Genomic DNA, 144,179 nt, shown 5'->3' with positions numbered 1-144,179 from the left:
AGCCATAGGCTGGCAACTTTTACAGGAGTATGTCATGGGAGATGGTGTCAAAGGCTTTGCTGAAGTCCAGGTAGACACATCCACAGCCTTCCCCTCATCCACTAGGTGGGTTACCTAGTCATAAAAGGAGATCAGGTTGGTCAGGCAGGACCTGCCCCTCCTAAATCCATGCTGGATGGGTCTGATCCCCCATCTGTCCTATAGGTGCCGTGTGATTGCACTCCATAACCTTGCCGGGCACTGAGGTCAGACCGACAGGCCTGTAATTTCACGGATACTCCTTCAGGCCCTTCTTATGGGTGGGTGTTATGTTGGCCAACTTCCAGTCATCTGGGACCTCCCTAGTTAGCCAGGACTGTTGATTAATGATGGAGAGCGGCTTAGCCAGCTCTTCTGCCAGCTCCCTCATCACCCTAGGATGAATCCCATCTGGTCCCATAGATTTGTGAGCATCTAAGTGGCTCAGCATGTCACTAACTACTTCGTCCTGGATTTCAGGGGGTCAGAATGGCTCCCTGTATCTGTCTACCAGCTCAGGAAGCCAGTTGTCCTGAGGACAACCTATCTTATTGTTGAAAACTGAGGCAAAGAAGGTGTTAAGTACCTCAGCCTTTTCCTCATCTTTGGGAAGCATATTCCCCCCCCCCCTCCGCCGTGTTCAATAAAGAATGGAAGTTTTCCTTTCCATTTTCCAAAGGTGATAAGCCCTCTTTTTTCCCCTGAGTTCCTGCAAAAGCTCCCGGCCCATCCCGGCCAGTTGTCTTCCCTGCTGGTTCATCTTTCGGCACATAGGGACAACCTTCTCCTGCACCTTCAAGATTTCTTTCTTTGAAGTATGTCCACCCTGTCACAGGAGAGTGGAAGGCTTAGACAAAGTTATTAAAAAGCCTTGCTGGTGAGTCATGAGGTGCAGAAAGGACTCCCTTGCTTTCTAAACTCCTTCTCAGGGAAGGGCTTAGGTGCAACTGAATCCTATCTTAGCCTCGAACTGTGTTAATGGTTTAAATTTAAAGGAATTATAGAGGTGTGATTAAACCACTTTGTCCTGCAGGTTTTAATGATGGCAAAACAGGTATATTTATATAAAGATATATTTATATGAATGAATTATTTATTATGACAAATTAACAAACTGGTGAACAGACGAAAGATCTTAATCATAATTATTTACTACACAGTTGGTGGCGGTAGATGACCCATGATTCGGAACCATACAAGAGCGTAGACAACACTATGGCTCTGTAAACACTGATCTTGGTACTTTTCTTCAAGTGTTTATTACGCCATACACTTGTGGAGTTTTCCAAAAGCACTGTATGCCTTTGCTAACCTATTGTCTATCTCTCCGTCAATCTTACCATCCGAGGAGATGAGGCTGCCTAGGTAATTAAACTGCTGGACTGATTTGAGCTCTGATTGGCCAATGGTGATGTGGGGATGATGGGGGACTTCCTGAGGCGCAGGTTGATGGAGAACCTCTGTCTTCTTTAAGCTGACTTCCAGCCCAAAGAGCTCAGCAGCATCTGCAAAGCAGGATGTTAAATGCTGCAGAGCTGCTTCTGTGTGGGCGACAAGGGCGGCGTCATCAGCATAAAGGAGCTCCCGGACAAGATGGTTTAAGATCTTAGTGTGGGCCTTCAGACGTCTTAGATTGAATAGGCTTCCATCAGTACGATATCGAATGTAGATACCATCCTGATCATCGAGGTCTGCCGTGGCCTTTTGGAGCATCATGCTAAAAAAGACTGTGAAAAGGGTAGGAGCGAGAACGCAGCCTTGTTTCACACCATTCTTAATTAAAAAGGGCTCAGAAAGTGTGTTACCAGAAAGTGTGTTCCGAATCATGGGTCATCTACGGCCACCACCTGCATCTCCTAGAGCGCTTCCATCAACGCTGCCTCCGTACAATCTTAAAAATCCACTGGTCAGATTTTGTGACCAATACATCTGTTCTTGAGCAAGCAGCAGTCACAAGTATAGAGGCCATGCTGATGAGAACACAGCTGCGATGGGCAGGGCACGTCTCCAGGACCACTGCCTCCCTAAGATCTTGCTTTATGGTGAACTTGCCACCGGCTGCCGCATGAAAGGAGCCCCGAAGAAAAGATACAAGGACTCCCTGAAACAACATCTCAACCTTGGCCATATTGATCACCATAACTGGTCCACTCTGGCCTCAAATCGGGAGGCCTGGAGACACACCATCTATAACGCAGCTGTCTCCTTTGAGAACACACGCAGGATCACTCTCGAGGAGAAAAGGCAACGCAGAAAGAACCGTGTTTTGCAGAATATACCATCCAAAGAGTCTTTCTGCTGTGCCTTTTGCAATCGAATATGTCTGTCTCGTATTGGCCTCATAAGTCACCAACGTGCCTGTAACAAATGTGGATAGAGCCTTCCCAAATCTTCGTTCGCGAAGCCCAGCCATGAAACTACACAGTGTAAAAGATAAAAAATCTACTAGTAGGGTATTATATAATGTTATGAGAAATAAATAACCTGGTTTTATTATAAGCAAATGAACTTAGTAGGAAGATGGAAGGGCTTGTGTTTTTTTTTTTTTTTTTACCCAAGAGGTTTCTTTTTTAGGCGTACTGCAGAAGGTGTAAGGTGGATGGTTCTGTCTGGACCTGATGCCAGGGAACCTTTAGCGGCCGGGAATAGGGAAAAATACAAAAATAAAGATGTATCCTCTCTGCCATGCGACAGCCTATTGTGTACAGGGGGACTCCCCTGTACAGGTCCGGGGGGGATATGTCACAATCAATCAAGAGAAAGGGTAACACCCCCTCCTGGGTCAGAGATATTACCTTTTAAGGTAAAAACCAGCAGTCAATGAATATGTAACAGCTTATGTAACCTAAACGGATATGTCTATCTCGTATTGGCCTCATTAGCCACCAGCGTGCTTGCAACAAATGTGGATAGAGCCTTCCTAAATCTTCATTCGCAAAGCCTAGCCATGATGATGATGTAACCTAAAGGATACAAAAGGTGCGGTTTTAAAATGGTTGGTGTGCTTCCAGACTCACGTGATCTTGGAACACCCAGCTTGCTGCAATAAAAAACTTCTCGCTACGCTCTCCTTGTCCTACAGGTATTTTTGCTGTCTTTTAAATCTAAAGGAGGAATTTTTCTGACAATGTCATAGGTTTACTTGTTTCAAAGAAAAAAACCCGGGTAGGATTTTTTTCCCTGTCCTGCTTTGAAAGAAAGGTGTTGAACGAAGGAGGGGGAGAGGTGGCTAGAGTGATTCACACACACATTCCAAGCTAATTGGCTCAGAAGACCTGGGGATGGGGGGGGGAGGTGAGTTTTGCTCCTGGGCAAAGTGCTTTTCTTCTTACTTTTGTCTGGGACTTAGGCCCCAGCTGGCCTCCATTTCCCTCACTCCCTGCCCTGCCCTGCCCACTGCCTGGTCTGCCTCGGATTTCATTGGAGAAGCCAGTGCCATCTGCGGAGAAACTTTTGAGGGAAGAGGCCGCCCCTCCCCTCCTCCGTTCCCATGTTGCCAGCAGCTTGTACCCATCGACGAAGGGGGGGATCCCAGCCAGAACCAGCCGTTGACAGTGTAAGTCCATAGGAAGAACTACCTTTCTACTTCCTCTTTCGGTGTGGGGGGGAAACCCATTTGGCTTCTCCCGCGCCGGAGCGCTACGTGGCAGCCGCCAGAGTACAACAGCACCCCCTGCCAACCACCACAGAGCAACTGCAGCCCTGCTCCTCCAGAGACCCAACAGCTCCCCCTGGTGGTCGTGGTTAGAATTGTGCCAAAAGGCAAAAAGAACTGGTTTTGGGTGGGAATTTGGGTGCAGGATTGTGTGTTTGTTTTTGTTCTTTTGGTGTGCTACCTATACACATATATCCTTTAATAAAGGGCTGGGTTTTTTTCCCCGTTTCCTCGACTGGAGCCTCTTAATTTCGGATTTAGAATTGCTTAGAGGGGGAAGCTTGGTCTTCCTCATAACTTGCCCTCCTTAGCAAACACTTCTGTCTCAACTGAGACAGCAATTATATTAAAGCAATTGTATTGGAGCTATCAAAAGAAATAATTATTAAGTAGAGATTGATGAAACTCACCATACGAAATAGCAGACAGATCTCTCTCTTTCTCTTAACCCCTGGGGAGTAACCATGAAGAGGCGTCCCTGCTTCACGGGAGAAGTTCCACACTTCAGGGAAGTATGTGGAAGAATCTGCCACATGGAAGTTGGACTGGGCTTTTATAGTTATGAAGTGATGGACTGGTAGTCACAGATTTACAAGACGGCAGGCTAGCTTCTCTGTCAAGTTCTGCTTCAAAAGCAGGGTGTACATTCAAAGTTTGGTGGAACAGGATGGTTTTAATCATAATTTAACACCAAGACAACACCCTGGCACTAGCAATTGATAGCTTGCATAGTATGCATTCTCTGATTGAATTTTAGATCTTATCAGGATGGCCCTATCCTGCCACACATCCTTCCTGGGTGCCTTTGTTTTAAAGGGCTGTTTCCCAAGGTACTCTCCCAATCAGCAGCCTTAATAGGCTGAAGTCTGCCCTCCAGAAGTCCAGAGTAGAGGTTTTGTTGATACCCCTCCTTGTTTCACCAAGTATTGAAAACTCCATCATTTCATGGTCACTGTACCCCAGACGGCCTCCAACCACATCTCCCACCAGCCCTTCTATGTTTGTAACCAGCAGGTGTAGTGGGGCCCCACCCCAGTAGGTTTGCTCACCTGCTGTGACAAGAAGCTATCCTCCATACACTCCAAGAACCTCCTAGACTGCCTCTTCTCTGCTGTGTTGAGTTCCCAGCAGACATCTGGCAGGTTAAAGTCTCCCATAAGAACAAGGGCTGAAACATCTGCCAGCTACTTATAGAATAATTCATCCACCTCTTCATCTTGGTTGGGTGGTCTATAACAGACTCCCACCAGGATGTCAGCACTCAACCTTATTGTCACTAACCTCAAGTTCTACAGAGTGAAAAGACTCCCTAATATACAGAGCCACCCCTCCACCTCTCCTACCTCGCCTGTCTCTTCTAAAGAGCATGTAGCCATCCATTGCAGCACTCCAGTCATGTGAGTCATCCCACCATGTTTCCGTGATGGCGACTACATCATAGCTTTCCTGCTGCACCATCGTTTCCAGCTCCTCTTGTTTGTTACCCATATTGCGTGCATTAGTGTACATGCACTTCAGCTGGGCTGCTGATTTCACCCCTAACTCTGGCTTACCACCCTTAAGCTCATCTCTGGAGAGCCTGGTTTCATCCCCTTCTCCCTTCAAACCTAGTTTAAAGCCCTCTTAATCAGCCCTGCCAACTCATAGGCTAGAGTTCTTTTGCCCTCACTAGATAGATGAGGCCCATCTATCTCTAGCATGCCTGGTGCCATAAAAATTGCCCCAAATTTCCACTGATGGCACCAGTCCTGAAGCCAATTATTGACATCATGGGTTTTCCTGTTCCTTTCCTCATTCATCCCCGCTACTGTAGGAACTGAGCAGAACACCACCTGTGCTCCCGTCCCATCAACCAATCAACCCAGAGCCTTGAAGTCCTTTTTAATTACCCTGGTACCCCTCTTATCAACCTCATCACTACCAACCTGGACAACCAACAGTGGGTCCCAAGTTTTACAAATAACAAAAGTGCACTACGGATTGCTGAACCAACTTTTCAAAACTCATACAGCAAATCTATGCAGAACTCAGTGCTAAAGTTTGGATCTACAAAATAGCCAAGACAGTTAATCTGGAAAGCCAGGGAATATAAGGGTAATGAAACTTCTACCACCATTAGATATACAAACTGCTGTTAATCTGAGATTAACAAAACACTTCTTACTGCATGCCTAGTAGATCCTACAGTGAGCTCAGATTTTTCCAGCAAGCCAGCCTTAGCCAAGTGATAGGCTAGACTCACTCCAATGCAACCACCTCCAATGTTCACTGCCTGATCTATCTTTCCCCAAGGAAGGAGATGGGGTTTCTTTTCTGTGGAAAAAAAAAATTACAGACAGTTACAAAAAGACAGTTGCACTTTTGCTTACAGCTCTACTCATAATATAACTTGGTCCCTGTTTGGGAGTCTTAATTTAAATACTTGACTGTGGTGGTGGGAAAAGTTTTTCCCCCTGCAGTTATAAAATGGTAAAGCCCCAGGGGGTGGTGACCCTGGAAGTTTTGAAGTTTTGTCCAATGGGCGCTTCTGCGAAATGTAAACATACCACAAGCAAACGGAAGAGAAGCTTAGTTGTAGTTTGGTGGTAGGAGAACCAGCCATGTTGTAGGAACCATGAGGAGAGACAGCAGCAGCCCCACTGGGGGCTGGGCCCCCCCAACCCCTAGTGGGGAGCTGCGGAGACTTGGAACAGTGTAATGCTGGGCTAGGTACCTGTGACTCAAAGCTAAAAAAGTCTTCTCCACTGTGAGTGAGCAGAACCGGAGCAGCGGCAGAAGCAGCGTCCAGAAATGGTGGCAGGGAGCCAGAAAAGATAAGACCAAGCAGCAACAACGGCATGCAGCACCGCAGAGAGAACTCCTGGAAGGAGAGAAAGGACGAGAACAAGAGCCAGGAGCAGACGGAGCAGAGTTGAGCTCTACACAGAGTTTTGGGGGTAAGAACTGAACCAGACTCCCCAAAACTCCTTTGAGACCCCTCTTAAGTTGGGGTGGTGGACTCCTACTGGATGGAAGTCCTAAAATGCAACATGCAGCATTGGAGAGAGAGGAGCTGAGAAGCTCAAAGGCATCCTGAAGCTGGACCAGGATGGAGAAGGAATGCAGGAGGGTTGACCTTCGCCCCCCTCACTGCTGCTGACAAGCCTAGCAGCCTGAGACAGAGAACAGGAGCTCTGGTAGAACTCTTGAGGCAAAGGCTTTCAATTGAATGCTGCCCAAGATGTTCTGACTCAGGGGTGAAACCCCCTGAGGAAGGGACTTTCACCAAGATGCCCCTGCATTTCGTGATATGCCTGTGGTGAAGCGAGTTTTGTCCCTGCTGGCAGTCCACAGGTGAGACCTTCGCTTGGAGTCGAAGGAGAGCCAAGAGGGGTGAAAGGAGACCCCCTTGTGTCTTGAAGACCCTCGTTTGGAGATGACGGGCCAAGGGGCTTGGAGACCCCCTTGTGTGTATTGAGAAGAGATCCAGCTACAACAATCCAGTTACGGCTGCTGCATAGAGACAGAGAGACCTGCTGCCTTAGAGATATTGCTGCTCTGAAGAAGGGACCTTTCCTTCTTCCCTCCTGGACTTTTATTTGGAGGGGAGAAGAGATCTGATCCATTGTAAATACTTATATCATGGTAGAGATAGTTGTGATCGTGTGTATAATGTATTGTAATATTTATTTGTACAGTCATTGTAATATATTCCCTTTCCCCACTTTAAGTCTCATGTGGTTGTCTGGAAAAAACACATCTTATACTAGGTTGAGATGTGGGAAGGGGCTTTGACTAGAGAATTAGATTTTTGAAGCTCTCAAACCATGACATTGACTTAAAACTTAACCTGGTCACTCTTATCTTCTTTTAAAGTAAATGTTGTTTAAAGGTTCATATACATAAACAGTAGTAATACAAAAAGCAAACCAAGTTTGCTTTCACTCAAAATTTTAAATCTTTGTTATTTGTCCAATATACCCTTAAATGTAGAACCTATTTCTCAATGAAAAACTGCACCCCTCAAATGACAGTGACATTTTAAAAATGCTATAGTATACATGTAAAGTAAGATATGCAGGTATCCCCAGGAATGCCAAGGCAGTAGAAAGAATTCAAAAGAAAGCCAGAAAAAAGAACTTACAAACACCTCACAGTGCTTTTTGAAGCACCGGGCCCAGGGAGAAAAGGTAAACCTCCTGTCCTGTTCGCTCAACAGCCCTGTAGCATTTCTGTCAGATCAGGAAATTTATTCAAATTTTAAAAAGCCACATTTCTGAATGTAAGACAAAGTAGGACCTCTTAGTACAGCAGCAATACAAACTACTGTGAAACCACAGTATCTCTCCCTTTGGGACCATTAATCAATATTCAGTTTTATCTCCCCCTCCTTGTACGTTTGCTTTTTCAACGTCTCTGGCAAAAAGCTAACTAGTCTTCCACTCAGAAATCAAAGCTATTAGTTGTATATATTATGAACTAAGATCTTATAAAATAATATTACATTTTAAGCATAAATTCAGGAGGAATATGCAGCATGCTTATTCACCATGTGATAAAGAATGAAAAAGAGCACTGGACACTGCAGTTTTTCTGTATTTGACCCATATACACTTGTATGTGTTCTTTTTTGAGATTACATATTAATTTTTTCAGGCTAACAATAACCTGTTTACTACTCAGATGTGAGACACTTTCACCAGCTTCTCTATTGAATTTTATGAGGCACATGTTAATCAAGGTCAACCCTGGAGGGTTTTCTTATGCTTCTTTTATGCTTTGAATTTGAGACTTCATCACCTGACTTTCAGCTCTTTTCAAACTTTTCCTTCCAAACCCCAGAGCCTGGTAAGAATCCAGGGAGTATGTTTCCTGTGAACTACATGGTTCATCTAGATGTTTGCTGGTGCCGGTTTAAAAAAGGTCACTTTGTGCCCATTGATATGGCCCAGAAAACAACAGGTGGGATCTCTCTATACCAGGCCAGCTCCTCATCCCAGGCTCAGTCTAGTCTTTGAAGGGGAAATGCGAGGCACGGGGGAAGGATGCATCTCCTGGTCACTGGAAGAGACTTCTTGTCCCAGTGACCCTGACCAGCACTTAGTGGAGTACTGCAGGTCGGCAGAAGGAGCTTCATTCCCCTTACTACCTTCCCCGCATGCCCCTCGCCAGGTAGCTTTACATTTCTGGGGCCACGTCCTGGGGCAGCGCCCACGTGGAAGGCCACTGTCTGAGAGTTGTGACAGTTAACGGTTCCTCTGCCAGTGCCTTCTCAAAGCATCCTGCCAGGAGCTCCTCGTCGCCCCCGCCCAGCCCAGCCCAGCCTAGCCCAGAGGGCAGTCACGTCGGGGGATGGGTCGGGCCGGTCGCCGAGGTAGGAAGGCCTCAGCTGTCTCAGCACCGCGCACAGCCCGCCCGCAATAGGGGTGGAGAGTGCTGGCTCTGCGCTTCTCCCAGCAGCGATGAGATGCTGTCCACGCCACCCAGACCGGCCCTGCCCCCGCTGAGTCAAGCCCTCATGGAGGAGAGTGCCGGGTCGCCCTTTGGCTGAGGGGACATCCGGGGGGAGCTACCGGGAGACTCCCGATCCCCACCCCCAGCGCTCGTCCTGGAGCCAGGTGGGGACGGGGCGGCGAGAGGGTGCTGGGCAGAGCATGCCAGAGCGCCCTGCGGGGGTCAAGGGTCGGGCCTGCCAGAGGTGTAGCCAGCAGAGCTGTCCACCGTGGCCTGGCTCTTCCCCGGGTTATAAAAGTGCAGGCTGAGTGCTCAGGTTATCTTCTGCTTCGTGCTGAGTCATCTGGGTAGTCTCGGGCAGCCAGCGTCTCTTGGCGAGGAAAATGCTGATGATCGGGAAGACCACGAAACAGGGCAAAAGGGTGATTCCCTTGCCTCTCTCCCTTGCTTATTCCCCATCCCTTGGTCCCGGCGGGCCGATTCTGCTGTCCAGCGTGGAGTAGTGGTAGGAATGGGAGGGGTGCCCCCGCAACGGTGCAGGAGCTGCCCCAGAGGGACCACGTGGTATCACAGAATCATAGAATATGCTGAGTTAGAAGGGACCCACAAGGATCATCGAGTCCAACTCTTAGCCCCCCAAGTCACACCATGTGCCTGAGAGTATTGTCCAAACACTTCTTGAACTCTGGCAGGCTTGGTGCTGTGACTACTTCTCGGGGGAGCCCAAGGGGAGAGGAAGCCCCTAGTTTCTCTTACAGGCAATGGACAGAGGGGTTTTTGAGGGTTCACTTACAATCTGAATAGTTATTTTAAGATGCTTTTTTCTCTTCACCAATTGAAAGATAGGATATAGGTAGACCAAGCAGTCTTTTCACTTATATTGTTCAGTGACATTGAAGGAATATCTTCATACTGTCATTTGCACTCCTTCCATGGATAGATGTATGGATTGGGGTGCAACTTTGTTCATGATTGCAAAAGTGAAGTGGTGAAAAGATGGCGCAAAAAAAGCCTTGGTTAGCTTTTTGCAGATAGTATTTCTTGTTATTTAATACCAGATCACCTGACAGTACAATTTTTATATGGATTGGGCATGAGCACAAGTAGTAGTTCTCTGAGGTGGAACAAAACAATGTTGATACTGAACTTATGCTAGCTATATGCTGGTTGAACCAATGGTATTTTATCCAGTATGGATAAAGTAAAAATAGTGTGAAGAGATGATATCAGACCTATAATAAAGTCTGCAAAACCAGTTATTTCCATTTTGAGCCAATCTGAACTGACAAAGTAAGTTCAAGTACTTTGTGCTTTATAGTTATGTCACCTGCTATTAGATGCCCTGATGTTTAATATATCACAATATTTTATATACTAAGATGCCACAATCTATTCAATCATGACTCATGTTGCTTCTGTGTGTCAAAAGTGAGGATTATTTTAAAGTGCGGTTTAAAAAAGCTAGAACTGTGAAGGAAAACTGCTGTTAAATCCTAGAAGTTACTTTAAAAAGAAAAAAAATCTCTTACTTGTAGTACATTTAAATATATCTATATATTATGTCAACATGTATCTATTGTAATGTAATCAACAGTTAAAAAGCAGCAACTGGAGTTGCTTGTACATTCAAGATTGTTTTTTCCCTCTGCACTCCTGTTCTCTGCATATTAAACTTCTGAAGCAGTCTCTGTCTGTAAAAGATTCCTTGGCAAGCAGAGGAAGCAGGGACTCATCCAGTGATTCCTTGGGTGCTTTTCTCTTGCCTCATTTGAGGCATTCTGTTACAATTGCAAATTAGTTAATTGCAAGCACAATCTTTACAAAGCCTGATGACATTTACACTTAAAACAGAATTGCCCTAATAGAGAGGCATGACTTGTAGACTCATTGAAAATTACTGAGTTTTGGAGGTTGAGTATTGTAGATTGAGTTTTGCCCTGGTTCTGCTGAAATAAAGATAAAAGCTTATGCTCTTTCATAAAATTGTAAAGTTAATCAGGTCAATATTTTGGCAAGTCCACAGTGTGCGGACATCTGCAAGCCAACACTTGGCCAGGCTCTTATATCTGCACAGCAGCACTATGCAAAGAAGTCCCATCACCTTGCTGCCAAAGATGCCGACCCTCTCATTGAGGCTTTGTAGCCTCCTAGTAGCCTTACACTGCTATGCTTAGTACTGGAACTGGCATAGTTGGCTGTGCTGGTTTAAAAGTTAACCAGCAGGGGAAATGAACTCAACTCAAAAGAGAGATTATGAGTCAGAATAACAATTTAATAAAATAATACAATAAGTACAATTATACAGACAAACAATTGGTTTTAACCCACAAAACCCAAATGTATAACCCAGCACCCTGGGGCATGAACAAAATGGTGTTCCTTGCCCCCCCCCCCCCCCCCCGAGTCCAAAGTAAAGGGAGAGGGGAAAAACCTGCTGGTGGGAGAGCTGTTGCAGTCTGGTCAATAGTGGTGATTGCAGTACAGTTGAGGGTGGTGGTCTCAGTCTGGTTGAGAGCAGTGAGCTGCAGTCTTCCTCTGGATCCCACGAGTGGTAAAAAGGTTCCGAAACTCCAGGTTTATATATTCTCCAGTTCAGGCAGGAATGCTCAGTCCTCCCCTCAGAGCAGGGAATTCCATAAAAGGATGCTTAGTCCTTCCCTCAGAGCAGGGAATTCCATAAAAGGGTATGAGGATGCTCAGTCCATAAAAGGGTATGAGGGTGCTCAGGAACATCCCCCCCACCTTGCAGGCCTCTACTGACAACAGTTTCTGGGAAAATGGCATGGAAGGCTATAGAATACACAGTTTTGGGCTACACCCATCCAGTGATGAATCGGTCCCAGCTGTTCTAACTAGGACATTGGCACAGTCCTCTTTGTTGGAAAGGCATACTCTCATCCTGCTTAAAGGGTAGTGCTGAAATGTCATAAGTGTTTGTCTTTCCTGGAGTGAATTAATTAGGAGAAATTATGAAGAAAGATAATCCACTAAAGGTTGGAGGCTAATTTTTAAAAAAACCCTTCCTCTCAACACAAAAATTACTCTAAATTCTATGTCAATAAGGGGTTTTTTCCCTACTGTCTTAAATTTCATCTACTGAAACACTAGTATGCCATCAGGAAAAGAAAACTATGTACAACCATTTCAGTCTTACCTTTGATTTTTTTAATCTTTTTTTTCTGTACCCACTACCTTTGTTAACGTAATGGGTCAGCATTTATTCACTTTTTAAAGTCAAATAGAATTATGGTTGCAATCTACTGGCAGAATTTAGTGCTATTTAGTATATTAGCAAGATACTTTAAAAAAATTTGAACAATCTTATGAGGTAATGAAAGTAATAAAAATATATATTAGGTGCAATCAATATATTTTGTACTCATGTTTTTCATTTTACAAAAAAAATAATTATCACTTTCCTTGTGTTATCATGGAGTTCAAGGCAGAAGCAAGGTTAATCACAGGGTGCTGTAAGGTTTGTAATTTGGCATCTTACAACATTTCTGGGCTGTGCAAAACAAGTAGGATTTTCTTTAATTTTGTAAATCTAGGTAAGGAAACCCAGGTCAGTGAAAAGTCTGTCAGAAAATGGAGCCCACAAAACTGAAGAACTGTAAATATTAACCTTTCTTCCTGCTTTCTTCAGGGTATTCTAGAGTGCTTAGATGTTGAAGAAATTGTGGTTGGAGATGGAGGATTTGTCTTTGCTCTTGAAAAGAGGGGATATGTAAAATCTGGGCCTGAAGCAACAGTAGAACACCCAAAAGCAGGTCAGTTTTACCAGGAAATGGTAATTCTGTAGTGAAGGTAAACATGGTTGGATAAATAATAAATATATAGGAACTTCTAGTGCATTGCTCAATGATGTCAAATTGCACACTTAATAACCTAAGAATCCACAGACCAAATGCTTATCTTACCCCTTATTCTTGCTCTAACACTAGTCAAAAGCAGTTGGCTGGGGAAGAAAATGAGTAGCACAAACATAGTGATACGTCTCCCGAATGCTCTTCCAGTCTTTGATAATTTGTAAAACAGGGACTTTTTGACCCAGATATGGTATCTTTGTATTTAATAACATTCAGAGATTTCTCTCTCATGGACTTATCCAGTCTGTCCTTGAATTGATATAAAGTTTATCATTCACAACAACTTGTGAAATAGAATTCTGCAATGAACTATCTGTTTTGTTGTGTTCTGACCATTATAAATGAATATAGTTTGTTTATTAATTCTTTCAGGGCAACAGCAGGTTTTCATAAACAATGGAAGAGGGATATTTAATGTATCTGGCTCCACTGTGAAATGTGGAATGATAAACTCCATAAAAACCTAAGAATTGCAATAAAACTGCATCAGTTGCAGAACCAAGGGTATTACCTCAGCTTCTGCCTATCACATTTAATGGAGTGACTCTCTACAGCAGTGGGACAAAATGAGGATTCATTCTATGCCTTACAGCATAAAGATTATAGTGTTTAGCATAAATAGTGCAAAAGCAGGTTGTTATAGGTTATAATCTGAGAGAAGAATTTTGTCTTTCCCTGCTTCCCTGTAAGAAAAACTGAGTGAGTGGGGGGAAGGGAGGTCATTAGCTTTACAAAGGATGTAGCTCGCTAGCCTGCATTCCTCGCTAATGGGACATTCAGAGAAGCTGAGGGGAGCTGGCCATGCAGACGGAGGAGGGGGAGACCGCAGGGTTTTCTCTTTGGAGGACGGAGACCGGGTCTGTGTTCGGGGCATTTTGGAGAGAGGACCTGGAAGCCTGTTTGTCTGGTTTTCCCATCCTGGGCAGCCCTGACTGCTGACTTCAACTGGCCTGGGAGTTCTTTGTCTCCAGCCCGGACCTGCTGTGTTTTTCATCGGAGAGTCTCTGTGCTTGCTAGAAGAAGAGAGGAGAGTTTTTGGAACACCGTCATCTGAGAACAGCGGTGAGTCCCGTGGGAGTGGACTGCCTTCCTTCCCTTTCTCCCCCACTGAGGGAAGGATCCCCCATTTCCTTCTCAGCTTCTCCCGGGGGTCGGGACCACTCCCTCCGGACCCCCTCTTCCCGCGAGGTGACCGCCAGAGCCCAACAGCGCCCCCTGCTGACCACAACAGGGTACTGCAGGCCCTACACCTTCAGCGATCCCACAGCGCCCCCTGCAGGCAACGATTAGGACTGCGTTAAAGGACAGAGAAGTATTCCTTCAGACTACTGTCTAGTTTTTTTTGTGTTCTGTTACTGTTTTTGCCAACATACATATATCCTTTAATAAAGGGTTGTTATTTCTTCTGGTTTTTCCACACTTCCTCGATTAAGGCCCCTTAATTTTGAATTTACAATTGCTGAGAGAGAGGAGTTTGGTCTATCTCATAACTCATCCTCTTTAGCAAACATTCCAGTCTCATCAGACTGAGACACAGGTGCTATTATCTGTTTATATATGCTTTATTACAATAAAAAAAAAAAGCGTGAGTTGAAGGCTATTATCTCTGTTACAAGAGAGAAGTTTTGCCAGACCGATAAGTTTAGAAATGAGGTCTAAATATTTTATCTGAGCCAGATCAGGTGTCTGAACTACTGCTCTGTACTGAGCAATATGATTATGCACGTACTGCTCCCATCTCCTGTTAGCTTAAGTCTGTGTCTTTTTTGAAATGTCCATCTCATGGTGGATTGAAATGAAAACTAAGTTTTCTATATCTGACTCCTAAAATGCATCAAATTGTTAATAATCGTTTAGCCTCATATGTGGCCATTATTCTCATTTCTCAAATAGTGGAGGAAAACAGAGCTTCAGTAATATGCTAGATGTCACACAAGATGTGTGTGACATCCTTATGGGGGACTTCAACTTGCCAGATGTTAACTGACAATGCCACACAGCTGGTACAAACAGGTTCAGAAGATTCCTAAAACACCTGGATGACAACTTCATGGTACAGGTATGAAGAAAGCCGACTTAGGAAAGATGCCCTCCTTGATTTGTTGCTTGTTGTATGAGTCGACACAGGCAGGCAGCCAGAACAACCACAAGACCACGGATGAAATGCAAAGAGTAAATTTAGTTCATTACCTTGCTAACCACAAGATCCCAAAGCAACACCCAGGCGGAGACACACAAGTGGGAACACAGGCATCGTTAGGCTCAGGCCATGCTAGTGGGCGGCGGGCCTGCTGTTTGCACCAATTTATCAAGGGCCTGCACACGTGTAGTTTGCCACCATGCTGTGATCTCCCCTGTGTTTTTTATGATCTCTGAGCTTTGATCTTGTCTCTCCCAAAACAGGGAGCTCAAGCATGTCTGTGAGAATGCCTCCAAGTCTCTCCAAACACCTACGTTATCTCTACAAAGAAATTCTACTTCTCAAAACAGACAGAAGATAAACAGCAATAGGCATAATATATGGGGTTTCCCACACTGTTATTCTCCAGGCCTTGGCATTCCCAGCTGCAAGGTCACCTGAGCAAATCTACCATCCTCCTTGCTATTCTTCTGCTTTCAACCCTTTCCTCCCAACATTCCACCCCCTCGCTCAAGAGACCACTGCCACTGGGGTCAGAAGTGTAGGACAGGGTAATTTGCAGAGGCACTTAATGGAGCATATAGGAAAAAAGGAATAAACATATAATGCTCTAAGGTAAATGTCCCAGTCCTCCTGTCAGGGAATTAAACCACTCAGGTAGTAAGGCATCACTGATAGGTTGCCTTAGTTGATGTATGAAGTCCTGTTGATGTCAAATGTTCTTCTCAATGCAGTTAATTCAGCAGTCATGTTGAAACAGCAGCACATGCGGTCAAACTCTGAAAAGCCAATGTGGTGTTGAGACAGGAGGTAGCTCATCAGCAACCAATCTGGTAAGGTTCCCAGGTGTAGTGCAGTTACTTCCACATTCAAGGCAATGATTTCCTTTGATGCCAAATTTAAACCTTAGGTGAAGTCATACCCCAGGTGCTCTATATCTATGTGGAAAAGAAAAAAGAAAAAAGTTACCACATGCAAGTATTTACATAGCAATCCTGCAGTTGCCCCTATACAGAAGAAAAAATCCAAGACCAAATCAGTTTGCATAGTGAGGGATGAAGAGGAAGCAGGGCCCTCAGAACAGGAGGAAGAGGCAGGGCCAGAGATAATCACCCAATCCCTATCTGCGGGTGAGCTGCAAGATATGCAAAAAGATTTCAGCTGCCAGTTGGGTGAGCCCCTGGTGACCTGGCTGCTCCGATGCTGGGATATCGTGGCCCACGATATAAAACTAGATGGTAGTGAAGCCAAGCAACTGGGATCCCTGTCCTGGGATGTGGGCATTGCCAAGGGGATTGGGAAGAGGACAGAAACTCTCAGCCTCTGGAGGCGACTCCTGTCCAGTGTGAGGGAAAGGTATTCTCTCATGGATGATCTAATAGTGCTCCCAAGCAGGTGGAACACCATGGAGAAAGGTATACAGTACCTGAGAGAATTAGCTGTGTTCAAATAATTAGGGGTTCAAATAATGAGCAATCCCTTGCAGATCCAGATGAGGTCCAGTGTACACAATCCACGTGGCAGAAGTTTGTACAGAGCGCGTCATCGTCATATGCCAACTCATTGGCATTGGTGTCAATGAAAGAAGGAGAACAGTGCTGTGGAAAGACTGTCTAAGAAAGCAGACAGACTCAAAAGATTCAAGCAAGTTAGAGAGGAAATGTCCCATGCCCCGCCAGTATGGACCAGAGTCACTGCTATTAGGAGCAAGTGCCCCCCTGCTTGAGAAAGAGGGTACACACCACAAGGTAACCTGTGGTTTTACCTGCATGACCTTGGAAAAGACATGAGGAAGTGGAATGGAAAACCCATCTCTGCCCTAGCAGCGTCGGTACGCGAGTTGAAAAGAACAACCATTGCAGGAAATTCTTCAAGGATAAATGACGCTAAAGTTTCCAGTGCACAAGTCCTCAGAGAGAATGGAAGATGTTACTTCTGATCTTCTTGAAGGGACCTCCAGTTCGTATTTACAAGAAGTGAGCAACGAGTACAATGACCAGGACTAAAGGGGCCCTGCCTCCAGCCAGGTGGAGGAAAGGGACAATCATATCTATTGGACTGTGTGGATCCAATGGCCTGGCACATCAGACCCACAAGAGGTTTTAGCTGACACCGGCACACAACATACCCTGATGCCATCAAAAATATGTAGGGGCAGAATCCATCTCTATTTCCGGAGTGACAGGGGGATCCCAACAGCTGACTGTACTGGAAGCTGAAGTGGGCCTGTCCAGGAATGAATGGCAAAAACACCCCATTGTGACTGACCCAGAGGCCCTGTGCATCCTTGGCATAAATTACCTCAGGAGAGGGTATTTCAAGGACCCAAAAGGGCATCACTGGGCTTTTGGAATAGCTGCTGTGGAGACAGAGGAAATTAGACAGCTGAATACCCTGCTGTGGGACTCCTGAGGGTTGAAGAACAACAGGTACTGATTGCTACCACAACACTGCACTGTTGATGATACTGCACCAACCAGGACTCCAAGATTCCCATCCATGAGATGATTCGTGAACTGGAGAGCCAGGGAGTGGTCAACAAGGCTCGTTCACCCTTTAATAGTCCTATATGGCCAGTGCGTAAGTCCAACAGAGAGTGGAAACAGAGAGAGTCCCCCATCATCCCCACATCACCATTGGCCAATCAGAACTCAAACCAGTCCAGCAGTTTAATTACCTAGGCAGCCTCATCTCCTCGGATGGTAAGATTGACGGGGAGATAGACAACAGGTTGGCAAAGGCATACAGTGCTTTTGGAAAACTCCACAAAAGAGTATGGCATAATAAACACTTGAAGAAAAGCACCAAGATCAGTGTTTACAGAACCATAGTGCTGTCTACTCTCTTGTATGGTTCCGAATCATGGGTCATCTACCACCACCACCTGCATCTCCTAGAACGCTTCCATCAACGCTGCCTCCGTACAATCTTAAAAATCCACTGGTCAGATTTTGTGACCAATACATCTGTTCTTGAGCAAGCAGCAGTCACAAGTATAGAGGCCATGCTGATGAGAACACAGCTGCGATGGGCAGGGCACGTCTCCAGGACCACTGCCTCCCTAAGATCTTGCTTTATGGTGAACTTGCCACTGGCTGCCGCATGAGAGGAGCCCCGAAGAAAAGATACAAGGACTCCCTGAAACAACATCTCAGCCTTGGCCATATTGATCACCATAACTGGTCTACTCTGGCCTCAAATCGGGAGGCCTGGAGACACACCATCTATAACTCAGCTGTCTCCTTTGAGAACACACGCAGGATCACTCTCGAGGAGAAAAGGCAACGCAGAAAGAACTGTGTCTTGCAGAATACACCACCTAAGGAGTCTTTCTGCTGTGCCTTTTGCAATCGGATATGTCTGTCACGTATTGGCCTCATAAGTCACCAACATGCCTGTAACAAATGTGGATAAAGCCTTCCCAAATCTTCGTTTGCGAAGCCCAGCCATGACATGACATGGCCAGTGCGTAAGTCCAACAGAGAGTGGAGACTGGCAGTAGACTATTGTAGCCTGAATCAAGTCATACCACCTGAATCAAGTACCTGAATCAAGTGCTGATGTGCCGGACATGCTGGAACTTCAGTACGAACTGGAGTCCAAGTCAGCAAAGTGGTGCCACCATCGACACTACTAATGCTTTTTTCTCCATTTCTTTAGCATCAGAGTGCAGGCCACAGTTTGCTTTCACCTGGAGGGGTGTGCAGTAGACCTGGAACTGACTGCCCCAGGGCTGGAAACACAACCCCACTATTTGCCATGGACTTATCCAGACTGCACTGGAAAAGGGTAAAGCTCACAAACACTTGCAATACACTGATGACGTCATCGTGTGGGACAACACAGCAGAGGAAGTTTTTGAGAAATGGGAGAAGATAATCCAAATCCTCCTGAAGGCTGGTTTTGCCATAAAACACAGTAAGGTCAAGGGACCTGCCCAGGAAATTCAGGTTTTAGGAGTAAATTGGCAAGATGGATGTCATCAGGTTCCAATGGATGTGGTCAACAAAATAGCAGCTATGTCCCCACCGACCAGCATGAAGGAAATACAGGCCTTCCTAGGCACTGTGGGTTTTTTTGGAGGATGCATATTTCAGATTACAGTCATATTGTAAACTCTCTCTATCATGTGTAAGGGTAAACATCCTTTTTGCGGAAAGAATTCACTTCAAGGAGACAGGTGTTACTTAGGAAGCCTTCCATGCCTGGAAAGTGCCTTTCTCAAAGGAGTTAGATGATTATTTTCCTTTCCCTTCTGCATTCCAGAGAAAGTTGAAAAGCTCTCTTTCTCTGGTATGCAGAGAGATAAGCAGATGCCTCAGGCCTCTGAAGCCAGTGGGGAGAGCTGGGGGGGGCAGCGATAATAAAGCCCTAAGAGGGAACAGGAGGCGTGTCTTTCTCAGGCCCAGCGCTGCTTTGCAGCCTGGTGTGGTTTTTCCTTTGTAAGTTTTTAGCATTATTGTCTTCAGAATAAACCTTTCTGGATTCTTTCCACTACCTTGGCATTTTGGGGGGTTACCTGTGTGGATCTTACTTCACATTCTGGCGTAGCTTGGCAGTCCCCCAGAATAACTATGCAGTGGTTGAGGAGTAGATCAAGGACTGCGGAGGCTGTGTCGGTGACTCCCCATGTCGTCACATAGCCTGACGATGATTGTTGGGCCCCCGTGGCTGCCTTTTTCTCGACAATGACTCCTCTGGAAGCCTGGCTCAAAGTGAGGTCTGTGACAGAAGCTGGCCCGCAAACTATCAAAGCAGTTCTGCATACACTGCCATAGGGCTCAGCGTGTAACTCTGCTCACATGCTGGCAGGCAGGGTGGGCTGGTTTCTGTTGACTGGACTTAGAGTTCTTGACCAGAAGATTGTGGCTTTGCGGGGCCAACTGGCCGCCCTGGAAGAGCAGATTGGTGATCTGAAATGTGCACGAAGCTTAGAGCAGGCTGTGTTGGTTGCTCACAAACAGCATGGCCACGAGCTGCAATGAGTCATGGAGTGCTTGGTGTCCTGCCTCTCTGGAACAGGGTGCAGGTACTCTTTCCACTTCTTCAATTTTTATCCCTGTCCCAGATTTCTTCAGAAGTCCTGGGAAGTGTGATGGATATTGTTTGACAAAGTCTTTGGTCTCCAAAGTCGAATGTGAGCCCAGGCCAGCTGGCCTGGTGCGGGCCCTGCATGCAGTGTGTTTTGCCTGGCGGGGAGGTTTAGTTTGCTGGGTCGTATTCCCCAGGGACATTGAAAGAGTTCTTAGACGCTTGTTGGTGGGGGCCTGGGGACTGCATGCTGGCTGGGTTTTGGCGAGCAAGTCATGGAGCTGCTGCGTTAAAGAAGTTTTGCTGCTTGCAGCGGCCTGCGGGAGAGGCATAGCCCCCCCTTGCCTCTCCCCCCTCCTTCCCCCGCAGCTGCTTGGAGCTGCATCTCCTGGCAGAGGCCGGAGGCCTGGGCCGGCTCCACGCTGCGGCTGAGGCCCCATGCCACAGGGGGAGGGGGGGTGGCCCTGCGGTTTTGTCTGTATTCATGGTCTGTATCACCCCCCTTGAAGGTTTATGATATCAGAAGTGTTTACCCCACCGAGAGACAGGAAGGGGATATTTGATTCAGGGAGGATGCAGGGCCCTACTAAATTGTACATCTTTCTGGGGTACTGGTGAACCTTTGTTCCACCCCTGGCAGCCTTACTGAGTTACCTGCAAGAATCGACCAGGACGAGAACTGTTTGGCTGTGGACCGAACAGCAACAAAAAGCCTTGAGCACATGTAAGAAGGCCTTAATTAAGTATGCCCGATTGTACTTAATTGTATTTGAAGAGATTACATAAACCTTGGAGGATGTTAAAAGGGGGTCAGTAGGTTTGCTGCCTGGCAGGTACCTGCATTGACCCCTCTGCCCCTGTCAAGAGGGTGACGACACATGTTCATGAGCCATGGGTACTTGTGCTGCATTCTCTGCTAATGTCAGCTTCTTGTTACAACCCCCAAGGCCTTCTCCTAAAGGGAAAGAACTGAACCAGTGTTTTTGAATTTTGGGCTCGCACTTCGATTGACATCCTACTTGGCTAGTCATTTGTGCCTCATTGGTCTGGGTGGGCAGTTACCCCATCCTGAGCTATCAGATTTGGATGTATCCTTGTACGATTACCGTGTGTATACTTGAGTGTAATATTTCCTCTAGGTTATTTCTGCTTTCCACATAGTAGATACAGAGCACCTGTGATGCGTTTGCAGGTGAGAACTTTCCCAGTCCAGTTGCTGCTATGCTGCCTTATGTCTCAATGCTGCACATGCTGTTTGAGCCTGATGGCCTGTGCTGCTTATACATAACTGCTGACCCAGATGCATTGAGAGAGGCCTTGACAACAGCAAGGCTCCAAAGTGACGACTGTGGCACCTTGTTGGTGATGCCTGGCTGGCTGCATGGTTTAATCTCACAACAGAAGGATTGGGACATTTACCTCATAGCGTTACATGTTTATCCCTTTCATGTATGCTGTGCCATGTGCCTTTGCACACTGTCACGTCCTGTATTTCTGTTCATGAGCGAGGGGGGTGGATCAAGTCAGGTTGCAGAGCTGAAAGCCTTCCAGCTGGCTTTAGATATCACTGAACAAGAGAAATGGCCAGTGCTCTACCTCTACGCTGACTCATGGATGGTAGCAAATGCTCTGTGGGGGTGGCTGGATCGATGGAAAAAGACCAATTGGCAGCGCAGAGGGAAACCCCATCTGGGCTGCTGAATTGTGGCAAGACATCGTTGTCTGGGTAGAGAAGTTGGCTGTAAAAGTATGTCATAGATGCACATGTACCCAAGAGTCAGGCTACGGAAGACAACTGGAACAGTGGACAGGTGGATAAAGCTGCCAAGATTCAAGTGTCTCAGGTGGATCTGGACTGGCAACATAAGGGTGAATTATTTCTGGCACAGTTGGGCCCATGATGCCTCAGGTCATCAGCGAAGAGATGCAACATACAGATGGGCTCATGATCAAGGGGTGGACTTAACAATGGACACTATCTCCCAGGTTATCCAGAACTGTGAAACATGCACTGCTATCAAGCAGGCCAAGCAAGTAAAGCCTCTGTGGTATGGGGGGCAATGGTCAAAATATAAATATGGGGAGGCCTGGCAGATCGATTACATCACACTGCCACAGTCCTGCCAACGGAAGCACTATGTGCTTACAATGGAGGAAACAACCACTGGATGGCTGGAGACATACCCTGTGCCTCACACCACTGCCCGGAACACCATCTTGGGCCTTGAAAAGCAAGTCCTGTGGTGACATGCCACCCCAGAAAGAATTGAGTCGAACAATGGGACTCATTTCAAAAATAGCCTGATAAACACCTGGGCCAGAGAGCACAGTATTGAGTGGGTATATCATATTCCCTATCATGCACCAGCCTCTGGGGAAGTTGAATGGTAAAATGGACTGTTAAAAACCATGTTGAAAGCAATGAGTGGTGGGACCTTCAAATATTGGAAGCAACATTTAGCGAAGGCCACCTGGTTAGTTAACACTAGGAGCTCTACCAATCAAGCTGGCCCTGCCCAATCAAAACCTCCATGTACTGTAGAAGGTGATAAAGTCCCCGTGGTGAATATGAGGAATATGTTAGGGAAGACAGTTTGGATTAGTCCTGCCTCAAGCAAAGGCAAACCCATCTGTTTTTGCTCAAGGACCTGGATGCACTTGGTGGGTAATGCAGAGGAACAGGGAAACACGATGTGTACCTCAAGGGGATTTGATTTTTGGGTGAGAACAGTCTGTAATGTTGAATTGTATAATACTGGTTGCTGAATGACACTGCCACTATATGTCATAACTACCATGGTCAATGAGGATGGACTGCTCCAGATACACCAGTTGTGAGCTCTTGATGCAGCTTGCAACCAGTCGACAGCACACCAGCCCTCCTGCCCTGGAAGACATCTGGGATGGATAGAACCCACAGTCATGGACTAAATGAACTCAACAGACATCTTGGACAGATGGCCATTGACTATGGGAATGATACCTCTGTGTGTGTGTATATATATATATATACGTATAAAGTTGGAAGGTGTAGGATCTGGGCTTGAACCCCCTCAGAAGTTGTTGGGACAGAAGCATGTCTCCTCTTGGCATTGCGATTGCCCATGCTACATTGGATGTTCATAGGAAACATCCCCATAACATATCATGCAACCAGTGCTACATGAAGTAAGTGGGTAGCATTAACTACACAATGAGCCCAAATGGGAAAACCCAGTTTCCCAGGAATCCTGGAAGAGATTATGGACCAGACAGAAGGCAGAGATTTTGGAGCATTGCCTGAGGTGACTCATGCCCAAGAAGCACGACCATGTAACAAATTACCAGAAAATGAAAGAGAATGCTCTGTTTACTGATGGATCTTGCCATGTGGTAGGAAACCATCTGAGGTGGAAAGCTGCTGTGTGGAGTCCCACATGACAAGTCGTTGAGGCTGCTGAAGGGGAAGGCGAGTCAAGCCAGTTTACCGAAGTGAAAGCCATCCAACTAGCCCTAAAGATTGCCGAACGAGAAAAGTGGCCTGTGCTATATCTCTATACTGACTCCTGGATGGTGGCTAATGCCCTGTAGGGGTGGCTACAGCAATGGAAGAAGTCCAATTGGCAGTGGTAAACCCATCTGGGCTGCTGCACTGTGCCAGGACATCGCTGCACAGGTAGAAAACATGACTCTGAAGGTGTGTCATGTAGATGCTCACATGCCCAAAAGTCACGCCACTGAAGAACATCAGAGCAATGAACAGGTACATAAGGCTGCCAAAATTGAAATAGCTCAGGTAGAGTTAGACTGGGAGCAAAAGGGTGAGCTATTTATAGCCTGATGGGCCCATGAAACATCAGGGCATCTAGGGAGAGATGCAACACGCAGATGGGCTCGTGATCGAGAGGTGGACCTGACCATGGAGGCCATCACATCACTCATGAATGTGAAATGTGTGCTGCAATCAAGCAAGCCACATGAGTAAAGTCTCCCTGGAATAGAGGGCGGTGGATGGATTTCCAATATGGTGAGGCCTGGCAAATTGACTACATTGGACCACTGCCATGAACATGCCAGGGCAAGAGCTACATACTTATTATGGTGGAGGCAACAACTAGCTGGCTAGAAACATACCCCGTAAATCAGGCCACTGCCAGAAACACCATCTTAGGCCTTGAGAGGCACATTCTGTGGTGACATGGGACCCCAGAGATAATTGAATCGGACAATGGGACTCATTTTCAAAATAACCTTATAAACTCTTGGCCAAAGAAACATGGCATTGAGTGGATATATCACCCACAAGCCTCTGGAAAGATTGAGAGGTATAATGAACTGCTAAAGACTATGTTAAGAACGTTATGTAATGGGACATGGAAGCACTGGGATGCAAATTTAACATAAGCCACATGGCTGGTTAACACCAGAGGATCTGCTAACCACCATGGTCCTGCCCAAACAAAACCCCTACATACTGTGGGAGGAGATAAGGTCCCCATACTACACATGGGAAAGTGGCTGGGGAAGGCAGTGTGGATTTCTCCTCCCATGGGAAAAGGCAAACCCATTCTTGGGATTGTCTTTGCTCAAGGACCAGGGTGCATTTGGTGGGTAATGAGGGAAGATGGGGAGACCCGGTGTGTGCCTCAAGGAGATTTAACCTTGGGGAAAGATAATCTGTGTTCTAAGTTGTATATTGCAGGAAGTAAAGTAGACCAATGAAGAACAAATTTTGCGAGGAACAAGGCGAGTGTGACGATGACCTGAGCCAGACTGGTGTCGATGTCCAACAATCGACTGTGTTGCTTCTCCTGCCCTGAGTACCCATCCCAATGGAATGGAGCCCAGGATCTGGGGAGGTGGTGGAAGAAGGCCATAAAATGGGATCTGTGAAAGCATGGGAGATAGTCAGATATGGGATCTGAGTATGACGCAAATGGTATGGAACAAGGGGTGGAGATTGTATTGGGTCTGGCTGAGAGGGAGTTCATTTCCCCATAGCAGCTCTCACAGTGATGTGCTTTGCATTGGTAGCTAGAAAGGTGTGATAACACACCAGTGTTTTGGCTACTGCTGAGCACAGCATCAGCACTGTAACATTCCTCCCCCAATCGAGGGCAAGATCCTGGGAGGGAACACAAGTAGACCAGCTGACCCAAACTACCAGAGGGATATTTCATACCATGTGACATCAGTTCAGATAATAAAGCTAAGAAAAGGAGGAGGAAGAGGGAGTATTCCTTATTTTCAATGGCTGCCTGCTGAGAAACCACTATGCATGATGAAGCCCTGCTTCCCGGAATGTGGCTGGACATTGCTCGCTAATGGGAAGTAGAGAATAAACCTTGTTATTTTCTGCTTTGCTTGTGCGTGCGCAAGCTTCCCCTTTTGCTTTAGTAAACTGCCTTATCTCAATCTACGAGTCATTTTCCATCGTATTCTCTGTCCCCTGTCGGGCAGGGAAGGGGAGTGATAGAATGACTTGGTGGGCAGCTGGTATCCAGCCAGGGTCAACCCACTGCAGTTGCATACAAAACTGAATCTACTGATGAGCTAAATAGAAATCCTCAGTCAGCATAGAATAACTAAGGAGAAAATTTTCTACCTAATGTTCTATGAGTGGGAAGAAAGGAATTCTACATAGACTGGGGTACTGCTTCAACTCTTTCATAATCACTCTTTTAGTAAACACAGTATCACTTCTTTTACAGTAACATTAATTCAATAAACATTTAGTTTTGGGATAACAGTAGTAATAATTGTACCAAACATCTCTTCATCTCTTTTAATTCTTTGCAGTTTGCCAGCTTCACTGGGAATTCCTCAGAGCTGGATACAGTGTTCTGCAGACATTCATCTTTTATGCCAGTGAGGACAAACTAGAGAACAGGGACAATTATGTAGCTGAGAAAATAAGTGTGAGTAAAATACTGTTTTGATGGAGATCTGAACTAGACATTTCAAAATGTCTAGTAGAAAGAATTATTTAGCATTTTCAAAGTTTGTCATAACAGTTTTGGTTATACTTGAGGACCAAAGAATGAGATGATGCAATTTCAGAATTTGGAATAGTAGGAAAGGCAAGGTTAAAGGAGAAAAAATACCATAATGGGACAAGAATGAAGAGAGGAAAAAGGATCTTATTTTTCCTACCAGAGAAGATCATTTACTGGAGCTTTGATACAATTTATAGGGAGGACTAAATGCACAGAGAGCAAAATCAATTGAAAAAAAAGAAATGCTTTAACATCCAGAGAAACAAATCAACTGCAAAAATACCAAAGAACCCTAGAGAATAATGACTGTCTAATAAGAACTCAGTGGTTTTTAGAACCATGTCTTCAATAAAGTAACAACTAAAAAATCCAAGTTATACACTGTGGACAGTATTTTCCTTCTCATGTGTAAAGATAATCTGGTACAGTAACAGAAGTACCATGTTGGTGTTTTTTTATACCCTACACAGAGGAGCTGAAGAATGTTGGGTGCCTTCATTAGATGCAGGCCCCATCTCTACTGGGACTTCTGGCACAAACATTTCTAGATAGTTCCTTTGAGACTAGAAGGCAAGTACAAAGGCAAGCGTTAGATTCTGCACCTGAAACAGGGGAATCCTGGATACATGTATAGACTAGGGAACAAGACCCTGGAGAGCTGCCCCGTGGAAAGGGATCTGGGCGTTCTGATTGATGGCAAGTTGAATATGAGTCAACAGTGTGCCCTGGCAGCCAAAAGGGCCAACCATGCCCTGGGGTGCATCAGGCACAGCATTGCCAGCTGGTCAAGGGAGGTGATTGTCCTGCTCTACTCTGCACTGGGGCAGCCCCACTTCAAGTACTGTGTGCAGTTTTGGGCACCACAATATAAGAAAGATATTAAGCTATTAGAGAGCGTCCAAAGGAGGGCAATGAAGATGGTGAAGGGCCTAGAGGGGAAGCCTTATGAGGAGCGGTTGAGGTCACTTGTTCTGTTCAGCCTAGAGGAGACCGAGGGGAGACCTTGTAGTGGTCTACATTTTCCTCATGAGAGGAAGCCAAGGGGCAGATACCAATCTCTGCTCTCTGGTGACCAGTGACAGGACCCAAGGGAACAGCGTGAAGCTGTGTCAGGCAAGATTTGGGTTGGATATTAGGAAAAGGTTCTTTACCCAGAGGGTGGTTGGGCACTGAAACAGGCTCCCCAGGGAAGTGGTCACAGTACCAAGGTTGTCAGAGTTTAAAAAGTGTTTGGACAACAGTCTCAGGCACATATCCAACTCAGGATAATCTCTGATTCTATGAATTATAAGAACCAAGTGAGACATAAAATCATAGAATATGCTGAATTGGAAGGGACCCATCAGGATCATCGAGTCCAACTCCTGGCCCCATGCAGGATTCCCCAAGAATCACACCATGTGCCTGAGAGTACTTGTACATAGATCAGCCACCCTGCATGTTATCCTGACCTTTAAAAGAAAAATCCCTATATTGTTCAAAACTATACAGAGCAAATATCCAGAAAAAGGAAATCTTTTTTTATTCTATGACACTGTGTTAATACAATAAATAGACAAATCTTCTGAACTACTCAAACATGCAACAGAGGAACAGAAGTGCATTTGTAGAGAACTATGACATTCACCAGGATGGCAGAGCATTGTTAGTAATTTACAAAATATACAAACATCCCCGAGATAAATAAAACCAACTCCTAAATTGCAGATCAATGACTACAGACATTCCAGTGTTTAAACTTTGTACTCAGTTTTCCACAATATTACAAAATGACAACTTGAGTGGGCACCATATTCTGATTAATTAATAAGAGGATGTAAAATCTAGTTTTGTTAGGTACAAAATATTCCAATAAATATCAGCCTTCTGTTGTCAAAGCTAAACTCTAACTTCTCCCTCACTTTTGGGCTGCAAAGCATCAGAGATTTCTGGTTTAAATAATTCATGTGTAACTGAACCTTGAATTTCACTTAGGAGGTTAAAATCTGTACATTCAACCCATGACATTACAAATCAACAATCTCTATATATAGAACATTAAATATGTTTTCCCAAAGAGCAGTTAAACATTTGTGTGTGGGGGGGGAATCTACCTGTCAAATTCAGGTTTTATTCCTAATGTTTCTTCCATAATATATTCTGGTAACGTATGTTATTATGCAATCTTTAAATTGCAAGGATGATGTCCCTAGGATTCATAGCCAAGAGATATCCAAAAGAATTGCTTAAATTTAAAAGTAATCCATAGTAGAGTTCCTAGATACAACCTTCAAGTTAATTTAAAAAGATTATGAAAAGAACAATTTTGATATACAGCTGTTAGAGGTGTGATGCCTGATCTTGAGAAAATTGTGGCTTCTGTCTGGAAAGTATTTAATAACATTCCACACAAATTTAAGTTCAATGATAGCATGTCCACTAGCATAGAATTTTAGAGCCCCTATTACATAGAATATTTAAATTACTTTTAACTTCATGATGAAGAGAATATTTAGAAGCAAGTATATTCATTAATATGAACTTCAGCATAGGTGAAACTAATACATTTATCCAAATTCAAGATGGATTTAAAGAAACTGGTAAAAGAAAGGATACTAATAGGGACTTCATGGTAACAGTACAGTCCTGACTGGGGGATTAAGCTAAAGGTTTTCTTTTTTGTTATACTCTTATGCTATTATAAATATACTGCAGTGGAAAAGAATTTATCTATGAAAGTCTGTTTAGATTCAGAACATGAATTTTATGCTCAGTCTTACTAAAGGTAACTCACCCTAAGAGCTGAATTCCTTCCAGCTACAGTGTGTACTTATACAGGTTGTGGGATGTGGTCCCTTCCTGTTTTAATTTCCTAAAACAGAGTTAAAAAAAAAAGCCCAACTATTGTGCATAAGACTCATGAGGCAATCCAAGAATATCAAATAGCCTTCAAAGGAGAGAAATGTTGCTTTATAGTAAGACATGATTCAATTCTAGAATATTTTGATAGTATGCACCATTATGGACTGTTCAGTTCCACAGCACCAATTTAACCTCTTAGGACTCCAGTTCAACGAGCTAAAATTAACTTTGTGGAAGATGAAGATTTCTCACTTTTCAAACTCAAAATAGTTTAAAAGCTTTTCCCCCCCAACTTAAATCAATTCACAGAAATGGCTATGTTAAAATGAATGCATGTATCTGTTAAATGCCATTGCTTAAAAAGCTTTATTTTAGAAAATTAAATACTGTATATTTAGATTTTTGGACAAACAGTAAACATTGTGACTGATAAGGCTAGAGATTTAGTACCACTGTTAAACACAAATCTACTCATCCCAAACACAACAAAAATACCACTGCTTGTAAGAGGGAAGGGTGGCACAAAACTAGGGTTCTAAAGGTCAATATTTTTTTCTTTTCCAACAAAATGACTACCCCAAGACATGAATACTGAAATTAAAACTAGTAAATATATAATCATTTAGCTCTGTGATTGAAACCATCAGTTAACTTCCTTAAACTATAGACTGCAGTACACATTCTATTAAAGACAACATTTCTGCACCATAGTAATTTCTCACAGATAGAGAATACTCCATGAAAATAGATACAAACACTATAATGCAGCACAGGCAAATTTTGGACCAAAACACTATTTAAACAAGATCCGATAACAGTATTCATGCAAACTTACATGTTTATATCAAAAGACTTATCCTAAAAATAAAACCAACATAATTTATATCTATTGTATTTGTATTTGTCCTCCAGCAGCTGCTGAAATTGCAAAAGCAGTAGCCAAACCTAAACTTCTACATCTCTCAGTCTCCCCCACTTATAGCAGAAATAGGGAAAACAGTTCTTACAAAGAAAAAAAAAATGGATCCAAAGTCCTTTCCTGAAGTTAAAAAGAAATACCAGAGTGAACCACTAAAAACCCCTCCAAATTCTTAATATATTTATTTGATCATTATATACCACAATTCATTCTCAGGCCAATTGTTGAAATTATTTATCTTCCCTAAATAAGGAAAGCTTTATAATCCAAAATGCAACATTTTAAATAAGCACAGAGAATGGTTATCTTTTTAAAAGAAATAAATTTATTATAAAATAAACCAAATATTTCCCATTTTACCTATGCACTGCTGCAGAAGAAACAAACATGCTGTGTGCATTTTGATATATGTTTTTAGAGAATATAATAAGTGACTGGAAAATAAAGTACAATGGAAGAGAACCGTCATGACTTTTTATATTTCTCTACATTCAGTTACCCTTGAACACATTCTGAGCTCCACTGGTTGTTGCTGTGGCGTTGGCTGCAGCAGTTTGTACAGTTTTGTTGGACATCACTCCTGTTGCAAACTCCTGCTGCGCTTTCTCAAAACTAGCACCAGTTGTGCGGTAGAGACCATGCACCTAGGGAGGCGGAAAAGCAGTGAAAAAAGTGTACTGAGCCTTCCATTTCTTGGTAGAGTAATACCAAAGTCTCAAACACGAAGTAGAGCTGTGTGGTGGAAAAATTTGATTTGCTCATATGTTTGGAAGGATCCGAAAATGAGCAAACAGATTTTTTTCCCCCCACAAACTCTACAACTTCCGACTGCCCTGCTGTCCATGCAGTTTGACTGTAGGGATGCCTGTAACTTTTTGCAAGTTTATGTGTGTGCTATCTACTATCTGAAACAACACATTTAAATACACAAATAGGCTGCATCCTTAGCATAAGGCGTGCTAAGTGTGCATGTTTAAAGCAACAGCAGGAAATAAAAAAAAAAAAGTATTTTTGAATTTACAGTGAAACATTCTGTTGAACTTTTTTGTACATTAAATTTTTAGAAACATCTTAATTGCACTGATTGACATAGTTGCAAGAACCTATTAAGCTAAGCTATGACTGAACATTTGTCCTGGTTTCAGCTGGGATAGAGTTAGTTTTCTGCTCAGTAGCTGGTACAGTGCTGTGTTTTAGATTTAGTAAAAAATAATGTTGAGAACACACTGATGGTTGTTGATGAGCAGTGCTTACCCTGAGTCAAGGACTTTTCAGTTTCCCATGCTCAGCAAGTGAGGAGGTGCACAAAAAGCTGTGAGAGCATAGCCAGGACAGCTGACTCAAACTGGCCAAAGGAATCTTGCATACCATGGAACATCATTCCAAATATATAAACTGAGGGAGTTGGCCAGGAGGGGATGATTGCTGCTCAGAGACAGGCTGGACATTGATCAGAGTGGTGAGCAATTGTATTGTGCATGACTTATTTCTCTTGAGTTTTATTCCTCACCTCCTTTTCATTACAGTTATTATTATCATTATTATTGTATTTTATTTTGTTTCAATTATTAAACTGTTCTGATTCTCCTTCCCACAGAGGGTATGGGGAGAAGTGAGTGAGCAACTGCATGGTACTCAGTTGCTGGCTGGGGTTAAACCAGGACAACATTAAAAAGTATAAAATATCCCAATAACACAGATAAATATCCACTATACTAATGTGATGAGCAATTGTTCTGTATAACAAACAAAAGTATTAAACAATATGTCTTATAATCTCTAGTACAAAAAACCCCCAACCAAATCCTGAGTAACTTCCAAGTATCAAAATTCAAATACTATTTCTGATTCATATTTAATCAGACTGCAGGGAGTGCCAGAGCCTGGCACTGGTATTAGATGGCAGTAGAGACAACAGCTCTCTGAGGTGCAACGAGGTGGATGATCTGCTCAGCCTGGTAGCAGAGGTGAGAGCAGAAGTAGAAAGGCTAAGAAGTATTAGGGACTCTGAGGAGGAGACTGACTGGTGGAGCTGTACTCTATATCATCCCTTAGACAAATGCACATGCTGTGCACATCACAAGAAGCAATGGATCCCCTGCAGGGAGGACCTTAGGGATGGAGGGTAATAGAAACAGGTTTCTGCTTGAAGCAGCAGGCGAATCCCCTCCTGACCTACCTCATCTTCCCAGGTGCCCTTATACAATAGGTATGAGACTCTGGAACTTGAGGGCGAGGGAAATGAGAATGTGGATGAAGGTCCATCCAGGCTGGAGGGGTAGTCTAAGGCAGGGCAGCCTACCCCTGCATGGCAATCACTTCAGTTAAGAAAAAAAGAAGAGTAGTTGTCATTGGTGACTCCCTTATGAGAGGAACAGAGGGCCCGATATGCTAACTGGACCCAACCCATAGGGGCCCAAGTAAGGGACATAACCAAGAAATTTCCCAGCCTGGTACGGCCCACTACTGGTTTTCCAGGTAGGCAGCAACGAAGTCCCAACAAGAAGTCTGCGGACAATCAAGAGGGACCTCAGGGTCTTGGGATGATTGGTTGAGGGATCTGAAACACAAGTAGTGTTCTCTTCTGTCCTGTCAGTTGCAAGGAAGGATGGGGAAAGAAACAGGAAGATCGTACAGATGAATACCTGGCTTTGAGACTGGTGTTACCAGCAGAATTTTGGGGGTTTTAATTATGGGTTGGTTTACATGACACAGAGCCTGCTGGCAACACATGGGGTCTCAAAGGGGAAAAAGGATCTTGTCTCAGGAGTTAGCAGGGCTCCTAGACAGCTTTAAACTAGATTGGAAAGGGGACAGGGATAAAGCCAGGCTTCACAGAGATGAGCCTGAGGGTGGCACACCACTGCTTGAAGGATGGTGTGCTAGCAAGGTCCTTCGGTCTGCCATATCAGTGGAGGTAGGGGATGAAGATCCATACAGCAGCAAGGATGCAGGGGTTATTGATATTAGAAATCCCATAAGTACCTGAGAATGGTCACACAGGAATTAGGCCTTTTCCCTGCAAAAAGGCAGCAGGGTCATTAGCCCAGCTGAAGTCCATCTACACCAATGCACACAGCATGGGCAACAAACAGGAGGAAATGGAAGTCATTGTGCAGATGGAAAACTATGACATTGTTGCTATCATGGAAACATGGTGGGATGACTTGCACAACTGAAATGCTGCAATGAGTGGCTAAAAACTCTCAAGAAGGGATATGCAAGGAAGGAGGGACAGTGGGGTAGCCCTGTATGTTAGGGAGTGTTTTGACTGTCTAGAGCTTAATGACAGAGATGAAAGGATTGAAAGTTTATGGGTAAGAATCAGGGAGAAGGCCAACAAGGCAGATCTGATGGGAGTTTGTTATAGATGACCCAACCAGGATGAAGAGGCAGACTGAATATACTATAAACAGCTGGGAGAAGTCTCACCATCCTTAGCCTTTGTTCTCATGAGGGACCTCAACTTACCAGATGTCTGATGGAAATACAGCACAGCAGAGAGAAAACAGTCCAGGAGGTTCCTGGAGTGGGTGGAAGAGACCTTCCTGACACAGCTGGTGAGCAAGCCAACCAGGGGAGGTGCCCAGCTGGACCTGCTGTTTGTGAACAGAGAAGGACTGGTGGGTGATGTGATGGTGGAGTCCATCTTGGGCACAGAGATCACAAAATGACAGTTTTTGATTCTCAGAGAAGTAAGGAGGGGGGTCAGCAAAACTGCCACCTTGGACTTCAGAAGGCAGACTTTGGCCTGTTTAGGAAACTGGTTGAGAGAGACCCTTGGAATTCAGTCCTGAAAGGCAAAGGAGTCCAGGAAGGCTGGGACATGCTTTAAGAAGGAAATGTTAAAGTTACAGGAACAGGCCACTCCCGTGTGCCAAAAGACGAGCCAGCAGGGAAGAAGACCAGTCTGGCTGAACAGACAGCTTTGACTGGAAATCAGGAAAAAAGAGAGTTTACCACCTCTGGATAAAGGGGCAGGCAACTCAGGAGGACTATAAGGATGTCATGAGGTCATGCAGGGAGAAAATTAGAAGGGCCAAAGCCCAGCTAGAACTTAACATGGCCACTGATGTAAAAGACAACAAAAAGTGTTTCTACAAATACATCAGTAACAAAAGGAGGGCCAAGGAGAATCTCCATCCTTTATTGGATGCGGGGGGAAACAGTGACAAAGGATGAGGAAAAGGCTGAGGTACTTAATGTCTTCTTTGCCTCAGTCTTCAATAACAAGACCAGTAGTTCTCAGGGTACTCTAGCCCTCTTAGCTGGAAGACAGAGACAGGGAGCAGAATGAAGCCTCCATAATTCAGGAGGGAATGGTCAGCAACCTCCTATGCCACTTAGACCTGCACAAGCCCATGGGGTCTGATGGGATTCACCCAAGAGTACTGAGGGAGCTGGCAGAAAAACTCACCAAGTCCCTTTCGATCACTTTCCAGCAGTCCTGGGTTACTGGGGAGGTCCCAGTTGACTGGAGGTTAGAAAATGTGATGCCCATCTACAAGAAAGGTTGGAAGGAGGATCCAAGGAACTACAGGCCTGTCAGCCTGACCTCAGTGCCAGGGAAGGTCATGAACAGATCATTTTGAGTGCCATCAGGCAGCACATATCAGGTCCAGTCAGCATGGGTTTATGAAAGGCAGGTCCTGCTTGACCAACTTGATCTCCTTCTATGACAAAGTGACCTGCTTAGTGGATGAGGGAAAGGCTGTGGATGTTGTCTACTGATGCCTTAAGCCCCTAATGGTTTTTTATTTTTCTAATATTTGTAAGTGTTTACAAAGCCATAGTGTTGTCTACTCTCTTATATGGCTCCGAATCATGGGTCATCTACCGCCACCACCTGCGTCTCTTAGAACGCTTCCATCAACGCTGTCTCCGCACAATCCTAAACATCCACTGGTCAGACTATGTGACCAACACATCTGTTCTAGAGCAAGCAGCTATCACAAGTATTGAGGTCATGTTGATGAGAACACAGCTGCGATGGGCAGGGCACGTCTCCAGGATGAAGGACCACCGCCTCCCGAAGATCTTGCTTTACGGTGAACTTGCCACTGGCTGCCGCATGAGAGGAGCCCCAAAGAAAAGATACAAGGACTCCCTGAAACAACATCTCAGCCTTGGTCATATTGATCACCATAACTGGTCCACCCTGGCCTCAAATCGGGAGGCCTGGAGACACACCATCTACAATGCAGCTGTCTCCTTTGAGAACACACGCAGGATCACCCTCGAGGAAAAAAGGCAACGCAGAAAGAACCGTGTATTGCAGAATACACCATCTAAGGAATCTTTCTGCTGTGCCTTTTGCAATCGGATATGTCTGTCACGTATTGGCCTCATAAGCCACCAGCGTGCCTGTATCAAATGTGGATAGAGCCTTCCCAAATCTTCGTTCGCGAAGCCTAGCCATGATGAATATTTGTAAGACTTGTAAGTTTTATAAGTAGGTTTTAAAAGCAGAAACCCCTCCCTTCTTTGTCCCTTGTCCCTTTCCCTTTCTCCAGTACCCTTGTTTACACATTCCTTAACCCTCTTACCCCATTCTATGCTCCCTATATCACTCATAGCCCCAATTTCAATAGAAATGTTTAGTCTCTTGTCAAGGCAAGGCCTAGATTGTTGGCAGAACAGCATATCAGGGCCTAAACCACAGAATACGGTCAAGAATTAGGTAACTATGTACCCTTTGTGCTCTGATGAAGACAAAGATGGGATGAATAAGGGGTCCCGAAATACACCCCGGACCCATTTTAAGGGGGTGGACCCAGGGCGCACCAGAGTAAAGGCCACAGGGTGGACACATCTGAGATTGGATGGATGGTATTATAAAATGTAACCTCTCAGGCACAGCGGGCGCGTCTTGTAACATCTTAGCCTTGGCAAAATAAACCCTTTCTTATCTCACCCCTAATTAACTGCTCTGGAGATTTTTTTTCAGCATCAAAATTCCACGGCAACACTACCTAGACTTTAATAAAGCCTTTAACATCGTTTCCCACAGCATTCTCCTGGAGAAACTGATTTTCCATGGTGTGGATGGGTATACTTTTCACTGAGTAAAAAACTGGCTGGATGGCTGGGCCCAGAGAGTGGTAGTGAAGGGAGTTACATCCAGCTGGTGGCCGGTCATGAGTGGTGTTCCCCAGGGCTCAGTATTGGGGCCAGACCTGTTTAATTTCTTTATCAGTGATCTGGAAAAGTAGATCGAGTTCACCCTAGGCAAGTTTACAGAATCACAGAATATGCTGAGTTGGAAGGGACCCACAAGGATCATCGAGTCCAACTCCTAGCCCTGCACAGGAACATCCCCAAGAGTCACACCATACACCAGAGTATTGTCCAAATGCTTCTTGAACTCTGTCAGGCTTGGTGCTGTGACCACTTCCCTGGGGACCCTGTTCAGTCAGTGCCCATCCACCCTCTGGGTGAAGAACCTCTTTCTAATATACAACCTCAGATCCTGTCACTGGTCACCACAGAGAAGAGATCAGTGCCTATCCCTCCTCTTCCCCTCACGAGGAAGTTGTAGACTGCAATGAGGTCTCCCTTCAGTCTCCTCTTCTCCAGGCTGAATAGACCAAGTGACCTCAGCCACTCCTCATACAGTTTCCCCTCAAGGCCCTTCACCTTGATGGGTCTTGGTCAATTGTATGAGATTCAATAAGGCAAAGTGTCAGATCCTGCACTTGGGTCACAATAACACCATGCAATGCTACAGACTTGGAGAAGAGTAGCTGGAAAGCTGCTCAGTGGAAAAGGGTGCTGGTTGAAAGCTGGCTGAACATGAGCCAGCAGTGTGCCCAGGTGACCAAGAAAGCCAGTGGCATTCTGGCTTTTATCAGAAATAGTGTGACCAGCAGGACTAGGGAAGTGATCATTCCCCTGTGCTCAGCACTGGTGAGGCCACATGATAAAAGCTTGTGTTTAGGTTCTGGACCCCTCACTACAAGAAAGACATTGAAGTGCTGGAGTGAGTCCAGAGAAGGGCAACAAAGCTGGAAGGGGCTGGAGCATAAGTCTTATGAGGAGCAGCTGAAGGAACTGGGGTTGTTTAGCCTGGAGAAAAAGAAGCTCAAGGGGGTCCTTATCTCTCTCTACAACTACCTGAAAGGAGGTCGTAGTGAGATGGGTGTCAGTCTCTTCTCCCAGGTAACAAGTGACAAGATGAGAAGAAATGGCCTCAAGTTGCACCAGAGGAGGTTTTGATTAGATATTTGGAAAAATTTCTTCACAGAAAGGGTTGTAAAGCATTGAAGCCGACTGCCCAGGGAAGTGGTAGAGTCACCATCCCTGAAAGTGTTCAGAAAACGTGGATATGGCACTTGAGGACATGGTTTATTGATGAACATGGTGGTGGTGCTGGGTTGACGGTTGGACTTGATCTTAAAGGTCTTTTCCAACCTTAATGATTCTATGATTCTATAAATGTAGCAGGAAAATTCATGTTGTTATAAATGTCACCAGATCATATCTGAGTATACATGTTTTTTGAAAAGAATCCAGATGCATGTCTGGAGTGTAAAAAATGCTCACCATACATATTTCTCATTTCTTTTGATGCCTTTGGATTTTTAGGATTTTTAGCTTTTTGTAGATTTTAAAGTAGTTGTGTAGTAAATGTAGATTTTTAGTATAATTATGTAGTCTGTCACACTTTAGAATTGTAGTTTACACTTTCCCAACCCTATTATTCTATTTCATATCAAATTTTCTAAATTCTTTAAGTTTGTTTAGACTCCTTTCAAGGCAGGCCTTCATTCTGTTTAAGAACATACACACCCCAGGCCTGAACAACAAGATACCATCATAGTCAAAGCAACCTTTGATCCCGGAACCTTGGAGAAGCTCCAAAAGACAGTAGGTGCCATGAAGAAGAGGAAAATGAGGAAGGACAGGGGTCTTAGGACCTCCATCTCAATTTCTGGGGAGGCGCGCCAGGGGAGCAGATCTGGGGATGGGTGGTTCTTGGATCGGACCATAAATTGTGGAACCCCTGGACACGGATGGTGCACGCGCCATGTATACTCCTTGCATGAGAAGGCCTTCAGTAAAGGACTGCTCCTTATCTCTATACTAAATTTGCCTGGAGTCTTTTTTGGTTCTCGATCTTAAGGCAACAGTTTCTTTCTCTTATACCTGAGTATTTATGCAAAAATCAAACAAGGAGAAGGGAAGTTTCTACCTTACTGTAAATAGGCCAGTAGAGTTTGGGTACATGAAAACCTTCAAGTGTAACTGTAACTGAGGTTGAATTATTAGAATTACCAGCACATCATCAGCAGAATTCTCAGTTACATTTAATCAAAACAACATAAAATACTTACTAGAATATTATTATCTAAACTGAGGCCTTCTGGATGGAAATTCACAAAAAGAAACCAAGGGAGAAAAGCATCTTTGAGTTTTTATGCTATGCAATCATTAATTGACAGCAAAATGTTAAAAAATAATACAAGCAGAGAAATAAAAATCCTTTTCCGAGGTGCCAGGCATCTCACTCTTCTATTGATTTTAATGGGAATGATTTTTATATGAGCTGAAACTTAGCAATCATTTGAATCATGTTTCACTCAGCCTGATGAATAACCACAGATTTGAAAATTGCAATCTTGCATCTACAGGTCCCTATCTTAGTATCCAGTGCATTCACCTACCCTTTCATTGGGGGCTCACCTCCCAACTTCTCTTATTCAAAGCTATCCTTCCCCATTTTAGTTTGCAGAAATAAGTGCACTGTTAAAACAGCATTTCATAATTCCATGACAGTATAAGCAAAAAAGTACTACTTAAGCACAGTTGTTAAAAGGTAAGGTACAGGCACATGCCCAAGAATATAATTTAATCCCCATTACTTTCTGAGCGAGTACCTCTCAAGCAGGAAAGTAAATTCCAGAACACAGAAAACAGAAGAGGGGAATAATAAGTAACTTACCTTTTTAAACATAACTAATGAAATAACAGCAGATGCTGTGAAAAGTGAAGCTATGATTATCATCATAATGCCAACAGGGATACTCTTATTAAGACCAGTAAGAGATGAAATCCACCCACTGAAGAAAAAAGAAAAGACAAACTTGACTAGCACAGCACATGAACCATTCAACCACAGGTATCCACATCAAGGGAAGCTTTACAATATCCTGGTTCTGATCAACTGAATATTTTTGAAGAAAAACTAATGAAAATTATACATGAGCATATTTCTGTTCTATAATAAGCTTTTATAGCTTAGCTGCAATTTTCCCAACACATGCAATGAAACTATAAGGAAAATTTTAGCAAAGATGATTATTCTTGAGGAGAGCTGTGAAGAAATTAAGAAAGACATTAGAGAGTTGCTCATCAACTTCTTGGGTTTTTTTGTCATACTGTCATTTCAGAATAATTTAAGGCTACATAACTTTGTGGAAGAGAAAATTTTCCTGAAAAGATAGCATCTAACTTCTTCAAAAAGAAAAGAAAAAATATGGCACACACACAGAGCTTCTGTGGGAAAATTAATTTCATTGTATCCACACAGTGATGCTTTCTCAGTTGGGGTTAATATATTTTTTTTAAGTAGATAGTGTCAGATTAAGAGAACAGATTGCTATATCAGTATCTACTTCAAATATTTCCCCAGTCTTCAAATTTGAAACATCAACATAAACTTGAATTCACAAAAATCAGGTTGCCTTAGGAAAAATAACACATTAAGACAGAAAAGATTCTTTCACCAAAAAGAGCAAAAAATTTCTGTAAACCCAAACAACCATAAAATTTTCTTCTACTTGTTTCAAATTGCTTTGATATCCCCTATGTTCAACTGGACTCTACCACAGAACTCCAAAATCAAAACTGCAATTAGCATCTGATGATGATCTGCTACTTTTCATACCCCTTACCCAAGTATCCTTAAAAGCACACACCCCATACTTGGAGAGTTGATCCTCTAAAATCACTTTTTTACTTTGTTCATGTCAATTGAGGTATCTATGAAAAAGCAAAATAATGGCTTTGAGAGCAAAAAATAATAAAGCAGGATTTTTTCTTACACTCCAGTTCTAAAGTAATGATGTTTTTTCTGCCTTATGTACATTTGGAGGTCAGCAGAAAACCACTGATACACAGAAATGTCATTACCCAGGTACATTATTGCCAGTCATAGCTCTCCATGCTATCAGCTGACTACTACAACCATGCTTTTTGTTAATTCAAGTTTGTTGTTTTGTTTTTCTTCCAAGAAGGGTGAGCGATTCCCAATAGCTTTTCCTTGTAAAATCTTAATATTAGACCTTGAAGCTTCAAATAAAGCTATACCTATATAAAAGCTTCAAGTAAAAGTTTAAATATTTATAACCATCAAAATGAAAAATCAACTATTACAGTATAAGAAGCTGACTCAGACAAATGAGCTTTTCAAATAATATCAAAGATATAACAATATATTCACTCAAATACATTATTGCTTCATTCTTCAAATTTTAGCAATAAATTTCATCAGTATATTAATATAATTAGAAATAACAAGCGATACAAAATAATATTCAAAGAGTAAAATATTACAGCCTAAATTATTCTCATTTTCTCCAAGTTTTGCTTATTTATTTATCCTAAATATAGAGCAAATTACTTCTCCATACACCACTAAAAGAGGAGGGGTAATATATAAAAGAATAGTTCAAAGTGGCTGTGCTCGTTTTGGCTGGGGTAGAGTTAGCTTTCATCACAGTGGCTGGTATGGGGCTGTGTTTTGGATTTGTGCTGAACACAGAGTTGATAATACAGAGCTGTTTTTGCTATTGCTGAGCAGGGCTTACACACAGCCAAGGTCTTGTCTGCTTCTCATAACTGCCATGCTGGCAAGGAAGCTGGGGGTGTGTGGGAGGTTGGAAGGAGACATAGCCAGGACAGGTGATCCCAACTGACCAAAGGGATATTCCAGACCATGTGACATCATGCTCAGTATATAAAGTGGGGGGAAGAAGGAGGAAAGGAGGAATGTTTGGAGTGATGGCATTTGTCTTCCCAAGTAACTGTCACACGTGATGGGGTCCTACTCTCCTGGAGATGGTTGAACACCTGCCTGCCCATGGGAAGCAATGAATACATTCCTTGTTTTGCTTTGCTTGTGTGTGTGGCTTTTGCTTTCCCTATTAAACTGTCTTTATCTCAACCCATGAATTTTACAGTTTTTACCCTTCCGATTCTCTCTCCCATCCCCCTGGTGGGGGAGTGAGCAAGTGGCTGTGTGGAGCTTGGTGGTGGCTGGCTGGGGTGAAACCACGACAGTGGCTTACACTGAAAGAAAATTTTGACCAGCCTAATAACAGAAGTATCTCACACTCTTGGGATATGTTTCACATACTTTTTCTTGTTAAGAGCACTCCAAAAATGCTTTTTGGAGTGCTAAATGTAAGAATTCCAGTGAACACAAGATTGTTTTTTCTTTTAAAAACACAGACTGGTTTGTAGTTTCTATATCAAATATGAGCGTTTGTCTTACAGACAGTACAATACTACAGAAAGCAGAATACTCACCAGTTTCCCCATCTTTGAAATCCTGCAGCTTGAAGTATATGTACAGCAAACTGACAGATATATACAAAGAAGAACACAAAGAACCTGAATGAACTGTCACTCCTGAAAGAGGGGGGGGAAATTAATGCAGCCAGGAAATTTATTACTTTTTACATATATTGTAGTACCAACCTAAATTTTTTTTCTGCATTAACTAGAGGAAAAGTGCTTTTATATTTTATTGATGGTGACTTGAAATATCAGTAATTCTGTGGGTTTGTAGAGTGTTTATTTATAAGAACTGCTGCTACTTCTTTAGTACTTTTGCCACTTGCACCTCTAACAGAGGCAAGACTAACAAACAGCCAGATACTATTTCTTAGTGTTCCGTTCAGCACACAGCAGGGCCTCTTAGACTAAACATACAACTTTTGCTACAATGCATTAAGAACAAAAATCCGGTCCACTTTCAGACTGAAGTTCACAGTGCTGGCATGATGAGAAGAAAATATTTTACTTGTAAGAGACAATAAAATCTAATATGGAATTACTGAAACACAATGCAGATCAGAATACTGAAGCAGCTGTTGTTTTAAAATAAAATATACAAAATGTTTGCTGTTTAAATTACTAAAATGCTACCCTGACAAAGATGGAAAGCATTAGAAGCCTGTGAAAAAAACCCCAAATATAAACATACAGGCAGAATCTCAAAGACCTCAATGTATTACTATGAAAATTAATGACTGCATGATATGCTTTCTATCAAATTTCTAAAGGAATTAAAAATCACTTAAGTCAGTGAACCAGAATTTGCAAGTAATAGCTCTTTCTGCAGAAGGGAATTTGTTAATTTCTATTTATTCAACAAATTCAGTTCAATGACTATTTCAGTTGAAAAAATGATTGAAAGTTGAATATGCAAGTAGTAGTTTTCCTTTTCCAAACAATAAATATTCACTAAGAAATGCAAAGGAAATCTAAAACCCTGAAAGATAACATGACACTGAACTCCACCAAATCAGGAATAATTATTTCATATAAAAGAACACTACTAAGAGATAATATGTAGGATTTATGATGAAAATGAAATGCTATCAATTAAAAATACTGGTGACTCTCTGCTAAATACAGCAGGATAATCACCTCTCTTGACTGGCTGGTTCTATTGTGTTTGATGCACCCCAGAATGCAGTTTGCCTTCTTGGCTGCAAGGGCCCACTGTTGACTCCTATTGAGCCTGGTGCCGACCAGCATCCCCACATCCCTTTCTGCAGGGCTGCTCTCCAGCCACTCCTCCCACAATTTATACTTGTGCGCAGCATTACTCTGTCCCAGGTGCAGGATCTGGCAATTGGACTTGTTAAATTTTATGCCACTGATGCCTTAAGCCCCTAATGGTTTTTTATTTTTCTAATATTTGTAAGACTTGTAAGTTTTATAAGTAAGTTTTAAAAGCAGCAACCTTCCCCCCCCTGTCCCTTGTTCCTTTCCCTCTCTCTAGCACCCTTGTTTATACATTCCTTAATCCTCTTACCCCATTCTATCCTCCCTATATCACTCATAGCCCCAAATCTAATAGAAAATGTTTAGTCTTTTGTCAAGGCAAGGCCTAGACAGTTGACAGAACAGCATATCTGGGCCTAAACCACAGAATAGGTCAGGAATTAGGTAACTATGTACCCTTTGTGCTCTGATGATGATGAAGATGATGAAGGGGGGGTCCCAAAATACACCCCAGACTCATTTCAAAGAGGTGGACCCAGGGCGGACCAAAGGAAAGGCCACAGGGTGGGCACAGCTGGGATTGGATGGATGGTATTATAAAATGTAACCTCTCAGGCACGGCCTGAGCGCGTCGTGTAACATCTTAGCCTTGACAAATAAACCCTTTCTTATCTCACCCCTAATTAACTGCTCCTGGAGATTTTTTTCAGCACCAAAATACACCGGCAACACCACGAATGGTTGCCCGGTGCTCCAACCTATCTAGATCCCTCTGCAAGGTCTATTGTCCCTTGAGAGAGTCAACAGCACATCCCAGTTTAGTATCATCAGCAAACTTGCTAATGGTGCATTCAACTCCTGCATCCAGATCATTGATAAAAATATTGAACAGGACTGGCCCTAGAATTGAACCCTGAGGAATACCGCTAGTGAATAGTCACCTGCCAGATGCAGCCCCATTCACTACAACCCTTTAAGCTCTGCCCTTCAGTCAGCTCTTCACCCAGTACACCATGAACTTGCTCATCTTGCAGTTGGACAACTTGTCCAGAAGGATGCTGTTTGGGACAGTATCAAAAGTCTCACTAAAATCCAGAAAAACTACACCCACCGCCTTCACTTCATCCACTAGGTGGTTGACTTTATCGCAGAAAGATATCAAATTAGTTAAACAGGACTTTCCCTTTGTGAACCCATCTTGACTGTGCCTGATGATTGCATTATTCTTTAAATGTCTTTCAATAGTACACAGTATGACCTCGTCCATAATTTTTCCAGGAACTGAGATTAAACTAACAGGTCTGTAGTTCCCTGGGTCTTCCCTCATGCCCTTTTGTAGATTGGAATAACACTGGCTAGCTTCCAGTCAGCAGGGACCTCCCCATACTGCCAAGATCTTTGGTAGATGATCGAGAGGGGTCCTGCCATAAGATGCGGTAGGTCCTTCAGAACTCTGGGACAAATCTTGTCAGGTCCCACGGACTGATGAACATTCAGCTGATACAGCTGGTCCCTTACAATTTCAGCGTCTACAAATGGAAAGTCACTGTTCCCACACTCATGGTCCTCTGACTCAGTATTTTTAAAGACTGAGACAATAAAAGCATTTTATGCCTGTTTTTTCTTTATCCCTGTTATTCAAATGACCATCAAGTATTGGTCCAATGTTTTCTTTAGCCCTCCTCTTGCTATTGACATACTTAAAGCCCTTCTTGTCTGACAAAACACTGGCCAGTTTGAATTCTAGTTCAGCTTTGGCATTTCATGTCTTCTCCCTGCATATGTGAACCATGGTTCTGTAATCTTCCTGCTAAGCCTGACCTTTCTTCCAGAGATCATACAATTTCTTTTTCCTCTTGAGTTCCACAAGGAGCTCCCTGTTCAGCCAAGCTGGTCTTCTGCCCCACTTGCTTGGCTTTTGACACACTGGAATTGCCTGCTCCTGCACTTTTAAAATGGGGTTCTTAAAAACTGACCAGCACTTGTGAACTCCTAAGCCCTCAAAATCAGGGTACTCTGCTAGGTAGCTCCCTGAATAGCTTAGAACTCTGCTGACCTTTTTTCTCATTACACTGAAAATTTTAAATTCAACCATGGTCACTGTGGCCAAGACAGCCACCTACCATCACATCTCCCATGAATCCTTCTCTATTCACAAACGAGTCTAGGAGGGCATCTTTCCTAGTGGGCTCCCTGAGTCCTTGTGTTAAAAAGTAAGCTTTCACAAACTTCAGGAATTTCCCACACTTGTCTGTCACAGCAATATGGTATTCTCAGTTGATGCCTGGGAAGTTGAAATCTCCCATGAGGACAAGGGCCACTGATCCAGAGATTTCTATTGCCTATAGAATAACTCATCAGTGCTATCATCCTGTCTGGGCAATTGGTAGTAGACACCCACTAAGACATTTCCTTTATTTTGTATCCCTCTAATCCTCACCCACATCATCACTAACTGTAAGGGCTGTAAAATCAAACCTCTCCCTTACATACAGTGCAACTCCTCCTCTGCCTCGCCTGCCCTGCCTATCCCTCCTGAACAGCCTGTAGCCCTCCATCCCAGCACTCCAGTCGTGGGACTCATTCCACTAAGTCCCACTAATACCAATGATATCACAGCTCTGGGAACTGATGCTTCCAGTTAATCTTGCTTGTTTCTCATACTGCATGCATTGGTATACAAACATTTCAGATGCACTCCTGGACCTTCAGTGCTCTCAGGAGTAAATAGTTTTAAAATATTTTAAAGGATATTCCATGATAATCCTAACCACTGCCATCGACATTTCAGATGCAGTAATCAAATTAATGGCAAATGTTCTATTTGTTTCTAATGAAATTATATTGAAGGATTATCTTAATGATAAACAAGCAAATTCTGGAATGTTCATGCATTTCAGTAAAGTGAAGTATTTTTAAAAAATATTTTAAGTCAAGCTGAAGTTCTTACCTGAAAGCTCCATAAAGTGGTCTGTACCAGCAGACAAAAGAACAAGGGGTAAAAAGCAAGAACCAGAGGATACTCAATCCAAAATCAACCCCTCGTGTAGCATCAATGTAAAACCAGGCCAAACATCCAAAGATATTAAGAAACAGTGTCACTGTATGGACTGCAGAAGCATAAGCAAAAGAAAGTCTTAATTATGTTCATATAATAAATTATTACAATTGTTAAGGTAATACGCAAAACGTGCATTTTTAAACAAAACATAAGCATGCTGACAATAAATCAACATCCTCTCTCAGCAATACGCTTGTTTTTATAGTTTTCTAAGTTTCAGGTTAAAGCAAACGTTTGCAACTGAAAGTAGTGAACATGAAAATTCAAGTAATATCAGGTGTATAGCAAGGAAAAAAAATCTGTCATAAAATATTTTCAAACCTAAAATGAAAAAGAGGCTTCTACAGCTGCAATAACTGATACTTATTCTACAGTAATTACTGGATAGATATTTGTACTTTTTTGAACATGCTAGTTAATTATTTTTTCTTACAATCAGGCAAGTAAATTAGTGCAGGACTGTCAGCCTTAATATTACGATACAAAAGGAAAATTAAAAAAAACCCCACCCTTTTAATGAAAGGTCTTTGTCTTACATGTAACAGAGCAAAAAAAATCAGCTAAGTAAAAATGCTTCTCAGTAAAACAAGATCTGCAAGAAGCTGTTCTAGAACCTTTAATACATATTGAATACTCAAATATTTCTTATAATATTGGTCTTAAAAGTCTGCTTTTTTGGTGCTCAGCTTAGCTCAATACTGACATTTTCTCATTGGCAGACCTTGTTAATGGTTAACTACTGAATTTCTACTAAAGAAAATGCATTGGCATTACAACTTCGCAGTTTACTTGAAATATATTTACCTCTTGGAACAAAAAAAGATACAACAGTAGTAAGAAACATTACAACTACTATTTTCATGCTATCTGGCACAAAAGCTAGTTCTGCCAGACTTAAAATATTAACATGAATTTCTGTCTTTGTTCAGTAACAACCAGGGATTCAGAAGTGATTTCATTATATCAGAGGACAGTTTCTATCCTTGTGGACCAGGACAAAATAGAGTATTTATGAATAAGAGTGCATAAGCAGCTCCTTACAGGAATGATTTATTATTTAACTCCACATAAACACTCTAGTTATTCTACTGGAAGTTAACAGAAGAATCATAGAATGATTTGGGTTGGAATGGACCTTTAAAGGTCATCTAGTCCAACCCCCCTGCAATGAGCAGGTGTTCCATCCCTCTGATCATTTTCATGGCCCTTCTCTGGACCTGCTCCAACAGGTCCATGTCTTTCCTGAACTGAGGACTCCAGAGTTGGATGCAGTACTCCAGGTGAGAAGAGAGAATAGAAGAGCAGAATCACCTCCCTTGACCAGTTGGCCATGTTTCCTTTGATGCAGCCCAGGATAGGTTTGGCTTTCTGGGCTGCGAGCACATGTTGCTGGCTCATGTCCAGCTTTTCATCCGCCAATACCCCCAAGTCCTTCTCTGCAGGGCTGCTCTCAATCCCTTTATCCCCCAGTCTGTACTGATATCTGAGATTGCACCAACCCAGGTGCAGGACCTCGCACTTATGTTGTGGTTTAATGCCAGCTGGCAACCAAGCCCCACACAACCGCTCGCTCACTCCTCCACAGTGGGATGGGGAAGAGAATTGGAAGGGTAAAAGCTAGAAAACTCATGGGTTGAGATAAATGCAGTTTAATAGGGAAAGCAAAAGCCATGTGCACAAGCAAAGTAAAACATGGAATTCATTCACCACTTCCCATCGGCAGGCAAGTGTTTCTCATCTCCAGGAAAGCAGGGCTCCATCATGCATAATGTTTACTTGGGAAGACAAATGCCATAATTCTGAACATTCCCCCTTCCTCCGTCTTCCCCCAGCTTTATATGCCAAGCATGGTGCCATACGATATGGAATATCCCTTTGGTCAGTTAGGATCAGCTGTCCCAGTTGTGTCTCCTCCCAACTTCTTGTGCATCTCCACTCTACTGGTGGGGCTGTACAAGGAATAGAAAAGGCCTTGACACCGTGTGAGCACTGCACAGCAGTAACAGAAACATCTCTATATAATCAACCCTGTTTTCAGTGCAAATCTAAAACATAGCCTCATACCAGCCACTGTGAAGAAAATTACCTCAGCCAAAACCAGCACAACTTTGCCTTGCTGAATGTTGAGGAATACATCTAGCGCAGGCAGTTCCATGTGCAAGCTGTAGTGCAAGCTGCAAATTGCATGCTAGGTGGGGGGAAATGGCTGGAGTCCCAGGCAACAAGCCATGGACTAGTACTGACCCTTTGCAAGCAGGGAAAACAGACCTACTATGACCAACCAGGTGGCTGGTCACCCAGAGACTCTGCAGGAGCCAATGAACAATGAGAAGACCCCAGCCTACATATCACCATTGGATTGGGTGCACAGACTGTAAGACTATAAAAGCCCAGGGATTCCTCCCTGGAGGTACTAGTTCAAGCTGTTATATTGAGGCAGCACAATTAAAACACTTAAAGGAATCAGATGTCTGAGACTGCTACGGGAAATCTAGGGTCAAGCTAGTAAGGGAAACGTGTCTGTGTGAGTGTGATGTGTGTAGGGAGTCAAGCAGGGCATGCGTTGGCTCACTGGAACCACCCGCTGTGAAGGGGCTTCAGTCCTAGTAGTTACAAGTCTGAGGTGGTGCAAGTGTAACTCCCGGAGTGGCTCCTGAATGGTCAGATGGGAAAGTTGCCTTAACATTGAACCTCATGAGGTTCCCATTGGCCCACTTCTTGAGCTTGTCCAGGTCCCTTTGCAACATCCTGTCCCCAAGGCATGTCAACCACACCACTCAGCTTGATGTCATCTACAAATGTGCTGAAGGTGCACTTGATTCCACTATGTCATTGATGAAGACATTAAACAGGACTGGTCCCCATACAGACCCCTGAGGGACACCACTGGTCACTGATGTCCATCAGGACTCTGAGCCGTTGACCCCTACTCTCTGGATGCAACCATCCAATCAGCTCCTTATCCACTAAATAGTCTACCCTTGAAATCCATCTCTGTCCAATTTAGAGAGAAGGATGTTGTGGGGAACTGTGTCAAAGGCTTTACAGAAGTCCACATAAATAACATCTGTAGCCCTTCCCTTGTCCACTCATGCAGTCACTCCATCATAGAAGGCCACTACGTTTGTCAGGCAGGACTTGCCCTTGGGGAAGCCATCCTGGCTGTCTCGGATCACCTCCCTATCCTCCATGTGCCTTAGCATAGCTACTAGGAGGATCTGTTCCATGATCTTCCCAGGCACAGAGGTGAGGCTGACAGGTTGGTAGTTCCCAGGGTCCTCCTTTCAACCCTTTTAAAATATGGGTACAATGTTTCCCTTTTTCCAGTTGCCGGGGACCTCACCTGACTGCCGTGACTTTTCAAATATCACGGATTGGCTTGGCAACTACATCAGCCCATTCCCTCAGGACTCTGGAATGCATCTCATTGGGTTCCATAGACTTATGTACGTTCAGGTTCTTCAGGTGGTCATGAACCTGATCTTTACTTACAGTGGGAGGGACTTTGCTCCCCCAGTCCCCATCCTGGTGTCCACTCATTCGAGAGGTGTAGGAAAAGAGGTTGCCATTGAAGACTGGGTCAAAAGAGTTGTTCAGTAGCTCAGCCTTCTCCTTGTCCATTGTTACCAGTTCGCCAGCCTTGTTCATTGCGTTGTACACTTTCTTTGACCTTCCTTTTCTGGCTGACATAGCTGTAGAAGCCCTTCTCATTATTCTTTGCATCCCTTGCTAAGATCAGCTCCAGCTGTGCCTTTGCCTTCCTGACCCCATTCTTACACAACCAGACTGTGTCCCTATACTCTTCACAGGATACCTGTCCTTGCTTTCACTGTCTGTGCATTTCCTTCCCATCCTTTAGTTTGATCAGTAGATCTTGACTCACCCTTGCCAGTCTCTTGCCTTCCTTGTCCGATTTCTTACACTTGGAGATTGAGAGATCTTTTGCTTTACTGAAAGAATGCCTTAAGATCTGCCAGCTCTGTTCTGCTCCCTTGTCCCTGAGGGTAGTTTCCTAGGGGATTCTATTGACTAACTCCTTGAAGAGCTGGAAGTTTGCTTTCCTGAAATTATGGGTCCTGACTTTACTCTTTGTGAGACCCATATCCCTCATGACTGCGAACTCCACCAGTGCATGCATGATCACTGCAGCCCAGGCTGCCTTCCAGCTTGACGTCCCTGATTAGCTCACTTGTGTTGGTGACCAACAGGTCCAGTAACGCATCCCCTCTGCTAGGGCTGTCTATTACCTGGCTCAAGAAGTTATCCTCCATGCATTCCAGGAGTCTCCTGTATTACCTACAGCTTGCCATGCTACTTTGCTAGCAAATGTCAGGGTAGTTGATGTCCCCCAGCAGGACGAGAGCCTGTGAGTGCAATGCCTCCTGTAGCTAGAGCAAGAAGGCTTCATCAATAGGCTCCCTTTGATCGGACAACCTGTAGTAGACACCAATCACAAGGTTCCCTTTGTTGCCTCGGTCTCTGATTCTTACCCATAAGCTTTTGACCTGCTTGTGGCTATTCTTCAGAGACAGCTCTTCATGATCTATGAATTTCTTGACAAAGAGGGCAACCCCTCCACCCCTCCTTCCCCTTCTGAACAGACTGCAGCCATCAGTAGCTGCACTCCAGTCATGGGATTTGTCCCACCAAGTTTCAGCAATGACAACTAGGTTGTAGCTTTCTAGCAGCACAGTGCCTTCCAACTCCTCCTGTTTGTTGCCCATGCTGCATGCATTGGTGTAGAGGCACTTCAGCTGGGCTGTCAGCCATGTCACCTTCCTTGAGAAACACCCCTTAATTCCTTTGAGATATTTCATGGGTGTTTCCCTGTTGGTTCTTATTACCTAAGGAGCCCCTGGCTCATCTCCATAATGCTTCAAGTGTGCTCCAGTGTACCCAGTACATCTTAGAGCAACAGGCTGAGGTTCCTTGCTAGCACCCCATCCCTCAAACCTTGGTGCATTGTCCATGGCTTGCCATGGGCAAGCCTGATATTATCCCCCTCCCCTTTCATGTCTAGTTTAAAGCTCTGTCAATGAACCCCACTAGCTTGTCAGCAAAGACCCTCTTCCCTATTTGAGAAAGGTGAATGACATTTGACACCAGCAGGCCTGGTGCCATGTAGGCCATCCCATTATCAAAAAACCCAAAATTCTGGTGTTGACACCAGCCACGAAGCCATATATCAATAGCCTGGGCCCATGTTTCTTCCAGTATTGCTGCCTGCAACTGGAAGGATAGAGGAAAAAATAACCTGTGCCCCAGATTTCCTTACCAACCGTCCCAAGGCCCTGAAGTCTCTTGATTGTCCTTGAGCTATGTGTTGCAGATTCATCAGCACCCACGTGGAAGAGAAATAATTGTTAATAGTCTGAGGACCATACCAGGCTAGGAAGTTTCCTAATGATGTCTTTAACCCAAGCTCCAGGGAGGCAGCAGGCCTCCCTAAAAGGAGGGTCTGTCCAGCATATTGGACCCTCTGTTCCCCTCAGAAGGGAGTCACCTACAACTATAACCTGTCTTTTCTCCCTCACAGAGGTGGTTGTGATACGGGGGTATGCATTTCTGACCTTGGTGTAGATGGACCATCATTCACATCAACTGACTAACCTTCTCCAGATCCAGAGCCTCATCATACCTGTTATATAGAGGCACTTGGGAAGGCAAGGCAGGCAGTTCGCCTGCCACCCCAAGTGTAGACTTGCCTTTAAATTACTGCCTTCAGCCTGGTGGGGGGAGGATATAGGATCCCCCAGTCTTGTGTTTTTTCAGGTGAATGTTCCTGTTTCTGTCTCAGGGAGGGCAGAGCACGGTTCTAACAGTCTATCTCTTTCTCACACTCCCTGATGCTCCTTAACTTTTCTACTTCCTCTCATAGCTCTGCCACCAGGCTGAGCAGATCATCTATTTGGTCACACCTCACACAGGTGTTCTCACTACTGTCATCAGGTACTAGTGAAAGTCTCTGGCATGTCCTCCAGCCTGAGATGTGGGTGGCTATGTGTTTTTGTGGGAGCTGTCTAGACTGCCACATCAGTTCTGGTGAGTGCAGAGGACATAGCTTTCTGCTGTGTGGATACCACAGATAAGTTCCTTCTGGGAGGGTGACGACCACCAAGTGAATGGGCTTTTTGAGCTCTTCCTGTGCACCCTTCCACGCAAACTGTTGCACAAATTGCTGTGCCACACCCTGGTCACTAGCACTCCTTAGGCTGTTTTTTATAGGTGTGGGGGTGGCTGCAGTTGCTTTGGCAATGCCCAGGCCTCACAAGAGCTCTAGGCTCCTGGTGGGTCTCTGCTGTCCTGGCATTTCCCTGCCTCAGGAAACCCCCCTGTACACCAAGATCTGCCTTGGCTCCAGAGCAGCTCACCTCAGCTTTGACTGTAAAGAACTGGCAAGATAATAAATATTCTGAAAAATACTCTTTAAAGATGTTTGCTTCCCCCTTATTTAGTACTTAAATAAGCCCTAAATCAACTTAGTGGAAAAAAAGCAAAATGCCCACATCAATGCATAAAGGGCTAAAGGAACTCAAAATACATTTCCCTCAGACAAACCATATTTTCCTTCAACAGTTGCCAGAAATAGAAAGCTTCATACTTTTAAACAAAGAGCATTTAATGTATCTACATCAACTAATTTTAGAATTTGTATGTGTACGCCTCATAAAGCACAGTAAAGGATATAAATCCAAATTCCTACCTTCTTTTGATGAATATGAAAAAGCTTAATAAGGGGCAGTCTTACTTTTTCTAGGCAATACCGGAAAACAGGGAGACCCTCTAGATTACTAGAAAAGTCCACATTCCGAAGGAGTTTGAACTTTCCAAAATTATTACTTTTTTTTGTAATTGCAGTTACAATAACAGGACAAGTTTTAAAAGAATACCATCACTGCAGAAGAGGGTTGAAGCAATGTCTCACCCACTACTGATACTTACTAGCACAATAAAACTGGCAACACGGGTCTACTTCACTACTGTCACAGAGAATCCCAGTCATAAAAGCTGAGTATTAACAAGCTAGAGATGAAGACAGGAATTCACTGACAATTCTTCCCTCACTCTACTCACCCTTCTCTCTGCCTGCTGCAAGCCAAGCCTTTGCTAAGTGACGTAATAAGCTTTACTGTTGTATGAATACACGTGTTTTCATGTTCAGGGTAATGGTTTAAATACCTTCCACCTGGACAAACTCAAGAAGGGGGTCCATGGGACTCTCATGAGGTTCAACAAGGTCAAGTGCAAGGTGCTGCACCTGGCTGAGAGCAATTCCCGTTTATCAACACAGGCTGGGGGATGAAGGGACTGAGAGCAGCCCTGTGGAGAAGGACCGGGGGATGCTGGTGGATGAGAGACTGGACATGAGCTGGCAATGTGTGTTTGCAACCCAGAAAGCCAACCGTATCCTGGACTGCATCAAAAGCAGTGTGGCCAGCAGGTTGAGGGAGGTGATTCTACCCCTCTGCTCTGTTCTGGTGAGACCCCACCTGGAGTGCACAAGTTGCACTGATGCTATTAGGCATCTACATTATCAAGATTATTATTTTTCAGTCCCATTTGGGACCATACGAAAATGGATTTTTGTAATAAGTTTCATTTCAGTAATGTTTTATTGATGGTATTCTTGGGAAACCAAAGTCCTCACTAGGATATGTGACAAAAGAATGTGCTTCTTTCAGGAACCAGCTGGGCTGTCACCCTGTAACAGAGTGCCTCAAGGGAAATGGGATACCTGCAAAATGGAGGGCTTTGAAGACACATGGCAACTGGCAAATGAGGACAAGGCTGGTGAAATTTGATCGTACACAACCTTGGAGCACATCAGAGTGGTTTCAAATGTAGTTTAGCCTTTTATTCCTTGTCTGCTATGCCCTTTGTGGAGAGGGCAAGACATTTGCGAACACACCTTACAAGTGACACAAGTATTTTTCATTGGAAAAAATATATTCTGAAACAAGCTTAGATCAGCACAGAACACAAGCACATACTACCAAAAACGTGAAAGTATTTTTTTTAACTCTACACAGTACATTAGGACTTGATCTAAAATACTGGACGCAGTCCACACCGTCCAATTCTCGATGCTACACATTAAAAATCCCATAATAATATGGAGTAGACCAAGTGGCAAATCTGTAAGAGACCAACAAAAAATTAGATGTCTAGAAAACATGATGTACAAAGAAAGGCTGAGGGGACTATTCTAATTTAGCCAAAAGATGATGGCTAATGGGCATAAATGTATCTCCATAAAAACGGTGGACAGAACAGGGGAGATCAATCATAGGAAGGGAAAATTAAATTACATAATGTAAACACTTACTAGGGATAAAGATGACAACACACTAGAACAGGCTTGGGGGAATTTATGAAGTGTCCATCCTTTTGGAGGTTCTTAGGAACAGGCAAAACAAACATCAACACAGACTGTTATATGTACTATTGATTGTATCCTCAGATAGAAGAAAGGATGGATGAGACAAAACGCTCCTAAATGGAAAAAAACCGATGGAAGTTGTCACCTCAGGGTATATTCCCACCAGAATTTATAGTTTGTTTGTCTTTGGAAAACCTTTAAAAGTCTTGTTCATAGAAAAAAGAAACATTCACAGCCTATATAAAGTAACAAACACAAATGCTACAAAAGCTTTCTATGAGATTCAGCAGCTCTTCAGTTTGCAACTTCAAGTAAGAAATATTCTTTGAAAATCACTATTCTTCATTTTACACATGATATCAGCCTGTGGGAAAAATGGCTGGAAAACAGGCTTTTTGACAAAAAAATATTTGGTGTCAGATAACAGTCAAGAGACATGGGACATTTCCCTAGTAACAGCATACAAAGATCTAAAAAGTAGTGCCTGATGCTACAGAGCCAGGATAACTGCCAATCTATCTGCAAGCAACTAGAACAGCAATGGTTGCAAAAACAAGATAGTATAGAAAAGTTCCACTGGCAGCTGACAGAAGCCATTGCTAATTGATTGCTGCAGTTCACAAAAACATGGGAGCAGTCAGTCAGTCAAAAAAAGAAAAGCTCTCCCCAGGGAAAAAAAAAAAAACAAAAAAATTTGTGCAAAGAGAAAACCACATCAAGGAATCTGAAAACTCCAACTTGAGATAAAAATAGAGAAAGGATAAATTCACAGAATAGGGATACAAGCAGAGATAAAGAGCATTTAGATCTGAAGCAGGTAAAAGTTTCCTCAGATACATAAAAACCATGAATAAAGATATAAAAATTGCTACCAACCAAAGCAAAAACCAGAAAAATGAAATAGAAAGGTGTGTTCTTAGGGCTGCTAAAAAGGAAGAGGGAAACTAACCTACTTTACGAAGTGCTGAGCAAGCAGTACTAGATTTATCCAAACATGATCATGTTCACAGACCCCTAGACCTTACAAGGTCTAGGAAGTTCTGGAAGAGGAAATAAAATGTAGCGTAGACTAACAAGGAGAAACAGGTTGGTTTGCTATAGTAATGAGTGCCTCCACTGAGGAAGCAAAGCCAAACCCCATAGAAAGAAGAACAAGGATTGATTCAACAGCCAACCCTAAGGCACGAAGTTCTATACTCAATCTTTTTTTTTTTTAGCCTGAAATAGATTTTGTCTTTCTTTTCCTTTATTATGCCCTTTTCCTTCTTTCCTTCCTGAGTAATCCCTAAGTCAGAGAGCACAAGAGCTAGAGAAGGAAAAGAACAAGAGGACAGTTAAAAATCTGTCTACCTAGAAGATAATCTGTCATGTTAGTTAGTATAAGAGCATACCTTGTAAACATTTTGAAATACTATAATGTCATTGCTTCCTTTATTTATTGCCATAAGAAGGAAAAAGAAAACCAGTATTAATATTCCAATTCTCACTGCCCAACTTCACCTTGTGTTTGAAACATACAGCACTTTTAGAACTCAATCCTGCAAATGGCCAGAATTAGTAACTATCCTAGAATTTTGGAGTACTTGATCTTAGATTTCATATAAAACTTAAATATCTGCCAGATTTATAAGAGTGACTAGTCCCACCTTCTACAGTGGATCTAGTTGCTTAAACATTAATAACCCAACAATGGATATGAAAAGCTGTGGATTACGATGACATGGAATTTATTTGATTCAGTGCTGACTGCTCATTTTATGTTTTTCAATGACATGGTTCAATCACAGTAATAAGATTACCAGATTAACAGGCAAAATTATGCAGATTTGAAAAATAAATACAGAAGAGTTCTGAAATTCACATCCCCTTAAGTGTGCTAAAAATATATTAATGGCATCAAAGCACCTAAATCTTTGGAATTTCATCAGTCTCAGAGTATTTATTAGGCTCTCATCACACTGGACAAGGCAGAAAAAACAAATGTCATGGCATTTGTACATTTGGTTCATTCAGCATTTTTCCAGCCAAAACATGGCACCTGAATGAAAGCAAAATTAACCCCACAAAGACTGTGTAGAGCATTCTTGGTGTACAAAGGACAGTTGTAACATGGACTGATTCTTCAGCTGACTTAATTTACAATATTTTTTAAAATAGACTAAAATTATATTGTCTCCACTATAGACTGAAACTACGTTAAACTATATAAAACTATGTTATTATAAAGCAAATGGATATTACACTTCTTAAACTCAAAAGTCTATTAACACTGATGGTGAATTATTTTTTTTAATATGTAAGCTGATTTTAAAAATAGTAAAATTATTTCTAAAGTAATAAAAGTTCAAAGCTCATTTTACAATATGGATATTTAAAACAGAAAACTGCAATATACTATAACCAAATTGCCTTAGGGTAATTCTCCTTTTTCATGGAAATTTTTATTAAATAATCCAATACCTTTAAAACTGAAGCTAACAAAAAGATTTCAACATTTGACCTCTGAATTTAAAAAAATTTCTCATTACAGATATTGCAAAAGCCAAAGTAGCAGGTATGTATCATCAAGTTCAAATAGGCACTTGGTTTTTTCTTTAAAAAAAATACTTACACATCCACAAATAGTACATAATCTTTACTGTCTTCTGAAATTCTACAGGAATGTCTACAGAAAAGTCCTGGTAGAAACATGGACCCACTGGAAAATTCTGAGGAAGAGGTGGCCAGTTATTTTTTCTACCTGCAAATCAGAAAGAAAAAAAAAGGAAAAAAGGTGCTCTATCAGACAGTTTTAATCTCTGTATACTAGAGAGATGCATTTGGAGTTGTTCAAATTGTTTTATGCATGTTTCACAAGTGTATAGATAATTTGGGCTACCAAAACCCCAAGGTTTTATTAGCAATCTCACGCAACACTAAAAATAAACTTCAGAAATAAAATACAATGAAGTGCAGACAGATCAAGGAAAGTACAATATTTTATCTATGTAAAAGACTAAGCAGGCATCTGACATTTCCTATAAAGTAATGAGAAAAGAGAATTCTTCACAAAACAATTTCACAGAGTTACTTGACTTTGAAATACACATTTCCCTAAGTCCCACCATACTCTCATACTTTGTAGAACACAAAGACTGGGAACTGAAAAACATTCTTCATTCTCAGAATCCTGATATTTGTAATACCTGGATATCTCTAACACTTGGAACCAGTTCCTAATTCAGTTTATAGTCAAAACTTTACCTAAAAGCTCATAAGCCTGAAGAAAGGCAGCTATTTAAATGTTGTAAACTACTTTTTTGTTACAGAAGATGTCCTACAGCATCATTAATAGCACAACTACAATAATTACCAAAATCAGCAATCCTGTTTTTATGATGGATAACAGCCAACGAGACAAACCCCATTTACCAAACAACTTATTTAACCAATCCCATCCATCATCAATTTGTAATTTGCGGACACCTTCTTTCAAAAGCTGAATGCTTCTGTGTATGGATTCACTATGGTCCGACAAATTCATGCAACACATTCCTTCAAAATCTTGACACTCCTGTAAAGTATTTTTAAGTCTACACACATATATATCTACACAGTTTCTCTCTCTCACACCATCTCTCTTCAGTCATTCATTGGTGGCCACCTCAGTCACACTTCACTCACGCATAGCTGGAATTTCTATTATACTTTTACATTTTAATTACACACTTTACATTTTAAGTAGTTATTGGCTGTGTACTTCTCAGTGTGTCATCTTTGGCAGTCACGTCCAACAACTGTACCTGGCTTGAAAAGGAGTACATACAAGGAATATAAGGCCTAACAAATTTAAATGAGATCTAGTCCAATTTAGCATCTGTTTATGCACCTGCATGGTCTCTTTCCCCCCCTTTTTGTATTTTAAAATGTTCATTTGATGTGTAAAATGTTTTCTTGACAACAATTTGTCCTATAAGTGAGTTAGGAATCTCTGCATAATTTTCTTAGCTCTGGAAAACCAGCAAATTACATCACTTGTCCTTACAGTTTTTTAAAACTTCCTAAATTGTGGAGAATTAAACCAATGTCTGAGTTACATGAGTAATGTGTGATTGGCAGCAACACATGATTTCTGGCTATAGTCGGTACCTAGAAAAATGAATAAATAAATCACTATTACAGTCTGCTAATACAGCTTGAAATTCAGGGTCTTCTGTGAGAAGTCAGTCCAAGTCGTCTCTGATGTCTGGGACGTAATTGACTCTCAGCTCTTGTTCATCTGCTTCTTTTAGTTGTTCTTCACCTTTAATAAAAAACTCACAAATTTGTTATTAATAGTTCAGTCGGTTTTAAGTGGGTATCATGGGTAATTTTGCAGTTTTTCTTTGAAGCTGAAGGCCTAGTGATGATTCTTTGCAGTATAATTCTCTCTGTAGGAGATAGGTTATATGGCTTGGTTTTATGAATTTTTTCCTGGAGCATTCTTCAATCCTGCTTCTCAAAGAACATTGGTTAGAACAATCACATGTAGTTTTTGCTCATCTTTTTAGGTCTCTAACTTCTGTATTTACTTTTATTTTGCTTTTATCATTTTGAGCAGCATTTTATCATGTTGTACTGCAGAAAATTTCTCTCCTATTGTAAAGGAAAACACTGAATTTCAGGAAGGTCACTGTAACTTCAATAAAAGCAAATAGCAGCTTTCATTATGAAGAAACAATTGGCTGTTCAAAATCCCAGCATATGGAAATCTTTCAGAGGATGGGATTACTGATTTTTATAAGGTCTTAGTTGCATAATTGGATTAAATGTAGTTTTGTATCTCTTACTTTTCCTTTATTAAGCCACGCATGGCTTGGGATTGGAACAGGATTCACAAATTCATAGGGCAGATTCCTGCCTCTCTGAATGTAAAAAATGAAACTGGAGAACAGTCATGTCCTTTTTAAAACTTAAGTAGTCTCACCCAGCCTCTGAAACGATATGATCAGCTAGGATTTATAAGCAGTCAATTCTGAATTTTTGCTGATATTTATATATTTTTCTGGGATATGCGTGAAAACTTTAAACATCTTATTTAAACAAAATAGGTGTAACAGTTTAACTTACATCGATGTATTTAAGAAGTTAACACTCTTAAAGTAGCTCTCAACTTTAGCAATTTACATAAAGCCACAGTAAAACTCACTCAGGCTGCTTTAAACTAAGGTTTTGCTCATAAGAGTATACCAGGGGATCCAGAATGCACACCTTGCAAAGCAGCAAAAGTTCTGGTTTAAGCTTGTCACCTGATAACAGGGACACACCTCTGCTGCTTAGCACAAGAGACTAGGACAGATGCAGTTTAAACTTGAAACACTGTCTGTTGTTAGGCAGTTTCCTGTATTATATCTTTAGAATTTATCTCTCCTTCCACAAAGGTGGAAACTTCCAGCTAGAAACAGTTTACTTATTTTTCCCTTTTTGCTCTGGCAAAAACTGCCCCTGTCAAATAAGATATTTTGACCTAGGTATTCCACCAAATAAGTCTACCTTAAAGCTTCTTCAACAATCTCAAAAAACCTATCTGTAAAATACAGAAGCAACAAAAGAATGCTTACAGAGCTGTTAGAGCGGGGGGAGGAGAGGGAAGGTAGCGCCGCTCCCCCCACATGCATTGGAATTTTCTTATCACAGACAGTTGTCAGCAGTTACTTTAAAAACTCTATTTCTCCCTTACATTTATGTATGCATTCTAAAACAATTTTGGTTATTTTAATGAACAACTTCAGAAAACAGTTAGTGAGACTATGTTATGAAATTGTAAGACAATTTCTTTCTCCAATCAGAAGGTTACAAAGTTGCAATTTTTACAAACCAGGATATTTTCATCCTCCTCCCAGCTCTGAGTGAGTGAATAAAGTTTTTGCTTAGTTACCAAGCAACAGACCATCTCTATCATGTGAAATACACTCTGTTTCTCTCCCTGGCAAGGCTGAATCTTTTCAAGGGAAGGCTTTTTACTTTTCTTTTTTCCTTTTTCTCCGGGCAAAGAACTTTGTTTCTTCACATACACACACACAGTAACAATAATATTGTGAGCTCACAAAAACACATTCAACAAACACTACAGTTAACACGAGAATTAACAGAAATATCAGAAGGCAGTTTTTTGCCCCCCCTTTTCTTTCCAACCCCCAGTAGGGATCATCGTCTTCAGGCTTCCATGACACCAAACTTGATTTGTTGCATATTTTTCTGTGTTTTATCTTACACACATTGTGAGACTGAAACAGCCAATTAGTACATGAACAAAAAATAAGTAACTCAGGCTGCGAAGAAGCAAGAAAAGGAGGTAGATGCTGACTCTTAAGTTCAAAGGCTTATACAGGGATGGGCTTTGCTGTCTTGTTTTCTGCCCAGCCCCCATTATTCTAATTTATCTCTGTCCCTCTCCATTCGCTTATATATCTTGATTTGGATTTCTTTTCTTAGTTGTTTTCTCAGTGGAGTTATCTGGTGGAAAAACTGCTTTTTCTGCAGCAGTGGCAATGGAGAGGGGGGGTCCTTACTTCTTTTCTGTCTCCGGGAGTGAATTATTAAATTTCTCTGCATTTTTTTGCTTGGAGGTGTAGTTCAAGGACAATTTGTTACATCGGCAACCTGCTTATCTTTCTGGGCAACTGTGTTTCAGAGTTTTAGTTCTTATATGAATTATTGCATAGATCATTGCCTCCCATACTCTTCTAAATCTTTCAAAGTCTCACGGAGCAAGTGTTAGGCAAACACATGAAATGCAACTTAACGTAGTAGCTTCAAAGCCTTATTTTCAGTACTATAACAGCACACGTCGTAAATTAAATTCAGCAACCTTGACATTCTTTCGGTTAAGGAGGGATTTCCACGTAGATAGAACTATGCTTTCCTCCTTCATTATGTGCTGTCCCATTGTTAAAATATAGTCCCCGGTGGCACCCCTGTTAGCTTACCTAATGAGGGTCAAAAAGTTCAGGTCCAGACCATTTCGCGGGAACCAGCCCCGCTCTCAAGCTTCACTGGGCTCCGTTCCCCCTGTGCCTCGCCCCACAGGTCCAATCTCTCTCTAGGAGAGAAAATCCTCTGCTCTTTCCCCCTCTAGGAGGGAAGTCACGGCAGCTCCGCAATTGGAGATAAATCCGTCTTCAACGTTGCAATCACGTCGGCGTCGCCAGATGTCGCTGATAATGTCGGAACGGCCAAAGCGACACGAAAAAAGGTTCCAGCAAAGTTTATTCCAAGAAAAAAGCAGGGACTGCCAGGGCTGCTGGGCAGCCCCTTAAGTACAGTTTTTGAACACATGTAATGCACACGGATAGGACAGTTCAAACTTTCACACCAGAATTCTTACAGCTAATAGGTGCATTTTCTAAACTCTACTTTCTCACAACAACTTTGCTCTTTCTCAAAACAGCCCAGTTCTTTCCCACAACAGTCCCGAGCACCTGCTCTTATTTTTCTCTCATGTTGATGTTCTTCCCAACTACTCTCATTCAAAACAGGTCCTTGTTCTCATGAGACAGTGCTCCTGTTCTCATGAGACAGTATTCTCTGTTCCCACAGGACAGCTTCTTCAGGATGCATCAGTATGTTGTCAGGATCAGGGCCTCCATTTTCAGTCCTCTCTTTCAGTCCATCTCAGGGGTATACTTTGATCTGGTCAACATCTATTGCTTCGTCAGTATGTGCCAAGGTGCTGACAGACCCACTGTCACCCGTGACAACCCACCACATAAGAACAGAAAACTTGCAAAGATTACACACTTGCATTATTTATTTCTTTTGCCATTCAGACAAGATGAAGCTGACAGTTCTGTCCGAAAAGTTCCAAGGCACTAATTATCTGTTAAATTTTCTGCCTCTTCCACTGAACATTTTTTATCAAGTCTTTTAGAACAGGGGATTTACAGAGGGAGCATACAGAAGGCAACCAAGCAATATTCCCATCCATATTAAAAACTTCTTTGGTATTTCTTATATGAAACATCTGATAAGGCAGATCTCCATTCTGCAGTATATGGTTACTTCTTTCAGGACCGATAGTTTCAAGACAGTCACAGAAAAAATAAGATATAATAGTTCAAGTTCTTAGTTAAGAACATTATCTGATGTGTTTTCCCACCCCTGTGGCATAAGTTTCAAAATTTTCAACTAAGACTGAAAGACAGATTGATGAGTTGGTCTAAGATCAAAAACCAAGTGGCATTTTTCTAAATACACTTTGGATATTCATATTCCAAGACTGTATCTTGATAAGCAAAAATCTACCTCAGAGTTATTTCATTCCACACAAGTTACCATCTCAAGGCCAATTAACATAACTTCAATGGCATACCTACACTATGAATGCAGTTACCCCCAAACTAGCTTCATGCAAGCCCAGAAAGGGATTTTCAGGCATGCCCAAATGAGCTTGCTGAAATAGGAAGCAGCACACATTAATAAGGTTAAGTGTAATACTGCACAGAACCTGAAAAGAGAAGAGTGAAGACATCATAGAATGGTTTGGGTTGGAAGGGACCTTAAGTGTCATCTAGTTCCAACGCCCCTGCCATGGGTAGGGACACCTTCCACTAGACCAGGTTGGTCAAAGCCCCTTCCAACCTGACCTTGAATGTTTCCAGGGATGGGGCATCTACAACTTCTCTGGGCAACCTGTTCCAGTGCCTCACCACCCTTATAGTAAAGAACTCCAATCTAAACCTACTCTGCTTCAGTTTAAAACCATTCCCCCTCGTCCTATCACTAAATGCCCTTGTAAAAAGTCCCTCTCCAGTTTTCTTGTAGTTCCCCCTTTAGGTACTGGAAGGCTGCTATAAGATCTCCATGGACCTTTCTCTTCCCCAGATTGAACAACCCCAGCTCTCTCAGCCTGTCTTCATAGGAGAGGTGCTCCAGCCCTCTGAGCATTTTGGTGGCCCTCCTCTGGAGTTGCTCCAAGAGGCCCCTTTCCTTCTTATGTTTGAGGGCCCCAAAGCAGGATGCAGTACTCCAGGTGGGGTCTCACAAGAGTGGAGTAGAGGGGAAGAATAATCTCCCTTGACTTGCTGCTGAGCAGACATACCAGCTTGAAAATCTTTGCATTTTAGTCAATTGCATATGACAACAGTGTCCTAAATGTGCAGCCAGCATCTTCAATTGAATGCAAATAGCTAAAGTACTGTTGCAAAAGACATTGTCCTCCAATCAAAACATCTCTAAAAGGTTTCCAAAGGAGTTCAAACGAGTGTGCCAAAGAAAAAAAATCAGAAGGAAAGGAATATTGTGCTCCTCATTCATAACATACAATTTCTGAAGTGCAGCATCTTTTATGCAGTCATTTGGCTCAATATCCTCTTTCAAGCTTTAAGAGCTCTCACTTCTCTATTCAGTCTACCCAAAGAATCCTTTAGATTCTTCATGGACTCTTCAAACACTTGGATGTGAACAACTTGCCATGGATTAGGAATGGTATTCCCCAATTTAGTGCTCCCTCCAAAACCACACTGGCATGCACTTCCCCTCCCCCTCCAGTTGGGAGCACAAAAGGCAAAGATAACAGGTTGAGATAAGAACAATTTACTGGAAACAGAAATGAGATAAGAAAATGAACAATAACAACAATATTAATAACAAAAGGTATAAGACAAAGAAACTATTTACATGGAAAGTCCGCAACAATACCAACCGTTTCATCCGCCATGCTTTCTCCCCCCAGAAGGAACACCCTTCTTCTCGGAAGCAAGAGAGAGACCCTTTCCCCCACCCCTGGCAAATGATGTAAGGTGGTATCGAATAACCTCCTAGACATGCCCACAGCCACGCCACCTCAGCTACTACAAAAAAAAATTAGCTCTCTCCTGGCCGAAACTAGGACACAACTGCAAATTAATAACACAGTAAATACCCATTTTTTAAATATCCTGAAACATGCATGCAGTATCAGAGTTATGTTCCGTATGATATAGATGAACAAAACTGTACCTGAAGCCTGAAAGAGACAAGTAATCAATCCAAACTATCAATATAAGTTAGTAAAATTAGATGAGGAGCAATATATAGAGAAGAAAATTAAAAAGAAATCCAAAACCACAAAAAATAATTATCTAGGAGAAGAGGTACAGAGATTAAATAAAGACATTGAAAAGAATAAATACTGAGAAAATAAAAATGTTTTAATGTAGGGACACTATCATCATGATTCTTTTCCTTAGAAGAATTCCTTATTCCCAGATCCTAGCATATGACTGGCATAAAGTTCCTAAGAATTTGAATTACTAAGTGATCATGCAATCTGGAATTGTACTGCTGTACATTCTAATAACCACAGGAGCAAAAAAATCCCAGCACATGTGGAAATACAACAGTCAGAAAAGATCACACAAAGTCAACGTTGCATAGTGTTTTGTTTTGTTGGGGTTTTTTAACTTCAGTCTAAAGTTTTTCCCATAGATCTACTTCTAGCAAAGTATCTTCAGTTAAGAGGATGTAAATCTCATATGTGAAATTGCAGTATGAAAATTGATGGTTACTTACAGTTTGTGGCAAAATGAGATACAGATCTTGACTATGGGTTCCAAAGCAACATATTAATAATTAATAAAATATTATTAATAAAGTAAATATTTCTGATATTTGCATAGAATATTGTGTCTGTAACATAGCAAAAAGATCAGAATATGTTTCAAAATGGTAAAGTTCTCCTACAGCTATAAATACTGACAGAAGAGAAATCAAAGGTGTTACTTATGAAGTTACTTCTCAAACTGCTCCATTTCTATTCAATATTATTACTTGGATATTAACCTAGAATAAAAATAGCTTATAGCAGACAGTAACCTGTAACATAGGCCTCATTTAAAATTTCTGCTGTGAAAATCTGGGCAGGCCAGTTTTTATTCACTGTATGCATTTCTCCAAAGGAGATAAATTTTCTTTTCCTGAAGAGGTTATAAAAAGTCTTTTGATCTGTTTCACAGTAACACTGTAAAACGAAAACAGTTTCTAAGAAAAAAGTGAAATTTCTGTAATTTAATAAAGCATTTTTTATGCATACCCCCCTGCTGATTGACACTCTGCATTTCCCTTTCTTTGCGATCTAGTTCAGCTGCTTTTCTTTCCAGTTCTTCTTGACGCTTTAGCAGTTCTGCCTGGGCCAAGGCACGCTCCTGAATAAAATAAGCATCATTAGATATTGATTAAAAAATACAAACAAAAAATAAATATTCCAAGTCTATTTTCCAAAATTAAGCATCTCCAGTTATGAAGACTGAGCTAATATTACACAAATTCATGCAGTAACTGATTACTTAAAGGCAGTATTCATTTTCATAAATCATCAGGAAAACAAAGTTTATTTATGAAATACACTACTCCAGAAGTGTATTTATTATAGTTGAAAGGCACCTAGTGCCTGAAAGTTATAGACAAACCTTTGAAATTTGTGTGTAAGTAGGTGGTTCTTCTGTTGGTTTCATTATTGCTGGCTGGGTACTGGGTACATTAGGCATTTTCACATTTCCTAAGGGAGGCTAAGAAAACAAGAGACATTTATGGGGAAACAATCTCCTAATAAACATCTTTTCATTAACTCTATAAGAACTAATCCAGTTGTTTTAAAGGAATTATTAATGATAAACTGAACATCTGATATTTATAACTTTTAGGTTATAATATATATTCTGTGGTGCAGCATTCCACTTTTTTGTTTTTACTGTGCACTATTTGCCATAAACACACATGGGATTTTATGGATCAATAAAAAGTAAAAAGAATTTTAATTTTTTTCAGACATGAATATGAATAAGGACAGTTATTTAAGACAATGGCAGGATTTAACAGAGATCTGTTCCTATTCTCAATCATGATGTCATTTATTAGTAATGTCTTCCAGAGCTTTCTACTTAACAAAGGGCAAGAAGGAGGACCCAGATGTAACACTCTGGCCCTGGAGCCGCAAGCTCAAGGGCTTGGCCAGGAGCTTTACTTTAAAATATATATATAAGGTTCTTTAATACCTTGAGATAGCGTCGTGGTGGACTGAAATGTTGGTAATGTCTTAAACATTGTCAAAATCATAGAAAGACTTTTTGTCAAACTACACGGAAGCAACTGCCTGTCTGCAACCACTGAAGCCTGACTAGAATTCGGACTTCGAAGGGGGACTTGAGATAAGACTATTGCCTAATCATCTCAAGTCTGAGGAGAAGTAAACAAGGCTCAGGAAAGAAGAATGTATCTGTGTTAAGAATCCGCCCTAGCTGAGCTCAGTGGGTGGTGGAAGAGAAGGGTTTTGAGTGTATGATGGTGAAATCTCCTCACACCAAACCAAAGGAGTAACTCTTCCCCCTCCCCCGGTGTATTGGGTCTGGCTGAGTTGGAGTTCATTTTCCCACAGTAGCCCTCACAGTGCTGTGCTTTGCATTGGCAGCTAGAAGGGTGTTGATAACACACTGGTGTTTTGGCCACTGTGGAGCACAGCATCAGCACTGTAACATTCCTTCCTCAGTTGAGGGCCAGATCCTGGGAGGGGACCCAAATAGGCCAGCTGACCCAAACTGACCAAAGGGATCTTCCATACCATATGACATCAGCTCAGACATAAAAGCTAAGGCAAGGAGCAGGGGGGCGGGCATTCATTGTCTCCAATGGCTGCCTGCTGAGAAACCATCATGCATACGGAAGCCCTGCTTCTTGGAAGTGGCCGATCATCGCTGCTCATGGGAAGTAGAGAATAAATCGTGTTATCATCAAAGACCCCCAAAGCGCCCCCACCCCCCCATTCCTGAGGCCACCTACCACCAGAGGACTGCACGTGATCCAAGTGAGGCAACAAATCCAGAGCCTGTCACAAGAGACTGCAAAGCTTCCCCCCCACCCGCAGGGGAGGTGCCTGGCATCTCCTGAATGTATATTAATGCATTGGACTCTAAGTTTTGCAGGACCCTTACCACCAAGAAGACCAGAAGAACTGGACAGATGAGATGCCACCAGGTTGCACGGAGTGGTGATAGATTTCCTATTTTAATCTCTGTCACTTTCTTTCCCCCCCCTCCTTTTCCTATTTCTTTCTCTCTCTGCCTCACATTTACCATTAAATCAAACCCATGCTATTGACTTTGGCATCTGGTCTTGTTTGCACCTTAATTCGGGCAGAGGTATTTCTAATAATTTTAATGACCAGATCATAACAAGCGTCAGGAGAGTAAGCCACAGAATTGTTCCCAAGAGGTACTTTTATTGATAATTTAGGGGAGAAAATAGAGGAACTTAGCAAAAGTTCAAAAGGGCACCACACAAGCTAGACAAACCATTCCACCACAGTATTGACCCAGCACATACTAATCCACAACACTTAAGTCAAAATCCAATCCCTCCAGCTTTAAGCTACCGAAAGCATCAAGAAAGGAGCAAAGAAAGAGAAGAAGAGGGAGCAAGAAGAGAGAAGAAGGAGAAAGAGGGAGAGACAGATTATATAGATACCATTGAAACCTTGTGGAAGATCAGCTCTCATACATCCAGATGGCAGGGCTGTGACCATGTGGTGAGCATATGGCTTTGGTTTTATCTGCTCTGGTCCTTGTGGCCACCCTCCCGCAGGCAGGGTGGCCACACTGGCCAGGACCCACTGGCCGCTCGGGGGCCCCAGGCCAGGGTGAGGGGCAGCATTCTCACTGTCCCTGCCAATCTGAGGCTGGTTTAGGGGCTCCAGGAGGTGTGGTGTGTTGAAGTTTTCCCAGGCTGCTTTTGACTGACTGCTGCTCTGGGGCTTCCCCGTGTGGGCTCCGGGGCCTGCCATGAGGGATATGACACCACCTCACCTCCATGAGGTTCGACCTATCCCCTTCCCCTCCACACACACACATACACACACCCTTACCCCCTCCCAGGTGATTCTGACCCAATAATTACTGATCTGGTGTCTAACACCAGGGAACTACCATCCACCCAGACTCATCTCAATCCCTGGAAAGGTGATGGAGTGCCTTATCCTGGAGGCCATCTCTACCCCCATGGATGACAAGAAGGTGATCAGGAGTAGTCAGCAGGCATTCACTAAAGGGAAATCATGCTTGACCAACCTGATTGCCTTCTACAACGAGACAACTACCTGGATGGATAATGGGAGAGCAGTGGACATTGTCTACCTCGACATCAGCAAGGCTTTTGACACTCTCTCACAACATCCTCTTAGGCAAACTCAGGAAGCGTGGACTGGATGAGTGGATGGTGAGGTAGATTGAGAACTGGCTGAAAGGCAGATCCCAGAAGGTTGTGATCAGTGGCACAGGGTCTAGTTGGAGGCCTGTAACTAGCAGGGTCCCCCAAGGTTCAATACTGTGTCCAGTATTATTTAACTTGTTCATCAATTACTTGGACAGAGGGAGAAAGTGCCTCCTCAGCAAGTTCGCTGGCAATGCAAAGCTGAGAGGAGTGGCCAATATCCCAGAGTGCTGTGCAGCCCTTCAAAAGGATCTTGGCAGGTTGGAGAGATGGGCAGAGAGGAACCTTCTGAAATTCAATAAAGACAAGTGCAGGGTCCTGCACCTGGGGAAGAACAACTCCATGCACCAGTACAGGCTGGGGGCTGACCTGCTGGAAAACAGCCCTGTGGAGAACCTGGGGGTCCTGGTGGACAAGAAGTTGTCCATGAGTCAGAAATGTGCCCTTGTGGCCAAGAAGGTCAACAGAATCCTGGGATGCATTAGGAAGAGCATTGCCAGCAGGTTGAGGGAGGTTATCCTGCCCCTCTATACTCAGCCCTGGTAAGGTCACATGTGTAAGTACTGTGTCCAGTTCTGGGCTCTGCAGTATGAGACAGACATGGAGCTCCTGAAACAAGTACAGTGGAGGGCTACTAAGATGATTAAGGGACTGGAGCACGACTCTTAAGAGGATGGATAGGCTGAGGGAGCTGGGCCTGATTAGCCTCAAGAAGAGAAGACTGAGAGGGGATCTTATAAAACTTAATTTTCTTTTATGACAAGATAACCCACCTAATTGACAAAGGGAAGCCAGTTGGTGCAATATTTTTGGATTTCAGTAAAGCTTTCGATACTGTCTCTCGTACTACAAATGGACAAAATGTCCAGCACACAGCTGGATAAACACATCATGCGATGGGTGAGCAACTGGCTGATGGGTTGGGCACAAAGAGTTATAGTAAATGTGGTTACATCAGGCTGGCGATCTGTCACTAGTGGGATACTGCAGGGCTCCATCTTAGGGCCAGTTCTCTTCAACATCTTCATAAACAACTTGGATGCAGGACTCAAAGGTATACTAAGTAAATTTGTCAATGATACTAAATTGGGAGGAGCTGTTGACTCCCTTGAAGGCAGAGAGGCCCTGCAGAGGGACCTGGACAAATTAGAGGACTGGGAATCACCAACCACATGAAGTTCAACAAAGCCAAGTGCTAGATTCTGCACCTGGGATGGGGCAACCCTGGATGTTACAGGACATACTGGGGAATGAAGTGCTGGAGAGCAGTGCCATGGAAAGGGACCTGGGGGTTCTGGTCGACATCAAGTTGAATATGAATCAGCAGTGTGCCCTGGCAGCCAGGAGGGCTAATCGTGTCCTGGAGTGCATCAGGCACAGTATCGTCAGCCGGTCGAGGGAGGTGATTATCCGGTTCTACTCCACGCTGATGAGGCCTCACCTCAAGTACTGCATGCAGTTTTGGGTGCCACAATATAAGAAAGATATATAGCTATTAGAAAATGTCCAAAGGAGGGCAACGAAGATGGTGAAGGGCCTAGAGGGGAAGCCGTATGAGGAGTGACTGAGGTCACTTGGTTGGTTCAGCCCAGAGGAGACTGAGGGGAGACCTCATAGCAGTCTACAGCTTCCTCATGAGGGGAAGCAGAGGGGCAGGCACTGATCTCTTTTCTCTGGTGACCAGTAATAGGACTCAAGGGAAAGGCACGAAGCTGTGTCAGGGGAGGTTTGGGTTGAATATTAGGAAAAGGTTTTGCACCCAGAAGATAGTCAGACACTGGAACAGGCTCCCCAGGGAAGTGGTCACAGCACCAAGCCTGCCACAGTTCAAGAGGCACTTGGACAATGCTCTCAGGTACATGGTGTGATTCTTGGGGTGGTCCTGTGGAGGGCCAGGAGTTGGACTTCAATGATCCTTGTGAGTCCCTTCAAACCCAGGATATTCTATGATTCTATGATAATGTATATAAGTATATGAAGGGTGGGTGCCAAGAGGATGGAGCCAGGCTTTTCTCGTTGGTGCCAAACAATAGGACAAGAGGCAACAGGCAAAATCTGATGCACACGAAGTTCCACTTGAACACGAGAAAGAACTTCTTTACTGTGCAGGTGACCATGCACTGGAAAAGATTACCTAGAGAGGTTGTGGAGTCTTCCTCATTGGAGATATTTGAGAACTGTCTGGACACAATCGATGCAATGTGCTCTAGGAAGACCCTGCTTGAGCAGGGAGGTTGGACCAGATGACCCCACCAGTCGTCCCTTCCAACCTTAACCAGTCTGTGGTCCTGTATTAAATTTTCCAGTTGAGGATCCACAATATATTGCTTAACTATTCCACTAGTATGTCCCGTAGTATTGTTGGGAGGAAAGGGTTAAAAGCGGAAGATTTGGTAAGGAGGCAGTAGATTTCACTCAAGAGACTTTTGCAGCTGGGAATGCTAGACCTGGAAAAGATCAGTGTGGGAAAATCCCATTTATTACACCTACTGATGTTTGTCCTCTGCCTGGTTTGAGAAGTGGGGTTCCTGTGTAGAGATAACACTTTCTCACAGCCTCTGCTGGGAGAGAGACCATAAAAGCACAGGGGAGAACGAAGCCTTGAAGTAATGTGCACGTGCCAGGCCTGTTGTTATGTAGAGGCCCCCAGGGGCATTTTTCTGCCTGCTGCTACCTAGCAGTGTAATGTCCTTGTCTGCCAGCAAATGGAACGAATCTTTTCTTCACACTGTAGCTGTGGTTCATGGCCATCTTGGTTAACCTGCATCAATTCTTATAAGTATCTAGTTCCAAGTACCATTAGCAATTTGGTCACTTGATCATTACCTATAAGAACCCATCTTAGAAGCAGCTTTTAGTAGCTTGGTGGTTTTCAATTTTGAATTTTTATTTTTGAGGCTTTGTTGGTTTTTTTAAATCCTCTCCTGCATATTCCTGTTTGTCATCTCTGACTTTCTACACATCTCTCTATCATACGCAGTGTTAAGCAGTACTTATCAAACCAAGGAAATTACTAATGCCTACGTTAAAGTTATTGACTGAACTTTATTAAAGTAGACCAATATAGCCCTACTGTATTTGCTTGAGAGAAAACTACAATTCATGTATTTCTTTGTGCTTACAAAAAAAAAGACCTTCCCATTTTGTGTTCTTTTAAGACAGAAAACCACTTTTTCCTAATCAAGAACAAAAATATGGTGAGAAATGTGATGTTTTAAATACAAAAGCACCTTAAAACAAAGCAGGAATCAACTGAATACCACTAATTTGGCAAATTATGACTTGGTCCACCTTATATGTATCTTTTACTGCTGTGGTGGGTTGACCCTGGCTAAATGCCAGGTGCCTGCCAAGTCACTCTATTACTTCTACTTCTCAACTGGACAGGGGAGAGAAAAACATAATGAAAATCTTGTGGGTTGAGATAAGGACAGGGAGAAATCACTCACCAATTACAGTCACAGTAAAAACAGACTCGACTCATGGATATTAATTGAATTTATTACCAATCGAACCAAAGTAGGATGGTGTCTCAGTTTAACGAGATAGAAAACTTTGCTAAGGAAGGCGAGATAGGAGAAAAACCCAACTCCTCCCTCTGAATAATTATAACTTTGAAATTAAGAGGCTTCAGTTGAAAAAGGTTTGGAAAAGAAAATAACAACTCTTTACTAAAAATATATATATATATATATATATGTAACACAACAGAACAAGCTACAGTTCTGTAACCAAACTTCCACCGAAAACAATTAAGTCCTTTTTGCCTTTTGGCACAGTTATAACCACAACCAGCAGGGGCACTAGCGTGCCTTGGGAGGCAGGGGCTGCAGTGCCTCACTCATGGTCACCAGGGGGTGCTGTTGGGCCTCCAGAGGAGCAAAGGCTGCAGTTAGTCCCTGATGGTCGGCAGGTGGTGCTGTTGGGCCTTTGGGAGGTACAAGGTGAGGGGGGCAAGGGAGCAGTGCCGACCTCTAGACAAACCCCATGTGGCAAATGGCGGATGGATCTCAGCCACAGCAGCTGGTCTAAGACCCCAAGGTGGGCCCCCACCCCTCAGCTATGGAGGTGGTGGCTGGCAAGGGACAGAGATGCTGGTCTGTAAAGCAAAGCTCAGGGAGACCCAAGAAGAAACCCACGAGGCACTGGCAGCCTCTGTGACAACAGAGGTGGTGCGTGACCCCCTACCGCAAGCACCGCAGGGACGAACAGGAGCTCCTTTGGTCCTTGACAGCTCCAAAGGGCACCCAGGCAGTGGGCAGAGCAGGATGTGAGGAATCAGAGGCGAACCAGGACCTCCCTCGGGGCTCGAAGAAGCCAGTGACCTGGCCAAAAAATGAACCCGGAGACCTGCCTCTCCACCTCACTCCCTGAGTCAGGGCAAAAGGTGAAGTCCTGCCCCCAGAGGAAAAACAAACTTACCTCCCCCTACAGTCTCCCGAAGTCATTAGTTTGGAATGTGAACTGTCGGGGTTGACAGAGAACCTGTCAGCAGCCTGGCAATTAGTGACGAGGAATGTAAACAACTTTTAGGAAATATTTACTGTAATGCCGACGGAACAAATGTAATGCAGCCCAGACCAAAGGTCACCAATCAAAATGTGTATAGTGTCACCAATAGCATGTCACAGCATGGACAGTGTCTTCAGTGTCACCAATAAGAGTGTGTGCAGAGTCTACAGTTTTTTATGCTTGAGACTTCTGACCAATTGTGTTGTGGCACGATAGTGTACAAAGAGTATAAAAGAAACACTTGAGAGCAATAAACAGCTTCCTGTTCACCTTACACCTGGACTACATCTGATATCTGTGTCGCTTTGGCCATTCCGACATTATCAGCGACATGGAACTATCAGCTAATCCTTCTGTGTGTGGCTCCTCGTTGGCCATCCCTTCAGGTCAGGGGGGATCCAGTCAGCTAGTTCCCTTCTCCCTTCCATTGCTCAACACCTTTCTTTCACAGTGGTAAAGGGAAAAAATTCAAAGCGGGATTTTTTTTCTTTAAAAAAGAAAAACTTATGACAGATGGTAATGAGAAATAAAATCAAATCTTAAAACAACTTTCCCCCACTCCTCCCCTATTCCCAGGATTAACTTCACTCACAAGTTTATCTACCTCAAGGACACAGAAGGACAGGGAATGGAGGTTGCAGTCACATGTTGTCTCTGCTGCTCCTTCCTCCTCAGGGGGAGCACTTCTCACTCTTCCCCTGCTTCAACATGGGGTCCTTCCCATGGGAGACAGTTCTCCACAAACTGCTCCAACGTGAATCCTTCCCACAGGCTGCAGTTCTTCACTAAGTGCTCCAGCATAGGTGCCCTATGGGGTCACAGGTCCTGCTAGGAGCCTGCTCCAGCATGGTCTTCCCACAGGGTCATAAGCTCCTTCAGGCACATCCACCTGCTCCGGTATGTGGTCTTCCACAGGCTGCAGGTGGATATCTGCTCCACCATTAATCTCCATGGGCTGCAGGGGGACAACCTGTCCCACCATGGTCTTCTCCGCAGGCTGCAGGGGAATGTCTGCTCTGGCACCTGGAGCACCTCCCCCTCCTCTGGCACCTGGAGCACCTCCCCCTCCTCCTTCACTGACCTTGGTGCCTGCAGAGTTGTTTCTCTCACATATTCTCACTCCTCTCCTGGCAGTTTCTCCCCCCACCCTTCCTCTTCTTAAATATGTTATCCCAGAGGCACTACCACCTGTAGAAGCCTGGAAGATAAGGGGGCTAATGTGCATGCCTCAAATATCAATAACCAGTAGCTGTGAAGCCAACCAAGGATTGTTGTGGCTGGAGAAGGGGCCATATGGAGGTAGGGCAGCACTTTTCTGGGACAAACGTCCTTGTTCTGGTTCCTGGAGATAAGCACAACACAGTACAGTGCAAGTGCAGGAATGAGGTCAAGAAGCAGGTATGGACTGTAGGGGGGGATCAAGACCACCAAAAACCCCTGAAGCCCTCCGACCCATTTCCAGAAAGGTCTAGAAGAACAGACTGTGCATGATAACTAATTTTCATAGAAATCAAGAAACTTATCTCCAGGGCAGGGGAAACTTATCTATAAAAAGGTACCCCCAAATGAAGCCCATGCACGCATGTTCCCCCAGGACCCTGGACATCTCATCAGTTGGATTGATGCTGGAGCCAGGACTGGTGATCTCTCTCCTTTTCTTTCTCTCTCTCTTCCTCTTTAATTTATCTCTCTCTTTCTCCCTTCCCCACCCCTTCATCCAAAACCCACTGCTGTGGGCTTAATTTCTTTTCTCCCTTCACCCTACCCCTTTATCCAAAGCCCACTGCTGTGTCCTTATATAGTAGGTCAGGGACTAACATACCAATTTCTATGCCAAGTGTGAAATTTACTAATAAAACTTTGTGAGTTTCTGCAGACCCTCTGGCTTTTGTCATTCCTTTCAACCACGAGCATCTATGAATCTTTGATGCTCCCTTCCCCTTAAGGGTGGGATGCCATGCCACCATTGCTGATTGACCTGGCTTTGGCCTGTGATGGGTCTGTCTTAGAGACAGCTGACATTGGCTCTATTGGACATAGGGGAAGCTTCTAGCAGCCTCTCACAGAAACCACTCCTGTACCCCCCTGCTACCAAAACCTTGTCATGGAAAGCCAATACACCAACCATCTTTTGAAATGCACAAAGACAATACACTGAGGAGAAAACATCATGCCTGAGTAAACTCCACCTCTGTGTATAATATTGCAGCATTTCAAAATCATTTTTCCACCTTATATATCAACTCCTAACAGAATACTGAAATATCAGAGAAGACGCGTTCCTCAGAAATACTTAGTGATTTAAGCTTTTCATCATAAGAAAAGATTACTCAGTGTTCTAGGATGAAGACAAAGTTGGTTAAAGACAGTATTCTTTATGTTGGAGTTTTCTGTGATAAGGGTAAAGGTCTCTTGTATGACAACTCCTACAAAAACTAGACAACCATCAAGAGTCTTATCATCTGCTTCAAACATAAAATACAAACCCTGGACCTAAGTAATAACTACTGAACAAAAATGTGTTATGCATTGAAGGCCAGAGCAATGCTACAAAAGCCCCCAAAAGTCTGATTATTGTAGCTCCATGGCTAAAGTAGCAGTAGTTTTGAAAGCATAATTGCTAAACACCTTGCTAGACTAACGAGCAAGACTGTCCACAGTCTCCAGTAAGGACTCCAGTAGCCCTTCACAGACACCTGTAATAGTGTTTAAAGGCGGATTGGCAGACTAGAAAATAGTTGAACAATGTATTCAAAGATACTTATCCTTGAAAGACACTTTGTCCAAACAGCCTGCAGTGCTGCTAAAGACTGGAACATGCATATATGCTTATGAATAAAGGAACCAATCAGAAATCTCATTAGAGATACATAATGAAAGATGCTAGCCAACAGCATATATGATAGATGACATTAATATAAGGAATTAATTACGTACAAAATTCTTTGGATTCACATTTCTGCTTAAGTTCTACTATATGCTAGCTGGCAACCTATACAATGAGCCCTTGACCACAACTCTTTGCATGCAGCCATCCAGCCATCCAGCCAATTCTTTATCCACCAAGTGGTCCATCCATCAAATCCATGCCTCTCCAATTGAGAGACAAGAATGTCATGTGGGACAGTGTTGAATGCTTTGCACAAGTCCAAGAAGACGATGACAGTTGCTCTGCCCCTATCCATCAATGCTGTAGCCCCGTCACAGAAAGCCACCAAATTTGTCAGGCATGATTTGCCTTTAGTGAAGCCATGTTGGTTGTCACCAATCACCTTTTTGTTTTCTATGTGCCTTAGCATAGTCTCCAGGAGAATGTGCTCCATGATCTTGTCTGGCACAGAGGTGAGACTGACGGGTCTGTAGTTCCCCAGGTCTTTTGCTTTTCCCTTTTTAAAAATGGGGGTTATAGTTCCCTTTTTCCAGTCATTGGGAACTTCACCTAACAGCCGTGACTTCTCAAATATGATGGATAGTGGCTTAGCAACTTCATCTGCCAGTTCCCTCAGGACCCGTGACCAAAATCAATCATCTCGTGACCCTGTAAACAGCAGTCCTAAGTGAGGCCCTTTGAATTCTCCTGGACTGCAGCAGGCTGCAACCAGCAACCTCTCTTTGAGTGGGACACCTCTCAGAGCTTGCAAACCCTCAAGCTTGTGAAACTCAAAGAATCATCACTGATTATGAGGCCTAGGCTCATACCCACACACACCTCCACACTCCTAGAGGCACAACCCTTGCCTGTTGGGAAACACATAGGGATTTAATGTATTTCACTGAACTTGAGGGTGAAATGAGAGGGTCTCCTTTCTAAATGACTTAGGAAATCAGAAGTTTTAGCTTAGATAAAAATTATAACCTAATCAACTAAGGGATTTGCTTTCTTGGCATAGTAGTCGTCTTTTGTTTTTGTCATGGGTTGACCCTGACCAGATTCTAGGCACCCATGAAAATCGCTAAGAGCTGGGAGAGGTCACACAGGCAAGACAGACTCAACATGGGGATAATACTAAAATTTATTACTAACAAGATAAGAGCTAAAGAGTAAGAAATAAAACAGTCTTAAACACACTTTCCAACCACCCCTCCTTCCTTCCATGGGCTGCAGGAGGACAACCTGCTCCACCATGGTCTTCACCATGGGCTACAGGGGGGCTATAGCTCTGAGTCCTTCCCCTGTTCCATGAGGTCCCTCCCACAGGAAACAGTCCTTGATGGACCTCTCCAACATGGGTCCACACCCCCCCCGGGCTGCAGGTCTTCCATATCTGCCGTCCCAAAGGTCATTACTCCATGGGGTGCAGGGGGGGCCTATACCCCGATGGTTTTTCATAGGATGCAGTCCTTGACAGATGAGTTGCACCGATGTGGGTCCCCCACAGGGCCATTAGTCGAGTCCTATCCAGGAATAACCTGCTCTGCCGTGGGCTCCTCTCTCCTGGGCCGCAGATCTCCTGCGGGACTCTGTTCCATCCTGGGCCTCCCATGGGTAGCAGCCTTCATGCATCCACTCACTCCAGCATGGGCACGGCTGCACTGCAGCACGGCCGCCCTGGCCCGTCTTGGCTCAATCGGGATGGGAGGGGTGGAAACGCCCGCCAGTGGGGTCGCTCTGCTGCCTTGGCCTAGTCCGTGGCTCTCTGTGCTGCCGCACGCCCTGGCCCCAGCCCCGGCCACCCCTTTGCAGGGGTTGCCACTGCTCCGGGCTAGGTGCTGATAGGCCCGGGATGGCCTGCTGCCGCTCCCCCACCATGGTGGGGGGAGGCAGTGGGGCCACCCAGGAGCTTTGGTCAGCTCTTCCCTGGCTGGAATTTCTTCTTCGCAACAAGTTCTTTCTTAAATATGTTATCACAGAGACATTACTAAAACTTCTAATTGGCTTTCCTCCTGGTCAGCACCAGGAAGTCTGCCCTGGAGCCAACCATCTTTGGCTCCATGGGGGGAAACTTTTAGCAGCTTCTACAGAAGCTATCTCTGTACCAAAAAAACCCCAATCACATCAACCCACAACACTTATAGGACTACAGTAAGTTTCAGGATGTAGAATGCAGATGAAACATGGGAACTAATAGAGAGCGTACCATATGCCCACCTGCAAGAAATTAGCTTACATGCCTCAGAAAACTTGATCAATAAGAGATCGTTCTGTTAAGAAGTAAATTCAGTTGAAGATTGTTTAAGCTAATGGGAAATTCTAGTTATCTTTAACCAATGATGAATATATGTGTCTTAGTTGGTCCTAGAACAATTAGTTTAGGGATTAGAGGTCAACTGGATCAATCATAGATGCTAGGAGACCTGCCAAGCAAGAAGACTACTCTGCAAAAACAACTGTCCTAGTTAGAACATCTGGGACCAGTTCATCATTGTATGGGTGTAACCCAAAACTGTGTATTCTATAGCCTTCCATGCCATTTCCCAGAAACTGTTATCAATGAACCATTTACACCATCTGCCCATAGACCCTGACTCCTCAGGCTATAAAATAGGTGTTAAGAGGCCTGTGAGATAGGAGGATGCTCTTGTCCTCACACCCTTTGTGGAGCTCCCCGCCCTGAGGGAAGTGATGGGCATTCCTGCCTGAACTGGAGAATATATAATCTTGGAGTCTTGGGACTTTTTTAACCACTCGTGGGATCCAGAGGAAGACTTCAGATCACCGCTCTCAACCAAACTGTGGACCACCACTCTCAACCAGACTGAGACCACCACTCTCAACCAGACTGAGACCACCACTCTCGACTGGACTGCAACCACCACTTTTCAACCAGACTGCAACCATCACTCTCGACCGGACTGCAATCACCACCCTTGACCAGACTGCAACAGCACTCTCACCAACAGGTTTTCCCCTCTCCTTTTACTTTGGACTCAGGGGGCCCAAAGAACACCACTCTGTTCATGCCCCAGGGTGCTGGGTTATACATTTGGGTTTTGTGGGTTAAAACCAATTGTTTGTATAATCGTACTTATTGTATTATTTTATTAAATTGTTATTCTGATTTATAATCTCTCTTTTGAGTTGAGTTCATTTCCCCTGCTGGTTTACCTTTAAACCAGCACAACAACTGCCCTCCCCCCAGAAGAAAAGGATGCTAGATGGCAATCTTGCTCCACGAATGAACTCCAAGATGATATTTGACCCCAAAATCATGACATAATCAGGGATTGGGTGTGAAGGGGGGGGTCTTTCAAGTATCACTGTATTTATATTCAGAAATCTGTGCTGATTCTTTGGGTCATGTATGGCAAATCAATTCCCCATGAACACCCAGATGGCATATTAAAGAGATGTCCGATCCAATGTATTTATATTCAGAAATCTGTGCTGATTCTTTGGGTCATGTATGGCAAATCAATTCCCCATGAACACCCAGATGGCAAATTAAAGAGATGTCCGATCCAATGATTTATGGTTGTTGGGTTTAGTTCTTTTGTTTCAAGGGGAACTTTTGATAGGTACCTTTACACATATAGAAACAGGTGTACACATTGTTTTACCTGTGTGCATGTGAATTGATTACAGTATGAATGCTACTATCTCAAATTTATAGTCAAGTCATTGTTATAATTGTAGTGAACCCTATCAAATCACTTTGTAAATGTTAAAGTACTCAATAATTAAGTGCAGCTAAAACCCTTTGCACCCTTATCTATGCATCCACATCCTTTGCACCCTTACCCCCTTTTGCATTCCCAGATTTCATGTAAATAATTCCAAATTGCTTCTAATTTGATCTTCCTTTGTATGCTTTAATCTGTGTACTAAGTAATAGAGTGAACCTTGCCATCAAACTCAGTATAATTGCACTTTCACAAATTCATATTAAACCTTGCTTTTGCCAATACTTTTGACGGTGTTTCTTTAAGCGGCCAAACCACTCATTCATGATAATTTGGTGGAGTTGGCAGGATGGCAAGTGATATCACTGATTACTTACAAAAGCATGGAATAAGTCCAGTTCCTAGATTCCCAGAAGAATGGGTCCATGATAATTGGCATGACTGGAAAGCCATAGAGGATCAGTTAAAGGTGGCCAGAGTCCGTGTAAAAGATGGAAAGGACAAAGGAACTATTTTTAAAATATTAGGTGCCTGCTTAGAAGCTGCCTGTCAGTTTAAGAAGTATAATGATAAAAGGGAACAGGACCTAAAGGAAGAAATAGAATGCAGGAAAGCAGTTATTACTGTCTTTGAAAACTGAGCAGCTGCAGAAACAGTTACAGGAAGAAAAGGAGAAAAAACAAAAATTGGAAGAAAAGGTAGAGATGATGCTTATGCGGGCTCCCAATCCCCCTGACATTGTACAGATTAGAAAACTAATTGTGTTCCCAGATGAATGGGATGGAAATATTTAGGGCGACCTCTGTGATAAAGCACTGGGAAAATAATTCTTTATTTCTTCCAAATCCCCCTGATTATGAAGCCAGACCCATTATAAAAACAGAAGCAGCAACTGGACCATGAGGTGGAATGGGAAATCATACCTGTAAAATGATCCTATTCAACCCTATTTGGATGGTTAATTTGCAAGTATGCTATGGCCATAAACCAGGCAAGACTGGAACTGAATTTTTATGGCAAGTGTGTTTAACCAGAGGAGATAGAATTTTACTAAATGGTGATGAAGCCAATAGATTTTGGGGTCCTTGTGTCTTTATAAATTCTGGACCTGAAATCCTAGATGGTCCCCACTTGATAACACGTGGCATACTAGACTGGAGGAGTGGATGTGTTGGAGAGAGGAGAGCCTCTGTTAATACTCTAGATCCTTGAATGAGCTATTTATTACATAGTTATTACAAACGCTGCCTATATCCAGGCCATGCACAAGAGTAACCCTATTCAATGTTCCTATTTCAGCTACTGTGAATTATGACATGTTAAAACTATTAAGGGAGCCCTTGCCATCCTCAAACCTTATTACAAAACAAGATGAAATTGAGAGGCAGACTTCAATGCCCTATTGGTTGTAACAGAGATTGTTAGAGATCAAGAAGAAGCCCTGCTTCGCAGAGATATCCCTACCTGGGCAACATTAATGTATGATATCATAAATCTTGGGTGGAAGATGGAATAATACATCTAGCAAAGCCAAAAATACAGGTCACAAGGTCAGACAAATTAATTCCCTGGAACCAGAACCCCCTGATCATCCACCCAAGACTCAGAGATGGAGACCTATACAATTAAGCATTAGCATTAGGCATTCCAAGAGCTGCAATTCAGAGACAGCCTGGCAGCATTACCTAGGGTCTAATTCATGCAGTTCAGAGGACCCTCAGTTCAGAGAAATGATGGCAGCAATTGGAGAGAAAATACTCCAAACACTCAGACACCAGTGCAAACTCCAAGAGGAAGTATTAACCCTTCTTCTCTCCAAAATCTGGTATCAAGAAATAAATAGTTCCTGGACAGCAATTGGACCTGCCAGTCCAGTGAGTAGCACCCTATCAATAGATAGATAATAATGGCCCATACATTCTAAGTCCAGTTGGTCCTCATCAACAATTACTGAAATTTCTAATAAATACAGGAGTACAACATTCAATAATAACACAACAGGATGCTGACAAGCTGGGTATACGACCCTGACAGCAAAGAGTTAAAATCACTGGAGTGAATGGAGCAAGTGTTATGTGCCAAACTGAAAAAATTAATTTATGGCTCTTGGGCAAGAAGTGCATGACATGTACTTGCTTTGCAATTAAAGATCAATTAGAGTTACAAACTGGGGAGGAAACTTTAGCAATGAATATTCATACCATTACATCAACTGCAGGAGGGGGCTGTGCCACCCCCCCCCCACCTCAGACAGTGCAGGTAAACAGGAGAGGAAAAAAAAAACGTGCGCCAGAAACTGGAAGTGGGGGGACTCTGGTTTTCCTTCCTCTGTTTGCTGAGGTCCCCAGTTGTTGCCACGTCACCCCATGCTGCCACCGTCACCGCACCAGCCACATGGGAAAACGCAACTGCAAGAGCCACACCATGCAGCAGGAATTGCTGCTGCACCAGCCACACAGGGTAACCACTGCTGCCAGAGCTGCACTGGCCACACAGGAATCGCTGCTCGCCACCACTGGACGGCTGCACCCCCGCCACTTTGCTAGTCCCTTGAAATCGCTGCCTGTGCCAGAACGCCCACCAGCACGGGACCACCAAAATCGGAGATAGCGAAAGTGAAACAAAATCACTACCATCCGCAGTCCAACCAAGCCAAACGTGACAACACATGGCAGAGAACAAAGAGACTGTGAATTGGTATCACCACTGCAGTTAAGACCTGAATCTAACTGGGAGGTGTGGAATGGTCAGTTTCTTAGTGTGGCTCCCTTGTGAGCAGTGCAGTTTTCCTGGGTTTTTACTTTTGCCCCTGTTCTCCCATTACTTTCTTTTGTTTGGTTGGGTGGACAGGGGGTGGTTTGGCAGGAAAGACCCTCCAACATCTTTGTTTTCTCCTTTTAGTTCCCGGGGGGTGGGGGTGCAACTTGTTTTTGGTTGATCTTTGCTTTTGTGGTGTGAAGTAAGATAACATGCAGGTATCCCCAAAATCCCAGGCAGTGGAAGGATTGTAGGAAAATGTATTTCCAAAGTCGAGAACACTAGACTTAAAAGAACATTAATCCTAATGGCACCTCAAACACTGGGTCTGAGAAATACAGGCCCCTGCTCTTCTCAGGGCTTTTATCATCACTGGGCCCCCCACCGCAGAGGCCCTCGAACATATCTGTGAGTACTTATCTCTTCTTCATACCAGAGAGAGTTTCTCTGGAATGAAGGAGGAGAAAACATCTAAAACTGTCTTTGGGAAAGATGCTTCTTCTAGGCAGGAAAGCTTTCTTAAGCGAAATACTCTGATCTCCTTGCCATAAATCTTCCGGAAGGGTATTCTATCCTTACATGTAGGTAAATCATTTTCCCCCTGTATTTCCTTTTTTTTGTAGTTATTGCTATTTTCTTTTAGTAAATAGTTATTTTATCACTTACACCTCCTCACATTTTTGTCTCTTCTATATTAGAAGGAGGAAAATAAAAGGGGAGAGGTTTCATCTCATTGGAGTTCCTGCCTCCCAAATAGATATTGTCTTTAAACCAAGACAAGATCACAATGAAAACTTTTTCGGTTTCGACGTTCTAAGTGGTTGAACATGGCATTTACCAGACGGCAGTGTGTGGTCCTTCGGTTCAAACATCAACCCCAAACCTAAAAGAAATTGGTAGACTACAGTGCTTTTACTGTGTAAAACACCTCCACTTCCTGATTCAAAAGTTATTAATATACCTCAATACCCAATTCCTTCTGAAATTATAGCTGATTTGGCAAGGTGACAAATCATCTCCAGGAGCCACTCCCCATGTAACTCACCAGTTTGGCCAGTTCAAAAACTGGACAGGAGATGGTGATGAACAGTTGATTACCAGTGCTTAAATGTCAACACAGTCCAACTAACAGCTGCAGTACCCAATACTGCAGACCTAACAGCCACAATACAAGCAGTCACATTCATGGATGGCAGCACCAGACAGAAAAGATATGTTCTTTATGATTCCCTTACAGGAAAAGGATAAAAAGAAATTTGCTTTTACTTGAGAAGGTATACAATATACCTTTAACAGACTCCCTCAGGGGTATAAACATTCACCCATGATTGCACATGCTGCACTTGCTGAACTTGTACAGGCAGTCTCACTCCTGCCAAATGTAAAATTATATCAATATATACATTCTAATTAGAGGACACTCCCCTGAAAATGTAGGGGAAGTGGCAACAGCAGTACAGCAAGCACTTCAGGAAATAAGAGTTGAGATTCCACCTAAGAAATATCAAGGACAAAGTAAAGTAGTATAAAGTTTTTGGGTACTTGGTAGATAGAAGGCACTTACAAAAACTAGAACAGCTGCAGATGTCCTAATCTAGGAAAGAATTACAACAGTTAATGGGAACATTAGGATATTGGAGAAAGCATGTACCTGGATTTTCTATCATTGCTTGCCCCCTGTATTCACTTTTACGAAAGGGAAAACCATGGACATGGAATCCAGAACATAAGGAGGCAGTAAAAATCCTAATACAGGAATTAAGAACATATCAATCACTGGGACCAGTACATCCGTGTAAGAACGGAATGAAGATTACGGACTCCTGACTTGACGGACAGAAATAAGTTTATTCTCTCATGACTTTTACAGCATTCACTTTTAGCAGGGAGTGGTTAAGCAAATTAAGACAGAACACAGCTGCAAGTCACACATCCATCACTCACTCAGGTCGGCCTATTCACACAGACACCACACACACAAGCCCTGGCATTTCAAGTTACCCATCATACACCCCCACGTAGCAAAAATGCAAACAGAGTAGCTGAGCTCGTTTCTGGGCAGTAAATCACAGCCTAGAGAAAACAACACAAGGTCATCTTAGACATTCCTCAGGCCTTTCTCTTCTTGTTCTCAGGCTGACTGCTACATCTCCCCCCTTTCTGTATTTAGCACGATGGAGGAAGACAGCTATCACTCCGTGCTCGATGATTCTGCTCAATCGGAAATTTGATGTAGTCACTGCAAAATTTAACAAAGATTACTATAGTTCACATCACAACTTACTTCTAGTTTGCAAGGCATGTCGTCTATCATCTAACCACATGATAGCAGATTCCAAGGCATCTAAACAAACCATAAGGGCTTAATTAACTTGCTTAAATTCATAGCTCTTGCAAGATGTTATCAGTCAGTGTAATCTACACAGATTTCCGTTAATAAGGTGACTGTGACAGAGGCAGTAACTAAAATGACTACTGCTAATACAATACAGAATAACTAAGCAATACAGACCTTAGATGCAGAAAAGATTAAGGCCAAATAAGCTAAATGGAAGTTGCCAGGGGTTTACACTGCATCCACTGTTGTCATGATACATTATATTTGCTCATCTAGAAATCTGAGTTGACTCCAGATAATGCTGGTGTCACTGGTCATCTGTTCTCTCTTCCTGGCTCTGTTGTTCCAAGGTATCACCTGCAGGCCCTGGATTTCTGGGAGTGGATTCTGCAGTTCGTCGTTCCAGCTCGTGATAAGGCTGTATATATTTAGCTGGCAACCACCTAGGTTCTGCAGTAAGAAGGACACACGTGTACTCTCTTCCCCAAGTAATTAGCTCAACAGGTCCTTCCCACTGATGTGCCTCAGGATCTTTATACCAGACCTTTGGTTTAGATGCTGAAAAGGGTTTTACTGAAAAATGTCATTGTACTGCAGTAGTTGGAGAGATATTGTCCTGCATATTCAAAAAATTTAAAACATACAGGGCTTTTTGTACCCAATCATGCATTCAGGTTAAGGTATTCCCCCTTTTTTGTTTTTCCAGTATCTCTTTTAGAGTGTGATGAGCACGTTCCACAATAGCTTGGCCTGTGGGACCATGAGGGATACCAGTAATATGCGTAACTCCCCAGTCCTGCAAGAAATGCAGTGTTGAAGCAGCAGTGTAGGCAGAGTCATTGTCTGTTTTGATAGATTTTGACACACCCATGATTGCAAAAGCAGCAAGCCAGTGGCTTCGAGCGTCTTCAGCTTTTTCACCTGTTCTAGCAGATGCATAAATGTAACCAGAAAAAGTGTCAACCATAACATGTAAGTATTTAAGGGTCCCAAAAGAGGGCATGTGTAACATCAGTTTGCCACAGTTCGTTGCTTGAAAGGCCTCGGGGATTGACTCCTCCTGCCGTGGGTAATGAGGCAAATATCTGATGATCAGGACACGCACAAATGATGTCCCGTGCCTGTGTTCTTGTTAAACGAAAAAATTTCTGTAAGGACAAGGCATTTTGATGATAAAAGGAATGAGACAGACACGCCTGTTCAAAAAAATTCAGTAACATGGTTAACTTATCTGCCACTGAATTACCTTCTACGATCGGTCCTGGCAAGCTGGTATGAGGCATTTTGATGATAAAAGGAATGAGACAGACACGCCTGTTCAAAAAAATTCAGTAACATGGTTAACTTATCTGCCACTGAATTACCTTCTACGATTGGTCCTGGCAAGCTGGTATGAGAACGAATATGACAAACAAAATAAGCATGGTGACGAGAATGTACCAAGTGAGACAGATGCATAAAGCATTCAAACAGCAGCTCGTAGAGGATTCTTTGATGAAAGAGTCTCCAATCCGAGCTATGATACCTATGACATATTGAGAGTCACAAACAATATTTAAAGCTTGGTCACTGAATAACTCAAATGCTTTTATAGCTGCAGAAAGCTCGACAATCTGTGTCGATGCAGAAACCACAATTACTGCTGACTGCCAGGGAGAGTGATTATCAGGCTTCCATACAACAGTACCCTTTCCCGTCTTACCCGAACCGTCAATAAAAGCAGTGATGGCATTAGCTATGGGGGTCCTGGAACAGAGATCTTGTGGGTGAATGGGTAATTTGGATAATGACTGTAGAAACCTGTGTCTCGGCAGTTGAAAGACGATTTCTCCTAAAAAGTCAGCAAAGGCAGTCTGCAAAGATAAAGATTGCAAAAGTAAACCATGACAAACATCTTTCTTGAAAGGCAAATAAATTACAGCTGGGTCCAAGCCAACCAGAACCTGGCATCACTGATGTGCTTTGTGTACCAGAGAAGTTAGCATATCCACATTTGTAGTTAATGTTTTAGGAAACACGTGGGACAGAAAAACGCACTCTAAAATTATGACTTGTTGTTCCTCTGTAACCCATTGTCCTATTAGAGCATAAGGTTGAAAAGAACTATAAATTACAAATAAAGCATTCAGACATCGACAGACTGCAAAAGCTATGTGAATTTTTTGAATGATCAGTTGCAGAGCTTGCTGACTTGTTTCAGTGAATTGATGTGGAGATGATAAATCAGGGTCACCCTTCAGCAGATCAAAAAGAGGGGATAATTCTTCTGTAGTAATACCGAGCATTGGCCAAATCCAGTTAATGGTCCCTAGCAATTTCTGTGAATCACTGAGTGTTTTGACATTAGTGTGCAATTATATAGAAGAGGGAAATACTGTAGTTTCAAAAACTTTCCAGTCTAAATACTTCCATGGAGCTTCTCTTTGTACCTTTTCCGGCGCTATCTGTAAGCCATAAATTCGCAGGGATTGTTGTACCACCATGAAAATTTGCTCGACCGTCACTGAATTAGCTGCTGCTATTAAGATATCAACCATATAGTGATATATGTGGGTTTTCGGGAACTGCTGTCTCGCTGGCTGTAACGCAGAATCAACGACTAACTGGCAGATCGTAGGGTTGCCCCTGAGGCAATACAACCCATTGGTATCGTCGCATAGGAGCACTGTAATTAATACTGGGAACAGAAAAAGCAAATCTTTCACTATCTTTCTCATGTAACAGAATGGTAAAAAAAACAATCATTCAAATTCAGAACAACCATGTCCCAAAAGTCAGGGATAAATGTTGGATTAGGAAATCCAGGCTGCAACACTCCCATAGGCTGAAGGACAGCATTCACTGCTCTTAAATCTTGCAATAATCTCCATTTTCCTGACTTTTTTGGGATTACAAATATGGGTGTGTTCCAGGGACTGGTAGATGGAACAATATGCCCTGCTTCTAATTGCTCTTCTACTAATTTCTGTGCCCATTCTAGCCGCTTTGATTTCAAAGGCCACTGGTCCACCCAAAACAGAGTGTCTGTTTTCCAGGTTAACTTGAGCTGCGGATGTTGCACAGTGGCCTCTTAGAAAAATCCTGCTTTGAATCCACTTGCGTGATTAGTTGTAAATTCCACTGTTTGAGTATGTCTCTCCCCCACAGAGTACAAGGAAGAGACAGAACATAGGGGCAGAGAGTTCCCCGTTGCCCGTCTGGCCCTATAACAGGTAACAATGCCTTGCTCTGCTGCAGAACCTGCATGCCGCCGACTCTAATCAGGAGGCCAATCTTTAGCATTAATGATGGAAACATCTGCCCCAGTGTCGACTAAACCAGTAAAGTTCCTGTCCTCTATTTGCAATTTTAACAACGGCTGGCTGTCTGAGATTAAAGTCGACCAATAGATCTGTGTATTAGTACTTCCAAAACCTCCCATTCTCTCTCTGATGATCTTTGTGCTGCTTCACATAAGGGAATAGCAATAGCTGTGCTATTTTTTCCCCTTGTGGTATGTAACACGGGGAACATGGAGTCCACAGCATTATTTTAATTTCACCTTTGTAGTCAGAATCAGTGAGTCCAGGAATAACAAAAAGACCACTTTTGCTGGTAGATGAGCAACCTAAAATAAGGCCGCACGTACGGTCGGGCAACAAGCCATAAACACCCATGCCTGCTACAACAACAGCATCATCCGGTATGTTTATTCCTGTGGAGAGGGCCAAATCCAGTCCAGCGTTTCCTGAGGTGGCAGGTTGGAGGCTGCATATGCCCTGTTTGTCTGAGGGCTGTGAAATGTAAAGTTCCGTGCTCTGTTGTGATTCTCGACAGGTGGGACCTTGTTTTGCTTCCGGGCACCAGGCCACGCGTCCCCTTTGGAGTTTCCCGAAAGGGGTTTGCCGTCATTAGTAAATTTGGATTGGCACTGATTTGCCCAATGAAATCCTTTGCCACATTTCAGACACAGGCGGGGGGGGGAATATTGCCCTTTTTATTCCCCAAGGGGCAGTCTCTTTTAATATGTCCTTGATTACACTGATAACAGCAAATAGCAGCGCAGGTTACAACCATCTGTTCAGCTAATGCAGTTGCTAGTAAGGAAGCTTTGAAGGATTCCGTGCCGATATGCTGACAAACTGTAATAAGTTCAGCAACCAACTTAGTCTGATTTCTTAAAGGCACCAGAATTCTTTGACAGTCTGTATTTGCATTGTCAATTCCTAACTGAAAAAGCAAAACCTCTGCTGCTGCGTCATTATCTATCCGCCATGAAATTAAAGTTTGCAATCGATTGACAAATGACACGTAAGGTTCCTGTGGGCCCTGTTTAACAGCTGTGAAAGATGGCTCTCTGTTTTTGGCGTCTGGAAATTTTCTAAGGGCTTTCATGACCAGATCAGTAGCTTGAGTAAAAACAAGCCGTGGCAATGTGACCTGTGTCATTGAGGTAAGATATTGCCCCTCGCCCATTAGCTCATCACAGTCGATAGCTATCCCACTTGCTACATTGCCCCTAACTAGAGCATTGACCAGTTCACGATATTCAGTGACCCACACAGTAAACTGCACGGCGGACAAGATTAAATGTAAAAAGCCTTTCCAGTCAGACAGGGTCCTAATGTAAGAATCTCTGATAGCTGCAACCAATCCTAGTGTATACGATGACTGCAATCCATACTCTTTGATGGATTTACGTACCTCTTTTACAACTTCATAAGGGAGACGCTCAAACTGAGGAGGACGGTGTGGCCTATAAAGTACTGGCATAGCATTTAAGAGTTCAACATCCCCACATTTTAAAGCAGCCAATTTACAGTCCTCCAAAATAAAGGAATCCACATTAGTCTCCGGGCGATGCGTGTAGCGGAGCAGATAACAGAGGTTCAGGTTGATTATACTGCTCCTGTAAAATTTCCTCTGCTGTCGGAGCAGAAGCCAATAACAGTTTTGCCTGTTCTAGGGGATATAGAGCTGTCTCTTTTTCAAGGGTTGCAGGATCCAGATCAAAGGGCTCATTAAGCTCATCAGTCACTGTCAACTGGTTGTTAAGTATTTTATTGCCCTCGGAGGATTCGTCCACATATGGCGGGGGACCAGTGGCCTCTGAAATGGTGTCTGTTTGTTCCACAGTTCTTAAAGTTGTATACACAGCTTTCCAAGCAACTACAACTTCGGTCGGGATATTTGAAGCTAAGTCAGTCTTTGTTCGAAGCTCCTCACTGACCCTAGCCCATAACGCAGTCTCATAAGAACCATGTTTAGGAAACCAGGGACAAGAATCTCTAACCCATACAAGCAACTTGACCATGTCAGCCATTTTAACAGCAGACCCCTGCTCTTTTAAAATGCAATGCAAAATTTCTGCATATAACTTATGTTCCTTTGACGCTGATTGACCCATAGTTCTGCAGCCGCTCACGTCTGTCATGACGATGGGTGATGATCCCAAAACAGGACTGATCCTGACACAGGATGATGCACGCAAAATGACCAACCCCGTTCGGCTGCAGCTTCCATCACAGAGCACTCTCGTGCAATGATTCAGCCTCGTTCAGGCGCCATTTGAGAACGGAATGAAGATTACGGACTCCTGACTTGACGGACAGAAATAAGTTTATTCTCTCATGACTTTTATAGCATTCACTTTTAGCAGGGAGTGGTTAAGCAAATTAAGACAGAACACAGCTGCAAGTCACACATCCATCACTCACTCAGGCCGGCCTATTCACACAGACACCACACACGCAAGCCCTGGCGTTTCAAGTTACCCATCATACACTCCCACGTAGTAAAAATGCAAACAGAGTAGCTGAGCTCATTTCTGGGCAGTAAATCACAGCCTAGAGAAAACAACACAAGGTCATCTTAGACATTCTGTTCTCACTCAGGCCTTTCTCTTCTTGTTCTCACGCTGGCTGCTACATCCTCACGACCCTATTAGTGCAGAATGAGGTTTTACTGAGCATGGTACTTACTGTAACCTATTCCAAACTGGCCCGGATGGACCAAAGATACCTTTAATATTCAGCTTGACTGCTTTTAAAGAGACAGAACAGAGAAATTCCGAGTGGGAAAAGGGGCTTTTATCTTTAGTCTGAGCAGTAAAAAAAGCTGAAAAACTACATCAGGATCAGCCTGTGCAAACCAGAGGACCCTTTAACTTGCTGGAAGCAATACTAAAGGGGACTGCTCCCCCAGAAGAAGTTGTGGAGTTGCACAAAAATCTACAGTCAGGAAATGGTATGCCTACTTGACAGGGATTGCAGAAGGAATGGAATTAACTGAAGGACATACTAAAATATCCCAATTTCAAATGCCTATAAATGCAGACCCATTAGCATTACACCAACTTTTTAAACCCTCACCAATTTTAAATGCACCTCCCTTTACCGAAGAAACACCGGCAGAAGATATCTGTTTCACCGATGCCTCAGCGAGGAGGATAAATGGTAAATGGCAATACAAGGCTGTTGCATTAAACATTAACATGGGCAAACAAGTAATAGAAGGTGAAGGTAGTGTACAAGTAGGAGAAATAAGAGCAGTTGTTCTAGCAGCTCAGAATGGAGCAAAAGTGATGTATGTAGACTCCTATGCTGTTTGGGCTGGCACCACACAGTGACTGTCAATGGGAATGGCTGAACTGGGAAGTAAACAGCTCTCCATTTGGAGAAGTCAAGATTGGCAATTATTGCTATATATAGCCAGAAAAACACCATTTAAGATGGGATGGGTGAAAGCTCATGCCAAGGATGATAAACCAGCCACATACTGGAATCAAAAGATAGATAAACTAACTAAAATCAGGGAAATAAAAACAGAGGATCCCTTAAATTTTGAGTGGTATTGATTGGGAGAATGGCTGAATCAGAAATTAGGTCACACTGGTAGAGAAGCCCTTTGTTGCACAGAGAAAAGGGTGGCCCCTTAACAGGAAAACTTGTAAAACTATTCTTACAGAATGCCCTCAATACAGATGAAAATTACAATCAGATCACCCTGATAAAGCACCACCTCTACACATTAATTAAGGAAAAACTTTGTGGTCTACCTGGCAAATTGATTGGGCCATTCAAACCATCTGCAGGATATTGACATATTCTCACAGCAGTGGAAGTGGTCTCTGGCCTACTTATGCCAACTAAGTGCCATAAGGCTGATAAAAAGGCACTTGGGTAAAATACAGTGTGGAGGCTGCTATCTTGGTTCTCAAGCTTGCCTACCCTGGATACCATCCAAAATGATAACAGCTTGCATTTCTCATGTAAAGGAGGTACAAGAATGGGCTAAAAAGGAAGAAATTCAATGGGTATTCCACACTTCATATTAGCCTCAATCAAATGGAATGGCAGAAAGGGCTAATGCCTTATTGAAAGGAAGCCTTAAAACACGAGGCCCAGTGGGATGCTCAACTTTCCAAAGTACTTCATCAATTAAATAATAGATATGGGTCCACCAGGAGTCTTGTGAGCCAAGCATTCTTTGCAAAAGGACTTCATGTTCCACCAGCCAATGAGATAAAACCTCCAACACCACTACAACTAGGACAATCTGTTATGGTGAGTTTACCACAGATTGGAACTGTGACCATGACTGAGTAAACCCTGTGGACCACTTGTTTGGGAAGCTACTGACAGCAGTGGTACAACACACACAATTAGTACATGGTGGATTTTTCCTTCTCTTTAATGGGGTAATCTGTCTGGGCAAACCCCAACAAGACTTGTATTGTTTTACCTTTCAGGAACAATACCAGGAATTATGTCAGCATGCATCCACTAAACCATTGAAGGACTGCTTATCCTTCTTGTAGGAATAATCAGCACCAGCATGAACCGAATTTGGCATATACATCAACAAGCTCAACCCACCAGATGGAGACTCTCAATTCTTTTATCTGTAATGGTCAGTATGGCAACAGTTGTAACTGCATTTAAGTCCAAATGCATTTCAGTGACAATTGCTAATAAAACAAGTTATAATTGTACAAATTTAGAAGCTCCACCTAATAACATGAATTTGGCAGAGGGAAATACAACCAAAATATGTGAAACACAACCTCCAACCAACAAAGGGGAAATTTACTTACTCAGTTTTCAGTATATCTCCTTCAAAAAAACAGAATAGGTGTTACAAGGCCAGTAGCTGTTTAATGAGCATTACATTGAAAGAAAATATGTAAAGGGAAGTAGTATGCATGTGGAGGTATAATGTATGCATAACTGTTACTGGGTTTATGTATATTGGCACAACAAAAACTTATTTAAACCCCACAATGCATTCCACTACCTCCAAGGCTCCCAATAACTGTTAAAACCTTGTCTCCACAGATTTCTAAAATTGCACCCTATGCCATCAAATATACAGGTCAGCAACAAGTGCTATTTAATCCTTCATGGTCCCTCAAATGAGTGGAATTATCAATGCAGATTAATATCTCTGCAATTAAACCTGCCTTCTCACCATTCCTGTCTACATCCTATGCAGGGTGGTTAGCACAGATGAATGGATGGACCCTCATCTCTCCGAAATGATCAAGGAGAGATGGGACTGGTATCCTGGGGACTGGATTAGGAGTATTAAATAGCACAGATGCTGAAGTCCTAGCAAACAAATTCAGTAACAAGTGATTTATACTGATTGGAACATCCATTATGATCTTCCTTATCGGTATTAGGAACTAACCAATGGTTCTTATCAGATATACTACCTCAATGGAGAGAACTGATGCACTCTATGGTACTGTTGCCGTGGAGTGTTTGATTTTTAATTTTCATAGGCTTTAGAAGTAGTTATGTAGTAAATGTAGACTTTAAAGTAGCTATATTATCCCTCACCCTTTAGCACAGTAGTTTATACATTTTTGCAACACTGTTCCCCTTCCCATATCAAAATTCCGTTAATTCCGTTAGCTTGTTTAGACTTCCCTCAAGGTAGGCCTTCATCCTGTTTAAGAACATCTGCACCCTGGCCTGGACAACAAGATACTACACAGGCACAGCGACCTTCAAACCCAGAACTTTGGAGGAGCTCCAAGGACTGGACGTGCTGTGACGAGGAGGAGGATGAGGAAGAGGGGGTCCCAAACTCCCCCAGACTCAATTCCCGAAGGGGTGTGCCGGAGGGCGGAACGGGGCAGAACCGGGGGGCAGATAGACCTGGGATTGGATGGGTTAACACCTTAAATTGTGGAACCCCCTGGACACGAGGGGCACACAACGGTTGTATTCCCCGGAGCCTGGTGGCTCATTAAAGCTTTCTGCTTTCTTATCTTATACCCTAATTTGGCTAGGAGTCTCTTTTTCAGTGGTCTCTTAAGGCAACAGTACCAACAATTATAAGAAAAGGTAAAGAGGGCACTTTTCCCCTGAAATTTGAAAGGTATTCTGGGATAATGCAGCTAAATTTGAAAGGGAATTCCAATTCTGGTAGTATTTAGTCAATTTCACTTATGATCCCATCAACAATAAAGCCACAGCTTTTGTCTTAACCATACACAATGTTTTAGTATATACCATATACCTAATCATTGCACTAGTATTAAATCACCATGGAGCTATTTTAACGATTAAAACATAGAGCTTGGGCCCAACAAAACAGAAACAAATGGCAAACTATTGATGTTAGCACATGCATTGTACAAGGACAACAAGGATTTATTTGTGAGAGCAACACCAAAGCCCAAGACATTTGTCTTGACACTGAACAAAATGTTTGTCATTTTGAAACCCCTGAAACTGTACTTGTAGATGTTGGAAAAGGATGTGTTTGTCTGAGAACCCTTTGTGATTTCATATTTGTACATTCTACATTACTGTAGATGCAAGCAATCACTCAAATACTTGTGTTTGTAACTTTACTGAAGTTGTGGAATGTCACTTAAATTAGTCAGCTCCTGTTAAGTTTTATCAATTGTTACAATCTAATTATACATTGAGTGAAGATTTATTGCCTACTCCCATTGGAATGAATCTTACATTGGTGAAGAAACTACTACAACACAGTGACTCATGTCAACTGCTAGAATGTGTCTGAAACAATGGACACAAAACTCTAATCATAGTTCATCATGATACTGAAGGGATACACCATGTTTTGGAAAGAGTGAAGGATGAAAAACACCATTGTTGGGAAACTCTTCTTGGATGGTCACCAACAGCAACAGGAGTATGTAATCTTATGCTTCACCCAGTTGTGATTTTGCTGATTCTAACTTCGATATGTATATTGCTTATAATTATGTTGTATATAAAGGTTTGGTACATGATAAAACAAATAACAACTTCAACCACCCAAAACACACAAATTAATGAATAACAAATAGCAGGGCTTCACCATCTACTTACCATGGATCTATCAGCACACAAACCATCAATATATTATTTATGGCACAGAGGCAAGAGGTGACCATACCACCACTCTGTGAAGGCAAGATGAATCAACTATAGTCATGGGGTAGAGCATGATTGTTGGGAGGAAAGGGTTACTATTTGTACACAGCTGCATTTAAGGCCCTGGGGGAAAAAAAATTGGGGTCAGTGGGCTTTGACTACCTGGCAGGCCCCTTGCCCCCATCAAAGGAAGTGGCGATATGTATTCTCTGCTGTGGATACAGTGTCAGGATTGCTCTTTGCTAAACCAGCATGATTGAAGCATTAGAACTCCTTTATCAATACGGACCTCCTCATCAAATAAAGTGACCAAGGAACACACTTTAGTGAATGCAATATTCAAGACTGGGCTCAAAGCCTGGGAATAGATTGGCTATTCCACATTGCCCACCATTCCCAAGCTAATGGACTGATTGAAAGAATGAATGGGATGTTGAAGGAACAACTGAAAAAGTTGACAAGCACTAAAACTTTACAACAGTGGAGTTCACACCTTACTAGAGCAGGTTTTTTTGTTAAACAACCGGAATATTCATAATCAAACACTTTATGATCGTATCATGTCACCTCCAGTACAAAACATGGTGAGGATTGAGATTCTTCCAGATGGGGTCTCTCACAAAATATTAACTACAGGAGAAATGGAATTGTTTGCGCCAATGGATTGTGTGGTGGGACCACAGCCTGTTAGTCTAAATATGAAAATTCATAACCCCTGAAAATGCAGTATAGTTCCATACTCCAACTTCTCCCCTTATGCTACATTCTCTGTTAATATCAGATTCTTGAGTTCTTGTATTTCAGGTGTCTTCAACAAATACCTGGGCCTTATCTAGGGGGGAACAGGATTGGAATTCTGTTATTGGTGCCACGAACCCACCATCAAATTGAAGTTCAGTCTGAAAAAGCACAAACCATTCCTCTTTAATCTGTGTGGGCAATCACCCCATCTCAAGATACCAAGCCTGGAGTAATTTCAGTTGAAGGAGCTGGGGCAACGGCATATGTATTACTGGAAGGAGATGACACTCCTATTTTCCTTCCTTATCACAGGTTGGCTCGTCATGCTTTGTAGACTTGTACTACATGCACATACTCTGGATAGATTTCTGCAGGATTACTATGTAAATACTTGCGTGTAGTAACTTTTTTTCTTTTTCTTCTCCACATAGCAGATATAGAGCACCTCGGGTATGCCTCCACCTAAGGTTTAAATTGGACATCAAAGGAAATTGCTGCCCTGAATGTGGAAGTAACTGCACTACACCTGGGAACCTTACCAGATCCGTTGCTGACAAGATACCTCCTGTCTCAACACTACATTCACTGTTCGGAATTTGACCGCATGTGCTCCTTCAACATGACTGCTGAATCAGCTGCATTGAGAAGAACATTTGACATCGACAGGACTTCATACATCAACTAAGGCAATGTATTCATGCTTAATTTGTGCAGGGTGCGCTGCTGTTTGGTTTTTTTGCTAGTTGTGTTGTCTGTCCATTGTGTCATTGTGAGCTCGAGGTGTTGTTAATAATACTGTAATATCTTATCTGTTAAATGGGGTTTTTCTTGGACCCTACAGTGCTGGTGTGTGCAGTGTCGGCTGGTTGCCGTCCGACGAGACTCTTTCTGAGTCAAGTGCTATTGCATGTGAGCGTGTTGGGGGCTGTGGGTTGAGGAATGAGCATGAGTTTGTTAGCAAAAGTTTTGAAACCCCAGAATGGGGGCCCGGGAGGTGCTCCTCTCGTTGAGCATCCTGGGCGGACGCAAGAGCCTTGGAATATGCTCTGGGATCGTTTGGAGACCTGTACCGGGTTCGGTCTTGAACTGTGGAATACTGATAGTCCCACAGAATTATTGACGTATTGGGGACAGTTCGTGGAAACACCACAAACTAAGAAGGCACAATGGTTAAATCATATTGGTCGTATGGCAGGAGCACTTATTTTTGCTTATAAAGTAGCTATGGGTCATGTAGGAGATTTAGAGAAGCAGATAGAGCAGTTGAAAACAGAACTACAAGAGACAAGAGCTACATCTATAGTGCAACAGCAGGCTCTACTGGCCGCAACTACTCAGTGCAGTGTCATGGAACAAAAATGTGCTATGGTAGCAGAAAAATTTGCAGTGCGTGCCGCAAGATGGAGAAGGGGAAAGACATGGAAAGGGAAGGACATGGGGCCCCGGGTAAGGGCTATCATAACAGATCCAGGATGGGATCCAGAAAAATGGGATGGCAACATGTGGAGCACCAGTGAATCTGATAGTGAACCAGAGGACATAGGGAGAGAGAGGGAGGAAACATCCCTGGGACCTGTAAAGGCAGCCCCTGTGGTTAAACGAAAGGGAGCTTTAGACCCTGCCACTGGGCATTGGGCATAAGTTGATACGTTAGAGGATTTTACACCAGAGGATATTAAAAACCTTATCAGCCATTATGGCCAATGCCCAGGGGAGAAACCCCAACAATGGTTAGTGTGGTTGATGGAAGAGGGAACCGATAGTGTTTTAGTTGATGGGGAAGTATCCTTGGAAAGATATAGATCGTACCCTCGCCCAGTTCCACCCCAAAGCAGAATAGGGAAGTGGCCAAGTCCCAGGTCCAGATATCCATGTAACCCAGTATGACCGCACCCCTTTGTCACTTGTATCATTTGGTGGGGTCCCACCAATTGACAACGGGTGCAGGCTTTAGTGGACACTGGGGCAGAGGTCACAATTTTACATGGAAATTCTACAAAGCATAAAGGGGAGTCATCATTGGTATAGGGACTTGGAGAACATCCAGTCCAAAGCACTCAGACAAAAATAAAATTACAAGTAGGTGATTGGCAGCCACGGGTATATCAGGTCATGATAGCTGCTATAGGAGAATACATAATTGGCATAGACATATTAAAGGGCAACACTCTGACTTTAGATCAGCACTTATGGGCATTTGGTACCACACGGTGGTTAAATGTCTGGGCAGTACAAGTTGGACGGGTGCAAGAAGTTGCACAAATACCCGTTGCCACACAAATAGTAAACATTAAACAATACCACATACCTGGTGGGGATTAAGCCATCCAAAAAACGATCAATGACCTTTTAGAGGTTCAGGTTTTGCGTTATGCACATTCCCCATTCAGTAGTCCAATTTGGTCAGTAAAGAAACCAGATGGTAGCTGGCGGATGACCGTGGACTACAGGGGAGTGAATCGAGTTACTCCACCGATACCTGCAGCCATCCCTGAGGTTGCTACCCTTGTGCAGCGTATACAGCAACATCCAGAATGGTATGCTGTAATAGATGTAGCTAATGCTTTCTTTACCATCCCCATCCCTAGTGAAGTGCAGGACCAATTCACTTTTACCAGTACACTTTCACCCATCTGCCTCAAGGTTATAAACATAGCCTGACCTTTTGTCACCAGGCTATCCATAGAACCTTGAAAAAGGTTATAGTACCAGAAGAGGCACAGGTTACTCAGTATGTGGATGATATACTGGTGCATGGACAAACTTTTGAGCAGATGGAAAAGTTTGGATGCTGTTCTAAACATCTTGACTCAGGATGGATGGGAAGTCAATCCAAAGAAGGAACAGGGACCTGCCCAAAGAGTGAAATATTTAGGTATCCTATGGGACAAAGGGAAACAGCAAATACCGGACAAGGTAAGGGAGACTATAGCGAACTGGCCTAGACAAGAGACAAAGAGACAGGTCCAACAATTTGTCGGAGCTGTGGGGTTTTGGTGAGCCTATTTACCAGGATTGGCAGTACTGCTCAAGCCTCTGCACAAAGTAGCACGGAAAAAGAGTCAGTGGGAATGGGGTCCAGAACAAGAGCAAGTGTTTCAGACAACTAAATCAGCAGTGCAAGAGTATATGGAGTTACACCCCTTGGAGGACAGACCCGTTGAATTACAAGTAACAATAGAGGCAGATGTAGCCCTGTGGAGTCTCTGGCAGTTACAGGATGGATGGCGCCGGCTGCTTGGGTTTTGGTCTCGTTGGCTGACTGGAGCTGAAGTGCGATATACAGCATTTGAGAAACCACTGTTAGCTGCATATTGGGCGTTGTTGGATACAGAGGGCAGAACCATGGGACATGAGGTCACCCTGCGTTCAGACGTGCCCATTGTAACATGGGCACTGGGGTCCACAGCAACTCACAAGATAGGGCATGCTCAGGAAGCTACCATTGTGAAAATGAAATGGTACCTGCAGGAGAGAGTCAAACCAGGACCAAAGGGAGTCCTGCACTTACATGTGGAAAATAGGAATGAAGAATGTGTGGGGTAAAGAGTTTTGGGAATGAATCTGGAATGCTCTGCAAGATCGTGATGTTCGTGTCTTCCATGTAGATGCACACAGAAAACAGGAAACCGAGATGGCAAAGTGGAATGCTCATGTTGACCACCTAACCAGAGTACAGAAAGTTGCCGTGGCCAGTCCTGAGGATCACGCTTTAGCTCTGTGGGCACATGATAAGTCGGGGCATGCAGGATGGGACGCAACACTTGCTTGGGCAGGAGCTCGGGGGGTTCTCCTACCCTAAGCAGTAATTCAGCAAGTTCTCAGTGAGCATACAGTGTGTCAACTCTTAAGGGAGTGCAAAGTGCTCTCGCAGCCTGTAGGGCATTTTAAACGAGGGTCGCGCGGTGGGGAAATATGGCAAATTGATTTCATTGGTCCTTTACCTGAACATCGCAGACAACACTATATTTGCGTGCCTGCAGATACCTATTCCAGTCTAGTGGTAGCCACACCCAGTTGGTACGCTAACAGTCACACCACCATAAGGTGCTTGAGTACAATTGAACTCTACTTACGGAACACCCCTGGAAGTGCAATCAGATAATGGGACGCATTTTAAAAACCAAGCCGTTGCAAAATGGGCCGAGGATCGTGGAATCACGTGGACATGGCACCTGCCATATCATCCACAAGGGGTGAGGCTAGTGGAATGCATGAATGGGCTTCTGAAGCTGCAACTCTGTAGACTGGGGATGGTTCATATAAAAAATGGGTGGACAATCTTGATGAAGCTGTTCGGGTACTAAACAACCGTATGATGTCACCAACCCTAATCCCGTTAGTTTTAATGAAAGGAACTCAGGTAAATTTGGCATGGGTAGCACGGGATTCTATTTCAGCAACCAGTGGCATGTTGTTTACAGTCAAGTCCATAAAAGGAGGCTATATATTAATGAATACACAAACACAGTCACTGGGGGTAAACCAGGATCAATGGGTCCAGACAGATGTCATACTGTCCTATGCGGGTCAGCAAGAGAATATCCTCCGCTATATGGTGTCACAACCAGGACTTTCTAGCCAAGGCCTGACTCTGCTAAATCCTGTGCAGGGGGATACAGCAAAACCTCTATTAATAGGATTGAAAAATACCACAGGACATCCAATTACAGTACCCCCGATGGAATGGGTTGACATTTATCATGTGCGCTGCTTGCCTGTGATGCCCATAGTCCCAAAGTAGTTTGCAGGTGGTCAGGTATGGTACCAAGCCCCCAGGAATGAGAGCCCCATTGCTGCTGAAATTGTGGCAGCTGACGATTCTCAAGCAGTTACAATTGAGAGGCAAAGAAAGTGGAAATGGGTCCCAACCCAACATCTGAGACGGCGGGAGTAAACTGGGCAGGGGGTGGGGGCTGCTAACCTATTCTTCCCCCCCCCCCCGTTTCCTTATACAGGTATCCGGGTGATCACGCGTGGATGGTCCCGCAACCACAGCCATGGCTACTCCTGCACTGGCCCATTCAGTGCAGGCCATGCATACAGTGGTCAAGTGTATTGGGCAATATGGCAGCATCAGTAGCAAGCTTTTTAATACCCTTTTTTTAACATTTCAAGTTCTCTGGAAGCATATCAGATGAACCCGAAGACAAGGAGCCTGCGTCCTGGCCCTCTCCACAGTGAACCTTGCATGTTAAAACAAAAAAGGCGGAGATGTGGAAACAAGCTGAGTTACTCTGCACCTGTATTTAGTTAACTGGAATCAAAAAGAAGGATCGACCTTGGCTAAGTGCTTCGAGAGAGAGAGTGCTATTTCTCCAAGTGGAAAACCACTTTGAACGGTCTGCATGATAGCGTGTGTTTGTCTCTTGCGGCTGAAGGCAGCCACCACAGGATGCAAGGTGAATGTGTGGAATTGGGGCACTGGTTTAGGACGATCCTGGGAATTATGGTTAACTAAAAGATAAACACCAGGTGCTGTCTGTACCTGTTTTAGCTACACAGGTAGTGAGAAATTGCACTGCCTGGTCGGTGAGCACCACTGGGGAACTCTATTGAGACACTACAGCGTGGTACAATTTCACATCCCGTGGCATAACATTGTCCTTTGATGCCCATGTGGCTCTACTCCCGGATGGTTTTTGATTTGTGGTGGCAGGACACGGGCCAGTCTACCGGTTGTTATATGGAACGGGCCGTACACATTAGGGGAACTAACCATATTTATTTCAGCAATCATTAGTAGAAGAAGGTAGAAACATACTATAGTGTTCTCACCTGAGTGTAAGAGTAATGTCGAGTTTTAGAATGCCAAGAAAATAATTTTTTGCTCCTCTTTTAGCACCAGGTATAGCAGCTGCACACACTTTGGCAACATCAAAAAAGATTAGGACGCTAGTGCGGCTTTAAGTGACTTGTTAGTAGATGTAAATTTGGTTCAATGTACAACGCTTCAAAACCGAGAAGCTGTATATTATTTCATTATTAGCCCAAGGCCATGGCTGTGAAGAACTTGATGGGATGTGCTGTATGAACTTAAGTGACTACTCCAAGTCAGTCCAATCGCACATTGCCGACTTGCATCATTTGACGCAGCAACTCCAGGTGGATGACAGCTGGAACCCATTTGGATCTCTACACTGAGGATGGACATGATTACAAAGATATTATTGTTTAGACTATTGCTGTTACTTATCTTTATGAGCATTTTATGTTGTTTTCCTTGCTTTTTACCTTAATACACAATGTTTTAGAGATGACATTTCATCAATATGCTGTTTGAGTCATTCAACAGTGGCCTGGTCCAACCATAGACCGCACGGTGGAATGTATTTGTGCTTAATTAGACACTGCTACTTTTGGCCTTCGTTTGGCCCAGCCACCTGTGAGAGTCTGTTCTTTGCCTGTTTATGAGAAAACAAGCACTGATAAATGAGAACTTTGTACTTGAAGGAAGTTTCTTGTATAAACTGAAATTAACTGGTGACTGGCTATTGGCTGACGGCCCTCCAAGGGCATTTGAAAGAGAAAGTGAAGAGGAGGATGATGAAGTAAGCCCCCAGACTCATTTAGGAAAGACCTCCTGAGGTGTAGCACGCAGGTGTGGGGAAATTCCAATGTACGCACGCATGCGCAGAAGGGGTACCACTTACATCTTAAATAACGGGGGGAGGGACCGAAGGCCTCTAGCTGGGCGGTACTGGCCACATCTGCCCAGGTAGACATCACAGGCTAATTGTATAAAAAGCAAATAGCTCGTGCTGGGAGCTAACTCGAGCTTCACACGGAGGACAACGTTGCCTTTTGTGGGGACGCCCGCTATCTTGTGAGCCTGTCGACACTCCGGGGATGCAGTTTCTGCTATGGGGAATTCTAAGCATTCTGGGGTCAGTGAGACAACCTCATAAGTAACACCTGAGTGAGTAGGGGGTTGTACTGAAGGCTTATTTCCCTCCTCTTTCCTGTCTCTCGGTTTCTCGTCTTGTTGGCCACTTCTTTGTAATAAATATTGTTTTGTTGAGCTTTCAACAGTGCACTGGTTTCAGTTTCGGCATTCTCCCTGTTACAGGCAACCTATCAGTGATGCCTTACTACCTGAGTGGTTTAATTCCCTGACAGGAGGACTGAGACATTTACCTTAGAGCATTTTACTTTATTTCTTTTTTCCTATATGCTCCATTAAGTGCCTCTGCAAATTACCCTGTCCTACACTTCTGACCCCAGCGGCAGTGGTCTCTTGAGCGAGGGGGTGGAATGTTGGGAGGAAAGGGTTGAAAGCAGAAGAATGGCAAGGAGGATGGTAGATTCACTCAAGTGACTTAGCAGCCAAGGCCTGGAGAATAACAGTGTGGGAAACCCCATATATTATGCCTACTGCTGTTTATCCTCTGTCTGTTTTGAGAAGTAGAATTTCTTTGTAGAGATAACATAGGTGTTTAGAGAGACTTGGAGGCATTCTCACAGACATGCTTGAGCTCCCTGTTTTGGGAGAGAGAAGATCGGTTGTTCCGTCTGCCTGCCTGTGTTGATTCACACAGTGACAATGTGCTTTCATATAAGTCAATCATCCTACTTTATAAATAGTGGACAGCCCATGGCCCATTGAGCTCTCCTGCACAGCAGCGGGCTGCACACCAGGATGTCCTCTTGAGTAGGGATGCCTCTCAATGTTATTCCTCAAGGTTCAAAGTTTCCTTACCACAATGGATGCTTGGTAAGTGATTAATAGCATGCTAACCTCTGAAATTTTAGCTAAGTGATATAGAAGATTGATTGTGCACCTATCCTTTAGACATAAACCACTGATCAAGTCTGGGACTAGGACTGGATCCAGCTGAACGTAGTCTCCTCTCTGAGAAGGAGTTTAGAAAGCAAAGGAGTACTTTCTGAACCTCGTGACTCTATGGAAGAATCTTCCCGACAGCTTTATCTGACCGTGTCCTCTATGCAGTAAATAATCAAGTGTACCTTGCTGTTGAATCTTGTCAAACCACTGCCACATTTACCACTAAATTTCGTTAACTCACTGATTTATATCAATAAAGTATATTGTTGCTTCTTTCTTATGAGTGAAGTGCATCATTCCATTCATGACAAGGAAAAACTCAATTGTCTCGGGCCCCCTTTCAGCGAGTCACCTTTCCTTAAAGGGTCAAAGCTCATTTATGTCAACCTACCCACTGAATCCTCCAAATACTTTATGGGACTATCTATCCTTACACATCTTCCATTACCTCTAACTAGCCTGTTGGGAGGAAAGGGTTAAAAGCAGATTTGGCAACGAGGCAGTAGATTTCGTTCAAGAGACTTCTGCAGCTGGGAATGCTAGACCTGGAAAAGATCAGAGTGGGAAAATCCCATTTATTACACCTACTGATGTTTATCCTCTGCCTGGTTTGAGAAGTAGGATTCCTGTGTAGAGATAACACTTTCTCACAGACATGCTTGAGGCCCCTGCTGGAAGAGAGAGAGACCATAAAAGCACAGGGGAGAACATAGCCTTGAAGTAATGTGCATGCACCAGGCTTGTTGTTATGTAGAGGCCGGGAACGGCCCCCACGGCATTTTTCTGCCTGCTGCTACCTAGCAGTGTAATGTCCTTGTCTGCTGGCAAATAATGAAATAAACCTTTTCTTTACACTGTAGCTGTGGTTTGTGGCTGTCTCGGTTAACCTGCATCTATTAATTCTTACATAGCCCTTGACATAGAATATCTTAAATTGGAAGGGACCCATAAGGATCATTGAGTCCAACTCTCTGCTCCTCGCAGGACTACATAAAACTAAGTCATATGACTTGAGGGCGTTGTCCAGACACTCCTTGAACTCTGACAGGCTTGGTGTTGTGACCACTTCCCTGGGGAGCCTGTTCCAGTGACCAACCACCCTCTCAGTGAAGAACCTTTTCCTAATGCCCAATCTGAACTTCCCCTGACACAGGGGAAGTTTCCATGTGCCCTATCGCTGATCACCAAAGAGATGAGATCATCACCTCTTCTTTGCTGCCCAACCTCGAGGAAGTTGTAGACTGCAATGAGGTCATTCCTTTTCCTTCTCTTCTCCAAGTTGAACAAACCAAGTGACCTCAACTGCTCCTCGTAAGTCTTGTCCTCAAGACCTCTTACCATCTTAGTTGCCCTTCTCTGGATGCGCTCTAATAGTTTGATGTCCTTCTTAATATTGAGGTGCCCCAAACTGCACCCAGTACTTGAGGTGAGCCCACACCAGTGTGGTGTAGAGGGGGAAAATCACCTCCCTCGACCAGCAAGTAATGCAGTGCTTGATGCACCCCAGTACCCGGTTGTCCCTTTTGGTTGACAGGGCACATGGTTGACTCATATTCAACTTGCCATCAACCCAAACCCACAGATCTCTTTCCACGGGGCCTCTCTTCCCCTAATTTGGATGTTTTACATCAGTCCCAAACTCTGAAAACAATACTCTACAAATCTTTTTAGAAAAGATAAACAGCATTATTAATAAATAAATGTGCTTACTGTTCTTGAATCAGAGAAAGGATTATACTCATCTAGTCCTGGTGGAACATTTCTTGTCACTTGTGCAACAGAAGGATCCTAGAAGGGAAAACAGTTGTGTAAATGTATGCATATGTATACAAGCAATGAGTCAACATACATCATCATACCATATAAAACTCTAAAAAAGTTTGTTTTCTCTAAAAAAAAAAAATCCATCTTTCTCTGTCCCTGAAATGACATAATTCTATCCTGAGCTTGTTAAATATCTTTATCAATAATCTGAATGAGGGGATTCAGTGCACCCCAAGTAAGTTTGCAGACAACATCAAGTTGGGTGCTGATATGCTTGAGGGTAGGAAGGCTCTGGCTGAGGGATCTGGACAGGCTAGACTGATGGGCCCAGGCCAATTGTATGAGGTTCAACAAGGCCAAGTGCTGGGTCCTGCACTTGGGTCACAACAACCCCATGCAGCACTATAGGCCTGGAGAAGAGCAGCTGGAAAGCTGCCTGGTGGAGAAGGACCTGGAGGTGCTGGGCAACAGCTGGCTGAACATGAGCCAGCAGTGTGCCCAGGTGGCCAAGAAGGCCTATGGCATCCTGGCTTGTATCAGAAATAGTGTGGTCAACAGAGGTAGGGAAATGATTGTTCTCCTGTACTCGATACTAGCAAGGCCACACCTTTAATCCTGTGTCCAGTTTTGGGCCCCTCACTACAAGGAGGGCATTGAGGTGCTGAAGCATGTCCAGAGGAGGGCAACAAAACTGGTGAATGGTCTGGAACATAAGTCCTAGGAGGATCAACTGGGGTTGTTTAGTCCAGAGAAAAGGAGGCTGAGGGGAGACCTTATTCTCTTCTACAACTACCTAAAAGGAGGTTGTAGCAAGGTGGGCATTGGCCTCTTCTCCCAGGCAACTAGCAATAGGACAAGGGGAAATGGCACAAAGTTGCACCGGGGGAGGTTCAGGTTGGATATTAGGAATAATTTCTTCACTGAAAGAGTGGTTAAGCATTGGAACAGGATCCCCAGGGAAGTGGTCGAGTCACCATCTGTTAGAGTTCAGACCCTAGGTTCTAAGGCAGAGATGCTTCTGGAGAGGGACCCCAAAGAAATCTCTGGGCCTTTACACCCTCACAGTCTGTGCATCCGATCTTCACATGCCCTGCATGCGCCTCTTAGTCCGATGGCAATTTATAGTCCACGGTCTTCTAACACCTCATTGGATTCTTTCTCCATGTCTATATGGCCAGGCCATTAACCGCTCTTATCTTCCAGCTTGGTCCAGCCTTGGGGACCTCCATGGTCTCAACCCTTATCTGAAGATACCCGGTCTTTCTCTGTTTCCTCCCCTGCTTAGCCATTCATGCTGACAGAGTTCATTTAGAGTTCACCTACACTAAGTTTTGAGTAAGGCCCACTCATGCTAAGCTGTAAGCAAGTTACAATTCAACTTAGACCTACACAATGAATTTCTAATATTCTATAAGTAAACTTATTTTAATCCCCAACACCATCCCTGGAAGTGTTCAAAAAATGAGTAGACGTGGCACTTCACGATATGGTTTCATGGACATAATGGTATTCAGTCAAAGGTTGGACTTGATGATCTTGGAGGTATTTTCCAACCTTAATGATTCTATGATTCTTATAAAACTAGATTAATACAGTCTAAAAGAAACACCATCTGTCATATATTTGATGTATAAGGGAAGAAAGCTCTCAACAGATAAGGGAAGAAAACTGTATCTTTCCATGTTGACCACTGGATTCCACAACTATACACCCAAAGAGCACAACAAAAGAAAAGAGTTTTCTGTAAACTCTTGGTTTTCCCTACCCAGAAATACCTCCAACACCTTCAGCAATAGGAAAAGCATTTCAGAAGAATGAAGCTGAGGAAACAGTGTCCCATAATGCCAAAAGCACCTCCGGTTCAGCTTCTACATGAACTGGTAATATTAACAAAAAGATGTAATTTTTTCCTCCAATGAACTCTACAGTAAAAGAAACTACTTAAGGTTTAGCTTGAGAAAACTTCAGGAATTAAACACTTTTCTGTGCTAGAGACAGGCTGGCTTGATTCTGCAGAAGAGCAGAATTGCCCACTATCATAGACCACTCTAACTTCATAAGAAAAATTGTACATATTTCATGTGATGCCTTGTTTCACTACATTGTTTCTGTGGCTTAATTTAATGTTTTTGCATCTTCAGAACATAAGAATGGATGGACTACCTGGATGTCCAGGTGCAGGCTGCTGGACTTGGAATTGTTCTGAATACATACAGTGCAGTGAACAACTGATGCCCACAAGAACTGCACTTCATAATTCAAAACTACTTACAATATTTCTAAAAACATTAGACCTGTCATCCCAAGGAATAGACAAAATTACTGTGAATCATTCACCTTACACTCATTACAGCTCACTTTAAAAATGGAGCCAATGCCAACTCATCTAGATGCAGCAAGAATAACTGCAAAGCACTTGTACTTATTGCTGCAGAATAATGAAACACTGAATTTAGAAGTTAATCAGAATGTGAATAATGAGCATGTAAAACAAATGCTGTGCAGGACCACATGCTCAAAGAAAAAGTGGCATTTAAATGAATACTATCAAATTTGTATGTGTCATGACATGTATCCTAGTGGTTAAAAAAGTGAAAACTATAATATTCTATAGAAATAAGTAAGTCTAGGCTGGCATAACTTATTTTTCCATATTTGATATTTCAGCTAGATAATAAAGGTAAAATGCATTATTTTTTAGTTATTTTTGTTAATATTAAGAAACAGAAAAAAGCCACAAATACAAGTTCCAATAGATGATAATATACAGACACCAACGCAAAGCTGCAGCGTGGCTGGAACCACCAAATATCCAGAGACCTCGACCCGCTCCATGATTTAAGTGATTAAAAATTTGGTTACCTTCTGCAAATACAGAAAATAGATAATTTCTGAGACAGATTTTAAATATCTGATGTCAGCTGCTGAATGCAGCAACTGTAAAATGCCTGATCCTATCTCAGACTGAGAAGGCTATGTCCTAGTGGGCCAGTACTTCTGCCCAAAATGGACCTGCCCTTGCACTAACTCCTTGCCACAACCTGATTGTCTTCAGCCACCCAGCCAGTCCCAGTCCCTGCTCCTTAGAGTGCTGATCCCAGTAATTATCATCTTGCTCACCTAACTCCTTGTTCCCTCCTTCCAGTTCACACGTCCTTCTCCAGCCTTATCTCACCCAAGCTCCTGCCAGTTCAGCACCTTGAGTTTCTAGTCTTTTTATTTAACTATCAGTCATATTGACCAGAGCAGAATTTAAGTATAGGACATTTTTCATACCCAGATATTGCAGCTATTGGTGAGCTGAAGTCACACAGTCATTTCAGATGACATTTTAAAGATCTGAATTAGTTCAGGAGACTGGAGTTTTAACAAATCAGCACAACCTAATTAATCATTTTCCATCTAATCTTTCATTTTACCTGCTCCTTGTAGTCTCGCCCCCACAATATCAATCTCAAAAGCAAAGATTAGAATCACGCTCTTGGAATCATGAGGAGTCATGTACAAGCATCACCCCAGTATTTACATCAAAAAAGGAAAAGTCAGTTGGGAAAAAAACCCAACCCGACCAAAACCAGAAAACCACAACACATCTATATCATACATATAGAACTATTAAAAATGTCTCCTGTGATAGTGTATTGGGTTTACATGGCAAGGTTTTGGTAGCCAGAGGGGGGGCGGGGGAAGCTACAGGGGTAACTTCTGTGAGAAGCTGCTAGAAGCTTCTCCTATGTCAAATAGAGCCAATCAATGCCAGCTGGCTCCAACATGGACCCGCTGCTGGCCAAGGCTGACCCAATCAGCAATGGTGGTAGCACCTCTGGGATCACATATTTAAGAAGGGGGACCGGGAGGCAAACTGCTGCCCAAGATCAGCCTTAAGTGAGAATATGTGAGAGAAACAACTCTGCAGACACCAAGGTCAGTGAAGAAGGAGGGGGAGGAGGTGCTCCAGGCACCGGAGCAGAGATTACCCTGCTGCCCATGGTGAAGCGTACCGCAAAAAAAATAAAATAGCCACTGTCTGAAAAACAACATTTTGTGATCAATCCAAGCAAGCAAATACTTAAAAAAAACCCCACCTATTCTATCAACTAAATTTCTTTACTTCCAGGAGATAGTAAAACAGAAAAATAATTTTATTTTAGACTTCCAAAAGAATTAACTATGCAAAATATTGAGCAAACTAGATGTTTCTTCTTAACCTTTATCTTCCCAGAGAACATATTTTTGATTCAACATCAAGAATATCTGCTGTAATCTTTTTATTAAAAGGCATAAGAATAGTCACAGGGAATCTCACAAGTAGATCACAAAAAATTAGTAAAATCAAAATATTAAAGAAAAATTGGCATCTATCTTCAGGCCTTGGCAAACTCTTCCACATGATGGCCCCCTCTCCTTTCTCTGCCATACTAGTCTGTGATTTTACACAAGCACAAGAAGCGGCTTCAAAGGTAAGGAAAATAAATAATCTCATCATACATAAAATTGTTCCCCCCTCCCAAGGCCAGCACTACCTGCCGCGGCTGAGAACGGCCCCCCAGCACGCAGCAGAGCCGATACCACTCCCTCCCTAGGACGTCCAATAGCTTCGCGCAGCGTGCTCTGCTCTCGCCGCGGCACCGAGGAAGGCTCGCGGCACCCCTGTCACCCGTCGCCTCACCTTGAAGGGGTTATTGAGGTCCGGGTCAGCAAAGGGATTGCTATCGAAGTCCGACATGGCAGGCGCAGGAGGGTCGCTACAATCACTGGGTGGCCACTATCACCAATCGCTGCGACCCAAGTCCAACCCCGACCAGCCACAGAGCAAAATGGCTGTCCCGGAAGTGAGATTGAGGGACGGAAGCGCCCCGGAAGAGAGAAAGAGCGCCCACTCCCAGGATGAGCGGGAGGGAGTAGTACCCAACACCGGAAGAGGAGCTTCAGAATTAGAAAAGATACATGATTAGCCAAGGATGTCCCCCCCAACAAGTCCTCTCTACACCTTGCTTTCCAAATAGTAGAATTTATTTTTTTGTGCTAGGTAAGAATTACCTACTTGCAATTAACTGTTTCTAATTTTGGTACAAGATACAGCTCATAAATATATCAATTTGATTTTTAATATGCTAATAAGTAAGTTCCACTATTGAATAAGTGACTTTAGATAAAAATTCACCAGCCTCACAGAATTGGCTGTTTAAACTTCAACAAACAGTAGATTTCAACTGCCTGTGTGAGTACCGTACTTGTATGCTCGTGTTTAAGAAATCTTGTGTAAGGAAACTGAAATTCCTTCAAGTCCTGGTTCTCTCAATTTGCTATCACTTACAGAATTTGCAATGTTTATGCCAACCTCAGATGGTGGTGAGGAGTGCTCAGATCAACTAAGAGGAAAATCCATCAGGTTTTTCTCAATCCAAAATGCTTGAATGCTGAGGAGGCAACCAAGTGATGTGTCTTGATCAGATCTCTGTCCCAATAAAGTAGATCACAGTTTTACAAAGGATGGGCCTTCAAAAAATAAAACCAAGCTGTAACAAATAAACACTTCTAAAAAAGTATTTCCTTTCATTACAATGGAGAAGTCTATGCAGCATCAAATGCAAGCATAATTGTTAGGAAAAAAACAGGGATGGAGAATGTCAATGTGCTATGTGAGCACTTAGCTAAGGCTCTGCTATAGAAGTTTGGAAAAATGAATGGCATGGAAGATTGACTGATCACTAGAAACTCATGTAGAAGAAAGAAGCACAAGAACTCTATAGTAGTGTAAGTGCAAGGTACAGCTTTAAATCATATGCAGATACTGGTTTTAAAGTCTTGCTGAAAGTTTAGGGAGAAGACACCTAATCTGTTAGGTAAAACTACCTGAAGTTATTTGATAACAGATCTTGGAAGAATTTAAAATAGTGAGAATGTTTTTCTAGGTTTTACAGCAGACAGATTTACTTGAAAAATGTTGAAAAGATTTTAACAAGGAGAGAGAAAAGAGATGTGTGGTAAGCAGGCATTTCAATATAATACTTGAACTGTAATATTCCCCAAAATTTTTTTGCCTCAATTTAAAAGAAGAAAGTGTGGAGAAGAGAGGAGAAATGGCAGAAATAGCAGCAGCATTCAGAACTCTCAAAATCTGCTACATGCAGGCTCCTATTTAACCTTTCTTTCTCTTTCTTACAATCAATGAAGCCCTGGTTTTGCAAGATAATAAATCCCATTTCAGTGTGCTGATTGCTGAATCAAAATCTGTTTCCAACATTGTTGTGATTTAACTTCAGCTGGCAACTAAATACCATGCAGATGCTTGCTTCCCCCACCCACATGGGGAGGAGAATCAGAAAAAAAGTAAAATTCATGGGTTGAGATAAGAGCACGTTAATAATTGAAACAAAGTAATATACAAAAATAATACTAATAGCACTAATTATAATAACAAAAATAATAATAATTGTAATGAAAAAGAGAGAGGACTAAAACCCAAGAGAACAAGTGATGCACAATACAATTACTCACTGTTGCCTAAAGACTGGGAGCCAAAAAAACTCACCAGGCAAATTTAGTGTAGAGATAAGTTATAGAGCAGGTCTTTAATGACAGCCTCCTGGCCACAGGAGTACAGACAAGACGTGCGCCCCGTCCCTGTGGTTCTACAATTTTATAGTATTGTTCATCCAATCCCAGAACCATCCACCCCCCAGATCCTCCCCCGGAAATTGAGTCAGGGGTCCTAAGACCCCTTTCTTCCTCATCCTCCTCTTCTTCATGGCACATACTGTCTTTGGAACTCCTCCAAGGTTCTGGGTTTGAAGGTTGCTTTGACTATGATGGTATCTTGTTGTTCAGGCCAAGGGTGCAAATGTTCTTAAACAGAATATGTTTATTACAATTCTACCTTGAAAAAAAGTCTAAACAAGTCTAAGGAATTTAGAAAATTCGATATGAAATGGGGAAATTGGGTTTAGTGAATGTAAACAACTATTCTAAAGTGTGAAAGACTATACAATTACATTAAAAATCTATATTTACTACACAGCTACTTCTAAAACCTACAAAAAGCTAAAAATCAAAAAAATTCAAAGGCATTATCACCATCTGCTAACCGATACCCAGCCCATCCCTGAGCAGTGATTGGCAGCTCCCAGCCAACTCCCCCCAGTTTATATATTGAGCATGATGTTCTATGGTATGGAATATCCCTTTGGCCGGTTTGGGTCAGCTGTCCTGGGTGTGTTCCCTTCCAGCTTTTTGTGCACCTCCTCACTGGCAGAGCATGAGACACTGAAAAGGCCTTGATTTAGAGTAAGCACTACTTAGCAACAAGTAAAACATCAGTGTGTTATTGTTGGAAATGATATAACTTTCCTAAACTTTTAATTAATGGTAGTGGGTGGCTAGGTTTCTTTTCACAGACTCTTGTTGGTTTGATCTTTAAACCACCAAAGCTTTGAGTTTCTCTGGACTAGCTCTGATAAACTTCAATAAACAAAGCTTGAGGGAATTGAAGATTGGACAACTGGGATCTTAAATTTACGGACCTTCAAAGACCCGTTGGAGGAACCAGAAGATACAGAGGAGATTAACAAAGACATTACAGCCTGAAAGTTGGAGACCCTCTGTCAGAGGAAGAAAAGAGAACCAAAGAATGCAGACTGTGATAAACTGAGAAAATAATTCGAGTTGATTAAGAAGAAACAGTGAAGGGTCAATATGACCTCGAGAGAAAAGAAAAACAAGTCGTAAAACTTAATTGGGCCCCTATAAAGAGATAAAACAAGTTACCTCCCTTTTACCTTGTGTAGGATTTATAGTGAGACAATTTTGTTTAGTTAGATAGATAATAGGACCTTTCTTGAAATTTATAACTTTGTAGCTAGCAAACATCTGCAGAGTGTCTGATCTGACAATACATTATGGATGCTTATAGATAACATTCTTGTTAAAAGAAAAACATCTGTTGAATGTCTGACTCAACAATGTGTAATGTTTATGCTTATGTATAATGAATATTCATGAAGTAGCTGGAAATAAATGTAGGACAACTATCTTCTTTGGGTGTGACAGGTGTTGGGAGTTGTTGGACCCCTTCCCTGATCACCCAGCGCTGAATTTGCTTTTATCATATAATAAAATTCTGATTGGAAATTGCCCGATTGGGTTTCTATTTCTCACACAGACCAAATTAGCCAATAAAGGATAGAATACTAATTAAATTAAGAGAATTGTGTAACTTAGAACCAATGAACATTAATTTCTTGGGAGTGGGGCAGCTTTACCAGTTCTGTTGTTTTGCTCTTGCACCCTTTTCTGAAGGGTGAACCAGTTTAAAACCAGCTTAGCCAGCTCACAGGGAGTGATGCATGACCAAGCCAAACCTCTGGGGTTGCCTAACAAGTGCAACAGTGAATACTCACAGGTTGGTGAGTGTCTTGCCCTTTTTACGTGAACACTGACCACTTTCTGAAGCTGAACATTTAGATTTTCCCATTGTGTTCCAGAACTGTAGCAGGATATTTGTAATTCTTCCCTGTGGAGAGTTCACCTTTTCAGAGGTAGGTGACAGATTCCCAGGGCCATTTCAGCAAAGACTCCGAGGCAAACTGCACGGACAGACGTACTCTGGAGCCGAGAATCGCGCTGAGGGAGGGAGGCAAACTTTCCTGCTCGCCAAGACCTCGAAACTAAAGCAGAGAAAGACGCCCCAGCCCCGCCCCCTCCCGAGCAGGAAGCGGTGGAGCCGTGACTCAGAGGCAACGCTGAGTCAGCGTGGGCGGCACCAGCCCCCAGGGAGCATGAGCGACTTGGAGTGTGGTGAACGTAGTTAGCACTGCCAGCTCAAGCAGTTAACTCAGTTGGTGGTCAGCGCCCTCGCCAAGAGAGTTCAGGTACGGTGTCCACTCAGACAAAAATTGCTTCCTCTGTGCACACCAGAAAGGACATGGTGACCCAGACAGAGCGCCCATGAAAGCATGCAGGGGTCCAGGTCTCAGGCTGCAGTAAGTGTCAGAGCCTGGCGCTGCTCTCCGAGGGCAGCAGAGAGAACAGCTGCGTGAGATGCGATCAACGATCTGCTCAGCCTGGTGGCAGAACTGAGATGAAGTAGAAAGACTTAGCAAGTTCTTCCGCCAGCTCCCTCAGTACCCTTGGATGAATCTCATCTGGTCCTATAGACTTGTGAGTGTCTAAGTGGCACATCAGGTCACTAACTATTTCCTCCTGGATTTCAGGGGATCTATTTTGCTCCCCATCCCTGTCTACCAGCTCAGGGGGCTGGTTGCCCTGAGGATAACTGGTCTTACTGTTAAAGACTGAGGCAAAGAAGGTGTTAAGTACCTCAGCCTTTTCCTCATCCTTGCTGACAATGTTCTCCTCTGGGTCCAATAAATAAAAACACTTTTTATTATCTTTCACAGCAGTGGCCAGATTGAGTTCTAGTTGAGCTTTTGCCTTTCTAATTTTCTGTCTACATGACCTAATAACATCCTTGTACTCTTCCTGAGTTGCCTGCCCCTTCTTCCAAAGGTCATAAACCCTCTTTTTTTCCCTGAGTTCCAGCAAAAGCTCCCTATTCAGCCAGGCCAGTCTTCTTCCCTGCCGGCTCATCTTTCAGCACATAGGGATGGCCTGTTCCCGTGCATTTAAGATTCCCTTCTTAAAGTATGTCTAGCCTTCCTGGACCCCTTTGTTAAGAACTGTTTCCCAGGGGACTCTCTGAATCAGTGTCCTGAATAGCCAAAGTCTGCCCTCTGAAAGTCCAAGCTAGAAGTTTGGTTGACCCACTTCCTTATTTCACCAAGAATCAAAAAGTAAAATATTCACAGGTATTTTTCCCAAAAAATGCCAAGGCAGTGCAAAGGATTCAAAAGGTTTATTTTGGAGGCAAAGACACTAAAAAAACTTACAAAGGAAACCTGCGCCAGGCTGCGAAGCAGTGCTGGGCCTGAGAGAGAGAGTGAGAGAGACATCTCCTCCTTCTTCTTCAGTTTTATTATCTCCACCACCACCACCCTGCTGCAGGGGGGCCTTCAGACATGTCTGCAAGAACTTATCTTCTCTGGAATGCAGGAAGAGAAACATCTAAAACTGTCTCTGGGAAAGATGCCTCATTCCAGGGAGGAAAGCTTCCTTAAGTGCAAAACAAGTTCTACCTCCTCGTTACAAATTCTTCTGAAAGGGTATTTACTGCTTCATCGAGCCCCTCAAGATTTGAATCAAACTTTGGAATTTTTTTTAGTTGTTAATCAGTAGCTATAGCTGGACAGTTATGATTAAGCAATTGCATTGTGAATGTTGTATGCTTGTCTAATCTTTTGTTTTAAGGAAAAGGGAAGACAATCCCAATATGAATGGGCTGTCTGGACAAGAGCCACCAGGAGTGAAGTCAGCAGGACTGAGCAGTACCTGAGGGAAAGGTAATTCCGGCGGTGGGCGATCACAACCACCGACTCATTGACCACCTACTCAAAATGGACCTCAGACTCAAATGGAGGGAAGAACTGCATCTATGGACTGGTCAGCATGAGAAGAGAGAGATATAACTAGCAAATAGGAAGTTGAGTACTAATTAATAGAAGAGTTATGTAATTTGTAACCAATGAATGCTGATGCCTTTGTTTGCTAAAATGTATAAATAGTGTAAAGTTTTGATGATCGGGGATCCAGTCTTTTGTGAGTTACCACCCAGCTCCCTACTTTGCGCAAACTAGAATAAAATACAGAAATACCTCACCTTGGTGTGTGAATTGGCATTGCACACCAGGTAACGAGCCTGCATTCGGGGCAACACCTGTGCCCAAGACCGCCTCCAACCACCACATCTCTCACCAGCCCCTCTCTGTTCATAAACAGCAGGTCTGTTGGGGCACCACCCCTGGTAGGCTCACCTACCAGCTGTGGCAGGAATTTCTCTTCCACATACTCCAGGAACCTCCTAGACTGCGTCCTCTCCGCTGTGTTGAGTTTCCAGCAGACATCCATCAGGTTAAAGTCTCCCACAAGAACAAGGGCTGGTGATTGTGAAATGTCAACCAGCTGCTTATAGAATACTTCATCTGCCTCTTCATCCTGGTTGGGTGGTCTATAACAGACTCCCACCAGGAGAGCTGCCTTATTAGCCTTCCCAGTGATTCTCACCCATAGGCACTCAACCTTATCACTATCCTCAAGCTCTGTACAGTCAAAACACTCCCTAATGTACAGAGCCACCCTATCACCTCTCCTTCCTCACCTGTCCCTTCTGAAGACCTTGTAGCCATCCATTACAGCACTGTAATTACATTATGGTGCTCACAGAATAGCGTGAGAATGCAGTTATGAGTGTTGTATTTAAGGCACACTAGCCATGCACCTTCTAGAGATGTATTATCACAGAATACTTGAGATCGGAAGGAACCTCTGGAGGTCATCTGATCCAACCCCCATGCTCAAACAAGGTCACCTAGAGCCAGTTGCCCAGGACCATGTCTAGATGGCTTTTGAATATCTCCAAGAAGGAAGACTCCACAAGCTCTCTGGGCAACCTGTTCCAGTATTTGACCACCCTCAGGGTCAAAAAAGGAAAAAAAAGGAAAAAAAACCTACAAAAGTCTTCCCTCATGTTCAGATGGAACTTTCTGTGTTTCAGTTTGTGCCCACTGCCTCTTGTCCGGTCACTGGGCACCATTAAAAAGAGCCAAAGAACCTGGTTCTATCCTTTGCGCTCTCCCTTCAGGTATTTGTATTCATTAATGAGATCCCCCTGAGCCGCCACTTCTCTGTCCCGTCTCTCTCAGCTTTTCCTCATAGGAGAGATACTCCAGTCCCTTCATCTTAAGTGCCCTTTCTCTGAACTCTCTCCAGTAGTGCCATCAGTCTCTTGTCCTGGGGAGCCCAATATGGGACGCAGCACTCTAGGTGTAGCCTCACCAGCACTGAATAAAGGGAAAGAATCACCTCCCTCAACCTGCTGGTGATATGCCTCCTAATGTATTCCAGAATACCATTAGCTGCCTGTGGAACAAGGGCACAGTACTAGCTCATGTTCAATTTTGTGTGTCCCGGGACCCTCAGGACCTTTTCTTCAAAGCTGCTTTCCTCCCCTGTGGGGTGAAGTCACAGCCCCACAACTGAAGTTTGAGGGGTTTGGAATGTTACAAAGTGTTGGACCGTTTTCCATGGGAGCAGTGGAGCTAATTAGATAGTTCCCATGGACACAGCCTTGAGTTATAAAGAGTACAAGGTTGAATCTGTTTGGCTAAGTGCAGGTGCTGCATTCCTGGGTGTTGTAGGAATGTGTTTATGTTGTGTGTGTGGGAAAGTAGAAGTTAGAGAACTTAATAAAAAAGCTGCCTGCTGCGCTGAGCAGGCAGACATCTCTCTGGCTCATCATCCTAGTGTCTCATCATCCTAGTGTGTGTGTCACGTGTCTTTCTTCCCCTACAGACCAAGGCCTCCAACAGGTACCCTACGACACTCCCCAGTTGCACAACTTGGCACTTCCCCTTGTTGAACTTTATGAGGTTCTTATTGGTCCATTTCTCCAGACTGTTGAGGTCCCTCTAGATGGCAACACCACCCCTGGTCTCTTAGCAACTCCTCCTAATTTGGTATTGTCTGCAAATTGCTGTGTATGCTCTGCCCCTGTTGAACAGGATTGGACCCAGTATCAACCTCTGGGGTATACTGCCAGTTACTGGCTTCCAACTAGACTTTGCACTGCTGATCACCACCCTCTGGGTTCAGCTGTTCACCCAGTTTTCAACCCACCTCAGTGTCTGCTCATCCGGCCCATACATCAACAGCTTGTCCATGAATATCTTATGAGAGAGTGTCAAAGGCCTTTCTGAAGTCAGGGTAGACAATATCCACTGCTCTCCCCTCATGTACCAGGCTAGTCATTTCATTATAGAAGTTTATCAAGTTTATCAAGCATGAGTGATTATTTTCTTATCCTTTATGTACCTGGAAATGATTCCCAAGATTAGCTGCTCCATCACCTTCTCGGGGGTCAAGGTGAGGCTGACTGGCCTGTAGTTCTTTGGGCTCTCCTTGCCCTTGAAGATGGGGGTGACATTTGCTTCTATCCAGTCCTTGGGCACTTCTCTCAGTTGTCATGATCTTTCAAAAGTTATTAAGAGTGACCTTGCAATGACATTTGCCAGTCCCCTCAGTACTCATGGGTGCATCCTATCTGGGCCCATGGACTTGTGTATGTTCAGTTTGCTGAAGTATTCCCTGACCTGATCCTCTTCTGTTGCCTAAAATCAAAGAAAAATTCTCTGGGCAGTTTAGTAAAGTAAGGTAGATAGCAAGTCTTTAATTAAGACCTTAAGGTACATAAAATACTTTTAGCACAAGCACACAGAATAGCTGTTACAACTTTATAATACTAGCTAATTATCATATCTAATGGGATACACCCATCCTGAAAATTGAACCTTCCTCAGGCCCTCCCCTAGGCACGCCTCCCCGAAATTGAGTGTAGGGTTGCAAAGACCCCTCCTTCCTCCACATCTTCCTCTTCGTCAACACCTCATGTCCTGCTTGGAACCATTTCAAGGATTCTGGGCCTTCTGGATAGTTTTGTCTAAAGTTATATCAAACAATGTGTATATTATATTCTTTTAGGCACATTCTCTACACACTAGTTGTTCTTGCTAAAAACTTTCCTTAAAAAAGAACATTAAACAGAATTTCAAGAATTTGGCACAAAGGGTGACAAAGAGTGATTAGTTACCACTATTATAAAGTGTTAAAAGCTACATTAAAATCCCATATACTTATTAACCTTAAGGCATCACTTCCACCAAGGGTACATATTCCTTTCTTCAGATTTTCTCCCCTAGTCTCTGGGACCTGGGATTCCTGAAGGCCAGTCTTGCTAGTAAAAACTGAAGCATAGAAGGCATTCAGTGCTTCAGCCTTTTCCATGTCCTGTGTCACCATGTCTTCCGTCTTATTGAGCAATGGGCCCACATTTTCCCTAGTCTTCCTTTTGTCTTTGATGTATTTGTAGAAGCCCTTCTTTTCATCTTTGACATTCATGTACAGATTCAATTTCATGTGGGCTTTAGCTTTCCTAACCTGAGCCCTGCATACTTGGACAGTGTCTCTGTATTCCTCCCAGGTTATCCCTTCTTGCTTCCACCCTCTGTATGCTTCCTTTTTGTGTTTGAGTTTTGACAAGGTCTCCTTGTTCACCCATGCAGACCCGGCATTTTTACCTGACTTCCTGCTTTTTGTGATGGAACTCTCTTAAAATTAGAGGAGGTAATCCTCGAATATTAACCAGATTTCTTGTACCCCCTTCCCTTTAGGGCCTTATTCCATGAGACTCTTCCAAGCAGATCCCTGAAGAGGCCAGAGTCTGCTCTCCTGAAGTCTAGGGTTGTGAGCTTGCTTTTTACCCTATTTCCCCTCAGGATCCTGAACTCCACCATCTCATGGTCACTGCAGCCAAGGCTGACTTTGATCTTCACATCCCCAATGAACCCCTCCTTGGTTAGTAGGAGGTCCAGCAGAGCACCTCTCTTCATTGGCTTCTCAACCATTTGGGTGAGGAAGTTGTCATTGATGCTCTCCAGGAACCTCCTCTAGGAGGTTATGCCCTTCTATGTTGTCCCTCCAGCAGATTTCAGGGTGGTTGAATTCCCTTGTGAGGACCAGGGCTTGTAAACATGAGGCTGTTCCCATCTGTCTATGGAGGGCCTCATCCACTTTTTCTTCCTGGTTGGGTGACCTGTAAGCAGACACACCCTAGAATGTCACCTTTGTTTGTGCTCTCTTTAATCCTAACACATAAGGTCTTGGTTGGCTCCTCATCCATCTCCAGGCAGGGTTCCATGCATTCCAGCTGCTTTCTCACATGAAGGACAACTCCCACTCCTCATCTTCCCTTCTTGTCTTTCATAAAGAGCCTTTATCCCTTTATTGCAACACTCCAGTTATGGGAGCCATCATACCACATCTCCGTCATCCCAACAAGAATCATAGCCCTACAACTGCATGTGGATCTCTTAACTCATCATATTCGTTCCCTATGCTACAGGCACTTCAGAGAGGTACTTCAGCATGTTGAGTTCCTGGAGAGGTTTTGGGGAATTTCTCTATAATGGTGCCTTGTAGGCACTTCCTTTCTTACTTGCAGGTCACCTTCAGCACCAGAGGTAACTTTTTGTTGAATTTGTGATCCCTTCCTGTCACACCACCCCATGCCCTTTGCTCAACACTCCTGTCCACCACTCCCTCACAGGACTGCTGGTTAGTCTCTCCCTCCCCAGTCTTCTAGAAACTTGACTTGGGCAGCTTCAGAAGTTATATGTTCAGTAACTATCGCAGCACGAGACGGACACAGCAAACTAGATGCTGAATCAGTTTAATAGATAAAGAAATCATGCTTATATGTTCTCAATACACTTTGATCCTATACACTGACAGATTTATAATTTTGTTTTCCTACATAACTAAAAATAACTAAAGTCCATCTGGAGACCCTAATCTATTGTTTTGTCTCTGGTCGTCCATGTTGTTCCTACACAACATTCCATCCTCTGGGTCAGAACACGGTCAAAAACATCTTGTCCAAATCCTCCAGCATGTTCACATCACGCATTTAGGCCAGGCAATGTCCACAATTCCCCCTTTCTGTTTTCAACAATAAGTTCATCATAACTTGGTTATGAGTTCTCCGCATACCTTTAACAACTTGAATCACAAAAGTAATTACAATCATGCAGATAATAAACATCAAGATTGCAATTCCAATAAAGGCCCAAGTTCTCAAAATCAATCCAGTAAACCAGTTTTTTGGGTTTATCCATGATACACTATCCTTAAAAGTTTGTAACACTGCCTGACTTTGTAGCTGTTGCAGTCCATGTAATTGATCCTTTAATTGGAACTTCAAAGTTTCTACATGTCCCTGTCATCATCATGGCTAGGCTTCGCGAATGAAGATTTGGGAAGGACTCTACCCACGTTTGTTACAAGCGCACTGGTGGCTAAAAAGGCCAATACGAGACAGGCATGTCCGATTGCAAAAGGCACAGCAGAAAGACTCCTTAGATGATATATTCTGCAAGGCACGACTCTTTCTGTGTTGTCTTTTCTCCTCGAGAGTGATCCTGCGTGCATTCTCAAAAGAAGCAGCAGCGTTATAGATAGTGTGTCTCCAGACCTCCCGATTGGAGGTCAGAGTAGACCAGTTATGTTGATCAATATGACCAAGGCTGAGATGTTGTTTCAGGGAGTCCTTGTATCTTCTCTTTGGGGCTTCTCTCATGCGGCAGCCGGTGGCAAGTTCACCATAAAGCACGATCCTAGGGAGGCGGTGGTCCTTCATCCTTGAGACGTGCCCTGCCCAGCGCAGCTGTGTTCTCAGCAACATGGCCTCAATACTTGTGACTGCTACCTGTTCTAGAACAGATGTATTGGTCACATAATCTGACCAGTGGATGTTTAGGATTGTGCGGAGACAGCGCTGATGGAAGCGTTCTAGGAGTCGCAGGTGGTGGCGGTAGATGACCCATGATTCAGATCCATATAAGAGAGTAGACAGCACAATGGCTCTGTAAGCACTGATCTTTGTACTTTTCTTCAGGTGTTTATTTCACCAGACTCTTTTATGGAGTTTTCCGAAAGCTCTATATGCCTTTGCTAACCTGTTGTCTATCTCTCCGTCAATCTTACCATCCGAGGAGATGATGCCTAGGTAATTAAACTGCTGGACTGATTTGAGCTCTGATTCGCCAATGGTGATATGGGGATGATGGAAGACTTCCTGAGGTGCAGGGTGATAGAAAACTTCTGTCTTCTTCAAGCCGACTTCCAGCCCAAAAAGCTCAGCAGTCTCAGCAAAGCAGGATGTTAAATGCTGCAGAGCTACTTCTGTGTGAGCGATGAGGGCGGCGGCATTAGCGTAAAGCAGCTCACGGACAAGATGGTTTAAGGTCTTAGTATGGGCCTTCAGTCGCCTTAGGTTGAATAGGCTTCTGTCGGTACGATATCGAATGTAGATACCATCTTCTTCATCTAGGTCTACCGTGGCCCTTTGGAGCATCATGCTGAAAAAGATTGTGAATAGGGTTGGTGCAAGAACGCAGCCTTGTTTCACACCACTGGATATTAGAAAGGGCTCAGAAAGTGCATCGCCATATCTGACTTGGCCATGCTGATCCTCATGGAGTGATATGATCATTTTAAGGAACTTGGGGGAACATCAATCAAGCTGACCCTGCACAACCAGAATCCCTTCACATTGTTGATGGAGATAAAGTTCCAGCAATCCATTTGAGGGGAATGCTAGGGAAAGCTGTTTGGGTTACCCCTGCCTCAGGCCAAGACAAACCCATTCATGGGATTGTCTTTGCTCAAGGGCCAGGACATATGTGGTGGGTAATGAGGAAGGACGGAGTGATCCAGTGTGTGCCTCAAGGAAATTTAGCCTTGGGGGAAAACTAATTGTATGTCCTGAGTTGTTTTTTACAGGAAGCCAGTCACCAGATGAGAGAGAGAGAGAGACCTGAAGTAAGCTGATGCCGGTATCCAATGATGTGACAGCCCAGAACGATGAAACATCCCTAAAATCAGAACTGTAATTGTGATGGAGGAGACCAAAGATCTGGACTGAACTGAACTGATGTCAGTATTGATTTCCAATGATGAGACAACTGCACCGAAAGACCAAAAAGGACTATATATATATTGCTTTAACTCTCTTTCTCGTTTCGGGTTTTCTTAGTTGTTTTTCTCCCTCTTCTCCCTGAGGTTTGGGGGGGGGGGGGGACTTCTTGTGGTAAGGTTTGGAGACTTGGCAGGGAGCCAGCTTCAAAGCATATCACTGCCACACTGGGCAGGCTGGCTCCTGGCAGCTGCCTCGGAGGAGGGGAGAGGAGAGGAGGAACTTCGGAACATGTCCCCGTAAGGATGTGTCAAAAGCACCCTGAACGTGTTGCTTGACTAGGTCCCAACTGTGTACACTTTCGTTCCAGGGCAATGATGTGTCGCAACGGAAAGCTCTAGACACCTCAATGTGAGAATCCAGGAACTTCGTTTATTGTAGATTGACAACAGCTTAATATACACTCTATAATAGGTTCATGAATATTACAGAAATTAGGCTCATTATTGGTGCTCAGTTAGGTGGTGATATCATCTTAACTGTCTTTCATTGTTTACACAGGTGGCTCGTTAAGTGTCTCTGTTTTGGTAATGCCTAGCTCCTGTTTTTCAGCTCAATTTAGAATACCCAAGGACGCTGCTGCTTTCTCACGGCCCTGCTATCTCAGACTTTCTCATGGGCCTAGTCAGACTGCGTCTTATACTTTAGCAGCTCATCCATAGCCTTAGCCATGTTCATATGTCCTCGCATTTCTAACCAATCCTCTATAATTTCCCCCGTTTTTATTTTGTGCCAACAATGCTTTCTTTGTCGTAGTATTTACACGTCTAGTAATATAAGAAAAGGCAACACGAGCTACTACTAAGATTACAATAACTGTCAATATCCATCATAGGCCTTCCTTAATATAACTTAGAGCTCATTCAGAATAAGGAATCACTATGGTTCAACAGAATCACGTTACCCATCTCTAAAATCTTGACACTGGCAGAAAGTATTTTTAAGTTTACACAGTCACACATTCATGTAGCTTTTTTTTCTTTCACACAACATTCAGGTGGCCACCTCAGACACTCTCCTCAATCACACACACATTTTCAAGTAGTCATTGGCTGTGCACTTCTTATCAGCTTCATAATTCAAAGGAAATTTATGGCATAGCCGCCATCAGCAATCTGCAAATCCTGCATAACTCTCCATGTAAAAGACAAATACAGCAAGAAAGAACAGAATATTATCTTGGAAATCTTCAACCTTTCTTATAGAGCAATGCTATTTTATCATAAAGGCAATAAAGCTACTTTTGCAGGGGGCAAGACTATATCCCCTTCTGTCTCATCGTTCTGTCTCCAAATCTTCTACCTGCACCCTGCCCCTGGGGGAAACAGCCAAATTTCATGTAAGAGAAGCAAAATGGCAAACTATAGGAAATTCTTAACAACCTTCTGCAATATGCAAAAGCTAAGCACGGATGTCGCGTTATTTCTAATCTTACTTCAAAGGATTTTTCGTCAGTCTCCCTTTCTGTTTTTGAAGAAAACATTTGAGAATGCCATGAGCACACTGCATGCTTAACACCTATTGCTGTAAAAACAATGCAATCTTATTTGATTTATAAGTTGGGATATTGTTAATTTTAAGTTGTTTTTTCTCTTTTCCCTTTTTTCCGTGTTTTACCGTCTTTGCCTCCCCCCACGCTCCTCATTGCCGAAGGACGAAGGAGGGGGAGGAGGGGCTGGGCTCACCCAGAGAGATCAGCAGAAGGAACTTAATCACAGGGTCTGCTTAAGAAAAGACAAAAACATAGGAGAGGGAGAGAACAGCTGCAAACAGGCACGTTTCAGAGAAGGGGTGATTGGTGTAACGGGGGAAAAAGAGAAACAGCTTTCCCCCTCCCCCGACTGCACCCCTCAATGTTTTTGCTACCGTCATTAACTCTAGGAAGAGGAGCAGCACCAGGGAAAAACCACTCGCTGCAAAGAAGGGAAGGGGAACGCACACCCCCCGGGACCATGGCTGTCAGCAGTGCGGGGGAAACAAAGCCCCCCCCGCCGCCCGCCGCGCCCGGGGCCGCCGGCGTGCACGCACGCGGGCGCACCGCTCCGAGCCGGGGCCACGCAGGCGGCGCGACCACCGCCACTGCCCCGCTGCTCGGCGCCGCCCCGTAGGCACCCGCCACAGGCGGACAGACCCGGCGCCGGCACGGGTTCACTCAACACGGCGGCATAAGCACACAGCACCGTGAACACAGCCACAAATGCGCAGCGCAGTCCCGCTGCACAGTTCAGATGAAAAGCTGGAAATGTCTTAAGGTGGAACTCAGTCATAGTGTTCGTAAAGTTTATCTCTGGTCTATCAGCAGTACTTTCACACTGCAGCCGTCGTCTCCGATCGTCCTGGATATGCACTGCCGAGACGCTAGCACCGCGTTCATGTTGGTAGGGCCGCTCCGTTGTCTCCGGCCCCGTTCCGTGATCTCTGGTCCCGCTCCGGCTCCCTTCAACTCCGCTCGACTCCCTTTTTACACGATTTCTCCGTATGATGGTATCCGGTAGCATCCTAATGTCCTCAGACTGTGCTTTAATGCCTTTTACTGTTCCAGATAACAATCGCCAAATTGTAAGGAGGGAAGCAGCAACTTTTTCTCCCTTATAGGCAGCAGTAAAGAGTTTATCACTAAGTTCTTTCCAAGTAGAGATAGTAAAGGCAGTTACAGTGTTCGCTTCATATCCCTGGCCCTTACATGAAAGCAGCATCTGCCGCAAAGCCAGTTCGTCTTAACTCCCCGCTTTCCCAGAAAGCATTGGAGCAATGATAGTGCCGCCTGTCCCTCCATTACCTAAAAAACGTGTTACCACGCTTTGTGCAGCCCTTTCCACGAGACTTTGCGGCTTTGTCGGCGGGCCTCCTTCTTCAGGAGTCGTCCTGGGCGCCGGGTCCTGGAAGCGCGGAACTTAACTCTTTCGCCGTCCAAAATTCCTGAAAGGGAGGCGTCCGGCGGCGGCAAGTTGAGCTCTTTTTCGTCCAGCCCTTTCGCCTTCTTGTGCTGCACGGCAAGACCGACCGAAACTCCTACGTCCGACCACGGCTGCGAGAACCCGACTTGGCTCTTGGGAGTCCGACTTGACTCCGACCCAGGAGATCCGACTTGATCCCCTAGGGACCCCCCTCTGGTCCCTGTTCACGGGCGCCAAAATTTGTCGCGACGGAAAGCTCTAGACACCTCAATGTGAGAATCCAGGAACTTCGTTTATTGTAGATTGACAACAGCTTAATATACACTCTATAATAGGTTCATGAATATTACAGAAATTAGGCTCATTATTGGTGCTCAGTTAGGTGGTGATATCATTTTAACTGTCTTTCATTGTTTACACAGGTGGCTCGTTAAGTGTCTCTGTTTTGGTAATGCCTAGCTCCTGTTTTTCAGCTCAATTTAGAATACCCAAGGACGCTGCTGCTTTCTCACGGCCCTGCTATCTCAGACTTTCTCATGGGCCTAGTCAGACTGCGTCTTATACTTTAGCAGCTCATCCATAGCCTTAGCCATGTTCATATGTCCTCGCATTTCTAACCAATCCTCTATAATGATGTAACACACAAACCTTGCTTTTGAAACTCCTAGTCACATTGTTAACTAATGTGAGTGTGCAAAGCATCCTGTCTGTCTCCCAACCACATTACTGCTGCCTCTAAGGCTTCTAGTCTTACCATAATTTCTTCATCTATTGTTTTTTGTGTTCCAAATTCCTTTGTAACATTCACGAGAGCCTCACTAACTGTTTTTGCAGTTTGTATGGATGTGGTTAATGAATTAACAGCTACAGACGCAGTCACTAGTATAATTATTGCAGAAATCAGTGCAAACAGAAAACAGCCCAAAAAACCTTTAGATCTTTTTCCTTTTGTTTCTTCCTCTAAGATTCGATCTGTTCCAGACTCCCTTCTCCTTCCCACTTATGTGTCAAATTTACAGGAATCCATACATCAGTCCTCCTTTTAAAAGGCAATAAAGCTGTGTGAGGAGTAATGTCTTGAGGCTGAACACGTTTTAAAAACTGTTTGCGCAGAAGTTATCTGAAACAAAGAATCATTTTGTATAAGAGTAACATTTTCCAGTAAACCAAATATATATGGATGTGAGGTACAAATAATAGAACGATTACGATTAATAGAAAACACTAAAGACGTTCAATCCATTGATTAATACGATTTACAAAAGGAAGGCCTAAGCACCAAAGGTTATATTTAACTGTAGATTGATTGAAAGAATCGTTTAACAATAACTGAAGCACTGGACCTGAAGAACCCTCATTCCTCCATGCGAATTTACTAATATATGTTCCATTAGGTCCCCAATCAATAACCCGTCCATATGACATGTTAAACAAACAAGGTTGCTTGCCTAGGCAAGGTTTCCATTGGAATTACTGTAAGGATGTATATTTTGGGGGAAAACAGTTTGGAAGAGGGGGATGTTCAGTAATATTTACATAATCTCCCACTACCCCAGGCAAATCTATCTGACTATAATTTGTCTTATCTCTAGAAATTTGATGTCCGACTATGTGCGGATATGCTGTAAAAGACAGGCAATGTTTTGATTGATTTTTTGTTACACAAATAGGTGGCATGTCAGTATAAAAAGTCGTATTAGACATTGTCAGATTCTCATGCAGATCCCTCCATGTGGGCTTGATCCAAAATCCTCCAACCCATCTAGTGTCGGAATTGCTCAGGGGCATTTCTGCATCCCACCATGTAAGAGGTTGAAACAGCAGTGGGTGAAGTACATGTGCCCAATAAATATCCGTCTGTATCATTGGTAATTGTACCAAGAGTATGGTGACGATGATTTCCATAACTGTTCCATCTGCCTCTTTAGCCATCCTTGTTGACATTCACTGGGCAAATTCTTTTCGCAGGTAGCCAATACAGTCCTGTTGAAAGAGAAACACAATCGTAACCTCTACCCCATGTTAACAAAGGTACTGATCAGACTGAAGATCCTTATACATAACATAGGGTTTTTGTGTATGTGGTTCCAATGAGAATTGTCGTTCATGAGATGTAAGAGAATCAAAAGCAGAGACATTCAAAAAATTCAAAACATACTGTGCTTTAAGCAGTCTTTCATGTGGGGACATCACAGCTCCCCCCTTTGTGTTTTTCTAACATGCGTTTCAGGCTGCCATGGGCTCGTTCAACAATGGCTTGCCTGGTAGGTGAGTGTGGAATACCTGTAATATGTTTGATACCCCAGTCATTAAAAAATCTATGTAGTGCTCCCTAGGTATATGCAGGTCCTTTGTCAGTTTTGACCATATTTGGCAATCCCAAAACCGCAATAGCTCGAAGAAGGTGAAGGTGAACATCTTTGGCCTTTTCACCTGCATGTGCAGTTGCAACTAGAAAGGAGGAAAATGTATCAACAGTAATATGAACATATTTTAGTTTACCAAATTCAGGGATATGAGTAACATCTGTTTGCCATATTTCATTCACTCGGAACCCTCGAGGATTTGCTCCAGTCTGAGAAGGCAAAGGTGTTACCTTTTGGCAGTCCGGGCACATATTTACAATTTCACGAGCTTGCGAAGTAGTGATCTGAAAAGTCTTCTGAAGCACCTGAGCATTTTGATGATAAAAACCATGCAAAAGCCGAGCTTGTTCAAGAATGTGAGGAACTTGTGCCGCAGCTGCTGTAAGTTCATCTGCAAGTCGATTTCCTTCAACAATAGTTCCCGGTAGAGTGTGATCTAATGTGAAAAACATAAAACCTGCACTTCCTTTGAGAGATTAAAAGAAACAAAGCTTTAAGAAGGTCAAATAATATTCTGTTGTGTACTTCTTTTACAAAGCTAAATTCTAAATGTTTTAAAATACCACATACATAAAAAGAATCTGAAACAATATTTACAGCCTCATTGTCAAAGAGTCAAAACACCTCAAGTGCTGCTCTGAGTTCTACCATTTGTGTAGAACCCTCTTGTTTTACAACGTGTGATTTCCAATCATCATCACTTTCTCTCTTCCACACAACTATTGCTTTATGTGATTTACATGAACCATCAATAAAGACAGTAACAGCGTCGGTAATGGGTGAATCAGAACAGATAGGAGAATCTGATAATTGTAAATTAGAAAGAGATTGTAACAATTTATGTGAAAGTAAAGAATAAATAATTTGCCCTAAGAAATCCGCAAATGCAATCTGAATTTGCATTGATGTTTCCAATAAAATCTCCAAATATTGTTTTGGAACAGGAATGTAGATAACATCTACATCTCTGCCTGCCAACTCATGTATTCTGATTCTGCTTTTCATCAGTAGTTCTGCCCACGTCTCGACTCGTGACCAGACTGTTTTCGGAGAAGTGTGTGCTAAAAATGACCATTCAATGCAGATGAGTTCATTTCCTTTCAATTGGCCTATTAAAACAAAAGACTGAAATTTAGCATTAATTAAAAAACAACATAGCTGCAAAGTAGGAACAAACCATCCAGCAAATGTATTCTGAATTTTTTCTGATACCAATTGTAAACATTTCCTGCCTTCAGGTGTCATTTCTCTAGGAGAATTTAAATCTGTGTTGCCTTTTAATAGTGAAAACAGAGGAGACAAATCCTCCGTAATTATTCCCAACATAGGTCTGACCCAATTAATTGTGCCTAAAAGTTTTTGCAAATCATTTAAAGTTAAAACAGTAAACTGAATGTTTAATTTTTGAGGTCTTACCATGCGTTGCAGCAAAAACCACCCCAAATATTTCCGAGGGGGTTCCATTTGAATTTTTTCTGGAGCCAATTTTAACCTACATTTTTCCAATTAGAATTTTAAATGTGCAAAAACCAGCTGTGTATCTGATTCAGTTTGTGTTGCTATTAAGATATCATCCATATAGTGATAGATGATCTCATCAGGGTACATGGTTCAAGTTGGCTGTATGGCAGAACCGTGATGCCAAAATGGCCCAAAATAACTGCTCAGAGACGAATTTTTGTCTTTAAGCAGCAAAGGTATTTATTTCATGCAACGTTGGGGAGACTAGCCGGTTCACATTGGACAAACTAGCTCCCAAGTTCTCAGTGAAAAGTCAGGCAATTTATACAGTTTTCATGAGAGATTACAACATTTTTACATGCATATTCATTAGATTTTGACATCTAATCATCATATTCATAATGGGAGGGGTTTAGGCGTAGCTTGAGGTGGAGTCTTCTAGAATCATCTTTTTGGGGGACTTTTGGATGGTCGTTCTGGTTCTTTGGCCTCACTTTGGGGCTCACTCTCTCCTCTTCATCATTTGAACTTTTCAACTCTGTTCACTGACCTAGTTTCTGGTGCTTGCAAAACCCCCCCGACTCATGGCCTTCTTATCTCCTTCAGATGTCCACCTTATCTTTATCTATGACCGTTAAGTTACTTAGAGTACATTCTTAACATCTCTTACATCAGCAGAATAGAACAAGTTGTCTCTGTGTCATGGTTTGAGAGCCCTAAAATCCAATTCCCTAGTTCTAGCCCCCCTCCCACATCTCAACCCAGTGTGAGATGGGTTTTCCAGACACCACACAAGACTCAAAATGGGGGGAAGGGACTGTACAAAATAAATACTACAATACATTACACACACAATCTTAACTATCTCTACCATGACATAACAGTATTTACAATGGATCAAATCTCTTCTCCCTTCCAAATAAAAGTCCAGGAGGGAAGAAGGAAGAGATCCTTTCTACTTTCAGAGCAGCAGAGTCTCTAGGGCAGCAGGCTCTCTCTTCTTTCATGCAGCAGCTGTAGCTGGATCTCTGCCAGTACACACGAGGAGGGTATCCAAGCCCTCTCGGCCACTCCGACTCCAAGCGAGGGTCTTCTCTTCTGTGGGCTGCGTTCACCTGGACAAAGGTCGCCTCACCACAGTCATATCAACGAAGTGCAGAAGCCTTCGTGACAGTCTGTATCTTCAGGGGATTCAAGCTCCCTTTGCAGAGCTCCCTCCCTCTGTCTCAAAGCAGCGAGGGGGGGGGGCAAAAGCCCTCCTCTGCATTCCTTTGGTCGTCCCGGTCCTACTTCCCAGGACGCCTTGAGCTTCTCAGTTCCTCTCTGTAGTGCATGCTGCATCTTAGGACTTCCATTCAGTAGGAGTCCATCTTCTCCACTTAGTAGAGGTCACAAAAGGAGTTTGGGGGTTTTGGTTCAGTTCTTACCCAAACACTCTCTCTCTCTCTGTAGAGCTTAGTTCTGTTCTCTCTGCTGCTGGCTCTCGTCTCTCAGACAACTCTGTGTCTTCCTGCTCGGCTACATGCTTGTTTGCTGCTTCTTCAGTTCTTATCTGTTGGGTCTCTGCCACTCTCGGTGCTGTTCTTCCTGCCGCTTCTGCTGCTCACGGTGGAGAAACTTACTTCAGCTTTCTAGCTACAGGTACTTAGCCCAGTTTAACACTGTTCCAAGTCCCTGTAGCCCCCCAGCCAGGGCTGGGGGTGGGCCCAGCCCCCAGTGGGGCTGCGGGTCCCTCAGCTTGTGGCTTCACAACATGGCCACCTCACCAACAACTACTACAACCACCACAACATCACCTTCTCTTGTGGTCTGCTTGTGATATGTTTATATTTTGCAAAAGTGCTCATTGGTTCAAACCTCAAGGGTCACCACCCCCTGAGGGTTTACCATTTTACAACTTTAGGGGGAAAACTGTTTTTCCCCCCACCACACTCTGTTATGTTTCAACATAAGCAGAGCATCTTCTCTGAGCATGGTACCAACCCTATCTTAGCTAATCCTTTAGGACCTTGCTCATCTTTGTTGTATGTCAAACATAAGCAATGCATCTCTCAGAGCAAGGTACCAACCCTATCCTAGTTAATCCTTCAAGACTTTGCTCTATTTCATTGCCCCCTTTTCTTATAACTTATGAATTCTTTTGTCAAGTTCCAAAGACAAAGGGTTTTGGTAGGCATGCATCATTGTCCACATTATTTGCATCCTTCTGACTATGATACTTAGTTTCTACCACAGACAGAGGTTCAAAATGGTGTGAAATAAGGCTGCGTTCTCTCACCAACCCTATTCACAGTCTTTTTCAGCATGATGCTCCAAAGGGCCATGGCAGACCTCGAGGATCAGGATGGTATCTACATTCGATACCGTACTGATGGAAACCTTTTCAATCTAAGGTGACTGAAGGCCCATACTAAGATGATGCCTTAAGCCCCTAATGGTTTTTTATTTTTCTAATATTTGTAAGACTTGTAAGTTTTATAAGTAAGTTTAAAAAGCAGCAACCTTCCCTCCCCCTTGTCCCTTGTTCCTTTCCCTTTCTCTAGCACCCTTGTTTATACATTCCTTAACCCTCTTACCCCATTCTATCCTCCCTATATCACTCATAGCCCCAAATCTAATAGAAATGTTTAGTCTTTTGTCAAGGCAAGGCCTAGACAGTTGACAGAACAGCATATCTGGGCCTAAACCACAGAATAGGTCAGGAATTAGGTAACTATGTACCCTTTGAGCTCTGATGATGATGAAGATGGATGAAGGGGGGGGTCCCAAAATACACCCCAGACTCATTTCAAAGAGGTGGACCCGGGGCGGACCAGAAGAAAGGCCACAGGGTGGGCACAGCTGGGATTGGATGGATGGTATTATAAAATGTAACCTCTCAGGCATGGCCGGCACACGTCCTGTAACATCTTGCTTTGGCAGAATAAACCCTTTGTTATCTCACCCCTAATTAACTGCTCCTGGAGATTTTTTCAGCACCAAAATACACCGGCAACAGTGGTGGAACCCGTACGGGGACCTGGACCGGGACTTCTTCAGACTAGAAACTTTCACCAGCAGGAATATTTCTCAGCGAGCCGGCTTTTATCTGAGGTAATTCCCGCCCCGGTCTGAGAAGCCCAGCTTCACAGAATCCACGGAGAAGAAGCACGGAGCATAGAGGTGAGATAAGAAAAGAGCAAATAAGGAAACGGTACCTATTTGGTTAGTTAGCAGCTGCGGGAAAGTGTTGTGTTTTGTGTTCCGGGAGATCGGGAACATGGGTTCCTGAAAAGTTTACTTAAAAGACTTGGGCCCTCGAAATAGTCGCGAAAAGTCGCTTTTCAGGAGGTGAACGGGTAGTTCGCCAGTTACCCAGGTCAGAGCCAGGAAGCCTAGGGCTTGTTTGGTTTGGAGGGGACACCCTCCGGTGCTCTGACGCTGTGGGAGAGCCGGTGGGGCTCTGGAGTTGGTGCGGCTCGGTAAATAGCTGAGGGGTTACGTGACAGCCTTGTAACCTAGAGGTAACAAGTTTGAGACCCAGTGTGTGACTGTGGTTTGCTTTTGTTTTGCAAGCATGGGTTGTGTGGATTCAAAAGTTGAGATCCCTAAGGAATCCCCCCTGAGAATGATTTTGAAGCATTGGAAAACTTTAACTGGTGGTGAAACAACTTTAAAGAAAGAGGAACTGTGTAAGCTATCTATAAGTGTGTGGCCGGTATTTGGGCAGATGAAAGGAGTGGCTTGGCCAGAATTCTGTTCCTCTGAGTGTTGCCGGTGTATTTTGGTGCTGAAAAAAATCTCCGGAGCAGTTAATTAGGGGTGAGATAAGAAAGGGTTTATTTGCCAAGGCAGTAGGTGATATAAGACGCACACGCCGCCGTGCCTGAGAGGTTACATTTTATAATACCATCTATCCAATCCCAGATGTGTCCACCCTTTGGCCCTTCGTCTGGTCCGCCCCTTGAGAATTGGGTCTGGGGACTTTTTGGGACCACCTACTTCATCATCTTCAGCTTCATCAGAACACAAAGGGTACATAGTTACCTAATTCTTGACTCAGTTTTGTTATTCAGGCCCTGATATGCTGTTCTCTAAACAGTCTAGGCCTTTGCCTTGACAAAGACAAAACATTGCTACTGAATTCAGGGGTAGGTTTGATATGGGAACATAGAATGGGGTAAGAGGGTTAGGGAATGTATAAACAAGGGATAAAGAAGGAAGGGGTTTCTGCTTTTTAAAACCTACCTATAAAATTTACAAGTCTTACAAATATTAGAAAAATAAAAAACCATTAGGGGCTTAAGGCATCATGAGTTAGACACTGTACTGAAGTTAATTTCGCTCCTCAATGCAGAGCAAAAATGGGATGAAATCAGGTACGCGGAACTGTTTATGTTTTTGTTACCACGCCCTGGATTGAGAGGAGAGAAGAGGTCACCTAATGAGAGCGAAAGCAGCCCGGGAGAGGCTGGAGCTGCAGGAGGAGCGGCTCCTGGGCCGGCTCTGTCTGGGCAGGCAGGAGCCATTGGCGGACCCCCTGGTGCGGATCAGGCTGCACCGGGAGGGATTAGGCAAATTAAAGTCTCTGGAGAAGTTAGCTCGGGTCCAGCGGGAGCGAGTCCTGTCAGTTTAGCTGGAATGTGCACAGAGGTGCAAATGAGATCGACCTTTGTTGGAGCTGCTTGCAGCGCGGCAGAGCTGAGCGAGAGTTACGCAGACGCTGCGAGGCTGGCTAGCCCAGGAATAACAACAGGAGAGACTCCTGGCCCCACAGGGGCAATGGCTGCGGGGTCTGCCCTGTCTATTCCAGCGAGCAGGGAAGCAGTTTTTAGCTCTGCAGCAGCTGGCAGCTTTGCCGGGGTAGATAAAGTTGCCATAACAACGGCAGAAGTGAGCTCGAAAGCAGAGAAACTAGTAACAACTGAAGGTGATAGTTGTATCGGTAGCAGTGAAGAGAAGGCGTCGGCCCCAAGGGGGGCGACGGCCCCAAATGTAGAGGTGTTTCTGAGAACAAGTAGCCCAGCACCAAGGATGGGTGCTCAGGCAGCTGGTTTTATCGGTGGTGATAACGATATAAGAACTGTTAGAACGGACTTGCATGCCCCAAGTACAAGAGATATGAGTTGGGTAAAAATGTATGAAACCAAGCAAAGAGCAAATGAGTCACCCACAGAGTTTCTGAACAGATTAAAAGATGTCATCAGGAAATATACCGATATAGACATTGAATCAGATATGGGAAAGAAAAATCTGGTATACTTGTTTGTGGGACAGTCCACAAACGATATAAGAAGAAAATTGCAAAAGGCAGGTGGTAGTGAAAGGGACATCGATGAATTATTAGAGATAGCTTGGGCAGTATATCAGAACAGAGTAAAAAGCTAATACGGTGGGCGGTGACACCGGTATAAGAACAGCCGTTACTGCGGCAACGGAACTCCCGGCTCAGAGAGCAGGGGAGGTTTCTGAAACGGCCGTTACCACGGCGACGGAACTGACTGGCGCGGTGAAGAAAAGAGTGTTGCCTGTGTGTGATACAGCGGGAATGCATGTGACGGAGAAAGCGAGATTAGAGCAGGGAGCAATCCCGAAACTTAAAACTGTAGCGAGCACAGTAAAGCGGGGACAGGAAAAACTAGTCCCAGTTGTTGCTCCGACCAATGAGGAGGTTTTGGCTCCTATTGGTATGGTCCAGGCAGAGACGGCAAATGCGAGTGCCGGGAAGGCTATGAGACCGTTGAGTGTAGCAGCATGAGAGAGAGCTGGGGCCACAGATTTTGCAGGAGTGGCGGGACCCAGCTCTGCCTCTGCTGTTTCGGGAACCACCCCAGGTGTAGCAGGCGCGACCGGAGGTCGGCAAAGAACAAAGACACCGAGAGCTGCGAGAAAAGCAGGGAGGGAACCTCCCTCCCCTGTAACATCTAACCGCACGCAGGCAGCTGCAGTGAGTGTAAGTGGTATAGGAATTTTAAAGCCGCACGACGAATTCATAGTTGTTGTAACAATAAAGATGCCTGCTCCCACAACAAACAGAGCAGAGCCGAAAGCCAGAGCGGCCAGTACCCAGCCTATTCAAACGTATAGGAAAGGAAGGGAGAAATCATGTGACCGTCGCAGGCGCCGGCACCGCTCTGCGAGTGCCGGAGCAAAGTTAACCACCGGCACAGAAAGAGTGGGTCCAACTGTGGGACAGGCAAAATCTAGGTTTAGTACAGGAGCTACTGCCGCCTCTGCAGACGGAACGGGAGCTGCAGAGAGCGCACAAGCAAATAATTTCCGAGCTGCAATTCATAACACCTTAGCGGCTGCGAACAAGAGAGCGGTGTCAGTGACTAGAGTCCCAGTCCAGTCTAACACAGGACCCTCCACTCCTCCCATCAGACCGAAAGGGGGGAAGGGAGGACAGAAGCAGTGTAAATTCCCGGCGAACCCAAAAACTAAAACCCGCCGGTGCAATATATGTCACAAAGTAATAAAGTGATGCTTTGAATACTGATCTATTTTGAATGAAAACTAACAATGTGTCAGAAGTTAAATATTCACAGGCAGTTCATTCCAGCAAACAACCCTGGAAGCTGTACCACTAAAATTCAAACTGAGAAGCCATGAGAACAACTTTTATGCAGGAGTAGACACGTCTCAACTGCAAACGCAAACACCAGACCAAGAGTGAGTAGGTAAAAAGCCTTCTGACACAACTGAAATCAATTTGCACTTAAAGGTGGTACAGAAATGTATACATATATTGTAATTACTGTGTTTCCTTGTTACTTTCTATTTTATATTGCTTTAAGCTTCACTTATTGTTAGCTTAATTGCTAAAAATTGAAAGCTTATATTGCTTTTGCTTTTGTTACATGAATTGCTTCGAAGCCTGCAATGTTTGTACTTGCACTTATCTTGTTCCAACGACAATTTGTAAACATCTATGTGTCTCTGCAGCCTGTGGAAGAATTTCTCCTGAAGCAGTTTGATGAAGGGTCCATAAAATTTGCATGTGATTGTGGAATCTGTTTATGTTTTTAAGATGCTTTTTATTTAGTGTCATATAGGAATGTGTGTGAACCTGAATTTGCAAAGGAAGTCCTATACTGAAACAGAGGACGTATAAGAAAGTGACATCAATGCTGTAGTGAAAGGCAGCAGAGCTGAGAAACCACAGAGTGACCCTTTGCCTGGATGCCATCACAGCTTCTGTAAAGCAGCGGTACTGCTCTAGGAGGTTCAACACTGCATCATGGGAATCCTGCTTCTGACTGCTAACCAGGAATTACAGCACTGGTTTTGTGAACTCTCCAATAAGGCCCTAAAAATCTGGCTTGCACCGTTGCATACAATCCTTGAGACAATCTGGTAACATCGTTGTTGGAATAATAGGTTTAAGTTACTTAAATAGTTTGCTAAAAATGCTTTCTTAGCTTTATTGCTTGTTGATATTCATATATCTATAAATGTACCTATTTTAACAGGTGAGGCAGCTTTTATCCATGGAGGCAAGGAGTCCCTGTAAGACTACTCCATGAGGTAAAGATGATTGACTGCAGTCTGGGACAGGTTGGAACAGGACAACCTGCCCCCGGTAAGGCCTAAAATTTGTCCAGAGAGTATAAGCTCTCTGTGGTGGGCTACTGGCACTGCCAGGGTGCTGTCTGCATCCAGACGCAGTCTGCTTCGGGTAAGCTCTTGACTGGCCTATTATATCTGTGACTGGCAGTTAATCGCTTTATGTGATAAAAGCACAAGCTCCTCTCTCAGAAGATTGAAATGCAGGAATTCCAAGATCCAAAATTCCTGTGAAATTGTCATCAAACAGAGAGTCACACTTCATCGACTCCCTAGTTGCATAAAGAGGTTTATCTGTAGAATTGTTTAATGTTTTAAGGTCTGCTTTGCAGGAACTGCAGAGATTTATCATGTCACCTAAGCCTGTGAAGCTGGACACTCCTGCTCATCTGTTCCAGCCCAAGGACTGAGTTTATGTTGCACTAAGACTGAAACTCCTGCAAGCCAAATAGAAAGAACTGTTTTTAAGTCCAGCGGACCATCTCCAACGTGGACAGTTATCATCAAAGACCCTGAATTTCACCCAGGAAGAAGAAAAACCTCTGTTCCTGAGACGAGTAGAGCAGCAAAGACTGTTATAAGGACTGTTAAAATAGTGTTTAAGTTTGCTTCTCTTGTTTGTATTGCTTAGTATGGTCAGGAACTATGAATTAAGTTTAAAGCCTAAATTTACATTTGGCTTTAGCAAAATGCATCAAACATTCTTTATAAGTGAGTGCTGAATTTGCACTACGGATTTGGCTGAAATTTGGCAACAAGTTTAAATTGCACATTGGTAATTCTTAAAGATGTTTCATTAAATCTATTTTCACAAACTTACTTCATGGTTACCAGGCTGAATCTGAATAGAGCAGCCATTCATGTTATTATAAAAACTGCATAGCTTGTTATATGATTAGTGCTATGTAGAGATTGAACAAGATCTTTGAGTATTGTTTAATCTCTAAAGGGGGGACTGATGCCTTAAGCCCCTAATGGTTTTTTATTTTTCTAATATTTGTAAGACTTGTAAGTTTTATAAGTAAGTTTAAAAAGCAGCAACCTTCCCTCCCCCTTGTCCCTTGTTCCTTTCCCTTTCTCTAGCACCCTTGTTTATACATTCCTTAACCCTCTTACCCCATTCTATCCTCCCTATATCACTCATAGCCCCAAATCTAATAGAAATGTTTAGTCTTTTGTCAAGGCAAGGCCTAGACAGTTGACAGAACAGCATATCTGGGCCTAAACCACAGAATAGGTCAGGAATTAGGTAACTATGTACCCTTTGAGCTCTGATGATGATGAAGATGGATGAAGGGGGGGGTCCCAAAATACACCCCAGACTCATTTCAAAGAGGTGGACCCGGGGCGGACCAGAAGAAAGGCCACAGGGTGGGCACATCTGGGATTGGATGGATGGTATTATAAAATGTAACCTCTCAGGCACGTCCGGTGCGCATCCTGTAACATCTTGCTTTGGCAGAATAAACCCTTTCTTATCTCACCCCTAATTAACTGCTCCTGGAGATTTTTTCAGCACCAAAATACACCGACAACAAGACCTTAAACCATCTTGTCCAGGAGCTGCTCTATGCTGATGACGCCACCCTTGGCGCCCACACAGAAGCAGCTCTGCAGTGTTTAACATCCTGCTTTGCAGATGCTGCTGAGCTCTTTGGTCTGGAAGTCAATTTAAAGAAGACAGAAGTTTTCTATCACCCTGCAACTCAGGAAGTCTTCCATCATCCCCATATCACCATTGGCGAATCAGAGCTCAAATCAGTCCAGCAGTTTAATTACCTAGGCATCATCTCCTCAGACGGTAAGATTGACGGAGAGATAGACAACAGGTTAGCAAAGGCATACAGTGCCTTCAGAAAGCTTCATAAAAGAGTTTGGCAAAACAAACACTTAAAGAAAAGTACAAAGATCAGTGTTTACAGAGCCATTGTGCTGTCTACTCTCTTATATGGATCTGAATCATGGGTCATCTACCGCCACCACCTGCGACTCCTAGAACGCTTCCATCAGCGCTGTCTCCGCACAATCCTAAACATCCACTGGTCAGATTATGTGACCAATACATCTGTTCTAGAACAGGTAGCAGTCACAAGTATTGAGGCCATGTTGCTGAGAACACAGCTGCGCTGGGCAGGGCACGTCTCAAGGATGAAGGACCACCGCCTCCCTAGGATCGTGCTTTATGGTGAACTTGCCACCGGCTGCCGCATGAGAGAAGCCCCAAAGAGAAGATACAAGGACTCCCTGAAACAACATCTCAACCTTGGTCATATTGATCAACATAACTGGTCTACTCTGACCTCCAATCGGGAGGTCTGGAGACACACTATCTATAACGCTGCTGCTTCTTTTGAGAATGCACGCAGGATCACTCTCGAGGAGAAAAGACAATGCAGAAAGAGTCGTGCCTTGCAGAATATATCATCTAAGGAGTCTTTCTGCTGTGCCTTTTGCAATCGGACATGCCTGTCTCGTATTGGCCTTTTTAGCCACCAGCGCACTTGTAACAAACGTGGGTAGAGCCCTTCTCAAATCTTCATTCGCAAAGCCTAGCCATGATGATGATGAGTTACAGGAACAACATAATCAAAATCACAGCCTACAATTCTGGTAAAGTTACATACACAAAAATTAGTACCATTTGCTATTTCATGACAGGTGTCAATAGTAATGTTAATACAAGAAGTTCTAATACATGTGCATCCATTTCCTACATAAAATACTTGTGACTGGGCTTTAACATGTGGAAACATCTCAAAAGTACACATACCCTCTCTGATATCTAAACACAGATCTTCATTCTCTACTACTGCATTTTCACAGATATATCCCAGTTGTTCCCTGGGAATACAGACCTCAATGCTAATCAACTGCCACTTGCTCTTGGTTTGGTCATAGCTTGCCCAAACATTATGGCCTAAGGGTCTGATAATGACACTCTGGTGTATGGTTCCTAGAGTAAAAACAGGAAAGATTGTCTGTTCTTTTTCTGCTCTAATTGTGAGCACATATGCTTCAATTTGCTCATGTTGTGGGTTTTAGGTGAAGTTTACTAGTTGCCACCAAGCCTGGTGATTTTTCTCAAACTGAGTAGTGGAGCTGTTTTTGGCTATTATTTCTCTTATCTCTTGAAATAGCATTCCTGATGCTCCTTCTCTTAATATTCCTGTGGTTACTGATTGTACCCATTGCTGAGTCTGGATGCATTGAATAGCCAGTGCAACCTTTCTGCTAATGCTCCCAGTATAGTCGGTAATTTTGATAAAATTCTCAGCTGTGTAATTAGCTACTAATATTAACAATTTAACTGCCAAGGGTTGGGTTTTCTGCTAATGTGAGCATAGATGATCTTAAAGGAACTTTGAGTTTTCCCAGATCGGAAGTGACAGCACTGAGTTTATTGACTAACACTTCTTAGTCTATGGTATTTAATACACCCAATCCTGTGCCAATCCATCCAGTAGCTTTTGTTCATTTGATTGCCTAATTACATGAGGTCCAATGCAGGTTAAATTATGAACACTTTCACAGCTCAGAAAAGGAGTTGTGGGTGTGTCAGTTGTCCCAATAAATGGTTTGACAGTTGTTTTAACAGGTGGCTTAGTAGTAGGACTTTCTTCAAGCTTAATGATAAAACATTTCAGAAACACCTCTGTCTTTGCTAACCCATAAGCACATAACTGAAACAGATTGATCTAACAGTAGCTTGATCTCACACTGGGCTTTGTCTCTCTGATGCCTTAAGCCCCTAATGTTTTTTTATTTTTCTAATATTTGTAAGACTTGTAAGTTTTATAAGTAGTGGAAGTAGATTTTAAAAGCAGCAACCTCCCCCCCCTTTTTGTCCCTTGTCCCTTTCCCTTTCTCCAGTACCCTTGTTTATACATTCCTTAACCCTCTTACCCCATTCTATGCTCCCCATATCAATCCTACTTCTGAATACAGCAGAAATGTTTAGTCTTTTGTCAAGGCAAGGCCTAGATTGTTGGCAGAACAGCATATCAGGGCCTAAACCACAGAATACGGTCAAGAATTAGGTAACTATGTACCCTTTGTGCTCTGATGATGGTGAAGATGGGATGAATGGGGGGGTCCCGAAATACACCCCAGACCCATTTTAAGGGGGTGGACCCAGGGCAGACCAGAGTAAAGGCCACAGGGTGGACACATCTGGGATTGGATGGATGGTATTATAAAATGTAACCTCTCAGGCACGGCCTGCACGCGCGTCCTGTAACATCTTAGCCTTGGCAACTAAACCCTTTCTTATCTCACCCCTAATTAATTGCTCTGGAGATTTTTTCAGCACCAAAATACCACGGTAACATCTCTCATCTTTTTTATGGCTATCCCACAGGCAAGAAACTGGTCCTTCTCTTTTGAGCCAAACACTATTGCCAGTATTTCCCATATGACTAAATGTGACAGGTTTTTCATGGGTGTTACTATTAGCTTGACTTGTTTTGTCTCTTGCACTAACACATTAACACCTTTACACCCTACCTGGATCTCATCTCCCATTTTTCCTATTATGGTATCTAACGAACCCTGGGTCTTATTCCAGTCTTGTCGTGTATACGACTTGTTGTTATGTAAAACATAAATGACTAAATTTGGTTTAGGTCCTGGACCAGTCGAGAGTGGTTCACCAACCCATGAAAGTGATTCAACAATACGTACATCAGACCATGGCCATTTTAAAGTGGGAGCTTGAGATAAGGTTATACTTATCAAAAGTCCAAGAATCAGCATTGGGAGGACTTGAGAGGAGGTACTTCTTGTTCGGAGGTCCATGGTTTTGGGTTTCTCAGGAGCTTTCTTGACTTGGGGGTAGTGAATCCAAGTCAGTAGTTCTTTTATCCAAACTGCTGTGAAGGTGGTCAGCAACACCTGGAAGGGTCCATTCCACTTTTCTTGCAGAGGTTTTCCTGATAGACTCTTAACATATACCCAATTGCCAGGACTAAATGGATGTCGTTTACAATCAGGCTGTTTAGGCTGGTGTTCTAACACCACTGTGGCATTTTTGTTTAGTTGTTTTCCTACAGCTATAACATAATCATACACATATTGATTGCCTATTTGACCTATAGCTTCGCTATTTACAATCTGCATCACATAGGGTCAGCCATACAAAATTTCAAATGGGCTCAGCTTCTCCTTTGATCTTGGCTTGACCCTTAGTCTGATTAAAGCTACAGGTAAAGCTTGATACCAGTGAAAGTTTGTTTCCTGGCATATTTTGGCAACTTGTTGTTTAATGAGATGGTTCATCTTTTCTACTTGCCCACTTGCTTGGGGTCTGTAGGGCGTATGCAATTGTGAATTGATTTTTAGTGCTTTACTTATTACTCATCCAACTTTTGCACAAGACCTTGCTTCAAGACCTTGCTCTGTTTCACTGACCACAAATTGACAAATGGTAGGGCTGTTTTTCATGCCCTGAGGTAAAACAGTCCATTCATATCTGTCCATGGGTGCCTGATTATTGATAGCTGGAACAGAAAATGCAAAATATTTACAATCATCAGGACATAACAAAATAGTAAAAAATCAATCCTTTAGGTCTATAACATACAGTGACCAATCCTCAGGAATTACAGAGGGGTTTGGAATTCCAGGTTATAAAGGACTCATATTTTCCATTACATTATTTACAGCTCTTAAATCTTGCAACAATCTCCATTTACCTGAAATTTTTGGTATTACAAAAATAGGTGTATTCCAAGGGCTAGTTGAGGGATGAATGTAACCTGCAGCCAGTTGTTCTGCTACTAATTCCTTTGCTTTTTGCAGCCTCTCTCCCTTCAACGGCCACTGATCAATCCACACTGGCTTCTCAGTAAGCCAGGTTAGTTTAAGGCAAGGCTGCTTAACTTCAGTGGCTGCTTTTATAAATTTGTTGTCAGAGACAATCCCCATTGCTTCAATAAATCCTGACCCCATAGGGTGCAGGAGCTGTCAAGGACAAAGGGACGAATATACCCATTTTGCCCATCTGGTCTTGTTACATGCAGCAATTTTAAAGACTGCATGGGTATCGTGGTGCCCCCAATACCCTCCACCATAGCTACAGTAGCTGCGAGGGGCCAATCTTGTGGCCAGTCCTTTTTTGCTATGATAGTGATGTCAGCACTGGTGTCAACTAAGCCTTGAAATACTCTGTCATTAATTTTCACCGATAACATAGGTCTCTCATCTGTAACTGATTGTGTCCAAAAGATCTGAGGCATGTTGGAACTACCAAAACCCCCTGTACCCCTTTGCTGGATATTTGATGGAATTGTTGACAAGAGGTCTGGTATAGGAACTAGCTGAGCAATTTTTTGTCCAGCTGGTATGTTATAGGGAGGTGTTGGTGTCCACACCATGATCTTTACGATCCCTTCATAATCTTTATCAATTACTCCAGGCAAAACAAAAAGACCTTGTTTTGTAGTTGATGGCAGTAAGGCATGGATGCAGAAAGGAAGTGACCCCTTTAAGGTTGTGGGAATGAGGGTAACAGAGAAATCCTCTATGTTTACAGCTGTTGCTGTAGTTACATCCACACTGGTGCTGCCTGCGGTTGCTTTGGAATAGGATGGAATTCTTCTGCAATTTCCAAAGTCATGGCCCTGTTGTTTTTCAGGGTGCCAGACTAGGCACCCCTCCTTCCGTTTCCCGAATGTGATAAGGGTTGACCTTCCTTATCAAATTTTGATTGGCATTGACTAGCCCAATGAAATCCTTTCTTACACTTAGGACATAATTTGGTAGGGGGCTTTCCTTCTTTTCCAGATTTGTGTGGACAATTTCACAAAATGTGCCCTTCCTTTCCACACCCGTAACAAGTAACTGCTACTTTGTTAACTGTTAAGTGTTGTGCGAGGGTTGTTGCTAACATATCAGCCTTGAAATGTTCAGTACCTATATAATCACAAGCCTTAATATAATCGGTCAGTGTCGGTGCTTTCATGCTGCTCCAGAGGGACTCTAGGACCCTGCGGCAATCTGCATTAGCATTTTTAACTGCAAGTTGTTTTAGCAGAGCCTTGGCCACTTCTGCAACATCTGCCTGATGCTCTATAGCTCGTTGTAATCTATCGATAAACTGAATAAAAGGTTCTTGAGGTCCCTGTTGTATCGTAGAGAAAGACCCATCAGCCTTTCTTGTATCTGGTATTTTCTGAAACGCCTTA

General features: G+C 43.4%; 1 protein-coding gene across 2 annotated transcripts; it reads right to left on the bottom strand.

The window, feature by feature from the left end:
- Positions 1-25,440: 25,440 nt before the first annotated feature.
- On the bottom strand, positions 25,441-113,745 carry LOC135406504 (secretory carrier-associated membrane protein 1-like). Of its 2 annotated transcripts, none has more exons than XM_064640840.1 (9): positions 113,616-113,745; positions 105,035-105,112; positions 65,463-65,561; positions 65,087-65,198; positions 56,669-56,797; positions 45,567-45,726; positions 41,411-41,512; positions 38,823-38,940; positions 25,441-30,525 (listed from the first exon to the last, which is right to left on the bottom strand). In XM_064640840.1, exons 3-9 carry the CDS (start codon positions 65,538-65,540, stop codon positions 30,373-30,375), a joined length of 852 nt encoding a protein of 283 aa, XP_064496910.1. In that variant the 5' UTR covers positions 65,541-65,561; positions 105,035-105,112; positions 113,616-113,745; the 3' UTR covers positions 25,441-30,372. The 2 variants fall into 2 exon arrangements, with proteins under 2 accessions (XP_064496910.1, XP_064496909.1); XM_064640839.1 differs by lacking the exon at positions 113,616-113,745 and adding an exon at positions 109,758-109,925.
- Positions 113,746-144,179: the final 30,434 nt, after the last annotated feature.

Source organism: Pseudopipra pipra, chromosome W, assembly GCF_036250125.1.
Source record: "Pseudopipra pipra isolate bDixPip1 chromosome W, bDixPip1.hap1, whole genome shotgun sequence".
In the NCBI taxonomy this organism is placed as follows: domain Eukaryota; kingdom Metazoa; phylum Chordata; class Aves; order Passeriformes; family Pipridae; genus Pseudopipra; species Pseudopipra pipra.
The sequence above is the reverse complement of the archived record's forward strand: the minus strand, read 5'-3'. Positions and strand labels throughout refer to the sequence as shown.

What these genes read in the sequence shown, in the direction of transcription:
- LOC135406504 (XM_064640839.1), bottom strand. Translation starts at nt 109,814, where the DNA reads ATGTCGGACTTCGATAGCAATCCCTTTGCTGACCCGGACCTCAATAAC. An exon ending in CTTACACACAAATTTCAAAG is followed by an intron (nt 65,199 to 65,462) that starts GTTTGTCTATAA and finishes TATTTTATTCAG; the next exon opens with GAGCGTGCCTTGGCCCAGGC. An exon ending in GAGTGTCAATCAGCAGGGGG is followed by an intron (nt 56,798 to 65,086) that starts GTATGCATAAAA and finishes TCTGATTTGCAG; the next exon opens with GTAGAAAAAATAACTGGCCA.